General features: G+C 43.7%; 3 protein-coding genes across 6 annotated transcripts in view; all 3 read left to right on the plus strand.

The window, feature by feature from the left end:
* The first annotated feature begins 9,116 nt into the window (after window positions 1-9,116).
* ST8SIA5 (ST8 alpha-N-acetyl-neuraminide alpha-2,8-sialyltransferase 5) lies at window positions 9,117-74,315 on the plus strand. Of its 2 annotated transcripts, XM_058173164.1 has the most exons (8): window positions 9,117-9,250; window positions 43,253-43,363; window positions 46,563-46,655; window positions 47,455-47,541; window positions 53,843-53,987; window positions 66,215-66,327; window positions 72,133-72,225; window positions 73,634-74,315. In XM_058173164.1, exons 1-8 carry the CDS (start codon window positions 9,120-9,122, stop codon window positions 74,100-74,102), a joined length of 1,242 nt encoding a protein of 413 aa, XP_058029147.1. In that variant the 5' UTR covers window positions 9,117-9,119; the 3' UTR covers window positions 74,103-74,315. The 2 variants fall into 2 exon arrangements, with proteins under 2 accessions (XP_058029147.1, XP_058029148.1); XM_058173165.1 differs by lacking the exon at window positions 43,253-43,363 and having other exon boundaries at window positions 9,118-9,250.
* Window positions 74,316-75,266: 951 nt separating this feature from the next.
* On the plus strand, window positions 75,267-91,823 carry LOC131192347 (alpha-2,8-sialyltransferase 8E-like). Of its 3 annotated transcripts, none has more exons than XM_058171407.1 (3): window positions 75,267-75,425; window positions 75,530-76,020; window positions 90,652-91,823. In XM_058171407.1, the coding sequence occupies exons 1-2, from the start codon at window positions 75,319-75,321 to the stop codon at window positions 75,996-75,998; spliced, it is 576 nt and encodes a 191-aa protein (XP_058027390.1). In that variant the 5' UTR covers window positions 75,267-75,318; the 3' UTR covers window positions 75,999-76,020; window positions 90,652-91,823. The 3 variants fall into 3 exon arrangements, with proteins under 3 accessions (XP_058027390.1, XP_058027391.1, XP_058027389.1); XM_058171408.1 differs by lacking the exon at window positions 90,652-91,823 and adding an exon at window positions 80,726-85,348; XM_058171406.1 differs by lacking the exon at window positions 90,652-91,823 and having other exon boundaries at window positions 75,530-76,724.
* Window positions 91,824-134,609: 42,786 nt separating this feature from the next.
* LOXHD1 (lipoxygenase homology PLAT domains 1) overlaps window positions 134,610-144,179 on the plus strand; it is a 285,489-nt gene continuing 275,919 nt past the window's right edge. Inside the window, exon 1 of the mRNA XM_058168108.1 lies at window positions 134,610-134,685. Coding sequence (XP_058024091.1) covers window positions 134,610-134,685 — 76 coding nt within the window. The remainder of the gene's footprint in view (window positions 134,686-144,179) is intronic.

Raw genomic sequence — 144,179 nt, forward strand, 5'->3', positions numbered from 1 at the left:
GCTGGACCTCGCCTGACTCAGATAAGTCTCTGTTTGGTTCTTTGCTTACGCTTTCTGTTTGTTCTTGGCGCCGGTCAGCTGTGGGGTTAATTAAATCATAGTCAGGGCTGTTCTCGCCTAATTCTGCCTTATCGCTCAATCTGTTTCTTAATTGATCTATGTGGCGCCTCCAGATTCTGCCATCGTCTAGTTCCACTAGATAAGATTTGGGGCCCGTTTTGTCTATGACTATCCCCCTCTTCCAGTTAGGGCCGTCGCTGTAATTATGTGCCCACACCGAGTCTCCTATGTTTAACTCTCGGATTCTATCTGGTCTTGTTTTGAACCCGTCCTGTACGTAGTTCGGGTGTAGCCGGTCTAGCGGGCACCGTAGCTTCCGCCCCATTAATAGCTCGGCTGGGCTGCGGCCGGTGGCCACACAGGGGGTCCTGTGTTGGACGGTTAGGAATGCGTCGATTTGTGCCTGCCAATCGCCGGGGCCGCTTCGTGATAGCGCTTCTTCGCACCGGACAAAGCGTCCACCAAGGCGGTCCGCCGCGGGGTGGAACGGCGCTGAGAGGGCATGTCGGATGCCCTCTTCAGCCAGGTACCCTCCAAATAATGCTGCGGTGAACTGTGGGCCGTTATCGGACACGAGGGTGTCCGGTAGCCCGTGCGTGGCGAAAAGGTGTTTTAGTGCTGAGATGACAGCTCCCGCGGTTGTGGATTTCATTAGGATGATCTCCAGCCATTTGGAGAATGCATCCACCACAATTAGAAATGTTTGGCCGTGGAAGGGGCCGGCAAAATCAATGTGTATGCGGGACCAAGGGCCTTGGGGTTTCTCCCACTCCAACACTGGGGCCGTAGGTGGTAGTGGTCTGGATTCCTGACATACTTGGCATCGGCCAACCCTGTCACTGATTTCCCTGTCCATTAGGGGCCACCAGACATAGCTCCTAGCCAAACCCTTCATCCTCACAATTCCTGGGTGACCCTCATGCAGGAGTTCCAGAACTTTTTTTCTCAGCTTCTCTGGAACTACCACCCTATCCCCCAGAGCAGGCACCCCTTGCACAGACAATTCCCTTTTTCTTTACAAATTCCTTGAAAGCGTTAGCCCGGCGCAGCGGCCATCCCTTTGAACCCAACTGATTACAGTCCTTAAAACAACGTCCCGGTAGGAGGCCCGAGCCACTTCCTGCGATGTGACTGGCCCCGAGTCCAAAGAGTCAATTAGTAGAACGGTGTGCCCGGGTGGGGTCCTCGATTTCCCTGGCAATGGGCATCTGCTCAATCGTCCGCATGCCCCAGCTCCTTTCCAGGCCGATGCTGCAGCTTGTAGGAGTATGCGGTCAAAAAATAGTCCATCTGGTCAGTCTAGGTGAGAGTGCTACTGGCGTTGGGCGGTCGCCAGCCAGTAACCCCAATAGCGGTCTGTGATCAGTAACAATTTCAAATCACGCCCAAAACGTATTCGTGAAATTTTTCACCCCTGACACTATTAGAGCCTCCCTATCTAGCTGGCTGTAATTCCTTTCAGCCGGGGACATCGTTCGTGAATAGAACGCTATAGGGGCTTCAGTGCCGTTTGGGAGTCTGTGGCTAAGTACGCTCCTACTCCATAGGGGACGCATCACAAACCAATACTAATGGCAGTCTGTTGTTGTATTGTATTAACAGGCTATCGCTTGATAGCAAACTTTTTACTGCCTCAAATGCCCTATTCTCTGACTTCCCCCACGACCAACCAGTGTTTTTTCCAAGCAATTTATGCAGCGGTTCAGCAACGGTTGCCTTGTCTTTTAAAAACACGGTGTAAAAGTTTACCAGACCCAGGAAAGCCTGGAGTTCTGTCTTGTTTTTGGGTGCTGGGGCTCTCTTTATCGCCTTGACTTTGCTCTCAGTGGGGTGAATCCCTTTTTTGTCTATTCTATAGCCCAAAAATTCAACAGATTCGACCCCTATCTGACACTTGCTTGCTTTGACTTTTAATCCTGCCGACCTAAAAATGGCCAAAACTTTCCTTAATCGCTTCCCCAGTTCTCTTAAATCTTCCCCTGATACCAACACATCATCGAAATAGGGTACGACTCCCGGTAACCCTTGTAGGAGCCGCTCCATCAAATTTTGGAATAGCCCGGGCCACACTCATCCCGAACTGTAACCGGGTGCACTTAAAGGCACCCCGGTGCGTTACAATGGTCTGGGCCTCAGCTGTGCTAGCATCTACGGGTAGCTGTTGGTACGCTTGTGCCAAGTCTAATTTGGCGAAAACTTGTCCGTGTCCTAGTGAGTGCAATAAGTGTTGCACTACTGGAACTGGGTAGGCGCTCTTTTGCAAGGCTTTGTTCAAGGTAGCCTTGTAATCAGCGCAAATTCTTATGGACCCGTCTGGTTTTATAGGGGTGACGATTGGCGTCTCCCATTTGGCATGGTCAACTGGCACTAGTATCCCCTGGCTGACTAATTTATCTAACTCTTTGTCGATTTTAGGTTTGAGTGCAAAAGGAACCCTCCTTGCCTTTAACCTAATGGGAGCTATTTGGGGGTCTAAATTGAAAGAGATAGGGGTCCCCTTGTACTTGCCTAGGCGGTCCTCGAATACGTCTGCGAATTCCTCCATTAGGGCGTTTTGCAGGTTGCATCCGCTCCGGTGGACGCCAGTCACCCCCATTCCCAACGCCCGGAACCAGTCTAGCCCCAGCAAGCTTGGCAAGGTTCCCTCGACTAACGTGATGGGCAGGGTCTTTTCGTATGTCCCGTACTTGACCTCGACGGTCGTTGTCCCTCGAACAGGGATGCGGTTGCCCTGGTAATCCTGCACCCGGAGCCGTTGTTTCTGTAGCTTGCGCTTTGCGATGTGCGGCAAGGCTTTCACAAAAGTGTCCCAGGACATGATTGTGATAGCTGATCCTGTGTCTACTTCCAGTCGGCACCGTACGCCTTCAATTGTCGGGTTTGTGAAGATCTTTTCTTCGATGCGGGTAGCTGCGTGGTCTATGGTAACAGTCATTCGGTTTGACTTCGCGCTCTTTCTTTCCTGGCCAATCGCGGGTCGCCTCGCCGATCTCGCGCTCTGATTGGCTGGTTTGAAATTCGGCGGAATGTGGGGTTTGCATCTCTGACTCAGAGCCGCTCTGATTGGCCGATTTGAATTTTCGGCGGAAGGTTGGGGTGCTCGGCAGACTTGAGCCAGGTGCCCTTCCTTTCACACCGCCGCAAATGGCGCCCCTGAACTTACATCTTTGGCGCTGATGTCGCCCCGCAACTTCCGCATTCCTCCGGGTCTTCCTTGTCGATTTTCCGGTGTAGTGGACTTCTTCCACCTCTTCGCTGGTTGACTCACGATAGGTTTCTTCGTGGTGGACTGCGCTCGGCTTTGCGCCCGCCATTGGCGTGAGTCGCTTTTGTAAGGTGTCTGCTGCATGGTTGGACATCTCATGGGCACTGGCTTCGTCCAGGCGTTTGCCAATGTCAGGTTGCTCTTGGCTAGCAACCGTCTCCTCAAACGGATGTCTCTGACCCCCGTATAAGTTGTTCCAGCAGCTCTTCGTCCAGATCGCGGTACTGCAATGCTTGGAGGCTTGTCTCAGGGCTGCCATGTAGTCGCTGATAGACTCGCCTTCTTGTTGCCTGCGCTCCCCAAACTCGTACCGTCGAACGTATTTGGACGGGGCTGGTGCGTAGTGATTCTTCAGGAGGGTCTGAAGGGTCTGCCACGATACGGAGTGTAGCGGTGTTGGCTCCGCTAGGGCTTCTGCGGCGATGACTGCTGACCCACAGTGGCTTATGAAGTAAGCCCGTTTGCGGTTGTCGGAGACTCCTGTAGCTCGTTGCCTCCAGGAAACTTTCGAAACGGGTCATATATATTCCCCATGTCTCCTGGGCAGGGTCAAACGGAGTGGGTGGCGTGTAGCCGGTCATCGCTGCAATGGCCGTCACCTTGCTGGGTTTGATTCTCGTAGTGAGTTCAGCTCTGTTCTGGTGCTCTGCCTCAAGATCCCATCCTCGTCGCCAATGTTAAGTTTGGGTATTGACGAGGCAGGAGACCAGGTTAGTGACAACAGCTCTTTAATATAGTGTGACCCAGCAAAACTCTGGAGAAAAACCTCTCCTTATATACACTTCAGCCTGAGGCTGCATCCAATCAGAAACGAGATATTTCCCGCCTAAAACTCCCGCCAAAACTTACAGTAATACATTACACTCATCACAATAAAAACAATCCTCTTTGTCACCATCCTGCCATAACTCATCAAAAGAGAACTGCTAGTAGGGGGAATTAATGGCTGAGGAGCCTTTTAAAAGCATTTTTTCTACAACCTCTTTGGCTGAAGAGCTTGTAAAAAAATGCTTTTAAAGGGTTCTGACGATCCCAGCTGAGACGCGCGATTATCAGAAGCTTTTTTTTTACTTTTAAAAGCATTTTTTCGGCCAAAGAAAAAATGCTTTTAAAAGTTAAAAAAAACCATCTCCGATGATCGTGCGGCTCAGCTGGACATGGGCGGGCGGGGGGGGGCAGGGTTTTTTGCTACCGGTTTTCCGAACCACCCATCGCCATCGCTACCAGATCGCGTGATCTGGTCTGAACCGGGAGCATTTCACCCCTGGAGTTAAGGCATCAGGCTAGAAGCCAGAAGCCCATGAGTTCTAGTCACGTTTTAGGCCCAAAGCCAATTGGTGACCTTGAGCCAGTCACTTTCTCTCAGCCCTAGGAAGAAGGCAAAGGTAAACTTCAAGTAGTTTTCGACATACAACAGTTCATTTAGTGACCATTGAAAGTTACAACGGCACTGAAAAAAGGGACTTATGACTGTTTTTCAGAGTTATGACCTTTGTAGCATCCCCATGGTCATGTGATCAAAATTCAGACGTTTGACAACTGATTCACCATTATGACGGTTGCAGTATCCTGGGGTCATATGACCCCCTTTTGGGATATTGTGGACAATCAAAGTCAATGGGAGAGATGGGTTCACTTAAAAACCATGTTACCAATGTAACCTCTGCAGTGATTCCCTTAACAACTGCACCCAGAAATGCAACACAGAGCCGAACTCAGTGGTGTAATTCAAAATTTTTTACTATTGGTTCTGTGGGCGTGGCTTGGTGGGCGTGGCAGGGGAAGGATACTGTAAAATCTCCATTCTCACCCTACTCCACGGGAAGAATACTGCAAAATACCCATTCCCTCCCCTCTCCTGCGGGAAGGATATTGCAAAATCTCCATTCCCACCCCACTCCTGGGGGAAGGATACTGCAAAATCCACATTCCCTCCCCACTCCTGGGGGAAGGATACTGCAAAATCTCCATTCCCACCCCACTCCTGTGGGAAGGATACTGCAAAATCCCCATTCCCACCCCACTCCTGGGGGAAGGATACTGCAAAATCCACATTCCCTCCCCACTCCTGGGGGAAGGATATTGCAAAATCTCCATTCCCACCCCACTCCTGGGGGAAGGATACTGCAAAATCTCCATTCCCACCCCACTCCTGGGGGAAGGATACTGCAAAATCCACATTCCCTCCCCTCTCCTGCAGGAAGGATATTGCAAAATCTCCATTCCCACCCCACGCCTGGGGGAAGGATACTGCAAAATCCACATTCCCTCCCCACTCCTGGGGGAAGGATACTGCAAAATCTCCATTCCCACCCCACTCCTGTGGGAAGGATACTGCAAAATCCCCATTCCCTCCCCACTCCTAGGGGAAGGATATTGCAAAATCTCCATTCCCACCCCACTCTGGGACCAGCCAGAGGTGGCATTTGCAGGTTCTCCGAACTACTCAAAATTTCCGCTACCGGTTCTCCAGAATCTGTCAGAACCTGCTGGATTTCACCCCTGGCCGAACTCACGTAACAACAGAAATTTTAGTCTCCATGGGGGTCGTACGTTAAGGCCTGCCTGTCCTTCTGAAAAAGGCTTGCCAAAGCAAACCTCAAGGATTTATACAAAAGACAGTCTCCGAGAATCAGATGGGATGGAACAGAAGGGGAAAAAAAACATACATCGAACTAACTCACTGAAGTGAGTAATTGCTCACGTAAGCTCTTACAGATCACGGGCATTATTCCAATTTTTTTCTCTCTCTCTGTCCTAGAAATTATGTTGGAACACCACGGCAGACCAGAAACACTAAACCTTGAATGTCTATGGAGATTCTCTGTCATCCAGGTCATGGTTATCTCAAAGGTGCTTTTTTCAAGAGGCAACTGGACTTTTTCTTTGAAGACGTTTCGCTTCTCATCCAAGAAGCTTCTTTGGCTCTGGATGAGTAGCTTCTTTTTTATTTTATTTTTTTAAATTTGCATTTATATCCCGCCCTTCTCCGAAGACTCAGGGCAGCTTACACTATGTTAGCAATAGCCTTCATCCTATTTGTATATTTATATACAAAGTCAACTTATTGCCCCCCCAACAATCTGGGTCCTCATTTTACCTACCTTATAAAGGATGGAAGGCTGAGTCAACCTTGGGCCTGGTGGGACTAGAACCTGCAGTAATTGCAAGCAGCTGCTGTTAATAACAGACTGCATTAGCAGTCTGAGCCACAGAGGCCCATAAGGGAGGAGGAGAAGCGAAACATCTTTAAAGAAAAAAAACCAGAAAGCCCAGTTGCCTCTTGAAAAAAGAACCCTTGCGGCTGAACCTGAATACTGAAGAGGAACACTATGGGTGAACGTGATGTGGTCATCATCTGGTCAGCCATGGGACAGAATACAAGCGAAGTACAAATGGTGCTCAACTTAGAACCATTGACTTAGCGACTGCTCATAGTTACAACAGCACTGAGAAAAGCAACTTACAACCACTCCTTGTAACTAACAACCATCGCAGCATTCCCCACTGTCATGTGACCAAAATTTTAACAAACTGGCATGTGTTTAGAAATATTAGAATTATAGAGTTGGAAGGGACCTTAGAGGTCTTCAAGTCCAACCCCCTGCTTAGGCAGGAAATCTATAGCATTTCAGACAAATAGTTATCCAACATCTTCTTAAAAACTTCCAGTGTTGGAACATTCACAACTTCTGCAGGCAAGTTGTTCCAGTGATTAATTTTTCTAACTGTCAGGAAATTTTTCCTTAGTTCTAAGTTGCTTCTTTCCTTGATGAGTTTCCACCCATTGCTTCTTGTCCTGCCCTCAGGTGCTTTGGAGGATAGCTTGACTCCCTCTTCTTTGTGGCAGGCCCTGAGATATTGGAACACTGCTATCTTGTCTCCCCTAGTCCTTCTTTTCATTAAACTAGACATACCCAGTTCCTGCAACCGTTCTTCATATGTTTTAGCCTCCAGTCCCCTAATCCTCTTTGTTGCTCTACTCTGCACTCTTTCTAGAGTCTCAACATCTTTTTTACATCGTGGCGACCAGAACTGGATGCAGTATTCCAAGTGTGGCCTTACAATTTACAATGGCTGCAACATCCTGGGGTCATATGATCGCCATTTGTGACCCATTGCCCAGTTGGCTTCCAACCAGCCAAGTCAAAGGGGGATTCACTTAACAACCAAATGACCATGTTGTAGCGAGCTGCAGTGATTCGCTTAACAATTGTGGCGAGAAAGGTGGTAAAATTGGGCGCAAGTCACTTAACTAGCACTGGTGGTGCAGTGGTTAGAATGCAGTATTGCAGGCTGACTCTGCTCACTGCTAGGAGTTCGATCCTGACTGGCTCAAGGTTGACTCAGCCTCCCATTCTTCTGAGGTCGGTAAAATGAGGATTCTTGTGGCCAATAGGCTGACTCTGTAAACTGCCTAGAGAGGGCTGTAAAAGCACGGTGAAGCGGTATATAAGTCTAAGTGCTATTGCTCTTCCTTCCTTCTTTCCTTCCTTCCATGGTGTCGCGGTGGTTGAAGTGCAGCCTTGCAGGCAAACTCTACCCGCAGCTGGGAGTTCGATCCTGACTGGCTCATAAGTGAAGTGACTCTAGCGTCCCTCTTGACTTTGCTGGTCTGAAGGTCACAAAAAAAAAAGGGGGAGAATCTCAAGAGGCAACCGGTCATAACTATGAGTCGGTTGCCACAAGCCTCCGAATTTTGTATCAGGCGACCTTGGGGAAGCGTGAAAAATACGGTCCTTGAGTCTTTTCTTTAGGGGGGGGGGAGTGGGGCGTGTGGTAACTTCCCCCAAACGGTCACTAAACGAACGGTTGTAAGTCGAGGACCGCCTGTAAAACATCTCAAACGGTGGACGGAGTGGGGTTTGTGTGTGTTTGTGTGTGTGTGTGAAATAGGGGCTTTGAATGGGTGTTTGTGTGTGTGTGACACAAAATCCTTGAAAGTCTCCCGGCCTGCGCGCGTGTCCAGCCGGCTTCCCTCAAGAGCTTCGCGGAGGCAGCGCGCCGCTCCCGCGTCCTTGAAGAAAAGGCGCCACGACCTTGCTTCGCTTTCTCCGAGGCTGGACGGGGAGGGAGGGAGGGGAGGGAGACGGGGAAGGCGGGGAGGGGAGAAGAGAGGAGAAGCCGGCGGAAGGCGGGAGAGAGGAGGCATCGCCGAGACGGAGGAGCCACCTTCCCTCCCGCCAAACGAGACCCTCCCCCGGCCTCCCTCCCTCCCTCCCTCCAGTCCGCCTTTAGACGCGGCTCGGAACGTCGCCGCGGCGAACTGCGGCTTTCTGCCCGCCCGGCCGGCCGCCCTTTCTTTGTCAGCCAGTCGGTCCGGCCACGGAGGGCGCCGAGCCGGCTGCCTCCCGCCAGGCGTCGGGCTGGGAACGGGTTCGGCAGCCGGCGGCCACTTTGGGGCTCGCTTGGCCGCTCTTCGCGCCTGCTTGGTTTCTTCTCCCAGTGGGGGAAAAAAGCAGCACCAGCAGCACCGCCGCCGTCGCCGCCTTCCTCGGGGGTCGCGTCAGTGTCGCCGGGGAAGAAAGGACGGTTCTGCTGGGTTCTCCCGAGGCGGCGATCGCCCTGCTTTGGAAACTTTGCCCGGCTGGCTGGGAGCGCCCATCCCGGCTCCACGCCGTCCGTTCTCGCCGCGATGCCCGGGCGCCGCGTCCTTGGTTCTTCCGCTCCTCTGGGGCGCCCGAGCGATTCCATCGGGCGCCTGGCCGTCCCGGTGCCCGAATGATGCCTTGGGCTCTCGAGTGACCGTAAGGGATTTCAGCCTCCTTTCGCCTCCCCACCTCCGCCCGCCAGAATGGGCTACACCGACCCGACTTTCAACCGGGATTTGCTGGGGAACCGAAGTTTGCTCTTCATTTTCATCTGCGCCTTCGCCGTGGTCACTTTGCTGCAGCAGATCCTGTATGGGAGAAACTATCTGAAGAGGTAAACGGGGAATTAGGAAAAAAAAAAGAAAAAGGAAGACCCTTGGCTGCATTCGCACGACCCGTTTAAACCTGGTTACTGGGTTGTTAACCCATCATTGCCTGCCTTTCCCCCAGGATTGGAATCCTTCCGAGAAGGAACCGAAGGGCAGCATGAGAAACAAACCTCCTTCCCTAGATTAGACAGGGATGCTGCGATGCGTTTCCCTTTGGGCTCGGTTAGTGGTCACCTTGGTTTGTTCTCTCTGTGTGGTGCAGCTTTTGGTGTGAATGGAGGAGCCATTTGGTCCATCATCTCTCAGCCTAAAGCCAGGTTGGGCACCCAGAGTGTCCTGGAGAAAATCCATTAACCCTCAACTGATAGTCCCCATTCAAACTGTATCAGCGTGCTGCGGGAGCCAGAAAATGGCTTAATTCATTCAGTAACCAAGTTAGACATACCTTGTGAAGCGAGTAGTACGATATACGTGTGTTGTGGAAGTGCCCTAGCTTTATTTAAATTGGTTTGACCCCCCCCCCAAGTCTTGTGGACAAAATGCACTGAGGCACAAACCACGGAAGGCTTTTGTGATGCCTTGCAAGACAACAGCGTGTCACATCGAGCGAAATAGTCTGTGGAAGCTTTGGTTTGCCAAGATTCTTGCTGGCTTGTTTAGGGGCTAAAACGGTTACTGGCCAGGAAAGCTGTAACGCCAAGCACTCAACCGTTCGGGTTGTGGTTCAGTTGTGTTGAAATGTGGTCGGGTTGTAGCTGCTGCTGTCTTTCCGCTTAGAATAAGAAGGAATCAAATGGCTATTTTTTTAAAAAACAAAACAAAACCACAGAGTAACTGTATGACATTGCTGTGTGTAAATAGATACTGTTGACAGATCAGGGGAATGATGGGGTTGGACCTGCATTTCTGCCAACTACACAGAAAAGGCCATCGGGGTTCCTGATTCGGCACAAAAAGAGGCTAACTCTTGATTTATGGATCTGGCAGAGAAGATAAAACATGTCCAGGATTCCATTGCTAAGACCTACTTTGCAAAATGCGGATCCCTTTGAGCTTCTTGGTTGGGGGAGACAAGGAAGTCATCCTTCCCGTTAGCAAAGGAGTAACTTAGAAGCATTTGGGGTGCTAAAAATAAAATATTACTTCACTTGACCTTAGCTCTTAGTAGCTGTAGAGAGTAGTGATCTAATGTATATTCACCCCTGTTTAGTTGCTTTTCTTTCTTTCTTTCTTCCTTCCTTCCTTCCTTCCTTCCTTCCTTCCTTCCTTTCTTCCTTCCTTCCTTCCTTCCTTCCTTCCTTCCTCAGGGCTGTAAAGCACTTTGAAGTGGTACATAAGTCTAAGTGCTATTGGTCGGCCTTCCTTCCTTCCTTCCTTCCTTCCTTCCTTCCTTCCTTCCTTCCTTCCTTCCTTCCTTCCTTTTTTGACCTACCCAAGTGCTATGCTGAAAAAACCATTCCTGCTTTTTTTCCTCTGATCCCATTGGATAATATAATTTGCTTTTGAAATGTTCTTCTGAAGAGAAGAATATTTCAAGAATATTTCTCAGGCACAGAGCGGATTGAAGATTCTTTAGAGCAGGGGTCTCCAACCTTGGTCCCTTTAAGACTTGTGGACTTCAACTCCCAGAGTGGAACTCTGGGAGTTGAAGTCCACAAGTCTTAAAGGGACCAAGGTTGGAGACCCCTGCTTTAGAGCAGGGTTTAGCAATTTTTGGTGTGGATTTCAACTCCCAGAATTCCCCAGGCATCTATGTTGGCTGGAGAATTCTGGGAGTAGAAGTCCACACATCTTAAATTTGCCAAGATTGGAAAACCTTGCTTTAGAGGGCTAATGAATATGTCGGACTGGGTACCTTCCTTTATTAAAGCTTCTCTCTTGCAGTCTGTAGTATCCAGGGCTTCCCATTAAAATGCTAAGAAAAGAGAGCCGTTTTTTTAGGACTTTCCCGAAGGAGGAACGTCATAGTGGGGTAATAGAAACAAAGTTCAGAGAAACACCATCTAGAAAAGTAGGAAAAAATTATCAGGCAAAGAAAGAGAAAGATGGAGGAGACCCAAAGTTCAGGCTGGTGTGGGCTGACTCCCATGGTTTAGTTTGAACCCATATCATAGAAATGAAGAAGTTATGGAGAATAAGACAGAAGCAGTTCATAACCTGGGCCCCTCCATCCTGGAAACCTATTTGTGATGAGTAAAATGCATTGATCAGATGTGATTAATACTGGTTGGCGGCATGGGCTGTAGAAGACGGGTTTTCAAGAAACCAAATGAGGTGAAGTAGTTCTCTTCAGAGGCCCAATCAATCCAGAATGAACTTTTCAAGGACACTCTATTCCAGTGATGGCTAACCTTTTTGTCGTTGTGTGCCAAAAGCGGGGGGACCGCACAGGAGTCGCGCCTGCACGTGCCCACACCCATAATTCAATGCACCCTGCCCGCCACGCATGTGCCTGTGACACCCCCCCATCGATCCCCCTATTTTTGCCACACGATGGCACGGTGGACTCGGTAGGCCCGTTTTTCGCTCTCCCGAGGCTTTCTAGGAGCCTGAGGAGGGCGAAAACGGCTTTCCCCAGCCCTCAGGAGGCCCTCCAGAGGCTGGAAACAGCCCATTTCCCAACTTCCGGTGGGACCGGAAAGCCCAAAAATCAGCTGGCCAACATGCGCATGCTTGCTGGAGCTAAGCTAGGGCAATGCTCGCGTGCCCGTAGATATGCTCCGTGTGCCACCTGTGGCACATGTGCCATAGCTTCGCCATCACAGCTCTAGTCCACCCTAATTTTCCACCCTGTTAAGGGACCCAGCAATGCTTGTCCCATTGAGTCATCTCCTTCAAAAGAGAGAGGGCAGAGGACTCCTGGTTCCTTGGGTTGGGATTTACCTCACGAAGTTGGTTTTGTTCTTTCATAAAGTCTCCTGAGCCCTCTTGATAAAAATTGGAAAAAAAAATCCGATTTAAATTTTAAAAATCCATTTATTTATTTATTTATTTATTTATTTATTTTTTAAAAAATCATCGATTTTTATCCACCTTGTTCTTAATTCTCATAGAATGTGATATGCCCGATTGAAGCTTGATTGAACCTTGGTGCCATATGAACCAGGGAAAGACCTGGGTAAAAAGGTCAAACGAGCCATTGTGGCTTAAAATAAACCATGGCTTTTCCAATTCTTCCACCCAGGCAGAATATTGGATTAAAGGGAACTTTGTCTGATTTAGTAAAGACACACAATGACTTTCCAAATATCTTTGTAATCAGTTAAAATACTTCCAGGAAAGCAACCAGTCACCTTCGGTTTAATGTCACCCCAAAGCTGTTTTTGGTGGGATTAATGCAGTTATCAATCACATCACACTTACAAGTTTGGGTTGCAGGAGCCTGGGCAAACATCCTTTAGATCTCCCTTGATATATGTCTGCAATTCAGGCTTTCCCTTCCCTTGCAAGATTGTTGTGACTGAGGCCCAAGTAGTGATTACCAAACACAATTCAGTCGTCAACAAACTTATTTTATTATTATTATTTATTCGATTTTTATACCGCCCTTCTCCCGAAGGACTCAGGGCGGTGTACAGCCAAGGTAAAACAAACAGTGCAATATACAATTAAAATACGAATTAAAAAACTTATTACATAATTGGCCTAAAACTTTGGAACATATAAAACTAAAACCCATTAAAATTCATAATAAAAATCTAAAAACCAATAAAATTTGATTAAAACAGCTGAGAATTAAATCATTCTCAACTTAGTCCAAAACAAATTCTTCATAAACAGTCCTTCGGCCTTATCACCAACCTTTGTTGTCTTTGGCAACCTGCCAAAGGCTTCTCTTGGAAACCTCCTCGCCCCCCCAAAGTTCAAGAGATGCTGACAAGAAGCAATGGAATCAATGTTGCTTTTCCACAAAGAACCCAAAGGCTCATTGCTGCTCTTTTAGAATAGAATAGAATAGAATAGAATAGAATAGAATAGAATAGAATAGAATTTACTGGCCAAGTGTGATTGGACACACAAGGAATTTGTTTTGGTGCATATGCTCTCAGTGTACATAAAAGAAAAAAAAACCTTCATCAAGATACAACATTTACAACACAAATGATGGTCACTTTAAGCCTTATGGGAGGGGCCAATCAAGTTCTGGCCTTACTCCCGAGTCATCCTTTTTGCTTCAGCTGCTCTTGCCTTCTAGCAGCTCTTCTCATGCATGCATTAAGAACAGGCTCCTCCTGTTACTCTGCCTCTCTGTTGTCCGCCTCTGGAAGCTCCGGAGTCCGTGCATCGCTCCCAGATGGCCCTGGCCCCATCACTGCCTCCGACGTAAAGTCCTCGTCCAGTCCTTTGCCTGACTCCAGGACTGACCTATCGCGCCCCCACCAGCCTCCTCACTGTCCGACTCCGCTGCCAGGTCTTCAGGCTGCTGGTGGACCACAACAATGATCTAATACATGGAGGAACACGGCTGAGGCTTTACAGGATGCTAGAAGTGGACCGCAACTGGTCTGTCTGTGGTTGAAGGAAATATTGGTATGAGCTCTGTCGGCCGAGTTACCGTATGTGAAGATGGTGTCAAACAGAATTTTCAAAAGAGGGAAGGGGACTGTTTGGTGTAGTGATTAGGGTGCTGGCCTAAAAACCAGGAGACTCTGAGTTCGAGTCCAGTCTTCGACATGAGAGCCAACTGATGGCGTTTGGGCCAATCACTAGGAGACTGTGAGTTCTAGTCCCGCCTTAGGCATCAAAGCCGGCTGGATGACTCTGGGCCAATCACCAGAAGATGGTGAATTCAAGTCTTAGGCGCCAAAGCCAGCTGTGTGATTTTGAGCCCACAGCGAAGCTGGCTGAGGAACTCTGGGAGTTGAAGTCCACAAGTCTTAAAGGGACCAAGGCTGGAGACCCCTGGCTTACTGGATATACTGGTCCTCCACTGTCATCCTTATTCAGTTCCAATTCTGTATTCCTGGTTTTATTTATTTTTATTTATTATTTAGATTTTTATACCGCCCTTCTCCCGAAGGACTCAGGGCGGTGTACAGCCAGATTAAAACAATACAATATACAATTTTAAAACAACAAATTAAAATAACATATTCTATAATGGCCGAGAAATTTAAAACCGTCAAATTTGACCCAATAAAACAGAATACCCCGATTTAAAATTATTAAAATTCAAAAAATTCAAAATTTAAAAATTAGGAATTAAACCAGTCCCGCTTGAATAAACAAGTACGTTTTCAATTCACGGCGAAAGGTCCGAAGGTCAGGTAGTTGACGCAAACCAGGGGGAAGTTCGTTCCAGAGGGTAGGTGCTCCAACAGAGAAGGCCCTTCCCCTGGGGGCCGCCAGCCGACACTGCTTGGCGGATGGCACCCTGAGAAGACCCTCTCTGTGTGAGCGTACGGGTCGGTGGGAGGCATAGGGTAACAGCAGGCGGTCCCGTAAGTACCCGGGCCCTAAGCCATGGAGCGCTTTAAAGGTGGTAACCAACATCTTGAAGCGCACCCGAAAGACCTGGTTTACAGGGATTATGCAGAAATGTTGTTTAGAAAAAAAATCCATGAAGAATTTTTCCAAAATGGGTTTTTTTTTACTTTGGGGAAGTTGGACAGTTCTGAAGGGGTTAAGATATTCCTTTTTTCCCCCCCCTGGTGACTGTTCTAAAAATTGAGAGGCTGAAAAATAAAATGGAATTGCTTATTATTTTGTGGTCTATTGCCTAACAGTGTTTCTAGCATTCCAGTAGAAACAACAGCACTTATTTTCTTTGAACAAAAAGGCTCATATCACACTAAATATGCTAATTTTTAAAAATATCAAATGATACTTCTGGAGACTGTAGATATTGATCTCAGAAAGATAATTTAAATCATGTTCCTTTAGAGAGAGAAAATAATTTCCAGGAAAGTTTTTGATGCACAATCTTCCAGAAATGCCACATCTGTAGTAATGCATGAATTAAAGTTATGATTAGAGCAGTGGATATGATGTTCAAAAGATGCTTTGAAATGTGCATGTATATATGTATACACTTAACAGACACATATAGGTATGAGACTGTGAGTTCTAGTCCCACCTTAGGCAGGAAAGCCAGCTGGGTGACTTTAGGCCAATCATCAAAAGAGTATGAGTTCTAGTCAGTGGTGAAATCCAAATTCTTTTACCACCGGTTCTGTGGGCATGGCTTGGTGGGCGTGGTGTGGCTTGGTGGGCATGGCTTGGTGGAAGGATACTGCAAAAGTGGAAGGATACTGCAAAATCTCCATTCCCACCCCACTCTGGGGCCAGCCGGAGATGGTATTTGCAGGTTCTCCGAACTACGCAAAATTTCTGCTACTGGTTCTCCAGAACCTGTCAGAACCTGCTGGATTTCACCCTCGGTTCTAGTCCTGTCTTAGGCATGAAAGATGATTGGGTGACTTTAGGCCAATCACCAGGAGACTGTGAGTTCTAGTTCTGTTTTAGTCATGAAAGCCAGCTGGTTGGGTGACTTTAGGTCACGTGACATATCACGACTTTTCCCTTTCGATAAATGGGGTGTGGCCAGTGTGTGATGCATCTGGGCCATGGGCCGCAAGTTTGACAGCCTTGCTTTAGGACAATCTCTCACTCCGCCCAACCCACCTCACAAGATTGTTGTTGTTGCGGGGGGAGAAGGAAAGATTGTTATGTATGTTCTCTGCCTTGAGTTACTTATAAAGTAATAAAGGCAGTAACATTTTTACTCCGTTTAATTCTTGCAATTTTAACTTGTTTCTACATTTACAATATTTTTAAAAATATATTTTTATTCCTTTGCAAGCTGGCCGGAATCACTCTGGATAGTGAGATGGGTAGCTAATAAATTTAGTGAATAAATGAATAAAGAACTAACATAAATAAGCATGCATCTTTGTGCAGCCTTTTAAAGCGGCTGGGTCTTTTATTGGAGTTGCCTGGCTGCTTCAAAGAGTGGCAGTGAGGTGCTGGTTCACGTCCAACTAAAGTAGATCCAAGTGTGTCAAACTGAGATTTAGTACAGCGGGGAGAACCTAGCCTTGCATTACAGTGTTTAGGATAGAATTCTGTCATGTCCCCCTCCCCCTCCGATGACCGGGTCTAGGAAGTCCGTATCAAGCGTGGCCACGAAGCCTCTGCAGCTTTGCCAAATTCCTTTCAGATTTCTCAGGGCAGGCAGGAATCCAAGTTGTGACTTCAGCAAACTAAATGAGACTTTGCTTGACTCAAAGTTGCTTGACTCAAGCTGGTCCTTTATATAGGCTGTGGGGTGTGGCTCCATGACTCAGCACTTATCCAGGCCTGCCCCTCCCTTCCTTCTGCTGATGTCGCCTCTCAGATCTCCGGAAGCGGGGATCCTCCCACTGTGAATTCTCTTCCGCTGGATCTGCTGCCGGTAATTCCAGCACGTGCCTGGCTCCCTGCTCACACGCTGTAGGAGTAAGGTTTGTTTGTTCATTCTTGATCCTGTCCGGCCATGGGGTCAGGGCTGGGGGCTGGAGGCATGACAGGCCGTTCATCTTCATTATCAGACTCCGAATCTGATAGCAGGCCCGGGAGGAGATGGGGGGGGGCCGGCTGAGGAGAGGAGGGAGGACGAGGCACAACAAATTCCAGTAGATGAAATTCTCAAATAGGTCCAAGAAACCACCCTTAAAAAAGCAAATACTACTGAGAGAGCGAATATTAGTACCGCTTTAACTGGAATACTGCATCCAGTTTTGGTCACCACATGATTAAAAAAGATGGTGAGACTTTGGAAAAAGTGCAAAAAAAGAGCAACTAAGATGATTAAAGACCCGGAGACAAAAACATAGGAAGAACGGTTGCAGGAATTGTGCATGGCCAGTCTAGAGAAAAGAAGGACTAAGGGGGACATGATAGCATTATTCCAGTGCGTGAGGGGCTACCACAAAGAAGAGAAGGTCAGCTTATTTTCCAAAGCACTAGAAGGCAACACGAGAAACAGTAGATGGAAACTAATCAAGGAGAGAAGAAACCTAGAACTAAGGAGAAACTTCCTAACAGTGAGGACAATTAACCAGTGGAATGGCTTGCCTTCAGAAGTTGTAGGGGTTTCATCACTGGAAGAATAGAATAGAATAGAATAGAATAGAATAGAATAGAATAGAATAGAATAGAATAGAATAGAATATTTTATTGGCCAAGTGTGATTGGACACACAAGGAATTTGTCTTGGTGCATATGCTCTCAGTATACATAAAAGAAAAGATGCCTTCAGCAAGGTACAACATTTAACATTTAGAACACAAATGATGGTCATAGGGTATAATTTAACACTTAATGATAAGCAACAAGTTACAGTCGTACAGTCATAAGTGGAAAGAGATGGGTGATGGGAACGATGAGAAGATTAATAGTAGTGCAGATTTAGTAAATAGTTTGCCAGTGTTGAGGGAATTATTTGTTTAGCAGAGTGATGGCCTTCGGGAAAAAACTGTTCTTGTGTCTAGTTGTTCTGGTGTGCAGTGCTCTATAGCGTCGTTTTAAGTTTTAAAGAAAAGACTAGACAGCCACCTATCTGAAATGGTATAGGGCCGTGATGGCAAACCAATGGCACGCATGCCCAAAGTGACACGCGGAGCCATGTCGCCTGGCACGTGCGGCGTCGCCCTTCCACTTCCGGGTTTCTGGTGTGCATGCGCACTCGAGGATCAGCTGGCCTTTTTGCATGCGGCAGTGGTGGAAACTAGAAGACCTGGTCTTCCGTTTTCCTGCGTGAGCATGCGTTCCGGCCAGCTGATCGTTGTGTGCACATGCACGCCAGAAAACCGGAAGAGTAGCCGGCTCAAACTGGAAGTTCAGTAGCTGAAACCGGAAGTTCATCTTCGGGCGCACTTATGCGCCCTGGGCAGCTCCTCTTCTGGTTTTTTTTATTATTATTATTTGAATTTATATCCCGCCCTTCTCTGAAGACTCAGGGCGGCTTACATTGTGTAAGGCAATAGTCTCATCCTATTTGTATATTTATATACAAAGTCAACTTATTGCCCCCCCCAACAATCTGGGTCCTCATTTTACCTACCTTATAAAGGATGGAAGGCTGAGTCAACCTTGGGCCTGGTGGGACTTGAACCTGCAGTAATTGTAATTGCAGGCAGCTGTGTGTTAATAACAGGCTGCATTAGCTTGGTGAGCCACTTCCCAGCCCAAGGTTGTGGCCCAGACGCTCGTACGCTCCCTTTTTGGCACTCGATGCCGAAAAGGTTCACCATCCCTGGTATAGGGTCTACTACTTGAGCAGTGGGTTGGTCTAGAAGACCACCGAGGACCTTTCCAGCTCTATTCTGGTTGATACAAATAGCAGCACTGAGTGTTCTTTCTGTTTTGCTCTAGTGGTGAAATCCAATTTTTATTACTACCGGTTCTGTGGGTGTGGCTTGGTGGGTGTAGTGTGGCTTGGTGGGCGTGGCTTGGTGGGCATGGCAGGGGAAAGATACTACAAAATCCCCATTCCCACCCCACTCCAGGGGAAGGATACTGCAAAATCCCCATTCCCACCCCACTCTGAGGCCAGCCAGAGGTGGTATTTGCCGATTCTCCGAAGTACTCAAAATTCCACTACCAGTTCTCCGATCTACTTTAAATTTCCGCTACCGGTTCTCCAGAACCTGTCAGAACCTGCTGGATTTCATCCCTGGGTGAAATCCAATTTTTTTTTTTACTACCGGTTCTGTGGGTGTGGCTTGGTGGACTTGATGTGGCTTGGTGGGCGTGGCTTGGTGGGCATGGCAGGGGAAGGATACTGCAAAATCTCCACTCCCACCCTACTCTGAGGCCAGCCAGAGGTGGTATTTGCCGGTTCTCCAAACTAGTCAAAATTTCCACTACTGGTTCTTCGAACTACTTTAAATTTCCGCTACCGGTTCTCCAGAACCTGTCAGAACCTGCTGGATTTCACCTGATTTACTCCCATTAAAGCACTGCTGGTTCTTTCAGTAACGCTAATGCAGGTTGCAGAGGCTCCGTTCTGACCAGATTGCTGTCACAGGCGCTGACAATCCAGCTGAAAGGCGCTGCTGGCATTTAATGATGTCTCTTTAATTGTAATTCCAGCAATTATAAAACAAACTGCCTCCAGATGCTGCCAAGGGAGTAAATTGAAATTCAGTACAAAAGAGGCAGGACTATGACAGTAATAATAATGTCCATGGATACCAACCTTTTTAAAATGCATCTGAGTCACCAAGTACAGTTCTGGTCACCCCGATATACAAAAAAAAAAAAAAGATGCAGAGACGCTAGAAAGTGTGCAGAGAAGAATTCTAGAATACAGCTCGCCTGTTTGGAACCCTCACCACATCTCTGACATCAATACAATTGAACGTGTCCAGAAATATTTTACAAGAAGAGTTCTGCACTCCTCTGAAAACAACAAAATACCTTATCCCACCAGACTTGAAATCCTAGGCTTAGAAAACTTGGAACTCCGTCGCCTTCGTCAAGACCTAAGTTTAACTCACAGAATCATCTATTGTAATGTCCTTCCTGTTAAAGACTACTTCAGCTTTAACTGCAATAATACAAGAGCAACCAACAGATTTAAACTTAATGTCAACCGCTTTAATCTAGATTGCAGAAAATATGACTTCTGTAACAGAATCATCAGTGCTTGGAACACTTTACCTGACTCTGTGGTCTCTTCCCATAATCCTAAAAGCTTTAACCAAAAACTTTCTACTATTGACCTCACCCCATTCCTAAGAGGACCATAAGGGGCGTGCATAAGCGCACAAAGGTGCCTACCGTTCCTGTCCTATTGTTTTTCTTTTCTTCTTCCTATATATATATATAGATGCTTATACCTCCCAATATTTACTCATATTTATGTTTCTATACTATAAAATCTTTTCATATGATGTTGTGACAAAATAAATAAATTAAAAATTAAAAAAAATTAAAAAAATAAATAAAAAATAAATAAATAAGAGCAAGAAAGATGATACGGAGTCTGGAGGCTAAATAAATGCCTGAGCGAGCTAGATATGGCTGTATGGGAAAGTCCTCAACGTACGACCCAAAATTGAGATCAAAATTTCTGGTGCTAAGCGAAACCGTTGTTAAGTGAGTTTTGCCCCATTTTACGACCTTTCTTGCCACAGCTGTTAAGTGAATCACTGCCGTTAAGATAGTTTTTGTTGTTGTTAGTTGCGAAGTCGTGTCCGACCCATCGCGACCCCATGGACAACGTTCCTCCAGGCCTTCCTGTCCTCTGGAGTCCATTTAAACTCATGCCTACTGCTTCAGTGACTCCATCCAGCCACCTCGTTCTCTGTCGTCCCGTTCTTCTTTTGCCTCCATCGTTCCCAGCATTAGGCTCTCCTCCAGTTAAGATAGTAATACGGTGGTTAATTGAATCTCGCTTCCCCTTTGACTTTACTTGTCAGAAGGTCACAAAAGGGGATCACGTGACCCCAGGACACTGCAACCATCATAAATACGAGTCAGTTGTCAAGCATCTGGATTTTTAACACGTGTTCACGGGGATGCCACAATTGTCATAAGTATGAAAAACGGCTGTAAGTCACCTTTTCAGCGCTGTTATAACTTCCAACGGTCATTAAATGACCTGTTTTAAGTCGAGGCCTACCTCCAAATATTATATACCAATTACAGGTAGTCCTCAACTTACCATACTTCGTTTGGTAACCGTTCGAAGTTACAGCGGCACTGAAAAAAGTGACTTACGACCATTTTTCACACTTATGACCATTGCAGCATCCCCATTGTTATGTGATTTACATTAAATGTTTGACAAACTGACTCCTGTTCAACATCTATATGAAGCCGCTGGGTGAGGTTATCCGTGGTTTCAGGGTGGATTATCATCTGTACGCTGATGATATGCAGCTGTACATTTCCACCCCGAATCACCCCAACGAAGCCGTTGAGGTGATGGGCTGGTGTCTTGAGGCCGTGCGGGTCTGGATGGGGAGGAACAGGCTCCGACTCAACCCTTCCAAGACAGAGTGGCTGTGGATGCCGGCGTCCCGGTACAGTCAGCTTACACCATCGCTGACTGGGAGGCGGGGGGAAGTACTGACCCCCAGGGGAGGAGTGTGCAACTTAGGCGTTCTCCTGGACGATCGGCTGTCCTTAGAGGAACATTTGACAGCCGTCGCCAGGGGAGCATTTTATCAGGTTCACCCGATTCACCAGTTGCGCCCCTTCCTTGACCGGGACGCCTTACGCACAGTCACTCACGCCCTCGTCACTTCCCGCCTGGACTATTGCAATGCTCTCTACATGGGGCTCCCCTTGAAGAACACCAGGAGGCTCCAGTTAGTCCAGAATGCGGCCGCGCGGGTGATAGAGGGAGCACCGCGTTGCTCCCATATAACACCCATCCTGCGCGGCCTACACTGGCTGCCGGTAGCCTTCCGGGTGCAATTCAAGGTTTTGGTCACCATCTTTAAAGCGCTCCATGGCTTAGGACCGGGATATCTACGAGACCGCCTTCTGCCGCCGATTGCCTCCCAACGACCAGTGCGCTCTCACAGAGCGGGCCTCCTCAGGGTGCCGTCGACCAAGCAATGTAGGTTGGCGATCCCCAGGGGGAGGGCCTTCTCTGTGGCAGCACCGGCCCTGTGGAACGAGCTTCCTCCAGGGTTACAGCAACTCCCTGACCTCCGGACCTTCAGGCGTGAACTGAAGACTTTATTATTTCAGCGAGCTGGACTAGCCTAAGAATAAAATATTTTAGTTAAATTTTAATGGGTTTTTAATCGGTCTTTACCGTTTTAGTGATTTGGCTATTATAATATTTTGTTTTTAATTGGGTTTTAAATTGGTTATTTATTATATTGTTGTATTTTAATATGCCTGTGAACCGCCCTGAGTCCTACGGGAGATGGTGCGGTATAAAAGTATGATTAATAAATAAATAAATAAATAAATAGTTATGATGGTTATGTGATCAGCTTTTGCAACCTTTTTGACAAGCAAAATCAGTGGGGAAGCCAGATTCACTTAATAACAGTGTTACTAATTTAACAACTGCAGTGATTCACTTAACAAATGTGGCAAGAAAACTCATAAAATGGGATCAATTTGTTAAGTGAGCTTTAGAAATTTGTTAAGTGAGCTTTAGCCACATAAATTTTGGGCTCAATTATTGTAGCAGGTCAAGGACTAAATGCGATGTCTCAGCTGTTAAAGACACTGAGCTTGTCAGCTGGAAAGCTCACTGTTGTGACCTAGGCCCAAGTAGTTATTACCAGACACAATCAGTCCTAAACAAACATATTTTATTAGAACAGCTTAGTCCAAATTAATTCCAAAACAAATGTTTCAGAAAAAGTCCTTTGGCCTTATCACAAACCTTTGTCTTCTTTGGCACCCTGCCAAAGGCTTTTCTTGGTAAGAACCCCACCAAGTTCAGAAATAGGAGACAAAGACAAGCAACAATTTAGCAACATTGATTTCCGACAAAGCACCCAAGATTCGTTGCTGCTCTTTTAAGCCTTATGGGAGGGGCGAATCATCTCCTGGCCTTACACCTGAGTCGTCCTTTTTGCTTTAGCTGCTCTTGCCTTCTGGCAGCTCTTCACATGCGTGCACTAGGAACAGGCTCCTCCTATTCCTCTGTCTCTCTGCTGTCCATCTCTGGGGGCTCCGGAGTCCGCACATTGCTCCCAGATGGCCCTGGCCCCATCTCTGCCTCTGATGCAGAACCCTCGTCCAGGCCTTCCCCTGACTCCAGGACTGGCCCATTGTCCTCCCCAGCCGCCTCACTGTCCAACTCCGTTGCCAGCTCCTAAGGCTGCGGGTGGATCACAACACTCACAGCCCAGGTTCGAGACCTGAGTGGCAAACAACAGGGTGAGCTCCCTTTCTTGCTCCAGCTCCTGCCTATGTAGCAGTTTGAAGGCATACAAATGCGAGTAGATAAATAGGCACCACTTCAGTGGGAATGTAACAGCGTTCTGTATTCTTTGGCATATAGTCATGCTGGCTAAAAGACCATGGAAACAAGGAAAGGGGAAAAAAGAAATATTCAGAAAGAATAGAATAGGAATAGGAATAGGAATAGGAATAGGAATAGGAATAGGAATAGAATAGAATATTGGAATGAAGAATCAAATAGAATAGGAATAGGAATAGGGATAGGGATAGGGAAAGGGATAGGGATAGGGATAGGGATAAGAATAGGAATAGGAATAGGAATAGGAATGGAATGGAATGGAATAGAATAGAATAGAATAGAATAGAATAGAATAGAATAGAATAGAATAGAATAGAATAGGAATAGGAATAGGAATAGGAATAGGAATAGGAATAGGAATAGGAATAGGAATAGGAATAGGAATAAAATAGAATAGAATTTTTTATCGGCCAAGTGTGATTGGACACACAAGGAATTTTGAAAAGATACGTTCATCAAGAATCATAAGGTACTACACTTAATGATAGTTATAGGGTACAAATAAGCAATCAGGAAACAATCAATATCAGTATAAATCATCAGGATTGCCAGCAACAAAGTTACAGTCATACAGTCATAAGTGGAAAGAGATTGGTGATGGAAACAATGAGAAGATTAATAGTAGTGCAGATTTAGTAAATAGTTTGGCAGTGTTGAGGGAATTAGATCTTTAATTCCTTGATTGGTATCTATATATCTTAATTGATGTCTAAACTATCAATTAATCAATTGAATAGCTTTCCTCTTGGAGCTGTGGGTGCTTCATCACTGGAGGTTTTCAAAAATAGAGTGGAGTAGCACTTGATTGGGATTGCAGGAGTGTCAAGCTCGATTTCATTGAGGGCCGCATCAGAGTTGTGTTTGATCTTGGGGGGGGGGCAGGTGGGTGTGGCCAGCTAGATGTCACTCATGCCAGGGGCACCTGTGGTGGCCCAAGCTCTCTGCCTGCGAAAACGGGCTCCTGAGCTCTATTTTCAGTTCCGATGGCCTTCTGCAACACTCTGCCAGCAAAAATGGAGCTGCACACAGCCCATGGGCCACCACAGGCGCCATGGGTCTGTTCTTCGCTGTTTCCTGGGCAGCCCTGCGGGCTAGATCTAAGTCCTCTGCGGACCGGATCTGGTCCCCGGGCCTTGAGTTTGAAACCCCTGGTATAAGGTCTCCTGCCTTGAGTAGGGGGTTGGACTAGAAGACCTCCAAGGCAGGTATGAAATCCAGCAGGTTCTGACAGGTTCTGGAGAACCAGTAGTGGAACTTTTGAGTAGTTTGGAGAACCAGAAAATACCACCTCTGGCTGTCCCCAGAGTGGGGTGGGAATGGAGATTTTGCAATATCCTTCCCCCAGGAGTGGGGAGGGAATTGAGATTTTGCAATATCCTTCCCGCAGGAGTGGGGAGGGAATGGGAATTTTGCAGTATCCTTCCCTTGCCACGCCCACCAAGCCACGCCCACAGAACCAGTAGTAAAAAAAAAATTGAATTTCACCACTGCTCCAAGGTTCTTTCCAGACCTATGATTCTACGTTCCATCCGTCTTACAAGAGCTTCTTACTCCATACGAGTTGCAGATTTACAAAAGAGTCTCCATTGCTTCAGTTGGATGGCCTCTGCTCTTTCCTGTTTCTGTTCCCACGTGCATGAGTTCGTGTTCCTTCATTCCTCTGCAGATTCTAATGAAATGAAAAGGGTGGTAAGACCAGTTCACACCCCCTTGATCAGTGATGTCAGACTAAAGGCATGTGTGCAGATGTTCCCAAGTTCACCCTCCCTGCACAGTAGCATTGGGGGGGGTATCAACTTATTTTCCAAAGCAGCAGAAGGCAGGACATGAAGCAATGGATGGAAACTAATCAAGGAGAGAAGCAACCTGGAATTAAGGAGAAATTTCCTGACAGTTAAAACAATTAATCAGTGGAACGACTTGCTTCCAGAAGGTGTGAACGCTCCAACACTGGAGGTTTTAAAGAAGACACCGAACAAACATTTGTCTGGAATGATAGAGAGTTCTCTTGTCGTGTCCCAGTCCTCCGCTGACGGCCGGGTCGGGGAAGTCCGTATCAGGCGTGCCTCTGCAGCTCTGCCAAAGTCCTATCAGAGTTCTCAAGGCAGGCAGGAGACCAGGAAGTGACTTCAGCAATCCAAGTTAGACTTTGCCTGACTCAGAGAATGCCAGAAAGCAGATCCTTTATATAGCCCACGGGGTGTGGCTCCATGACTCAGCACTTATCCAGGCCTGCCCCTCCCTTCCTTTTGCTGACGTCGCCTCTCCATTCTCCGGAAGCGTGGGTCTATCCATTGCATCGTTTCGTCTCCAGCTGTTGGTAATCTCAGCTCGTGGCTGGCTTCAGGCGCACATGCTATCGGAGGGAGGTTTGTTTGTTCGGCCTGTCCGGGCATGGTGCCAGGGCTGGGGGCTGGAGGCATGCCAGGTCATTCTTCCGAACTATCAGCGTCTGGCAGGAGATAAGAGGGGCCCGGCTGCGGCAGGGGGAGCAAGCGAGACACAACATCTCTGCTTGAGCAGCGGGTTGGACTAGAAGACCTCTAAGGTCCCTTCCAATGCTGTTATACTCTTGTTTGACACAGAGAGTATCCCTACTCTAGAATTCCCAAAGATCAGCACCACAGCTAACTTGGAAGCTCGTTAATGAACGGAACATTTTCTTCTTAATTCACTGGGGCTTTGTGTAGCTTCGTTCTTCCCACCTTTGATTTCACAAAATAAAAGCAAAGTAAGCATTAAAGCTGCCAAAGGCGTCAGCACAAAACTCCCTTTCCCCCAAAGCCGTGTGCCTAATTTTAATTGTTTTGTTCTAACCTTGAGGTCACTCTTCTGATAGAAGAATCCTTGGTGTGGTTTACATAAATTGATCCACGACAGTAAAAATCTGCCTTGCACTTTCTCAGGTTTATTCTCCTGCTAAAGGAGTTTCTGTTTTTTTTTTTTTTTTACATACGTGATAATTTTTTTAAAAAAAAAATCTCAGTTGGCTTTATGATTGGGGAAGGTGGAGAGCTCGGATAGTTTTGGAGAAGAGAAAGAACATTAATACGATGCTTACAGAATTGGGTGCTTGGGCATCGTCGCCAATAGTTTTCTGTCCCAAAGATGGTTTTTCAAAAGGCAACTGTACTTTGTTTTTCCTTAAAGATGTTTTGCTTCTGATCCAAGAAGCTTATTCAGTTCTTCAGTTCAGTTCAGAACTGGAGAAGCTTCTTAAATGAGAAGTGAAATGTCTTCAGGAAAAAAACCAAAGTCTAATTGCCTTTTGAAAAAGCATATCTACCTACCTACCTACCTACCTATTGTGTACCTATGTGTTTTAATATGGCTGTACACCGCCCTGAGTCCTTCGGGAGAAGGGCGGTCTAGAAATCTAATTAATAATAATAATAATAATAATAATAATAATAATAATAATAATAATAATAATAATAATAATAATAATAATAATAATAATACTTACCTACCTACCTATGTATTTATCCATCTATAAACTATCTACTCATTCATCATTCACCATCCATCTATCCAGCCATCTATCAATTATCTATCTATCCATCCATCGTCTCTCTCTCTCTCTCTCTCTCTCTCTCCATCTATCCATCCATCCATCCATCCATCCATCCATCCATCCATCCATCATCCATCCATCAACTATCTACTCATTCATCATCCATCTATCCAGCCATCCATTATCTCTTGCTCTCTCTCCGTCCATCCTTATCTACCAATATCTGTCTGTCTTCTGTCCATCCGTTCGTCCATCCATCCATCCATCCATCCATCCCATCCATCTATCCATCATCCATCCAGCCATCTTCCATTCATTCATTATTCATCCATCCATCCATCCATCCATCCATCCATCATCTATACCCATCCATCCATCCACTCATTCATCACCCATCTATCCAACCATCCATCAATTATCTATCCATGCACCCATCTTTCCATCCATCCTCTCTCTCTCTCTCTCTCTCTCTCTCTCCCTACCTACCTATTACCTACCTACCTACCTCTTATATTCAATGTATCTCTTTTATTTGGTTTAGACCCAGGTTCATACAGCATGCTAAAACAAAACCAAGCAAATTCTATTACAACTTAGCCATAGCGCTCAGCTCATTAGACCATTCTTCAAATAAACAGTTACTCAGTGATATATCAATTGATCGATCAATCAGACTAGAGCTGGCAGGGACCTTCAAGGTATTCTAGACCAACCCCCTGCTCAAGCAGAAGACCCTGTACCATTTCAAACACGTGACTGTCCAGCTCTTCCTAAATAATGGACACATTACGCATCTTTGTTAAAGCCAGAATGAAGAAGACAAAAATCAAAATTTTGAAACAGAGAAGGAGTTACAATATTTGGAGAATAACGCAGGGGTGAAATGCTCCCGGTTTGGACCGGATCGCCCCATCCGGTAGCGATGGCAGCAGGTGGTTTGGAGAACAGGTAGCAAAAATCCCTGCCTCCCCCCCCCACATGCCCAGCTGAGCCGCGTGAACATCAGAGTTTTTTTTTAACTTTTAAAAGCATTTTTTCCACCGAAGAAAAAAATGCTTTTAAAAGTAAAAAAAAAAAGCATCTCATGATCGCGCAGCTCAGCTGGGTGCTAGCCAAAAAAACGAGGGTGGGGTGGGCAGAAGGGTCAGTTTTTCCTCCCAGCAGGCTCTGCTAGCCAAACCAAAAAACGGGAGGGGGGGAGTCCATTTTTCCTCCCAGCAGGCTTCAGGGAAACTTCAGGAAAGCCTGCTGGGAGGAAAAACGGACTCCCCCACCGCTCCCGTTTTTTGGTTTGCCTAGCAGAGCCTGCTGGGAGGAAAAACGGGGTGTGTTTGTGGGGGTTCATTTTTGAGAGAGAGAGAGACAGAAGAGGGAAGGAAGGAAGAAAGGAGTACAAACCTGGCACTAGACGCAGCTTCAGAGGATAATCCAGGGCTGGAAGGGACCTGGAGGTCATCTAGTCCAGGGGTCTCCAACCTTGGTCCCTTTAAGACTTGTGGACTTCAACTCCCAGAGTTCCTCAGCCAGCTTTGCTGGGTGAGGGACTCTGGGAGTTGAAGTCCACAAGTCTTAAAGGGACCAAGGTTGGAGACCCCTGATCTAGTCCAACCCTGCTCCAGTAGGACATTGCAAGTGAATTTCTGTCTTTTGATCCTCCAGTCACATAGCCACGCCCACCCAGTCACATGACCCCCATCAAGCCCCCCCAAGCCACGCCCACAGAACCGGTTGCAAAAAAATTTAGATTTCACCCCTGGAATAACACATTTAAACAGAGAGCTTAAATAATAGAATCAGTACAGCTAAATATCTGTGAGATCTGTTTTAATGACCACTGCTGTAAACGCCGCTGGCTTAATGACCTCCACACACAAAATTTCCTCAAATCACATAATGACCCACTTAACAACCAGCACAGCTTACAGTCATAATTTCGTGCTCAATTACAGTCATAAATTGAGGACTATTGTCGGAAGAAATATCCATGTGGTTCAGTTCCAAGCTGGGAGAAAGGCACTGGAGACAAAATGGAGACTGGAGTCTGATTGGAAAGATGCTTCAATGATGGAGCAGAACCACCAAGCACGAGGTTCTGGTGCAGTTGTCCACATGGGGTTGAGAGTGGAAGGTTTTTATACCTTCTCTTGGGCTTTGCACTTGAGCTTCCTGTTCCTGTGCAAGAACATGTATTCTATTGGCTGTTGTAGGGGTTATGTAGGGGTCATAGCTGGCTCTGTAGATTTGTCTGAGCTCCCAGGTTTGGTTGAAGTTTGCTGGGGGTGATGCAATGACTGAAATACCCTTAGGAGATTGTGCAGTGTAGTAAGCTCTGTGCCTTCTGCTAAATAGTAGTGAGTTAATCCTATTATGTCCTGAAGGATAATCCCATCATCCTGGAGCTGAAGGTCTTTTGTTTTTAGATAGGTTGGCCCAGTCTTTCTTAATGGGCACAAAATATCTGCTAGGGGCAGGGAGCTGGGGCTCTGAGTTTCTGTCTCCCTTAATATTTTATCCACAATTTTGGATCTAGTGGTTTTTTCTAGGTAGGTGGTGGGGTCTGTGTTTAGGGGCTTGTATGCAGGGTCTTGGAGTAGTGTGGTTAATTTGGTTTGGTAGTCAGATGTGTTCATAACCACCGTGGCGTTGCCCTTGTCTGCTGGTAGGATTATTATGCTGGTGTCTTTTTTTGTGGTCTTTAGAAAAAACCACTAGATCCAAAATAAAAGCCTCCCCCATCAGCAAAGATATCCAACGAAGAATCATCCCCAGAGAGAAATCATCCAGATGCCCTAAGCTCTATGGCCTCCCCAAGAAACACAAAGAAGGAACCCCACTTAGACCCATAGTCAGCTCCATAGGCTCACCTCTACAAAACCTAGCCAAATTTCTCGCCAAACAACTACAGCCCTATGCAGAATCCATCACCTCACACGTAAAAAACTCATTCCAGTTCATAGAGATCATAAAGAAACAAAACTTACAGCCCAGCGACCTATTCGTGAGCTTTGATGTCATATCCCTCTTCACCCAAGTGCCAATCAAAGAAGCCTTGACAGCTATCCCAAACAAATATAACCCCTCCAAGCACATCCTAGATCTGACCAACCACTGCCTATCCAACACATACTTCATCTATAACAGACAAAAATACAAACAAATAGAAGGAGCACCCATGGGATCACCCCTCTCACCTGTCATTGCCAACCTCTACATGGAACACTTTGAAACCCAAGCTCTAGAAAAATCTGATCACAAACCCAAACTCTGGCTCAGATACGTAGACGACACCTTCATAATTTGGCCACAGGGGAAAGAAAAACTTGACAACTTCCTCACACACCTCAATAGCCTACACCCCAAAATACAGTTCACCATGGAAACAGAAGCTAACAGCCAACCTCCCTTCCTGAATAGAATAGAATAGAATAGAATAGAATAGAATAGAATAGAATAGAATTTTATTGGCCAAGTGTGATTGGACACACAAGGAATTTGTCTTGGTGCATATGCTCTCAGTGTACATAAAAGAAAAGATACGTTCATCAAGGTACAACATTTACAACACAATTGATGGTCAATATATCAATATAAATCATAAGGATTGCCAGCAACAAGTTATAGTCATACAGTCATAAGTGGAAAGAGATTGGTGATGGGAACTATGAGAAGATTAATAGTAGTGCAGATTCAGTAAATAGTCTGACAGTGTTGATGGAATTATTTGTTTAGCAGAGTGATGGCCTTCGGGGAAAAACTGTTCTTGTGTCTAGTTGTTCTGGTGTGCAGTGCTCTATAGCGTCGTTTTGAGGGTAGGAGTTGAAACAGTTTATGTCCAGGATGCGAGGGGTCTGCAAATATTTTCACGGCCCTCTTCTTGATTCGTGCAGTATACAGGTCCTCAATGGAAGGCAGGTTGGTAGCAATTATTTTTTCTGCAGTTCTAATTATCCTCTGAAGTCTGTGTCTTTCTTGTTGGGTTGCAGAACCGAACCAGACAGTTATAGAGGTGCAAATGACAGACTCAATAATTCCTCTGTAGAACTGGATCAGCAGCTCCTTGGGCAGTTTGAGCTTACTGAGTTGGCGCAGAAAGAACATTCTTTGTTGTCCTTTTTTAATGATGTTTTTGATGTTAACTGTCCATTTTAGATCTTGCAATATGATAGAACCTAGAAATTTGAAGGTTTCTACTGTTGATACTGTGTTGTCAAGTATTGTGAGAGGTGGAAGTATGGAAGAGTTTCTCCTAAAGTCTACCACCATTTCTACGGTTTTGAGTGTATTCAGTTCCAGATTGTTTTGCTTGCACCACAAGGCTAGTCATTCGACCTCTCGTCTATATGCGGATTCGTCATTGTCTCGAATGAGACCAATCACTGTTGTGTCATCTGCGAACTTCAGTAGCTTAATAGATGGATCATTGGAGATGCAGTCATTGGTATACAGAGAGAAGAGAAGTGGGGAGAGCACACAGCCTTGGGGGGCCCCTATGCTAATTGTACAGGTATTTGATGTGATCTTGCTTAGCTTCACCTGCTGCTTCCTGTTTGTTAGGAAGCTTGTAATCCACTTACAAGTCTGTTCTGGTACCTGTAGCTGGTTTAGCTTAGTTAGATGGTATTGAATGCTGAACTAAAGTCTACAAAGAGGATCCTTGCATAGGTCTTTGGAGACTCAAGATGTTGTAGGATGTAGTGCAGAGCCATATTAACAGCATCATCTGTTGATCTATTTGCTCGGTATGCAAATTGCAAGGGGTCTAACAGTGGATCCATGATGGTTTTCAGGTAGGAAAGCACTAGCCTTTCAAAGGTTTTCATGACTACAGATGTTAAAGCAACTGGTCTGTAGTCATTCAGTTCCTTGATGGTGGGCTTCTTCGGCACTGGGATGATGGTAGAGCGTTTGAAGCAAGAAGGAACATAACACATCTCTAGTGATTTATTGAAAATATGGGTGAAGATGGGGGCCAATTGGTCAGCACAGACTTTTAAGCAAGAAGGAGTTATCTTGTCTGGGCCTGGAGCTTTTCCTGGCTTTTGTCTGTGAAATAGGTCCTGCACTTCCTTTTCTGTGATCACTAGGGGTTGTGAACCCAATGAAATGGGGTCAGTTGTAGGAGGCTTGGCTGTTGTTGGTGTGTCTGAGATGGGGGTTGTGGAGATAGGTGGCTGTAGTTTCCTTTCAAACCTGCAGTAAAACTCATTCAGGTCATCTGCCAGTTGTTGATTACCTTCAGCCTGGGAAGGAGGTTTGCCATAGCCGGTGATATTTTTAAGAGTTTTCCACATGTTTGCTGGTTCATTTGCTAAAAACTGATTCTTTAGCTTTTCAGAGTAGCTTCTTTTTCCTGCTCTGATCTCCCTTGTTAGTGCATTTCTGGTCTGATTGTACAGCATTTTATCACCTTTTCTGTAGGCTTCCTCTTTGGAATGTCATAGCTGCTTAAGTTTAGGTGTAAACCAAGGTTTATTGTTACTGTATATTCGCAAGTTCCTTGTAGGTACACATAGGTCTTCACAGAAGCTGACATATGATGTTACAGTATCTGTGAGTTCATCCAGATGTAGCACGACCACGACCACGAAGCCAAACAACAGAAATGCAGGTCACCAGCTCAAATCCCCCTGCAACTCAGACTAATCTGAGTACAACCAAGCCCCCACCCAAACAGGACACACCCCCATCCAATCAGAGCACAAAAAAACCCCCATCCAATCAGAGCACAGCCAAGCTCCCACCCAATCAGTTCAAACCCCCACTAGCAGTTAAAAGGAAGAAACAGCTGTGATCACACATTGCTCCTAGAAGCACGAAGCTGAAGCCTGATATATATATATATATATATATATATATATATATATATATTTATATATATATATATATATATACATATACATATATATATATATATATGTAGGTCTTTGGTTATTCGGGTTTTCTCCCGCGTAAAATTGGAAGTGTCTTGGTGACGTTTCGACAAAGTCTCATTCGTCATCTTCAGGCTCACACCAGACCCACACTCACGAGGTCCACACAGGATGTCACCACCACACATCCACCCAGAAAGCAGACCCAAACCCACACTGATCAGGAAGCACGACCAAGGACCAGAAGCCAGACCGCAGCTGCAACATTAGCCATTTCAAACCCCTCCAATCCATACATACAGCAGACAGACACCCACTATGAAGATGTAGCACGACCACAAACACGAAGCTAAACAACAGCAATGCAACTCACCAGCTCAAATCCCCCTGCAACTCAGATTAATCTGAGCACAACCAAGCCCCCACCCAAACAGGACACCCCCCCAGCCAATCAGAGCACAAAAAAACCCCCATCCAATCAGATCACAGCCAAGCTCCCACCCAATCAGTTCAAACCCCCACTAGCAGTTAAAAAGGAAGAAACATCTGCAATCACACATTGCTCCCAGAAGCACGAAGCTGAAGCCTGAAGATGATGAATGAGACTTCGTCGAAATGTCGCCAAGACACTTCCAATTTTACGCGGGAGAAAACCCGAATAACCAAAGACCTACGTATATGTATATGTATATATACGCCAATGCTATTATAAAATTAGTCTGCCTTAAAGTGATAGGTGCAAACTCAGCTATTTCTCACAACTTTTGCTCACGACTCTAGCTCACAAGTAAAATGTGCGATTTGCAGGCAGGCAGTGGCAATTTCTCTCCCTGCCATTTTTGTGTAAAAGGAGCCGGGATAAAAAAAAAAAAAGAAAAATCCAGAAAGGCAGCTATGAGTTCTTGAAGCAACCTGGGCGATCACACGATCACATTCTTTGACCTTCTGACAAGCCAAAGTCAATGGGGGAAGCCAGATTCACTTAACAGCCATGTCCCTAACTTCACAACTTCAGTGAATCACTGAACAACTGCAGCCGGGAAGGTGGCAAAATGGGGGAAAAGCTCATTTAACACCTCTTTCGCTTAGCAACGGAAATGTTGGGCGGCTCAATTGTGGTCATAAGCCGAGGACTTCCCGTACTTTGAAAATGCTGAGTCATGCATGAGGCAATCTAGGCTGTGATTGGTTGCTGTCGGTGTGAAGGGGGCATTTCCCTTTTCCCCCGACTTTTTCTTTGTGTGTTCTGTATGAATTTACCTCATGATGATGTTCCTGTGTTTCTGACGATGTTTCTTATGTTGTTTCTCTCTGGATGATAACAAAGATGGTGTAGGGTTTCCTGCCTGGGCAGGGGGTTGGACTAGAAGACCTCCAAGGTCCCTTCCAACTCTGATATTATTATTATTATTATTATTATTATAAGATGCCTGTACATTTAAATCTGTGGCTGTGGGTGCCGGCATCCCGGTACAGTCAGCTAAATCCGCGGCTGACCATCGGTGGCGAGTCATTGGCCCCGATGGAGAGGGTTCGCAACTTAGGCGTCCTCCTGGATGAACGGCTGTCTCTAGAAGATCATTTGACGGCCGTCTCCAGGAGAGCGTTCTACCAGGTTCGCCTGGTACGCCAGTTGCGCCTTTCTGGACGGGATGCCTATGCACGGTCACTCACGCTTTTCGTGACGTCTCGCCTGGATTACTGCAATGCTCTCTACATGGGGCTCCCCTTGAAGGGCATCCGGAGGCTACAGTTAGTCAGAATGCGGCTGCGGGTGATAGATGGAGCCCTCGTGGCTCCGCGCAACACCATCCTCGCAGACTGCACTGGCTACCTGTGGCCTTCGGGTGCGCTTCAAGGTTTTGGTGACCACCTTTAAAGCGCTCCATGGCATTGGGCGGGTTATTCTGGGACCGCCTACTGCTGCGAATACCTCTCACCGACCCGTGCGCTCTCATAGAGAGGGTCTCCTCAGGGTGCCGTCAGCGAGGCAATGTCGTCTGGCGGCGCCCAGGAAGGGCCTTCTCTGTGGGGGCTCCCACCCTCTGGAACGAACTACCCCCCGGACTTCGTCAGCTTCCGGACCTTCGGACCTTCCGCCGCGGGCTTAAAACATACTTATTTAATTGTGCAGGACTGAGCTAGATTTTAAATTTATGGGTTTTAATTGGGTTTTATTTTTATATTTTAATTAACGGGATTATAGAATAAGTTTTTTTAATTGTTTTTATATTGTATTTATGTGTTTATGTGTTTTTTAAGTGCCTGTAAACCGCCCTGAGTCCTTCGGGAGATAGGGCGGTATATAAATACGATTAAATAAATAAATAAATAATAAATAAATCTAAAATAAATTCATATATTTCAAAACACTACAAGCTTGTGTTAGGGTGCAGTTAATTCTGTGACATGTTTCATCGCTGTTCAAAAGCTTAATGGCTCCTCTCCGAAGATTGTGTCTTAAGGCATAAAACCTAGAATAGTGATGTACCTCATTTATCATATGAATTAAATCATTAGATTGTCCTGACATTAAGAGTGGTGCGGTGGCCTAGAGGTGGAGCTCTTGCCTCACAATCAGGAGGCTGTGAGTTCGATCCTGGGTAGAGGCAGATATTTCTCTTTCTGGGCACACTGAGAATATATCTGCCGAATAAAACTCCTCATTGGTGACAGGAAAGGCATCCGGCCATTAAACGCTCTGCTTGCTCCTTTCAGTTGCCCAGGCTCCAACCTGCAAGGGATTATAGGGTTGTTAAATGAAGATGATGATTGTCCTGCCATTCTGCAGAATTCTTTAAAAATGGCAAGAAAATTTTTTCACGTGTTTTTCTTGCAACTGTTGTCGTCTCGGGCACCTTGGTATGTCATTCCTCGAAGGTGTTTGAATTTTTACATGCAGTTCTTTCTTGCTGTAGTAAATTTTTGAGCAAAATAGAAATAATTAAGGATGGATACTGGGTGAATGATTGTTTGCCGTCACGTATTTTTGTTAGACGGCTGTATTTCTACTCCACCTCCGTTTGATGATTTGCAACTGCTTTTAGATGGGCTCACGGGAAACGCTCCAGGCTCAAAGCATGGTTCTGTAAGAAATAAAACTTCTTTTGACTGGCAGCATTTAAAATGCTCCAATCACTGAGAACAGTGGGCTTGAAATAGACTGATATACATGCAGTCCTCGACTAACAGCCATAACTGAGCCCAGAATTATGGTCATAGGTTGTGGCAGTTGCATAAATGTCATCATGTGATTTTATAACCTTTCTTGAGGTGGCCATTAAGTGTACGCCACAGTCATTAAGTGAATGCATCAGTTGTTAAACAAACCCTGCAGTCATTAAGTGAATTGGGTTTTTTTGATCAATGGATTTTTTTTGCTGAAAACTGGAAATATATGCAAGAAACTGGCAAAAAAACACCCAAAATTGTGGTCACACGACTGTGGGATACAATAAGCTGCCATGAGTCGGTTGCCAAGCCCCCAAAATGACTGCAGTTCATATGCGTGGTCATTGGAACTTTGAAATTGGGTCATAAGTAGCTCTGGGGAGGTGCGTTGTAACTTTGAACAGTTGCCAAGAATAGAATAGAATAGAATAGAATAGAATTTTATTGGCCAAGTGTGATTTGACACACAAGGAATTTGTCTTGGTGCATATGCTCTCAGTGTACATAAAAGAAAAGATACGTTCATCAAGGTACAACATTTACAACACAATTGATGATCAATATATCAATATAAATCATAAGGATTGCCAGCAACAAGTTATAGTCATACAGTCATAAGTGGAAAGAGATTGGTGATGGGAACTATGAAACGATTAATAGTAGTGCAGATTCAGTAAATAGTCTGACAGTGTTGAGGGAATTATTTGTTTAGCAGAGTGATGGCCTTCGGGAAAAAACTGTTCTTGTGTCTAGTTGTTCTGGTGTGCAGTGCTCTATAGCGTCGTTTTGAGGGTAGGAGTTGAAACAGTTTATGTCCAGGATGCGAGGGATCTGCAAATATTTTCACGGCCCTCTTCTTGATTCGTGCAGTATACAGGTCCTCAATGGAAGGCAAGTTGGTAGCAATTATTTTTTCTGCAGTTCTAATTATCCTCTGAAGTCTGTGTTTTTCTTGTTGGGTTGCAGAACCGAACCAGACAGTTATAGAGGTGCAAATGACAGACTCAATAATTCCTCTGTAAGCAACTAGTTGTTAAGCAAGGACTACCTCTACAACTTGTACCAGCCTTGAGACGCACTGCAATGAACTTCTATCCTCTTTAAGTTTTGTTTTTGGGGTAAAAGACGATATAGGTAATCCTCAAATTATGACCATAGCTGAGCTTGATATTTCTGTTGCTAAACGAGGCATTTGTTAAGTGAGTTTTGCACCATTGTGCAGCTGAAGTGAATTGCTGCCTTTGTTAAGTTAGTCACACTGTTGTGAAGTGAATCGGGCTTCCCCATTGACTTTGCTCGTCAGGAGGTCACAAAAGGGGAATCACGTGACCCTGGGACACTGCAACCGTCATAAATATGAGTCAGATGTCAAGAGTCTGAATTTTGATCACATGACCATGGGGATGCTGCAACGGTCATAATACACCGCTTTCCAGTGCTTTATGTACCCCTTTCCAGTGCTTTCCAGCCCTCTCTAAGCGGTTTACAGAGTCAGCCTATTGCCTCCAACAATTTGGGTCCCCATTTTACCCACCTCGGAAGGATGGGAGGCAGTGGTGGGATTCAGCCGGTTCTGTCCAAATCGTGCAAACCGGTAGCGGCTACATCGGAAGGCTCCGCCCACCCACCCGGACATAATGCACGACTACTGCGTAGGCACAGAAAGCTGTGCGCGCGCTCACATTTGCGAACTGATAAGGAAGGTAAGTGAATCCCACCTCGGAAGGATGGAAGGCTGAGTCAACCTTGAGCCTGGTGAGATTCGACTTGCCAAATTGCAGGCAGCCGGCAGTCAACAGAAGTAGCCTGCGGTACTGCACTCTTAACCACTGCGCCACCCCGGCTCACTAAATGTGAAAAACGGTCATGAGTCACGTTTTTCAGTGCCATATTAATTTTGAACGGTCACAAAACGACCTGTTGTAAGTCGAGGACTATCTGTATTTGAGATAGAACACACCACCTGAAATCTGTTTGTTCTGAGCCCCGAAACTGAACATGTTTCCTAGTTTTATGCACAACGTGCTTCTAATTGCTAGTGGAAAAGAGTTGGCAGCCATGGCAAGGGAAATGGCTGGCAGAACTAGAGGGCACAGATGCAGTTTTGCAGCGCTGTTGTGTTGCCAAGATCAAATACCGTTGGCTTCTTCCGCCCTGATGTCTTATTGGTGAGAGAGATCATTTGCCCCTAAGAAAAGATGATCATTTCCTTCCAGGTTGACATAAAATTAGCATCTGGTGGCTCAACAGGCTAATGCAGCCTGTTATTAACAGCAACTTCTTGCAATATTGCAGGTTCAAGTCCCACCAGGCCCAAGGTTGACTCAGCCTTCCATCCTTTATAAGGTAGGTAAAATGAGCACCCAGATTGTTGGGGGGCAATAAGTTGACTTTGTATATAGTATACAAAATGGATGAAGACTATTGCCTGACATAGTGTAAGCCGCCCTGAGTCTTTGGAGAAGGGCGGGATATAAATGCAAATAAAATAAATAATAAATAAAAATAAAATCTCTAGGATAGCGTTTTGCAACATTCAGAAAAAAACTATGCACTGATTGGTTTATATCTTACAAAGTTGACAATACATCTCCAACTTATGTGCATTATATTATTATTATTATTATTATTATTATTATTATTATTATTATTATTATTATTATTATTATTATTATTATATTTACACAAAATGACAGTATACATAGCAAACGAGATAACTATGCTGGATTTCATATCACAGATCACTAGTTGAACACATTATTATTGTTATTATTTTATTTATACAAAATGACAGTATACACAGCAAACGAGATAACTATGCTGGATTTCGTATCACAGATCGCTAGTCGAACACTTCCCAAGCGTTTAGGACTGCGTGATGTATCGGCGAATTATGCGAGCAGATCCCAGTAAGGTGGCCTTCTGCAGCTGACCAATGGTGATCTTGTCAGCGCCAATCGCTTTTAAGTGCTTGCCTAGGTCTTTAGGCATAGCTCCCAGTGTGCCGAGTACCACTGGAACCACCTGCACTGGTTTATGCCAGAGTCTCTGCAATTCGATTCTCAAATCTTGATATCTGGTGACTTTTTCAAGTTGTTTCTCATCAATTTTGCTGTCACCAGGTATAGCAATGTCGACTATCCACACTTTTTTCTTTTCCACAATCGTGATATCCAGGGTATTGTGTTCCAAAACTTTATCAGTCTGTATTCGGAAATCCCACAGTAGTTTTGCATGCTCATTTTCAATCACTTTTTCAGGCTTATGATCCCACCAGTTCTTTGCTACAGGCAGATGGTAGTTGTGACACAAGTTCCAGTGGACCATCTGAGCGACTGTGTTGTGACGTTGTTTGTTATTATTTGTTTTATTATTATTTGTTATTTGTTTTACTATTATTTATTATTTGTTTATTATTATTTGTTGGTTGTTGTTATTATTATTATTATTATTATTATTATTATTTGTTTCCATATATCTCTACTGCTGCTATCCATGTATTTTATGACCTACATCAGATAGATAGATAGATAGATAGATAGATAGATAGATAGATAGATAGATAAATAGATAGATAGATAGACAGCTGGATGGACAGACAAGAGATATGTAGGTAAGTAGATAGGTAGATAGATAGATAGCTGGATGGACAGATGAGAGATATGTAGGTAGGTAGGTAGGTAGATAGATAGATAGATAGATAGATAGATAGATAGATAGATAGATAGATAAATAGATAGCTGGATGGATGGACAGACAAGAGATATGTAGGTAAGTAGATAGATAGATAGATAGATAGATAGATAGATAGATAGATAGATAGATAGATAGATTAGATAGCTGGTTGGATAAGACAAGAGATAAGTAAGTAAGTAGATAGATAGATAGACAGACAGATGAGAGAGAGGGAGAGACTAGACTAGACTAGAATAGACTAGACTAGAATAGACTAACAGAGTTGGAAGGGACCTTGGAGGTCTTCTAGTCCAACTCCCTGCTTAGGCAGGAAATCCTACACCACTTCAGACAAATGATTATTCAACATCTTCTTAAAAACTTCCAGTGTTGGAGCATTCACAACTTCTGGAGGCAAGTTGTTCTCCTGATAGAGAGATAGAGAGATAGGTAGCTAGCTAGGTTAGGTAGGTAGGTAGGTAGATAGATAAGAGAGATGAAAGAGAGAGATAGAGAGATAGGTATGTATGTATGTATGTAGGTAGGTAGTAGGTAGGTAGGTAGATAGATAGATAAATAGATAGATTGATAGATAGATAGATGGATGAGAGAGATGAAAGAGATAAGTGGAGAGATAGATAGGTAGGTAAGTAGATGGATAGGAAGGCAGGCAGGCAGGCTGATATCTGATTGGCTAGTGGCAGCCCACCTGACTCAAGTGAGATTGCAGCTGGTTTACATTTCACTCTCTTGATTTTCAAACCCAGACCATAATATCCATGAGTGCCAGTGAGCTGTGGCTATGCCATCAGTGTCTCCTCTTAACAATTATTATTATTATTATTATTATTATTATTATTATTATTATTATTATTATTATTATTACTACTACTACTACTACTACTACTGTTGTTGTTGTTGTTGTTGTTGTTGTTGTTGCATTTATATCCCGCCCTTCTCCGAAGACTCAGGGCGGCTTACACTGTGTTAAGCAATAGTCTTCATCCACTTGTATATTATATACAAAGTCAACTTATTGCCCCCCCAACAATCTGGGTCCTCATTTTACCTACCTTATAAAGGATGGAAGGCTGAGTCAACCTTGGGCCTGGTGGGGCTTGAACCTGCAATAGTGCAAGCAGCTGCTGTTAATAACAGACTGTCTTAGCAGTTTGCGCCACTCAAGGACCCTTGTGTCAGCCAGTCCTTCTAAATGCACTAGAAACGGGGAAAAGACCTGACGGTTACATATTCGCCACATTAATGTTGATTGAATGAAGTCCACCAGCCGTACATGCAGGATTCAGGTTTCCTCCGTCTTGGGAAATATTTCGTGTTAACTACAGGTGGTCCTCAACTTATGACAACAATAGAACCCAATTTTTTTTGTTGCTTAATCGAGACAGTTAAGTGAATTTTGCCCCGTTTTTACGACCTTTCCTGCCATAGTTGTTAAGTGAATCGCTGCTATGATTAAGTTAGCCACATGGTTGTTAAGCGAATCGGGTTTCCCCATTGACTTTGCTTGTCAGGAGGTCACGAAAGGGGATCACGTGACCCCGGGAAACTGCAACCATCATAAATATGAGCCAGTTGCCAAGCACCTTAATTTTGATCAGATGACCGTGGGAACACTACAATGGTCTTAAGTGTGAAAAATGGTTATAAGTCCCTTTTTTTCAGTGCCGTTGTAACTTTGAACAGTCAGTAAATGAACTGTTGTAAGTCTAGGACTACCTGTATCTAGCCCAGGGGTCAGCAACCTGCGGCTCTGGAGCCGCATGTGGCTCTTGTCAAGGGTCCAGAAAAACCTCTTCTGCATAAAAAAAACTCAGAAGCCATTGTTTTCCAGAGTTCTTTACTAGCATGAGGAAACTGGCACACGATGAGTGAAATTCCAAAACTGAATTTCCGGATTCTTTTCCCAGTTATACAAACCCCAAGAGTCCCACCCCCCTGACCCCTTTGATGGTCACATGGTCCCACGTTCTCCCAGTTCATTCGAATATCTTCTCGCCACTCCTCCTGCAGATGTGAACACCATCCGACCTTGACCGCTTGAAGAATGTTACCATACCCCTCAGCCCCCCTTCTTCCCCTCAGGGGAAAAATGTGGCAGCGTCTGGAAACCTAAAGTCTAGTATGGTTTCCAGGCCTGACAGCTCTTTTATCCCTCTGCTGCAGCTCCCTGTCGCCAGTCGGCTCCACAGTTGATAGGACCTTTGGTTAGGACAGGTAGAGGAAAAAGGACGCCGCGCTAGGAGGAGATTCTATGGTGGGGGAACCGGACTTCCGGTCAGCTCCAGAATTATTCTTCTTTTTTTTATTTTTTATTTTTTTAAAAAAGTAATTTTTATTAAGCTTTTCACCCTTAAAAACAAAATGTAGAAAAAACACACACACAAAAAAACAAAACATAAAACAAAAACACATTAAAAACACATCACGAACATAGCATTACGTATTTTACAGCTCGTCGTGTCAGCAATGGTATATATTCTCTGTCCTTTTTTTACTCAATCCTATACATACTTATATTTACATTTTATTATTCTATTTACCAATCCAATAATTTATATTTATATATAAAAATTTAATAAAATAAATAAATAAATAAATATTTCCTAATTCCAATTTAGTCAGATTAACAATCCAATTTATAATTTATAATGTTGATTTCTTTTTGTCCAACCAATCATACAGTTTATTCCACACTTTGTAATAATCCGACTCTTCCCTTTCCTTGATTTCTAACATCATCCTGCACATCGTAGAATTTTTTGGATAATTATTTCCTCTCTTGGAACATTATTTTATTTCCATACATGTGCTACAGCGATCTTTGCTGCCGTTAATAAATGAAGTATTTGATATTGCAAAGATTTATCTATTTTTGAACTAATTATTCCCAATAGATAAAATTCCGGTTTGAATTCCATTTTTAATTGGGTAATTCCCTCTAGCCAATTTTTGATTTTTTTGCCAAAATTTTTTTTTATCTTGGGGCACATCCACCACATATGGTAGTATGTGCCTAGCTTATACCCACATCTCCAACAATTTGGTGGTAAATTTGGGAACATTTTGGCCAGTCTCGCTGGTGCCAGTTGCCATCTGTGGAACATTTTATACAAATTTTCTTTATATGCTACGGCCATTGTTAATTTATAATTTCTATCCCAGAATTCAATGGGCGGGGGCTTCCGGTTAGGTCAGTGGTTCTCAACCTTTATAGTGCTGCGACCCCTTTAATACAGTTCCCCATGATGTGGCGACCCCTTTAATACAATTCCCCATGATGTGGCGACCCCCAACCGTAAAATTATTTTCGTTTTGAATTTATCACGCCTGAAGCCGTATTGGCTAGCGATCTGAACTGCTTGCGATTGCCTTGAGGACGGAGGCATTAAAGCGGAGACTCCTCCCCTATTAAGTTTATGGTGCCTGAAGCCAGATTAGGCTAGCGATTGGGAGTGATTGTAGCTGATTTGAGAGGGAGACATCAGAGCAAAGATTTCTCTCTTTTTTAATTCATCACGCCTGAAGCCGAATTTGGCTAGCGATTTGAAGAGCCTGCAGCTGGCTTGTGAAGTCAACCATTGGAGCGCGATTCTTCAACTCGCAAGTATAGTTCCCATATTTCCGATGCTCTTAGGCGACCCCTGGCAAATCATCATTCGACCCCCAAGGGGGTCCCGACCCACAGGTTGAGAACCGCTGGGTTAGGTCCTTTGTGGCTCTTTGAGTGTTTAAGGTTGCCGACCCCTGATCTAGCCAATGCTAAGTAGGACGGAGATAATGATGTGAGATACCAACTGCCTTGTTTCTTTGCTAGTGAGCCGCACTTTAGCTGGCAGAGTGATGAGGAACGGGCGAACTGGACCAACAGCTCCAATTTCACGGATGGCGGAGCTCTGAGAAGTGGAGGAGGTGGCGCAGGCAGCAGGTACTGATATTGGGGGCACAGCCCTGGAAAGGTGCCAGCCCTGCAACAAATCCTTGAGATGACCCAGGAAGGCATCATAACTTGTTCATGTGGCACATGCTTTCCATGTAGAGCAGTGGTGTTCAACCTAGGTCACTTTAAGATTGTGTGGACTTCAACTCCCAGAATTCCCCAGCCAGCCATGCTGGCTGGGGAATTCTGGGAGTTGAAGTCCACACAATCTTAAAGTGACCAAGGTTGGATGCTCCTGATGTAGAGACAAGAGGGATACAACCAGTGGTGGGATTCAGCCAGTTCACACCACTTCGGGAGAACCGGTTGTTAACTTTCTGAGCAGTTTGGCAAACTGGTTGTTGGAAGAAATCATTAGGACAGAGAACCGGTTGTTAAATTACTTGAATCCCACCACTGGATACAACCTTAATCCTTAAAAGTCCTTTACAGCGGAGGAAAGTGGAATATAGGCACAGTAGTCCTCTACTTACGACCACAATTGAGCCCAGAATTTCTGTTGCTAACTAAGTGAGCCCTTTGTTCGGTGAGTCTTGCCCCGTTTTACAACCTTTCTCACCGAAGCTGTTAAGCGAATCACCGCAGTTGCTTATGTTAGCGACGCGGTTGTAAAGTGGCTTCCCCATTGACTTTGCTCGTCATGTGAAAAACGGCCCTAAATCACATTTTTAGAGCGCCATTGCAACATTGGTCACTAAATGAACGGCTGTAAATCGAAAACCACTTAGATTCCAGATTTTTGCAAGTCAGGTTTGCATATTAGTGAAAAATAAGTGCAATTTGTATAGGGGTGCATTCCGAATTATTTTTTTCTGAGAAGTGTGAATATTTAAAAAAATTATGGAACAGGGGTTCCTGGATCAGATCCTGTTTGCATTTGTCCATGCATCCATGTGCTAAATAGCAGTAAAAGTTTCAAGATGGTCTTACTGTTCTGAGACAGCTGACTTCAGGCTATCTGGTTGACTTTTCTTTGCTTTATTAATCACATACATTTCAGGCATTCTTTCCTTTTAACTGTATATCCAAGTTGTACGATAGTGTAACTGTTCTATGGTTACACGCCGTTATACAGCTTGTCAATCTTTGTCCAACACACAGATGAATTAGATATTTATATTTTGGTTTTGTGGGCACCATCCAGTCATTAGCGCTACTGTAGTTTTGTCTATTTAATAACCTTCACGCAGAAAAAAAAAGAAATTGAATTGAAGACAGTGAGCCACAGGAAGCAAAATTCTCGTTACTTATCCATCCCTGTCTCTGTGGGCTCTCAGTTATTATTTCTCTTCTGCCAGTCGCTTTTCTTAAAATGCATGGTCCAATAGTCATTTTGTAAAATGCCTTACAAAATTCATTTTTTAAAAATGGGTTGTACAGATTTCTGTCAGTTTTTAAAGAACAGCAGACTAATCTGGAATATTAGATATTTGACTTAATTTAAAATTAATTTAATTGACAGTGAGAGTTGTACATGATGGCACTGATAGGAAAAATATGCAAAATATAAAAAACCAGATTCTTTTTTTTTTTTTTTTTTGCATTTATATCCCGCCCTTCTCCGAAGACTCAGGGTGGCTTACACTATGTCAAGCAATAGTCTTCATCCATTTGTATATTATATACAAAGTCAACTTATTGCCCCCAACAATCTGGGTCCTCATTTTACCTACCTTATAAAGGATGGAAGGCTGAGTCAACCTTGGGCCTGGTGGGACTAGAACCTGCAGTAATTGCAAGCAGCTGTGTTAATAACAGCCTGCATTAGCCTGTTGAGCCACCAGAGGCTCAAGGCAAGATTTCCCCCAGTCTCTCTAGGAGCAAATACAGATAGTTCTCGACTTTACAACCGTTTGTTTAGTAGACCGTTTGAAGTTACAACAGCATTGGAAAAGTATAACTTAGAACCATTTTTCATACTTACGTCCATTGCAGCGTCTCCCTCGTCATATGATCAGAATTCAGATGGTTGCAGAGCCCTGGGGTCATGTGATCACCTTTTTGCAAACGTCTGACGAGCAACGTCACTAAGGACGACAGATTCACTTAACAACTGAGTTACTAACTTAAAATTGCACTAATTCACTTAACAGCTGTGGTGAGAATGGTCGTAAAATGGGGCAAACCCACTTAACAACTGCCTTGCTTAGCAGTTTTTTTGCCTTGAGCCCAAAAAAAAAAGAAATAAATTGGCTCAGTTGTGGTCATATGTTGAGGACTATCTGTAGACTAATGATCTGTTTTAGGTCTTTGAGATGACTATAAAAGCACCAGCATTGTCCATATAATGCACGAAGACCTCAAAGTTGGCTTTTTACAGCTGGTTGAACCTGGACAGGGTTCTTGCTTGCTTCAGATCCAGCCCATATTTATTCACTTATTTATTAATTAAGTTTATTTGCCATCCATCTTAACATATAGAAACAATTCTGGGTGGATTACAGCATTAAAACATTGGATAGTTTATGGTTCTGGGTCATTCTGCAAATTTAGAAAATGGGTTAATTTGGTAACCAAAGAAAGAATTTGTGTGAACAAAGCTGTTGCATTTTTGGGTGGGTGGGTGGGTCTGTTTCTTGTCGGTTTCCTCATTAACAGAGGAAAGTAAAGGGATCTTTATACAGTAAAGGGACCTTGGAGGTCTTCTAGTCCAACCCCCTGCTCAGGCAGGAAACCTTACACCCTTTCAGACAAATGTTTGTCCAATCTCTTCTTAAAAACCTCCAGAGTTGCAATTCTGTTCCACTGATCAATTGTTCTTTCAGGAAATTTCTCCCTTAGTTCTAGGCTGGTTCTCTACTTGATTAGTTTCCACCCATTGCTTCTTGTTCTACCCTCAGGTGCTTTGGAGAATAGTTTGACTCCCTCTTCTTTGTGGCAACCCCTTAAATATTAGAAGACTGCTATCATGTCACCCACATTACTTCTTTCATTCAACTAGACACACCCTATATTTCTGCAACTGTTCTTCATATATTTACCCTCCAGCCCCTTAATCATCTATGCTGCTCTTCTCAACCTCTTTTTTTGAGACTACTGTATATGCTCTCCAAACCACAGTTAGATGACTGGGACTTATGAGATTGGTTGACAAACTTATTTGGAAAGTGTACCCAGTTGTGTGAAGATGATGCTATCAGCAGTGGGACCTGACATTTATTGTTGTATCTCATTTGTTCTTCCTCAGGTACTTTGAATATTATGATGGTCCTTTTGACTACAACTCTACAAAATGCCTGGATCTAAGGCGGGAAATCATGGAGTTGAAGGTCCTGACGTTGTAAGTAGGACATATACATTTCTGTTGTCCTAGGCCAGGGGTCTGCAAATTTGGCTCTTTTAAGACTTGTGGATTTCAACTCCCAGAATTCTGGGAACTCTGGGAGTTGAAGTCCATAAGTCTTAAAAGAGCCAAGTTTGCAGACCCCTGGCCTAGGCAATGCTGAACTGAAGGCGTGGCAAAATCCAGCCTTTTTTGGTCCAGAATAGGTTGTTGTCAAATTTACAGGGATGCTCAGAACGTGTAAGGCAGGGGTGTCAAACTAGATTTCTTTGAGGGCCAGATCCAGGAGTGAACTCCAGCAGGTTCTGACAGGTTCTGGAGAACCAGTAGCGGGAATTTTGAGCAGTTCGGAGAACCGGCAAATGCCACCTCTGGCTGGCCCCAGAGTGGGTTTGGAATGGAGATTTTGCAATATCCTTCCCCCAGGAGTGAGGTGGGAATGGAGATTTTTCAATATCCTTTCCTCCAGGAGTGGGGAGGGAATGGGGATTTTGCAGTATTCTTCCCCTGGAGTGGGGAGGGAATGGAGATTTTACTGTATCCTTCCCCTGCCACGCCCACCAAGCCACACCCACAGAACCAGTAGTAAAATTTTTTGAAACCCACCACTGGTCTGCATATCTCTCTCTCTCTCTCTCTCTCTCTCTCTCTCTCTCTCTCTCTCTCTCTCTGTAGACATACACAGAGTCTTCCTTGACCAGGACAAAGTTGCATTGTTGTTGTCCAAATTGGGATGTAGATGCTGCTACTTTTGGAATTCAGCTCTAAGGTGACCATTTCTTTCTGCCTATTTTAGAGCGAGGCAGACGGAGTTGTTTGAAAGGTGGAAGAATCTTCAAATCTGCAAATGGGAGCTGAATATCACGGAGGCCAACTCCTTCAAGTAAGATGGGGGTGAACCCGGGGCTAAGAGATTTTAGAAAACCTGATCCAATCCCTAGCCCCAAACTATATCTTGACAGAGAAAATGGATAATTGTTGTGGGAGCTTCATCACTGGAGACTTTCAAGAAGAGATTGGACTGCCAGTTGTCAGAAATGATGTAGGGTCTCCTGCTCTGGCAGGGGGTTGGACTAGATGACCTACAAGGTCCCTTCCAACTCTGTTAATCTGAAACCCGAATCTGATTGCAGGTTTATTGTTTTTCGGTTCCAGGCAGAAGTATAAATTAATTCATTTCTACTGCTGTGAGCATATCTGCCTGGCTGTATTTTATTTAAAACCGGTCAGACTACATAGAAACCATCAGCGTTCCCAAAAGAAAACCCCAACTCCAAGTAAAAACTCTGAAGCAAGCATCTTTCAAAGTTCTATTTACTAGGATAGGTAAACTGGCACATCTGGGAAAACCCGAATCTAAAAGGTCCGGGTTTTCCCTCAGTAAATCAAAAAACCCCAAACCCATCCCCTCACTCCTCAGTCGATCACATGCTCCAATCGCCAACCGTCCCATCTCGAGACAGCACTCCGACCGCTCCTTCTCCAGATGCAGGATCGGCCTGACCTTGACCGACAGAATAGAACAGAATAGAATAGAATTTTTTATTGGCCAAGTGTGATTGGACACACAAGGAATTTGTCTTGGTGCAGATGCTCTCAGTGTACATAAAAGAAAAGATACCTTCATCAAGGTACAACATTTACAACACAATTGATGGTCAGTATATCAATATAAATCATAAGGATTGCCAGCAACAAAGTTACAGTCATACAGTCATAAGTGGAAGGAGATGGGTGATGGGAACGATGAGAAGATTAATAGTAGTGCAGATTCAGTAAATAGTTTGACAGTGTTGAGGGAATTATTTGTTTAGCAGAGTGATGGCCTTCGGGAAAAAACTGTTCTTGTGTCTAGTTGTTCTGGTGTGCAGTGCTCTATAGGAAGAACGCTATTACATCTAAAGACAAGCCCTCTACTAAATCCCCCCTCTTACTTTCCCACGTATGAGAGAGTGGCAGCACGGAAGCTTCCCGCCTAGTATGGCTTCCAAAGCTGACAGGAACCAGCCAATGTGATGTGTTCAACAAACCATACTTTATTACAGGACCAAGTCACTGAATCAGGTGATGGTTCCTCTGAGCTGTGTCTCCTCCAACATAGCAGGGTTGAATGTGTTGGGATTGAGATAGGCTGGGTTTGGAATTCTGGGAATCCTGAGAGACACCAGATAGGAGGAAACTGGGTTACCTAATGTCAGACACCTCCTCTTGATGTTCTCAGACAATCTTCACATTTCTACTTAGAGCAGAATAGAATAACAGAGTTGGAAGGGACCTTGGAGGTCTTCTAGTCCAACTCTCTGCTTAGGCACGAAACCCTATAGCATTTCAGACAAATGGTTATCCTTTCTCTTATTAAAAACTTCCAGTGTTGGAGCATTTCTGGAGGCAAGTTGTTCCACTGATTAATTGTTCTCACTGTCAGGAAATTTCTCCTTAGTTCTATAGATTGCTTCTCTCCTTGATTGGTTTCGATCCATTGCTTCTTGTCTTCCCCTCAGATGCTTTGGAGAACAACTTTACTCCCTCTTCTTTGTGGCAGCCCCAGAGATATCAGAACACTGCTATCATGTCACCCCTAGTCCTTCTTTTCATCAGACCCAATTCCAGCAACTGTTCTTTATGTTTTAGCCTCCAGTCCCTGGAGACTTGGAAATCTGGGGATTGAACCTTGGGCCTTCTGCTAATTCCACTGAGATGAAGTGGGGTATTTCCTTCATCCCTACAGATATTCAGTATAGTCGACAGATTATCTGGCCAAAACAGAGGAATACAGAATAAAAGATTTGGAAGGGACCTTGGAAGTCTTTCTAGTCCAACTTTTTGCTCAGGCAGGGTGGCTTTATTTCTGAACAAATAGGTGTCCAATCACTTCTTAAAAACCTCCAGTTATGGAGCACCCGCAACTCTAAGCTGTTCCACTGGTTGATTGTTCTCATTGTCAGGAAATGTGTCCATATTTTGAGGAAGGATCTCTCTTTAATGAGTTTCCATCCATTGCTTCTTGTCCGTCCTCAGGTGCTTTGGAGAATAGATTGACCCCTTCTTCTCTGTGACAGCCCCTCAAATAAGGAATCCTGTGCTTCTCTGTCTCTCACTAACCCTGCTACACTTAGCTGGCTGCCCTTAAGTGTGTTTTATTGTGTTTGACAGCAGTAGGTAACACTTAGCAATAGCACTTAGCTATAGCACTTACTTGTATACCACTTTACAGTCCTCTCTAAGAGGTTTACAGAGTCAGCGTATTGCTCCTAACAATTTGGGTCCACATTTTACCCACCTGGGAAGGATGGAAGGCTGAGTCAACACTGAGCCAGTCAGAATCAAACTGCTGGGGGACTTCCGGGTGGCTCCGCTTCATTAATGGCGGGCTATCTCAGACCGTCAGTTCCGTGTGATTCTGTAGAGCCGCTTAGACAGCGTTAATCTGCTGTCAAGCGACTTGGAAATCTTTTCCCTCGGGCAAAGAGGGAGAGGTGAGCATTCGGGCTGAAGTAGAGCCCCCAGGAAAGCACCAGGAAGATTCCTGGTGGCTTGATGGGAACGCTCCTTCTATAGCCCGAAAAAAAGCTCCAGAATCCGGAACGCTTCTGCCAAATGGCAGAACAAAACGCAGCGTCCATCTCCGCGACTGAAATGGATTACTGAAGGACTCTAACGCGGACAGAGCTGAAAACTGGAGCGTTAGCATTTGATTGTAACAAGATTTTAACTCCCTGATAGAGAATGTATTCGTAGTCAAGATTGGAGATGATGAAAGGAAATGGCGTTTTGTGTATTGCAAGTAAATGGCGTTTTGTATATTGGAAGTGAAAGTTAAGGAAATGCTTATTACAATTGCTGGTGTGGAACCTTTAAGAAGAATATAACAAGATATTTTTTTAAATGGAATTTTTATTTTTTATCCTTTTTTATCTTTTTATTGCAATGTTTAAGAAGAAAAGTTTATTAAATTTTTCTTTTTTCTTTTTCTTTTTCTTTTTTTTTCTTTCCTTCTTCTTGGTATTACTTAGTTTAAAAATGGCTTTCAAGCAAAGAGATTTAACTATTTCTAAAATACTGGAAATTTCCTCACTTCAGATATAGAAATTGAAAGAAGATATTAAAGACGGCTTAAGGAATTTTTTACAGGAGCTTATGGAGGTTCATCTTTCAGAAATAGATCAAAAATTTGATGAAATGGAGAAAGAAATATTGGATTTTAAAGATATGGTGGAAGAACAGAGGAGGGAGATGAAAAAATTAAAGGAATCAATTAACCCATTATTGCTATCTAGTATTCAAACAGAGGAAAGACTGGAAGAAATTAACCAAATTAATTTAGATTTGCAAAGGAAAATAGATGAAGTTCAAATTAATTTGAATTTAGAAAATAAAATGGATGATATTCAGGTTAAGGTAGATAGGGCAGATGAAGAAAGGGTTATATTACAATATAAATTAATGGAATATGCTATAAGGGTGAGAGGATTAAAAGAATGTAAAGAAGAAAATTTGAAAGAGATTTTTACTCAGGCCTTTGCTCAGATAGATGGAGTGGAACCAGAAGATTTTGAAGTTAATATTGAAAAAATTTATCGTGTTAATTCTTGGTTGGCAAGGCAGAAGTGTTTACCGAGAGATGTGGTTATTTATTTTACAAATAAGAAGATTAGGTATGGAATTTTGCAAGCATTTTATAAAAATAAATTTCAAATACTAGGACAAGATATAATAATGATGAAGGAAATTCCTCCTAAATTGTTAAGAAAGAGAAAAGAATTTGCCTTTTTAGTGGATGAGCTTAAGAAACATCAGATATATTTTAGATGGGAGATTCCAGCTGGCTTAACAGTGAATTGTAAAGGAAGAAAGTATTTTCTTAATACAGTTTTTAAAGCACGAGATTTCTACACTAATCTATTAAAGATTGGGAACCCTTTATCAATAGATGTTAAGTTGAATGGTGAATAGATGGTGGAAAATGTGTAAGATAGAAGATAAGGGGAGTGAGAATGTTTAATTTTATTATATATGATTATGGTTAATTTTTGTAAATGATTTATTTTATTATTATTATTATTATTATTATTATTATTTAAATTTTTATACCGCCCTTCTCCCGAAGGACTCAGGGCGGTTCACAGCCAGATAAAAAATACACAATAATACAATATAAATACGATTAAAATACAATTAAAAAACTTATTAAATTGGCCAAGATTAAAAATTTAAGATAAAAACCCATTAAAAACCCATAAATTTAAAAACTAACCCAGTCCAGCGCAGATGAATAAGTGAGTTTTAAGCTCGCGACGAAAGGTTCGGAGGTCCGGAAGTTGACGGAGTCCTGGGGGGAGTTCGTTCAGGCGGGAGCCCCACAGAGAAGGCCCTTCCCCTGGGCGTCGCCAGACGACACTGTCGCGCCGATGGCACCCTGAGGAGTCCCTCTCTGTGAGAGCGCACGGGTCGGTGAGAGGTGTTCGGTAGCAGCAGGCAGTCCCGTAAATATTTATATTTTGGATATAAATGTGTAATTTTAGGGGTACTATTTGATATATTTGAGGTATAAAGGAATAGGAAGATGGAATATTGTTTAATTTTGGAGGATAGATAGTAAAATTTAATTTGGATTAAATATTATATTTGAGAGATGGATGTAATGTTGTTATATGGTTAACTAGAATTTAATTGTTATAACTGATATATTTTGGATAAGTTATAGGTGTAATTTTAATAATGTTATTTGATATAAGTAAGGTAAAGTGAAGATTTTAATTATTACAATTGACATATTGTGGAGATAATATAGGATTAACAATAATATTTGTAATCTGATTTGATGTATGTAAATGATACCAAAGATATGAAAAGATGGATTATTGTTTATCTTTGGAGGTTGGACAGTAAAATTTAAGAAATTAAGTTGGAAATATGAACTATTCTTGAGAGACCGCTTAAGGAAGAAAGATATTTAAGAAGAATCTTTGGTGAATATTGGAAGATGGAACGTTGTTTTGGTACTGATTGATGAAGGTTGGATATTAAAAACTATGTACTTTAATGAAGAACAAATACGAACTCAATTGGAAATTTCTGAGATCGGGGAGTCGAGGTTTTAAGGAGTGACTATGGATTATGATTTGTGTTATATTTTAATTTTTGACTGTTAGTTTTATACCCTGTATTCAGTTCTGGGAAGTCCCGGGGGGTGGGGGGAGGGAGGGGAAGGGAGGGGGATGAGGTAGAAAATGGATTGATGGTTAATGTACAGAGATGATTGAAGATGTATAATCAATGTAAGATCAGAGCTGCCTGGCTACCATTTCAGAATGATGGAAAGGAAGGAAATAGAAGAGAGAAGGAGGTAGGAAAGAGAAGAGGAGGAAGAGGAAAGGAAGGAAGAGGGATAGAAGAGGAGAAGAAAGAGTAGGGAGGAAGGAGGAGGATGTAGATAAGAGAAGGGGAGGATGGTCGTGGAAAATAGAAGAAGGTAGAGAAGGGAAGAGAGTTAAAGGAAGGGGGTGGTGACCGGGCAGGTCCGATTAATTGTATATGATGGTACATTAAATATGTTATTGGATATGAATGTTAAAATAAAACTTTTTAAGCAAAAAAAAAAAAAAGAATCAAACTGCTGGCAGTGAGTAGTGGATTAGCCTACAATACTGCATTCTAACCACTGGGAAGAGAAGGAAGGAAGGAAGGAAGGAAGGAAGGAAGGAAGGAAGGAAGGAAGGAAGGAAGGAAGGAAGGAGGGAAGGGCATTAGCAATAGTCCTTAGACTTTTACAGCTTTACAGCCCTCTCTAAGTGGTTTACAGAGTCAGCCTATTGCCCCACATTTTACCCACCTTGGAAGGATGGAAGGCTGAGTCAACCTTGAGCCTGGAGACATTCGAACTACCAAATTGCAGGCAGCTGGCAGTCAGCAAAAGTAGCTGCAGTGCTGCATTCTGACCACTGCGCCACCATGGCTCTTATATAGACTTATATACAGCCTTTTCTAAGCGGTTTACAAAGTCAGCCTATTGCCCCCAATAGTCTGCATCCTCATTTTACCGACCGCGGAAGGATGGCGGGCTGAGTCAACCTTGATCCAGTCAGAATCAAACTCCTGACAGTGAGCAAAGTTAGCCTGCAATACTGCATTCTAACCACTGCGCCACCACGATTCATGTGTATCCTTTCTGCTTCTTCACATAGGTCTACTTTGTCCAGATGCTGCAATGCACCAGCTTTCCTCTTCACAACACAAAAGAATACACCCCTGGGAACAGACCTGAAATATGAAGTGGACACCAGCGGCATTTTCCATATCAACGTCGAAGTATTTCGAATGTTTCCTAAGGTGTGGTATACCTTTGTTGACTTAAAAATAATTCTCCATACGTGCAGGTAGTCCTTGACTTACAATAGTTCACTTAGTGGCCGTTCAAAGTTAAAATGGCACTGAAAAAAAAGGTGACATGACCATTTTTCAGACTTATGACCATTTTTCAGACTTATGACCGTTGCAGGATGCCCATGATCATGTGACTTACATTCAGATGCTGACTCACATTTAGGATGGTTGCAATGTCCTGGAGTCATGTGACCAGTGGTGGGTTTCAAAAAATTTTACTACCGGTTCTGCAGGTGTGGCTTGGTGGGCGTGGCATGGCTTGGTGGGCGTGGCAGGGGAAGGATAGTGCAAAATCTCCATTCCCACCCCACTCCAGGGGAAGGTTATTGCAAAATCCCCATTTCCTCCTGATCAGCTGGGACTTGGGAGGCAGAGAATAGATGGGGGCGGGGCCAGTCAGAATTTTTACTACCGGTTCTCCGAACTACTCAAAATTTCCGCTACCGGTTCTCCAGAACTGTATGTGACCAACTTTCGCGACCTTCTGACCAGCAAAGTCAATGGGGAAACCAGATTCATTTAACAACTGGGTTACTAATTTAACAACTGCAGGGATTTCCTGAACAAATGTGGCGTGAAAAGTTGTAAAATGGGGCAATTTTACCAATTTAGAATAGAATAGAATAGAAAATAGAATAGAATAGAATAGAATAGAATAACAGAGTTGGAAGGGACCTTGGAGGTCTTCTAGTCCAACCCCCTGCTCAGACAGGTAACCCTACACCACTTCAGACAAATGTTTCTCCAATCTCTTCTTAAAAACTTCCAGTGTTGGAGCAGTCACAACTTCTGCAGGCAAGTCGTTCCACTTATTAATTGTTCTGTCAGGAAATTTCTCCTTAGTTCTAAGTTGCTTCTCTCCTTGATTAGTTTCCACCCATTGCTTCTTGTTCTACCCTCAGGTGCTTTGGAGAATAGCTTGACTCCCTCTTCTTTGTGGCAGCCCCTGAGATATTGGAACACTGCTGTTGTGAGGTTTTAAAACATCCAAAATTTATACTCACTAATTCGACAGACAACTCTGATGTGCGAACAAAGAAGGTTTCTTGAATTGGCATTTGCAAAGGCAGACCTCCACGTCCCTTCCCAATTTGGATTGAGATTGTGAAGCGGACTTTTCAAGTTTCACACCAGGCATTTATACATTTCCACATAATATACTGTACGTCACCTCACACCTAACATTCTGTGTTTATGACAAACGTGAGTACCCCTCCCTTCTTACAACGGATCTATCTTATCTTGTCTTTTACCATTTGTCCGGAGCGTGGGCTTACTTCCTTGAACATTCAGGAAGTATCATTTGTGGTTTTTATTTGGCCTCGCTGCTGAGGCTTGCAGTAAGAGTTATTGACTTAAAGTATTTTATAATTCTTCTGATACATTTTATAAAAGAATAGCTTTCCATCCATTCTCACACTATCGTGTCTCCCCTAGTCCTTCTTTTCATTAAACTAGCCATGCCCAGTTCCTGCAACCGTTCTTCGTATGTTTTAGCCTCCAGTCCCCTAATCATCTTTGTTGCTCTTCTCTGCACTCTTTCTAGAGTCTCCACATCTTTTTTTACATTGTGGCAACCAAAATTTCTCACTTAGCACCATAAATGTTGGGCTCAATTGTGGGTCGTAAGTTTGAGGACTACCCGTAGCTCTGATCCCTGTGGTTGGATGCAAAGACATTAACCTGGATTTTGTAGCAAGTATGAAAAGCGAGAAAAGATCTGAAATAAATAAGTGAATTACGTTGACTTTCTATTGCTGCGATTCCCTTCATGGCTGCTCTGATTACTCTGCAGTCTGCCATCTCATTCCTGCATATCAAGAGATAGGCAGCAATAATTTATATTTAGCACAGCACATCACAGAGATATTTTTTTAAAATTTATTTTTATTTTGTCACAACAATATATGTAACTATCATACAGAAAGGTTATATAGTATATAAAGGTATGAGCATATATATATGTGTATGTATGTGTATATATATATATATATATATATATATATATATATATATATATATATATATATATATATATATATATATATATATATATATATATATATATATATATATATATATATATATATATAGGAAGAAGAAAAGAAAAACAATAGGACAGGAACGGTAGGCACGTTTGTGCGCTTATGCACGCCCCTTATGGTCCTCTTAGGAATGGGGTGAGGTCAATAGTAGAAAGTTTTTGGTTAAAGCTTTTAGGATTATGAGAAGAGACCACAGAGTCAGGTAAAGTATTCCAAGCACTGATGATTCTGTTACAGAAGTCATATTTTCTGCAATCTAGATTAAAGCGGTTGACATTAAGTTTAAATCTATTGGTTGCTCTTGTATTATTGCAATTAAAGCTGAAGTAGTCTTTGACAGGAAGGACATTACAATAGATGATTCTATGAGTTAAACTTAGGTCTTGTCGAAGGCGACGGAGTTCCAAGTTTTCCAAGCCCAGGATTTCAAGTCTAGTGGGATAAGGTATTTTGTTGTTTACAGAGGAATGGAGAACTCTTCTTGTAAAATATTTCTGGACACGTTCAATTGTATTGATGTCAGAGATATGGTGAGGGTTCCAAACAGGTGAGCTGTATTCTAGAATTGGTCCCTAGCTATGTGGAAAATGGCCAATCAACATAATTTAAATGAGGACATGGAATCAGTTGGTAGCTGCAGGGAGATTTGATCCACTAACTTATTGGTTGAGTTCGACTCTACATCACATGATAATGGAATTTATTCTGTTTTGGTGTCGTGTGACCCTCAGCCTACTGTGGTTTATTTAGCAAACAGAGGATTGTTCAAAGGAGGACATTTATATTGATATATTGACCATCATTTGTGTTGTAAATGTTGTACCATGATGAAGGTATCTTTTCTTTTATGTACACTGAGAGCATATGCACCAAGACAAATTCCTTGTGTGTCCAATCACACTTGGCCAATAAAAAAATAAAATAAAAATAAAAATTCTATTAATCCAGCTGTTTGCTGGATTGACCTTTGCTTCCCACCTCTTTGGTTATTATTCATTTTGAAGTTATTTCGAATTTTACTTTTTCCCAAAGTCTCTGGGAGTTACATCAGGAATCTCCAAACTTGGCAATTTTAAGACTTGTGGACTTCAGCTCCCAGAATTCCCCAGCCAGCCATTCAGCCAGACTTCAACTTCCAGAATTCCTCAGCCAACTCAGAAGTCCTCAGTCATGGCTGGCTGAGGAATTCTGGGAGCCGAAGTCCCACGAGATGTAAAATTGCTAAGTCTGGAGACCCCTGAGTTAGATAACTCCAATCATTTTCCGGTATCTAACATTCAGTTCTCAAGACTTTCTCTGCCATTTGGCTTTTAGATTCTAGATTTCTTCTACCTTGGGAAAGCATTTATTCAGTGGTGAAATCTAATTTTTTTTTTCTACCGGTTCTGTAGGCGTGGCTTGGTGGGCATGGTGTGGCTTGGTCGGCGTGGCTTGGTCGTGGCAGGGTAAGGATACTGCAAAATCTCCATTCCCTCCCCATTCCTGGGGGAAGGATATTCCAAAATCCCCATTCCCTCCCCATTCCTGGGGGAAGGATATTCCAAAATCCCCATTCCCTCCCCACTCCTGGGGGAAGGATATTGCAAAATCCTCATTTCCTCCCAACTCCCGGGGGAAGGATATTCCAAAATCCCCATTCCCTCCCCACTCCTGGGGGAAGGATATTGCAAAATCCCCATTCCCTCCCCACTCCTGGGGGAAGGATATTGCAAAATCCTCATTTCCTCCCAACTCCTGGGGGAAGGATATTCCAAAATCCCCATTCCCTCCCCATTCCTGGGGGAAGGATATTCCAAAATCCCCATTCCCTCCCCACTCCTGGGGGAAGGATATTGCAAAATCCTCATTTCCTCCCAACTCCTGGGGGAAAGATATTGCAAAATCTCCATTCCCACCCCACTCTGGGGCCAGCCAGAGGTGGTATTTGCCAGTTCTCCGAACTACTCAAAATTTCCGCTACCGGTTCTCCAGAACCTGTCAGAACCTGCTGGATTTCATCCCTGCATTTACTGCAGTTGACCTTGTAGTAGAAAACTGACTAATAACTTTGCCTCCATGGTTAATTGGGTGGTTAGAGAGGCCAGTATATTTTTCCAGCTCTTGGAGAGCAGGGGATTACCCAGAAATGTTGCACGTATTAAATTTGCCACCTGTTAGTTGCCTGTAAACAATCTACTATGCTATCCTCACAGCCCTAATGGATTGTTTACAGTATTTTCTTTTATGTGCCATGCATGCTTTCATTATTTTTTAAAATCACATTTGTTTCTAGGTTGCAAACTCATAAACGACATATGACCAAAATGTTTGTTGCTAAGTTGTTGAGTGAGTCTTGCTCCATTTTACAACCTGTCTGGCCACAGTTGTTAAGTGAACCACTGCAGGTGTTAGTAACACAACTGTGAAATAAATCTGGCTTCCCCATTGACTTTTACTTGTCAGAAGGTCGCAAAAGGAGATCACACAACCCCGGGAGACAGCAACTGTCATAAATATGAGCCAGTTGTCTAGATTTTGAACGTGTGACCATGGGGATGCTGCAAGGGTCGTAATGTGAAAAACAGTCATAAGTCACTTTTTTCAGTGCTGTTGTAATTGTGAATAGTCACTAAATGAAGTCTTGTGAGGACTATATGCATAAAGGTAAAGGTTCCCCTCGCACATATGTGCTAGTCGTTTCCGAATCTAGGGGGCAGTGCTCGTCTCCGTTTCAAAGCCGAAGAGCCAACGCTGTCTGAAGACATATCTGTGGTCATGTGGCTGGCGTGACTCAATGCCAAAGGCGCACAGAATGCTGTTACCTTCCCACCAAACTGGTCCCTATTTTTCTACTTGCATTTTTTACGTGCTTTCGAACTGCTAGGTTGGCAGAAGCTGGGACAAGCAACGGGAGCTCACCCCGTTACATGGCGCTAGGGATTCGAACTGCTGAACTGCCAATCTTTCGATCAACAAGCTCAGCATCGTAGCCACTGCGTTAGTATTATATTATAATACTATTATTAACATTATTATTATTACCCTGTTTCCCCCAAAATAAGACATCCCCTGATAATAAGCCCAATCGGGATTTTGAGCACATGGCGATAAGGCCAAGCGCTTATTTCAGAGTTCAAAGAAAAATATAAGACAGGGTCTTATTTTTGGGGAAACACAGTAGTATTATATAATACTAATATATGCATAGATTAGTAGCATTGTAAGGTGTTTCTGTATATGCAAGAATCCACCCGCTTTCTAACACCCTGAGTCAACATCTTGGCCCTTCTTAATCTGCTATCATCAGCTGCCAAGGTCACCGGCAATTTTTTTCCCAGCACTGTGACATCAAATACAGCAGAGACGAAATCTTAAGCCTGTAAGTTTGTTGTCTCTTTTTTGGCTCCATTTTGTTATAGTTAGCAAATGATTTATAAAATTCCTTTTAATGTCAGCAATCTCTCAGCTAGGGTATGTGTACAAAATTGGGAAAAAGACCATAAAGATTACTCAGTTCAATTCAGTTCAGTTTTGTTGACCTGACAGTTCACAGTGCCTGAACAGCTAATTAAAAAAAATTCTAGATAGATTTACCTGAATGCATGCAATCCGAGCTAGTTTCATATTGGCTGTTACATTATGGGTTGTTTTTTTTTTTTTAAATTCCAACTTTCTTGAGCAGTGGCTACATAGAACAGAATAGAATAGAATAGAATAGAATAGAATAGAATAGAATAGAATAGAATAGAATAGAATTTTTTATTGGCCAAGTGTGATTGGACACACAAGGAATTTGTCTTGGTGCATACGCTCTCAGTGTACATAAAAGAAAAGATACGTTCATCAAGGTACAACATTTACAACACAATTGATGGTCAATATATTAATATAAATCATAAGGATTGCCAGCAACAAAGTTACAGTCATACAGTCATAAGTGGAAAGAGATTGGTGATGGGAACTATGAGACGATTAATAGTAGTGCAGATTTAGTAAATAGTTTGACAGTGTTGAGGGAATTATTTGTTTAGAAAAGTGATGGCCTTCGGGAAAAAACTGTTCTTGTGTCTAGTTGTTCTGGTGTGCAGTGCTCTAGAGCGTCGTTTTGAGGGTAGGAGTTGAAACAGTTTATGTCCTGGATGTGAGGGACCTGTAAATATTTTCATGGCCCTCTTCTTGATTCATTCAAACAATGCTCTGAAATACATTAAGAAGTTTTTAAAAATTATTGTTTTTAAGCCTTTAAACGTTAACTTGTTATCCAGCTTGTTCTTTAATTTATTTGTATATTCCTTTTAATTGTTAAGATATGAGCTGGTGTAATAGCTTTTTCCAAATAATCGTTGTAGTCTATCATTTTTAAATCTATTTTCAGATTAATGTTTATCTTGTCTGGTAAAGCTTATTCCTCTTTCATACACAGTCAGAATAGAATAGCAGATACTGTTAAAATTAACTTCTGTATCTATGGTTCACAAATATCTCTCAATACACCCGATGTTGAAGTATTTTGCCTCAGTAAATCAACTTTAAGTGTTGCGATCTTTTAACTGTGGTCTATAATTCCTTCTGGCTCCCTCTAGTGTCCAAGTTTCAAAGTCCCATTCTATCCATTTTTAAAAAAATTCAAAACAACAGCATTTTCCCATGAGAAGGATTCTTATGATTAATTTCAACATCTTATTTCAAATCCAGGTGGGCTCTTTCATCCATTTTAGAGCTTTCCAGAATCAATGTTTTTTTTAAAAAAACATTAAACCTGTATTTAAATTTTCTTTACAAAAAAAATAAAATTAAAAATCAGTAGTTACTCCCAATTGGTTTCCTACCGTAACTACTTAAAAAAATAATAAGCCATCAGAATGACTCTAAGATAGACCGGATGAGTCCAAGAAGGCATTCCACGGAAGGAGTGCCATGATTCAAAAGATGGTTTCCCCCACTTGGCTGGAGCTGGCATTAGATGATTAGATGATTGATAGGTATCACAGTTCAATCCATGTGGTAGGTATCAGTTATTGAAGGCTGCATTAGGAATTTAAAGGATAAAACTAAAAGGTCTTTGGGGGTATTTTGGTTTCAATCTCAAATAGGATTTGGTGTGTGCAGGATCACTAATGGAACTTCTGCATCATCTTAAAGCAGAATAACACAACAATATAGTTGGATAGGTAAAGGTGAAGGTAAAGGTTCCCCTCGCACATACATGCTAGTCGTTGCCAACTCTAGGGGGTGGTGATCATCTCCATTTCAAAGCCGAAGAGCCATCACTGTCCGAAGACGTCTCCGTGATCATGTGGCTGGCATGACTCAATGCCAAAGGCGCACGGAACGCTATTCCCTTCCCACCAAAGGTGGTCCCTATTTTTTCTACTTGCATTTTTACGTGCTTTCGAAAATGCTAGGTTGGCAGAAGCTGGGACAAGTAACGGGAGCTCACCCTGTTACACGGCAGCACTAGGGATTCGAACCGCTGAACTGCCGACCTTTCGATCGACAAGCTCAACGTCCTAGCCACCTAGTATAGTTGGAAGCAGGGGTGAAATCCAGCAGGTTCTGACAGGTTCTGGAGAACCAGTAGTGGAAATTTTGAGCAGTTCGGAGAACTGGCAGTTTGAATACCACCTCTGGCTGGCCCCAGAGTGGGATGGGAATGGAGATTTTGCAATATCCTTCCCCTGCCATGCCCAAGCCACACCTACCAAGCCACACCACACCCAGACGTTTCATTACCAAACAAGATAGCATCCTTAGTGCTACCTACCTTAATGCCCTGATGAAGTTACCTAGTTTGGTAATAAAATATCTGCGAGAAAACTACTAAGCTCAGAGAGTACCAAGGACCCCTCACCGCCTACAAGATTCCCCAGAAAAGATCTGCCTGTTTTTTAATTTATTTTATATGCATTTCTGTCTGACATTCTCCCGGAAGAGACACCTTGTAGTGGTTTCCAACAAAAGTTAAATAAAGAACGATGCCAAAGAAAATACATCAAATACTGTATGTCGAACCCACGGGTGAAATGTAAAATTTGTTACTAATGGTTTTGTAGGCATGGCTTGGAGGGTAATGTGACCGGGTCGCCGTGGCCACCTTTTTTTTAAAAAACTTTTAAAAGCCTTTTTTCTACAACCTCTTCGGCTGAAGAGGTTGTAGAAAAAACGCTTTTAAAAGCCTCTGACGATCCCTACTGAGCTGCGCAATCATCAGAGGCTTTTTTTTTTTACTTTTAAAAGCATTTTTTCTTCAGCTGAAGAAAAAATGCTTTTAAAAGTTTTTAAAAAAAACTTCTGATGATTACGTGGCTCAGATGGGCATGGGGGGAGGGGGCGGGCAGGGATTTTTGCTACCGGTTCTCCAAAGCACCCGCCGCCATCGCTACCGGATTGGACGATCTGGTCCGAACCGGGAGCATTTCACCCCTGGTCCAACCTCTTAGAGCAGTCAATAGAAGCCAGTTTACCTTGCTGATGTTACCTGCAGCTCATCAAATCTGAACTTTCCACTTGAGAGCATACATATATGCTCTCATCCAATTTAAAGCTTCAAAGAGCTGGCTCACATCCCTGGCAGATACTCTGTATTAACGAAGGACTGGAATTTTCCACTTAACCGGTCCTTGCATTAGAGAAACACACGGATCACCTTAGACAAGGTTGCAGAGCCTGTCAGCTCAGCCTAGGAGAGAAGAAGAAGAAGAAGAATAGAAGAATAGAATTTTATTGGCCAAGTGTGATTGGACACACAAGGAATTTGTCTTGGTGCATATGCTCTCAGTGTACATAAAAGAAAAGATACGTTCATCAAGGTACAACATTTACAACACAATTGATGATCAATATAGCAATATAAATCATAAGGATTGCCAGCAACAAGTTATAGTCATACAGTCATAAGTGGGAGGAGATTGGTGATGGGAACGATGAGAAGATTAATAGTAGTGCAGATTCAGTAAATAGTTTGACAGTGTTGAGGGAATTATTTGTTTAGCAGAGTGATGGCCTTCGGGAAAAAACTGTTCTTGTGTCTAGTTGTTCTGGTGTGCAGTGCTCTATAGCGTCGTTATACTCCTAGGGTAGGAGTTGAAACAGTTTAAATGAGAAAGGCATTTACAGTGTCCATCTTGATGTTCTTCGATGTAAGAAGAAGGAAGGGAAAATACTATCAGGCTTTCAAAATTTTGTTACTACAGGGTAATCCTTGGTTTATTCATTTAGTGACTGCGTGAACTAACAATGAAAAAAAAAAAAACTTACGACTGATCCTCGCACTTACAACTGTTGCGGCATCCCCATCGTCACGGGATCAAAATTCAGGCACTTTAACAACCGACTCACATTTATGACGGTTGCAGTGTCCCGGGGTCACGTGATCACCTTCTGCAGCCTTCTGGCAAGCAAAGTCAAAGGGGAAGCCAGATTCACTTAACGACCGTGGTACTAATTTAACAACTGCAGGGGTTCACTTAACAACTGCTGCAAAAAATGTCATAAAATGGGACAAAAATCACGTGACGTTTGTCTTGCTTAGCAATAGAGATGTTGGGCTTAATTGTGGCCGTAAATCAAGGACTACCTGGATCTCCCAAAGTATGGCTGCTTTTTCAGGGGGCAACTGGACATACTTGTCTTTTCTTTTGAAGACGTTTCGATTCTCATCCAAGAAGCTTCTTCAGCTCTGACAGGATAGTGGAGAATGGAAAGATTTATGTAGACAGCTGGTCATTTGCATCCTTTCTGAGGGTCATTGAAGCTGGTCAATGATTTCCAGAGGAAAAATTGCAGACTATAGGAACTAGGAACACTGCTCAGGTGACCCTGAGGACACAGATAAACCTCCAAATGCTTCAACTACCCTCTAAAAGGATGCAAATGACTAGCTGCCTGCAAGGAATATAAGTCCTTCCATTTCCCACCATCCAGTCAGAGCTGAAGAAGCTTCTTGGATGAGAAGCGAAACGTCTTCGAAAGAAAAAAACAAGAAAGTCCAGTTGCCTCATGAGCTGGAGAAGCTTCTTGGATGAGAAGCGAAACATCTTCAAAAGGAAAAAACCAGGAAATCCTGTTGTCTCCTGAAAAAGCAACTGGGACAACCAAGACCTGGAGGACGGAGAATCTCTACAGACTACCTGTATGCTGTCTTCAAGGCCTCGGTTGGCTATTTTAGATTGTGGTGTTGTGGTTCTTTTATATTTCTTGTTCATCTTGCTTTTTTTCCGCCCAATCCTATGTTAGCTACCCAGAGTTGCATTTTGCAGGGTGGAGGCCCATCCAAATAGAACACATAAATATATACTTGGAACTCCGTCACCTTCGACAAGACCTAAGCTTAACTCATAGAATCATCTATTGTAATGTCCTTCCTATTAAAGACTACTTCAGCTTTAATTGCAATAATACAAGAGCAACCAACAGATTTAAACTTAATGTTAACCGTTTTAATCTAGATTACAGAAAATACGACTTCTGTAACAGAATCATCAGTGCTTGGAATACTTTACCTGACTCTGTGGTCTCTTCCCATAATCCTAAAAGCTTTAACCAAAGACTTTCTACTATTGACCTCACCCCATTCCTAAGAGGACCATAAGGGGTGTGCATAAGCGCACAAACGTGCCTACCGTTCCTGTCCTATTGTTTTTCTTTTCTTCTTCCTATATATATATAGATATGCTTATACCTCCTAATATTTACTCATATATATTTTTATATACTATATAATCTTTTATATGATGTGACAAAATAAAATCAATAAATAAAAAATCAATAAGTTAAATAGTAATAATACTCAATGATAATGTGAAATTTTTACACACCTATTTTGTATGCCTCTCTCTCCTCCTGATTCGTTATCAATTACAGTTTGCAGTCCAGAGATAGCATCTCAGGCCACAGAGAACACATGTTCATTCAAAAAAAGAGGCAGCTGCTTTAAAACAGGGGTCTCCAACCTTGGCAACTTTAAGACTTGTGGACTTCAACTCCCAGAGTTCCTCAGCCAGCTTGGCTTTGCTGGCTGAAAAACTCTGGGAGTTGAAGTCCACAAGTCTTAAAGTTGCCAAGGTTGGAGACCCCTGTTTTAAAGGATTTGTAGCTGGGTGTCACCTAGCTGCTCCAAAGCACCTTTTTACCTTTGCAGTGCACTGCCCATCTGCTGTACCTGTACAGGGTCAACATCTGCCCTCCTTTCCCTCAAGGTAAATGTGTACGAATGTCTATGGAGATTCTCAGCCGTCCAGGTCATGGTTGTCCCAAAGGTACTTTTTTCAAGAGGCAGCCGGACTTTCTGTTAAGTCCAGGGGTGAAATCCAGCAGGTTCTGACAGGTTCTGGAGAACTGGTAGTGGAAATTTTGAGTAGTTCGGAGAAGCGGCAAATACCACCTCTGGCTGGCCCCAGAGTGGGGTGGGAATGGAGATTTTGCAATATCCTCCTGGAGTGTGGAGGGAATGGAGATTTTGCAGTATCCTTTCCCTGGAGTGTGAAGGGAATGGAGATTTTGCAATATCTTTCCCCTGGAGTGGAGTGGGAATGGGGATTTTGCAATATTCTTCCCCTAGAGCAGTGGTTCCCAACCAGTGTGCCGCGGCACTAAGGGGTGCCGTGAGATCTTTTGAGGGTGCCGGGAACTTTTGAGCTACGGAGATTTTAAATATCTATTTTCTTATAAGGGTGCCGGGAACTTTTGAAAGGCTTTCCAAGGGTGCCTCAAACAAGAAAAGGTTGTGCCTCAAACAAGAAAAGGTTGGGAACCACTGCCCTAGAGTGTGGAGGGAATGGAGATTTTGCTATAGCCTTCCCCTGGAGTGGGGTGGGAATGGAGATTTTGCAGTATCCTTCCCCCAGGAGTGTGGAGAGAATGGAGATTCTGCGACATCCTTCCCTTGGAGTGTGGAGGGAATGGGGATTTTGGAATATCCTTCCCTTGGAGTAAAGTGGGAATGGAGAGTTTGCAGTATCCTTTCCCTGCCACGCCCACCAAGTCACACCACGCCCACCAAGCCACGCCCACAGAACCGGTAGTAAAAAAAAATTGAATTTCACCACTGGTTAAGTCCAGTTGCCTCTTGAAAAAGCACCTTTGGGAGAAATGGCTACGGCTTTTCCAAGAATTGTTCCTAGTTTTTTGGCTTCTTCTGCTTTGCTGTAGGAGATGCCCTATTCTCGTTCCCAGTTTAAGAAATGTGCGGTGGTTGGAAATGGAGGAATTTTGAAGAACAGCGGATGCGGGCAGGAGATCGATGGTGCCGATTTTGTGTTACGGTAATTGTTCTGCATGATTTCCTTGGAATTTTTATATACAGTGATTGTGTTGCTATTGCTGCTAATGAAGGTATAAGCAACTTTTCAGGTTTTTTTCACACCTCATTTACCAAGCTCTTATACCAGGGGTGTCAAACTCGCGGCCCATGGGCCAGATGTGTCACATGTTGGCCACGCCCACACCCAGTTTAGTGAAGGGGGGGGGAAGTCATGATCCGTCATGTGACGACACCATGACGACTCGAGGTTGACACCCCTGTCTTACACAGTCAGAAGCAACTAAAAATGAATGCATAAGGACTAGGGCAATCAAAAAATTTTCAAAAGTGAGATGTCAGGGTTCCAAGGAACACCCCCAACGAAATAAAGCTCTGAGGCTTGAGGTTCCTCAAAGTTCCAATTTATTAGAGATGTCACGTTGGCACAGCTGGGAAAACCCGAAACTGAAAGCTTCCAGGTTTTCCACACCCAGTTGACAGTTCACAGCCCTGCCCCACGCCCAGTGGTGGGATTCAGCCAGTTCGCACCACTTCGGGAGAACCGGTTGTTAACTTTCTGAGCAGTTTGGCAAACTGGTTGTTGGAAGAAATCATTAGGGCAGAGAACTGGTTGTTATATTACATGAATCCCACCACTGCCCACACCCACAAGTTCATCACATTGTCCAATCAACTCTTCACACTCAATTGGATACAATCTTCAGGCAGTCTCTGTCAGACGCAGGATGTCCTTGAATACGGAATGTTGTTATGACTAACTTTCTACCGCTCCAACAACAACCTCCTCCCAACTTCCCCAGCTAAAATATGTGGCAGTTAAGAAGCAAAAAGAAAAAGAAAAAAATTCCTTCCAAAACTGACATGAGATATGATAAGACAATGGTGTGAATTTACATGCTTATGTCTTTAACTATTTAAATAGTGGAAAATAGTGGAAAACTTTATACCTGCAAACTGATTAATTCTTAAAAGGCAAAAGAGCAGAAAAATAACAGTAAATAGCAACCACGAAGATCACAACCACAACCATTTTTTAAAAAACCCACAAATTTTAATGTTCATTGCTTTCCTGCATTTAATCTCTTGATAAAGAATTTGTAATTGAAACACAAAACAAAAATAAATAAATAAAGTGTATACAACGACTTTCAATTATTTTTAGAAAAAAATATCATTAGCTTTACGTCTCAAAAAATGCTCCAAATTCTTCCAGGATTGTTAGTGTAGAGATTTAAGACACAATTCAAGAGAAAAGGACAGGAAATCATTTCTGAATCTGCTGACTTAAGATAAAGTTGATCCTTGGATCCATTTCAGCTTATTTTGGCTGCTGATGTTTGAAGCCATGGCCTGAAGGCAAAAGAATTTTTTTTCTCATTTTCTCCAAAACACAGCCAAGTTACACAAGAGGGACATTAGTTGTTTAGTTGGATTGACCTGATGGTGGACTATTGGCTCAGCATTATGGAGCCATGAATCACAGCAGGGTTGAGAAGCTGGGACAGAACGTTAATTTAATCCCCCCTTCTCTCCGTTTCCCTCTCCTATCAAATCCATTTATTTTGTATTCATTTGAGTTTGTTCTACTGAGATCAATGGCCTATAAACGAGTGGACAAGCAAACAAAAGTTCAGGGAATTCCCCACATGGTAAAATAATTTGGGAGATTATATTTGAATTGATGAATTTACTGACTTGGTCAATACAGACCCTTTGATCATTTCATGCATTGAACCATACTTTGTAGTTGTAGTATAGTATGTGTTCCATATATAACAGAATAATAGAATTGCAAGAAACTTTGGAGTCTTCTACTCTAGTCCCCTGCTCAAGCAGGAGATCCTATACAATTTCAGAAAAAAAATGGCAAGATGGCAAACATATACAACACACCTCCCTCCTCCTATTTTCCATGATTACAACAACCCTTTAAGGTAGGTTGGGTTGAGAGAAACTGATTGGCCGAAGATCACTCAGGTGGCTTTCAAGACTAAAGTGGGACTAGAACTCACCGTCTCCTGGTGATTGGCCCAAAGTCACCCAGCCTGCTTTCATGGCTAAGGCAGGACTTGAACTCAGAGCCCCTTGCTTTCTAGCCTGGTTACTTAACTTCTAGACCAAACTGGCAAAAATGCATTCTTCATCATAAAATAAAGAAGGAAATTATGTTCTGCATGGAGATAAATGGCAAAGAAGGATCCCTAATTATATCTTGTACTTTGGTTTCCGCAAATCTTCCCTTGCCTTGATTACAAATTCAGTTTCCAGCTGCTTTTCTGAGGCTGGAAAAAAAAAGCAGACTTGCAGAATGGGTTAGAAAGACACAATTCAATCCATGCGGTTGAAAGGGATAAGATAAGGAAATTATAATTATAAAAGATGGGGAAAAAAAACAATCTCGAAGCCTAGTATGATCGTTTTATCCAAAATACCTAAGCTACAATTTCCCATGGCAATATCAGTAATTGGAGATATTAAATCTAAGGAAAATAGATGCTGTAGATTTGAGGTTTAATTTAAATTTATTTAGATATTTTGAGGGGGACCCGCGTAGAAGCAGCTTAGATTCCATGTGGATCTTGCTTACAGGCTAAAAGTGCTCCCAATTAGGCATTCCTTATATAACTGTGTAACTCAGTGATGGTGAACCTTTGACGTCCCCGTGTGCCAGCCTGCGTGCTGGAAGTGGCACGCAAAACCATCCTGCGAGGTATGCGCGGCCTGGCTGGCCTTTGCGCGCGTGAGAGCGCTGATACCCAAAAGAGCAATGGTCATCATGCATGCGCGAACCGGCACCCGGATACCACATGGAAGCGCGTCCAATGAACAGCTGGCCATCGCGCATGCACGCAACGTCAACCCAGAAGGTTGGGTGCCAGCCTGCGCGTGTGTGCCTGAACATCGCTCTTCTGGGTTCCGCCGCTCCTGCGCACACGACGGCCAACTGACCGGTGCGCATGTGATCACAGGAATGCGGAATAGGAGCCAGCGAGGCCGCGCATTGTTCGTGGGATGGTGTCGGTGCCATAGGTTCGCCGACACTGGTGTATCTCATTCAGGGTTTGGAAAAAGTCCAGAGACTCTTTGGAAAACGTTCGCTTTTTTCTATTGCTCTTTCTTCTTTTTTCTTTATTAGGAAAAAAGAAGAAGAAAAAGTTAAAGAAAGAAAGAAAAATGGCACTGTCCCGCAGGAGCAAATGAATGTATTAGTGTAGGACAGGGATGTCAAACTCAAGATGTGGTCGGATCTGTCTCGTGCGGCCGTCCTGGAAATTGTAAGGGGAAGGCCCCCGTCACTTTGGCCTGGCCCACGCTATCCCAACCTTCACACGTGTGAACAGAATACAGCTCAGATGGCGGGAGTGGGGCCTACATGCACATGCACCTGCCGACTCCTCCCCGCCCGCCACCGGCTCACGACAGATGATCCGGCCCATGGAAAAATCGAGTTTGACACCCCTGGTGTAGGAGGAGTAGCAGAACCTGCGGGAGGAGTCAAAAGAGGGACCAGCCTAAAATCCCTACATAGCCACAAGTGGATTAAGTCCAATGCCCTTTGAATTCCATAGACACTTATGGAAGGTTAAAATCTTGAACATCTGGCTTTTCCAGGCCTGAGGATGGGGTTGTTTTTTTTGGGGGGGTGAACTCCCATAGGTTGTTTTTTTGATGTGTTTCTTATGTCTTTTGTCTTTTCCCAGTTTGATTTGATTGCTTATTGTACTGCATGACTGTCACTGGGTGTTGTGCCCTGTGATTCTTGATGAGTGTATCTTGTCTTTTTATGTACACTGGGAGCATATGCACCAAAGACAAATTCCTTGTGTGTCCAATCACACTTGGCCAATAAAGAATTCTATTCTATTCTATTCTATTCTATTCTATTCTATTCTATTCTATTCTATTCTATTCTATTCTATTCTATTCCATTCCATTCCATTCCATTCCATTCCATTCCATTCCATTCCATTCCATTATTTTATTCTATTCTATTCTACTCTACTCTACTCTATTTATTTATTTATTTTTATTTATTTATTTATTTATTTATTTATTTATTTATTTATTTATTTATTTATTTATTTATTTAATCATATTTGTATACCGCCCTATCTCCCGAAGGACTCAGGGCGGTTCACAGACATATAAAAGAACATATAAATACAAATTAAGAACACAAGTAAAAACTTATTCTAACAGAATTATTAAAACTAATATAAATACTAAGACCAATTAAAATCGATATAAATTTAAAATTTAAAAATTTAAAAATTTAAAAATCTAGTCCAGTCCTGCGCACATAAATAAGTGTGTTTTAAGCTCCCGACTCTACTCTACTCTGTTCTATTCTATTTTTTCTGGATATTTCTTTTTTCTTTTCTTGTTACTTGATTGTTCCATACAGTTTAAAATAAGGGACGCGGTGGCTTAGTGGCTAAGACTCTGAGCTTTTCGATCGAAAGGTCGGCAGCTCAGCGGTTTGAATCCCTAGTGCTGCCGTGTAACAGGGTGAGCTCCCGTTACTTGTCCCAGCTTCTGCCAACCTAGCAGTTCGAAAGCATGTAAAAAAAATGCAAGTAAAAAAATAGGGACCACCTTTGGTGGGAAGGTAACAGTGTTCTGTGCGCCTTTGGCATTGAGTCATGCATGACCACGGAGACGTCTTCGGACAGCACTGGCTCTTCGGCTTTGAACTGGAGATGAGCACCACCCCCTAGAGTCGGGAACGACTAGCACAGTAATGGCTAACCTTTTTGCTGTTGCATGCCAAAAGTGGGCGGGCGCGGGAGGTCGTGCACATGTGTGAGGGGAACCTTATGTCAAGGTTCCAGAAAAACCTCTTCTGCATAAAAAAAACTCAGAAGCCATTGTTTTTCAGAGTTCTTTACTAGCATGAGGAAATTGGCACACGATGAGTGAAATTCCAAAACTGAACTTCCGGATTCTTTTCCCAGTTATACAAACCCCAAGAGCCCCACCCCCCTGACCCCTTTGATGGTCACATGGTCCCACGTTCTCCCAGTTCATTCGAATATCTTCTCGCCACTCTTCCTGCAGATGTGAACACCATCCGACCTTGACCGCTTGAAGAATGTTACCATATCCCTCAACCCCCCTTCTTCCCCTCAGGGGAAAAATGTGGCAGCGTCTGGAACCCTAAAGTCTAGTGTGGTTTCCAGGCCTGACACCTTTAGCTTTTTACAGTTTAAAATATAAGCTGCCCAGAACTGTCTGTAGCTGGGCAAATTCTGAATTGAAATCGATCAATAAATCCCTTCATCTAAATCCAGTGGCCTCGGAGTCCCCATTTGTCTTGTGGAAGAGCTCAATAGGGACGCGGTGGCTCAGGGGCCAGGACATTGAGCTTGTCGATCGAAAGGTTGGCAGCTCAGCGGTTCGAATCTCCAGTGCTGCCGTGTAACGGGGTGAGCTCCTGTTACTTGTCCCAGCTTCTGCCAACCTAGCAGTTTCGAAAGCACGTAAAAATGCAAGTAGAAAAAATAGGGACCACCTTTGGTGGGAAGGGAACAGCGTTCCGTGCGCCTTTGGCATTGAGTCATGCTGGCCACATGACCACGGAGATGTCTTCGGACAGCGCTGGCTCTTTGGCTTAGAAACGGAGATGAGCACCGCCCCCTGGAGTCAGGAACGACTGGCACATATGTGCGAGGGGAACCTTAGAGCTCAACCGGCTGTTTTAGGCACTGTGGAAAATGGTGTTTGTCTTGGACAGGGAGGAGGGGGTTACAGTTAAAAAACAAAATAACCTCCAAGATCTTTTCCCATGCTCCTATTTCTCCCATAGATGCAATTTGCCACCCATATCCAGGAAATACGTTGCAGATGTTGGGGTGAAGACGAACGTGGTGACGGTCAACCCCAGCATCATTACGGAAAGGTCAGTCATTTCCCAGCCCCCCTTTCCCTCCCCTGAGCCCCTGGGAAAGTCTCGCAGGCGTGAGAAGGAAGGCAGCCGTGTCTTCTTATTTGCCCGAGCTGCAGTTCGTGGCTCTTGACTGTGTAATTTCATAGCAACTGGAAAGGAGAGTCATTTGAGCCTCCTTGTCATCAGGGAAAATGCATGCAATTGAAAGGAGGCATATGGACTTCAGCCCACGCATGTTCTCTTCTCTTCTGTAGCCTCGCTTTCCCTTGCTTTTCTTTCCTTCCTCCCTCATTCCCTCCCTCTCTCCCTACTTTTGCTTCTTTTCTTTAGCTTCTTTTCCTTGGCTGTCCCTCCCTCCCTCCTGCCTTCCTCCCTCCCTCCCTTTTTCTATCTTCCTTCCTATTGTCCGTCCTTCCTGCCTGCCAGCCTGCCTCCCTCCCTCCTTCTTTTCTTCTTTCTTTCTTTCCTTCCTTCCATCCTTCCTTCCTTCCTCCCTCCCTCCCTCCCGCCTTCTTTCCTTCCTTCCTTCCTTTTTTCTTCCTTCCTCTCTCCCTCCCTCCCTTCCTTCCTTCCTTCCTTCCTTCCTCCCTCCCTCCCTCCTTCCTTCCTTACTTCTTTCCTTCCTTCCTCCCTCCCTCCCTCCTTCCTTCAATCCTTCCTTCCTTCCTTCCTTCCTTCCTCTCTCCTCCCTCCCGCCTTCCTTCCTTCCTTCCTTCCTTCCTTCCTCCCTCCCTCCTCCCTCCCTCCTCCTCCTCCCTCCCTCCCTCCTGCCTTCTTTCCTTCCTACCTTCCTTTTTCCTTCCTTCCTTCCTCCTTCCTCCCTCCTCCTTCTTCCTTCCTTCCTTCCTTCCTTCCTTCCTTCCTTCCTTCCTTCCTTCCTTCCGCCCTCCCTCCCTCCCGCCTTCTTTCCTTCCTTCCTTCCTTCCTTCCTTCCTTCCTTTTTGCCTTCCTTCCTTCCTTCCTTCCCTCCCTCCCTCCCTCCCTCCTTAAGATGGCTTCATTTGTTCTGTTTTGCATCCTCCTCTATATTTTGAACTCCTTACTGTAAGGAAATTCATTTAGCATTTATTCCCGATTTTATAGTGTCTGGAACCGAAGCTTGACTGAGAAGCTAAACCTTCAATCTCCAAGGGGCTCAAAGGGTTCCAGAGTTGGATCTTAAAAGGGGGTAAAAAAAAGGACCCTGCCATTTGACAAAAACCACAATTTATGATGGTTCCTTCCTTTGCCATGCCTTTGACGCAGCTGACATTTAAAACGAGGAGTTTCTCTCTCGCAGACAGATCCCAAGGAGCCCATCAGAAAACTCTTCCATTGTAAGACGCTTTTATCGGAGGAGAATGGAAAGGGCGTATTAGACCGCTCGGTTTTACTCTTTGTTTTATTCTTTGTCTTCTGCTCCCTCTGCAAACTCCACCAGGTTCCAGAGGCTGGAGAAATGGAGGAGGCCTTTCTACCAAGTCCTGAAAGCCTACGAAAACGCCTCCGTGTTGCTCCCCGCCTTCTACAACACCCACAACACCGACGTCTCCTTCAGGGTCAGGTACGTCCTGGATGACTTTGAATCCAAGAAGGCCGTCTACTTTTTCCACCCGAGATATCTCACAAACGTTTCCCGCTACTGGCTGACTCAAGGGGTGCGGGCCAAGCGCATCACCACGGGGTTGATTCTAGTGACGGCCGCCTTGGAGCTGTGCGAAGAGGTGCACCTCTTTGGATTTTGGGGTTTCCCCATGAACCCCTCAGGGATATTCGTAACTCACCATTACTACGACAACGTCAAACCTCGGCCCGGGTTCCATGCCATGCCTTCAGAGATGTTCAACTTCCTCCGCCTGCACAGCAGAGGGATTTTAAGAGTCCACACGGACGCCTGCAACGACTCCTGATCCAGTTCAACGGACAATTGGGGTTTATTTTATTTTATTTTTTTGCTATATTTAAACAAAATATAGGTGTTTTGGGGTCCTTTGCCACATTCTGAAGGAGAAAAATAGTCGGCGGGCAGGATAAACGCGCCAGCTGGGGCCAGGCGTTCCGTGCAAACGGATTTTAAACGCTTCGAGAAAAATTATGCAATAATATTTGAGGTTCTTATTTCTCATCAGGTTTTGCTTTCCTTCAGAGTGGGTGACCCCCCCCCACCCTCCCCCCACCCTCTTTCCCTTCCTCAGCCATGTTGGGCTGTTGTCTTTTGGGTGAAGCACATCTTAAGGGTGGCAGGAATGAGCACCCTGCCTTGGGGGCCTCTCCACAAGTAAAGCACATTAGCTATATAGATTTTACTACGGTAGAAATAGAGCACATCATTTTAGGGATCCGGTATTTCATTTTCTAGGAGGGCACCAAACTTGACAAATAGGAAATTCAGATGGGTTGTTTTGCAAAGCAGCTGTGAATTTGGGACAGGATTCGTGAGAGGTTTCAGTGTAAGAAGCATGGTGTATCCCTTTAGCTCTGTCATCTTTTTTGGGGTTATGGAGTACATTTTTCTGTACTCCCTTCTTTCCTTCCTTCCTTCCTTCCTTCCTTCCTTCCTTCCTTCCTTCCTTCCTTCCTTCCTTCCTTCCTTCCTTCCACACTTCCTCTCTCCTTCCTTCCTCCTTCCTTCCTTCCTTCCTTCCTTCCTCCCTCCCTCCTCCCTCCCTCCTCCTCCCTCCTCCCTCCCTCCTTCTTTCCTTCCTACCTTCCTTTTTCCTTCCTTCCTTCCTCCTTCCTCCCTCCTCCCTTCTTCCTTCCTTCCTCCTTCCTTCCTTCCTTCCTTCCTTCCTTCCTTCCTTCCTTCTTCCTTCCTTCCTCCCTCCTTCTTCCTTCCTTCCTTCCTTCCTTCCTTCCTTCCTTTTTGCCTTCCTTCCTTCCTTCCCTCCCTCCCTCCCTCCCTCCTTAAGATGGCTCCATTTGTTCTGTTTTGCATCCTCATCTATATTTTGAACTCCTTACTGTAAGGAAATTCATTTAGCATTTATTCCCGATTTTATAGTGTCTGGAACCGAAGCTTGACTGAGAAGCTAAACCTTCAATCTCCAAGGGGCTCAAAGGGTTCCAGAGTTGGATCTTAAAGGGGGTAAAAAAAAGGACCCCGCCATTTGACAAAAACCACAATTTATGATGGTTCCTTCCTTTGCCACGCCTTTGACGCAGCTGACATTTAAAACGAGGAGTTTCTCTCTCGCAGACAGATCCCAAGGAGCCCATCAGAAAACTCTTCCATTGTAAGACGCTTTTATCGGAGGAGAATGGAAAGGGCGTATTAGACCGCTCGGTTTTACTCTTTGTTTTATTCTTTGTCTTCTGCTCCCTCTGCAAACTCCACCAGGTTCCAGAGGCTGGAGAAATGGAGGAGGCCTTTCTACCAAGTCCTGAAAGCCTACGAAAACGCCTCCGTGTTGCTCCCCGCCTTCTACAACACCCACAACACCGACGTCTCCTTCAGGGTCAGGTACGTCCTGGATGACTTTGAATCCAAGAAGGCCGTTTACTTTTTCCACCCGAGATATCTCACAAACGTTTCCCGCTACTGGCTGACTCAAGGGGTACGGGCCAAGCGCATCACCACGGGGTTGATTCTAGTGACGGCCGCCTTGGAGCTGTGCGAAGAGGTGCACCTCTTTGGATTTTGGGGTTTCCCCATGAACCCCTCAGGGATATTCGTAACTCACCATTACTACGACAACGTCAAACCTCGGCCCGGGTTCCATGCCATGCCTTCAGAGATGTTCAACTTCCTCCGCCTGCACAGCAGAGGGATTTTAAGAGTCCACACGGACGCCTGCAACGACTCCTGATCCAGTTCAACGGACAATTGGGGTTTATTTTTTATTTTTTTTGCTATATTTAAACAAAATATAGGTGTTTTGGGGTCCTTTGCCACATTCTGAAGGAGAAAAATAGCCGGCGGGCAGGATAAACGCGCCAGCTGGGGCCAGGCGTTCTGTGCAAACGGATTTTAAACGCTTTGAGAAAAATTATGCAATAATATTTGAGGTTCTTATTTCTCATCAGGTTTTGCTTTCCTTCAGAGTGGGTGACCCCCCCACCCTCCCCCCACCCTCTTTCCCTTCCTCAGCCATGTTGGGCTGTTGTCTTTTGGGTGAAGCACATCTTAAGGGTGGCAGGAATGAACACCCTGCCTTGGGGGCCTCTCCACAAGTAAAGCACATTAGCTATATAGATTTTACTACGGTAGAAATAGAGCACATCATTTTAGGGATCCGGTATTTCATTTTCTAGGAGGGCACCAAATTTGACAAATAGGAAATTCAGATGGGTTGTTTTGCAAAGCAGCTGTGAATTTGGGACAGGATTCGTGAGAGGTTTCAGTGTAAGAAGCATGGTGTATCCCTTTAGCTCTGTCATCTTTTTTGGGGTTATGGAGTACATTTTTCTGTACTCCCTTCTTTCCTTCCTTCCTTCCTTCCTTCCTTCCTTCCTTCCTTCCTTCCCTTTCCTTTCCTTTCTTCCCTCCTTCCTTCCACACTTCCTCTCTCCTTCCCTTCCTCCCTCCTCCTCCCTTCTTTCCTTTCCCCTCCCTCCTTCCACACTTTGTCTCTCCTTCCTCCCTCCTCCCTCCTCTCCTTCCTTCCTCCCTCCCACCCTTTCTTTCTTCTTTCTTTCTTTCTTTCTTTCTTTCTTTCTTTCTTTCTCTCTTTCCTTCTTTCTTTCCTTCTTTCTTTCCTTCCTTCCTCTTCCTCCTCTCCTTCCTTCCTTCCTCCTCCTCCTCCTCCTCCTCCTCCTCCTCCTTCCTTCCTTCCTCCTCCTCCTCCTCCTCCTTCCTCCTCCTTCCTTCCTTCCTTCCTTCCTTCCTTCCTCCTCCCTTCTTCCTTCCTTCCTTCCTCCCTCCCTCCTCCTTCCACACTTTGTCTCTCCTTCCTCCTCCTTCCTTCCTTCCTCCTCCTTCCTTCCTTCTTTCTTTCTCTCTTTCCTTCTTTCTTTCTTTCTTTCTTTCTTTCTTTCTTTCTTTCTTTCTCTCTTTCCTTCCTTCCTCCTCCTTCCTCCTTCCTTCCTCCTTCCTCCTCCTCCTCCTCCTCCTCCTCCTCCTCCTCCTTCCTCCTCCTCCTCCTCCTCCTCCTCCTCCTCCTCCTCCTTCCTCCTCCTCCTCCTCCTCCTCCTCCTCCCTCCTCCCTTCTATTCTAGTGACCCCACAGATAACACTATTGTGAAGAAGATGACCAGCGGTATTTGAAAGGATACACACCTGTTTCCTTCCTCCTCCTCCTTCCTCCCACTGACTGCCTTCTCAAACTGCCACATGGCTCTTAACCATTTTCAGCTTCCTTCCTGAATAAATCTTTGGGGTGAATATCCCCAAATTCCTCCTCATCGCAGTATGAAATGTTCTGCTAACACAGAACCAGGGAGCCCATGAAAACCATAGTTCTGTCAATGAAGTTCTCTGGAGCCAAAAAGGAACTTCTAAAATATGTGAAGAAACTGTGGGATGGAAACACACCCTTTAGAGGGTCTCAACCTTGGTCCCTTTAAGACTTGTGGACTTCAACTCCCAGAGTTCCTCAGCCAGGAAAGCTGGCTGAGGAATTCTGGGACTTGAAGTCCACAAGTCTTAAAGTTGCCAAGGTTGGAGACCCCTGCTTTAGAGAAAAAGATGGATCAAAGCTGGCCTGATCAATAGCAAGGTATAAATACAGCTGAGAGAATACTTCAACTCCCATGCTGGCTGTGGAATTCTGGGAGTTGAAGTCCACAAGTCTTAAAGAGACCAAGGTTGGAGACCCCTGCTTTAGGGCATTGCACTGATTCAATGATTAAGAGGTGAAATGGAGGGGAGAGGATGTCCCACTGGACAATCATCCTGCCTGATCAGAGCAAATGTTTACCTGATCCATAGTTTTTATCTCTGAGAATCCTGCACAGTGTCCACAGTAGACGTAAAAAAGCTGGGGAAACCATCATTCGGAGTGTTTTAAGCAAGAGGGAAAGGGTGGTAGGTGTAGGAGAAAAGACAGGCGGAGATGGAGTCAAGAGAGGAATCAGCTTGGAGTCCTCATATGCTCACCAGCAGGCTAAGTCCAGCCCATCTTGAATTCCTTTAGCTCTGTCATCTTTTTTGGGGTTATGGAGTACATTTTTCTGTACTCCCTTCTTTCCTTCCTTCCTTCCTTCCTTCCTTCCTTCCTTCCTTCCTTCCTTCCTTCCTTCCTTCCTTCCTTCCTTCCCTTTCCTTTCCTTTCTTCCCTCCTTCCTTCCACACTTCCTCTCTCCTTCCCTTCCTCCCTCCCTCCCTTCTTTCCTTTCCTTTCCCCCCTCCCTCCTTCCACACTTTGTCTCTCCTTCCCTCCCTCCCTCCCTCCCTCTCCTTCCTTCCTTCCTCCCTCCCACCCTTTTCTTTCTTTCTTTCTTTCTTTCTTTCTTTCTTTCTTTCTTTCTTTCTTTCTTTTCCTTTCTTTCTTCCTTCCTTCTTTCTTTTCTTCCTTCCTCTTCCTCCTCTCCTTCCTTCCTTCCTTCCTCACTTCCTCCTCCTCCTCCTCCTCCTCCTCCTTCCTTCCTTCCTCCTCCTCCTCCTCCTCTTCCTTCCTTCCTTCCTTCCTTCCTTCCTTCCTCCCTCCTCCCTTCTTTCCTTTCCTTCCTTCCTCCTCCTCCTTCCACACTTTGTCTCTCCTTCCTCCTCCTCTCCTTCCTTCCTTCCTTCCTCCTCCCTCCCTCCCACCCTTTTCTTTCTTTCTTTCTTTCTTTCTTTCTTCCTTCCTTCTTTCTTTCTTTCTTTCTTTCTTTCTTTCTTTCTCTCTTTTCCTTTCTTCCTTCCTTCCTCCTCTCCTTCCTCCCTTCCTCCTCCTCCTCCTTCCTTCCTTCCTTCCTCCTCCTCCTCCTCCTCCTCCTCTTCCTTCCTTCCTCCCTCCCTCCCTCCCTCCCTTCTATTCTAGTGACCCCACAGATAACACTATTGTGAAGAAGATGACCAGCGGTATTTGAAAGGATACACACCTGTTTCCCTTCCTCCCACTGACTGCCTTCTCAAACTGCCACATGGCTCTTAGCCATTTTCAGCTTCCTTCCTGAATAAATCTTTGGGGTGAATATCCCCAAATTCCTCCTCATCGCAGTATGAAATGTTCTGCTAACACAGAACCAGGGAGCCCATGAAAACCATAGTTCTGTCAATGAAATTCTCTGGAGCCAAAAAGGAACTTCTAAAATATGTGAAGAAACTGTGGGATGGAAACACACCCTTTAGAGCAGGGGTCTCCAACCTTGGTCCCTTTAAGACTTGTGGACTTCAACTCCCAGAGTTCCTCAGCCAGGAAAGCTGGCTGAGGAATTCTGGGACTTGAAGTCCACAAGTCTTAAAGTTGCCAAGGTTGGAGACCCCTGCTTTAGAGGAAAAGATGGATCAAAGCTGGCCTGATCAGTAGCAAGGTATAAATACAGCTGAGAGAATACTTCAACTCCCATGCTGGCTGAGGAATTCTGGGAGTTGAAGTCCACAAGTCTTAAAGGGACCAAGGTTGGAGACCCCTGCTTTAGGGCATTGCACTGATGCAATGATTAAGAGGTAAAATGGAGGGGAGGGGATGTCCCACTGGACAATCATCCTGCCTGATCAGAGCAAAAGTTTACCTGATCCATAGTTTTTATCTCTGAGAATCCTGCACAGTGTTCACAGTAGACGTAAAAAAGCTGGGGAAACCATCATTCGGAGTGTTTTAAGCAAGAGGGAAAGGGTGGTAGGTGTAGGAGAAAAGACAGGCGGAGATGGAGTCAAGAGAGGAATCAGCTTGGAGTCCTCATATGCTCACCAGCAGGCTAAGTCCAGCCCATCTTGAATTCCTTTAGCTCTTACCTAGCACCATTTTAATGCCGGCCGTTAGTTGACGAGATTCTTGTGTCTAGGCGCGAGCAAGAAATCAACCCAACTGGAATGTGTGGTCCCGATTCTTCACGCCTGACATTAGGTACGTAGCGAGCTAATAAAGGGGCAGGCAGGTGATTTGAATTCACTTGGGTTTGGGGTTGAGAGAAGTATAGACCTGGAACAGGTCATAAATCTGGAAAGTCCCACCTGCCCAGTTAACAGTCAGCACTAAATTGGTGCTAGGCTAGGTCAGAGTTAATGGAATTCAAGACAGGTTGGATTTGGACTGCTTGTGGGAACAGAAGGATTCCAGGCTGATTCCTCTCTTGACTCTACCTTCAGGTTCTGCCTGCTCTTCTCCTACCACTCTTTCCCTCTTGCGTGAAACATTCAGAATGATGGTTTCACCCGGCTTCATTACGTCGTCTCTGAATGTCATACAAGGCCCTCAGGAATCAAAACTCTGGACCACGTAAACGTTTGCTCTAATCCAGCAGGATAGTTATCCAGAGGGATACCACTCCCCTCCCCCTCCATTTTGACTTTCCAGAAGACAGTGGGAGGTTAAAAAACATTAAAGCACATCATGTGTTATATGTGTTTAGCCCAGTTTAATCAGAGCACAAGCATGCAAATGCGAGTAGATTAATAGGTACCACTTTGGTGGGAAGGTACCTGCGTTCTCTCTATCCCTTCGGCGTATAGGCATGTTGGCCACATGACCACAGAAGTGTCTTCGGACAACGTTGGCTCCCTCGGCGAAGATACGGAGATGGGGAACACCCTCTAGAGTTGGGTATGACCGGACAGGGAAACCTTTACCTTTTAATCAGTGTGCCGGGCAGTCACAAGATACAAAGGCAGAAGATGACAATTCTTTTGGTGCAGGTGTATTTTTTTAGACCCACAAAATCTGCAGTGATGGGACAACAGGATTATAATCAGAGGGGGCATTCAGCCGGTTCATGCAAACAGGTAGCGGCGACTTCATGCGACCCATACGTAATGCCGTCCTATTTAGCCATGTTTTCGCGCGCGCAGCGAACTGGTGGCAAGAATATGTGAAACCCACCATTGATTATAATGTCATGGAAAGTCGGAGAGGCAAATATTAGGAGCAGGAGGTGGCTGATCCAGCATACGGCATCTTTAATTTCTTTTTTGAAATGGGATGGGAATTACATGCTGAATTTTCCATGCGTTGCAGTTGGACTTTAGCAATCTACATCTCAGGGAACCTGAAGGTTCACACGCTCACCTTGCTTCAAGTGGGAATAGCCATTACATGAAAAAGAAAGTGTTTTATTTCATTATTGTTAAAAACCATTTCACCTAATTAAATGTGTGGTTCAGTAGTGGGACAGTATTTCTCTCCGTCTCAGACAGAGGAAGCCACATTTCTCTACAATTCTCTGAAGTTAAAAATAGACAGAAATCCCCCATATTGGAATGTCTATGAACTATTTCAAACTTTGGAAAACTATGCAGAAATGTGGCTTCCTTTGTAATGGCGTGGACAGAATACTTGTCTGCTTTCGGAAGGAAAATGGTCAATAGTAGAATAATAAAAATAAAAGATATATATATGTATATTTTGTAGTTTTTATGCAGTAAAGTTGAGCCATGTTGCGGAGGTAGCAGTAGATGTACCGTAGTACTTAGGTTTACACAGATATGTGCCAAAGTTCATAAGCATATGTGTGACAAGACTCTGTATGTGTTCTGTTAAATATTTTCATGGAACCAACATACAGGTAGTCCTCGACTTACGACCAGCAGAATTTCCATTGCTAGGCAAGGCAGTTCTGGAGTGGTGCGGTGGCCTAGAGGTGGAGCTCTCGCCTCACAAGCAGGAGGCTGTGAGTTCGATCCTAGGTCGAGGCAGATTTTTCTCTCTCTGGCCACACTGAGAATGTATCTGCTGAACGAAACTCCGCATTGGCGACAGGAAGGGCATCCGGCCATTAAAACACTCCGCTAGCTCCATTCAGTTGCCCAGACTCCACCCCGCAAGGGATTATGGGGTCGTTAAAAAGAAGCTGATGATGAGGCAAGGCAGTTCTTCAATAAGTTGACTTTGTAAATATACAAATAGAATGAGACTATTGCCTTACACACTGTAAGCCGCCCTGAGTCTTCGGAGAAGGGCGGGATATAAATGTAAAAAAAAAAAATTTTACGAACTTTTTTTGCCATTGGTTGTTAAGCGAATCACTTCAGTTGTTAAGTGAATCGTATGATTGTTAAGCAAATCCAGCTTCCCCGATCAACTTTGCTTGTCAGAAACAGGCTGGGAAGGTCACAAATGGCGATCACATGACTCCTGGACGATGCAGCAATCATAAATACTTACCAGTTGCCCTAAATTTTGCTCACCTGATCATGGGCTATTGCAATAAGTGCAAGAACTAGTTGTAAGTCGCTTTTTAAGTGCTGCTGTAATTTTGAACAGCCGCTAAATGAATGGGGAGGGGCTACCTGCCTGTACAACAGAATGCAATCCATTTCTTGAAAACAATCAGGAACCTTTCTAAAGCTGTCTGTAGCTGCTATGCAGAGGTTACCTATCAGAAGTATTGAAGCCAGCTTACGGTAGAATAGAAACGGGGAAAAAGAAATCTTAAAATAGAATGCGCTAATGCATCTGCAGCAACCATCTTTTGAAAAGACCCACTGAAACAACATTCATCCATTGGCCCGTTCAAAAGCAGATAAGGAATCAGAATCAAGCTGGAAGGGAGCTTAGAGGTCTTCTAGTCCAGCCCCCTACTCAACCCTATACCATTCCAGACAAGTGGTTGGCCAGTCTCTTCTTAAAAACCTCCAGTGATGGAGCACCCATGACTTCTGGAGGCAACTTCTGTTCCACTGGTTAATTGTCCTCACTGTTAGGAAGTTTCTCCTTAATTCTATTCTATTCTCCTTAATTCCAGGTTGCTTGGTTAATTTCCATCCATTTTCCCAAAGGTGCTTTTTCAAGAGGACTTTCCGGCTTTTCTTTGAAGATGTTTCACTTCTCCTCCAAGAAGCTTCTTCAGCTCTGGCTGGATGGTGGGGAATGGATGGTTTTATACTCTTTGCAGACAGCTGGTCATTTGCATTCTTTTAGAGAGAGATTGAAGCTACTTGGAAGGTTTATCTGTGTCCTCAGGGTCACCTGAGTGATGCAAATAGGTGCGGAGCCTTCTTGGAACTGTTGAAAGGACTGTGTTATAGACTGTTAGATAGAAGATATAATTTTTTTATTGGCCAAGTGTGATTGGACACACAAGGTATTTGTCTTGGTGCATACCCTCTCAGCGTACATAAAAGAAAAGATACGTTCATCAAGAATCATAAGGTACAACACTTCATGATAGTCATAGGGTACAAATAAGCAGGAAACAATATCAATATAAATCGTAAGGATACAAGCAACAAGGTTACAGTCATTCAGTCATAAGTGGAAAGAGATGGGTGGTGGGAACGATGAGAAGGTTAATAGTAGTGCAGACTTAGCGAATAGTTTGACAGTGTTGAAGGAATTATTTGTTTAGCAGAGTGATGGCGTTTGGGAAAAAACTGTTCTTGTGTCTAGTTGTTCTGGTGTGCAGTGCTCTATAGCGTTGTTTTGAGGGTAGGAGTTGAAACAATTTATGTCCAGGATGTGAGGGGTGCAGTATACAGGTCCTCCATGGAAGGCAGATTGGTAGCCATTGTTTTTTCTGCAGTTCTAATGATTCTCCGAAGTCTGTGTCTGTCTTGGAGATACATGATGTCGTATCCCTCCCCCTCTGTTGAGGGAGGGCTGTTCAATTCTAACCTAGATGGCCTCTTTGACCCCACTTTCAAACCAGCGATCCTCTCTATCCAAAATGTGGATTTTGCTGCCTTCAAAAAAGTGGCCTTTGTCATTTAAATGCAGATGGACTGCTGAATCTAGTCCTGATGGGTTTGTTCTCCATCCATTATTTCTTGTCCTGCCCTCTTGTGCTTTGGAAAATAAATTGAACCCCCATCCTCTTTGTGGCAGCCCCTCAAATACTGGAACACTGCTGTCATGTTCCTCCCCCTCCCCCCAGTCCTTCTTTTATCTAGACCCATGATGGCGAACCTATGGCATGCGTGTCATGGGTGGCACGCGGAGCTATAGCAGTGGGCACGCAAGCTCAGCTCCGCTAGCTGATTTTTGGGCCTTCTGGGCCCACCGGAAGTAGGGAAACAGGCTGTTTCCTGCCTCCGGAGGGCTTCCGGGGGTGGGAAAGGAAGACCGTTTTTGCCCTCCCCAGGCTCCTAGAGAGGCTCTGGAGCCTGGGGAGAGCAAAAAACGGATCTACCAGGCCCACCGTGCCATAACATGCCAAAAATGGTGGGAGCGGGGGGGAGGGGGTGGCGCGTGCATGCGCAGGGGGCATAGAATTATGAATGTGGGCACACGCGCGCACAAACCCCCCCCAGTCCCCCCACTTTTGGCACGCGATGGCAAAAAGGTTAGCCACCATTGATCTAGACTAACCTCTTCCACTAGGAGTGGAACCAATCTGAGTTGTTAAGGAAGCTCCTTCTGTATCTGTGGTGCCAGCGTAGCTAAGATATTAGCTTGGGGTACTCACTTCAACCTTTGGCTGATCGACCATTGTGAACGTGTGCAGGTTCTCCCACCTGCGTCTGTTTCATGAGCACATCTAACTTTCTCTGAAGCACAAGCAGGTAACAAGTATTGAAGAATAAGTGAATAAGAATAAGAATTCCAAGTTCAACACTTTAAAGTCACAGGACATGATATTGACTTTAAAAAGACCAGAACTATCGCCAAAACTGAACACTTTAACAACAGAATAATCAGAGAAGCCATTGAGATAGAAAAACGCCCACACAGCATGAACAAACGAGATGACACCTCCCGCCTACCAGCCATTTGGAAACCCGCCCTTATTGACAAACGAGTCCCTAACACGAGGAATGACACCAGACCCACACTCACAAGGTCCACACAGGATGTCACCACCGCACATCCACCCAGAAAGCAGACCCAAACCCACACTGATCATGAAGCACGACCAAGGACCAGAAGCCAGACCGCAGCTGCAACATTAGCCATTTCAAACCCCTCCAATCCATTCATGCAGCAGACTGACACTCACTATGAAGATGTAGCACGACCACAAAGCCAAACAACAGCTATGCAGCTCACCAGCTCAAATCCCCCTGCAGCACAGACTAGACTGAGCACAACCAAGCCCCCACCAACACAGGACACACACCCATCCAATCAGAGCACAGAAAAACCCCCATCCAATCAGAGCACAGCCAAGCTCCCACCCAATCAGTTCAAACCCCCACTAGCAGTTAAAAGGAAGAAACAGCTGCGATCACACATTGCTCCCAGAAGCACGGTTGAAGCCTGAAGATGAATGAGACTTCGTCGAAACGTCGCCAAGACACTTCCAATTTTACACGGAGAAAACCCGAATAACCAAAGATCTACATACATATATATATATATATGTTTTCTGAGGTTTTCGCTGGTGTTTGTATGTAGATCTTTGGTTATTGGAAGTGTCTTGGCAACGTTTCGACGAAGTCTCATTCGTCGAAAGTCTCATTCGTCGAAGTCTCATTCGTCATCTTCAGGCTTCAGCTTCGTGCTTCTAGGAGCAAAAGCACGAAGCTGAAGCCTGAAGATGACGAATGAGACTTCGTCGAAACGTCGCCAAGACACTTCCAATTTTACGTGGGAGAAAACCCGAATAACCAAAGATCTACATACATACATATATATATATATATATATATATATATATATTATTTTGCATCCTTTTCTATCTTTTCTATCCCTAATTAACTTTTCACCCTTTAAAAAAAATGAGCATTTGCTTTTCTTTGCTATTTTCCCAGGAGTTATTTGAAATTATTTTTTTTAAATCCTCGTTTTCATCTCAGAGTTGCTAATTAAAATTCAACACTTTTTAAAAATAACCATCTTGGTTAGTCCGACAAAGCTCAAAACGTTAATCGATCAACCAATAGGAGCTTCATTAAAAAACGTTTCTCTCACACACTGGCTGCATTCATACAGCTTGCTTAAACATGCTGAAATAGTCCATTTTCTGAGTTCAGATAATAAATCATAAACTAAATGAACAATCCATGCCTGTGCCACAAGTTACATTATAGAAAAAATCCAGATAAGGTTTTAAACCAATCAAATTTAGCCTGTCGTCTGAATTTAACCGCTACATTTCTAATTAGAATCACAGAATATAAAAATTGGAATTATTTCATAGATCATTCTAGTCCAATCCTCTATCTATCCAATACAGGTAGTCCTCATTTAGCAACCCATAATTGGGACCAGAAACTTGGACATTAAGTGAAACAGTCATTAAATGAAATCACAACCGTTCTTATAATCTGACTTCTGCTTTCCTTGGCTTTACAGGCCTGCAAAGGTCATAAAGGTGAGGATTGGTTGCAAAAGTTTTATCTAGTGCAGGGGTGAAATGCTCCCGGTTCGGACCGGATCAGCCGATCCAGTAGCGATGGCAGCGGGTGGTTCGGAGAACCGGTAGCAAAAATCTCTGCTCCCCCCCCCCCGCCAATGCCCAACTGAGCCACGCGATCGTCAGGGCCTTTTTTTTAACTTTTAAAAGCATTTTTTTACAACCTCTTCGGCCGAATAGGTTGTAAAAAAAATGCTTTTAAAAGTTCAGCATCACTGAAGATCATGCGCCACAGCTGATCACCCCTGCGCGCTGTTCTACTTACCGCATGCCTCCTTTTGCCACTGTGTGTGTGCACCTCGCATGTGGTGTGTGGTGCGCACTCCATATGCACACGCAGCGCACATACGCAACCAGCGAACCGGTAGTAAACCGGTTCAGATTTCACCCCTGATCTAGTCGTTAAGGCACCAGGCTAGAAAGCAAGAAACCGTGAATTCAAGTCCCTCCTAAGCCAGGAAAGCCAGCTGGGTGACTTTGGGCCAATCACCAGGAGGCTGTGAGTTCTAGTCCTGCCTTAATCAGGGAAGCCAGCCTGGTGACTTTGGGGCAGTCAGTCTCTCTCAGCCCCAACACAACTCACAGGGCTGTCGTAGGAGGAAGGCGCATTGGATATGTTTCCCGCCTTGAGTTATTTGCAAAAAATAATAAAGACAGGATACAAATAAGTAAAATAAAAATCTTACTTTTTCATCACTGCCATAATGGTGAATGGTGACTAAGTGAGGCAGTCACTAAATGAGGACAGGAATCCAGCACAATCACAATATCACATCCCAGGGAGAGATCACCCTGTTAACCATTCTTAAACCTGTGGACAGAACTGGTTCAGTATATTGTATGAATCAAAGATAATCTCAAACTTGCTTGATATGAATGGATCCAATAAAACCACACCTTAGATTAATTATATTGGTCACACAGCTGGAGTGATACAGGGGAGAAAGATTGAACTGGATTCATTTTGAGGAAATCTTTAGGGACAACCCAGTGCCAAAAAAGGAAAATATTTTAACTCAGTTAGAAGAGTGCCGATTAAAACTACCAAATCTGCTTCCTATTTTTTATTTTTTTTTATTTTTTATTATTATTATTTTTTAATTTTCATTTATATCTCACCCTTCTCCGAAGACTCAGGGCGGCCTACACTATGTTAGCAATAGTCTTCATCCTATTTGTATATTTATATACAAAGTCAACTTTTATTGCCCCCAACAATCTGGGTCCTCATTTTACCTACCTTATAAAGGATGGAAGGCTGAGTCAACCTTGGGCCTGGTGGGACTAGAACCTGCAGTAATTGCAAGCAGCTGTGTTAATAACAGACTGTCTTACCAGTCTGAGCCACAGAGGCCCCTCTGTCCTACATCTACTTTCTTCCTCCATGTTCCCTAATAAGGAGCTAGGAAGCTGCATTCTGCAAGCAAATAACTACCTTCTAGAAGTAAATCCTAAAGGTGCTTTTCCAAAAAGCGTCTGGACTTTCTTGTTGTTTTTTTTTCTTGGAAAATATTTCGCTTCTCATCCAAGAAGCTTCTTCAGAAGCGAATAATTCTGAAGCATTTTTTTGCATCTCATCCAAGAAGTTTCTTCTTAAGAAGAAGCAGCGAAAACTTTTAAGAAGTAAGTTCAAAAAGAAGGAAGGCCAGTTTTTGGAAAAGCACTTTTGGGACAACCATGACTTGGATGTCTGTAGACTATAGACCAATGATGGTTCACCTTTTTGCCGTCGCGTGCCAAAAGCAGGGGGAGCATAGGGAGGTTGCGCGCGTGCGTGCCCACACCCATAATTCAATGCGCTCCGCCCCTCACGCATGTGCGCACAACCCCCCTGCACTCTTCCTGCTTTTGGCACACGATCGCATGGTGGGCCTAGTAAGCCTGTTTTTCGAGGGCAAAAATAGCCGTCCCCACCCACCCGGAGGCCCTCCGGAAGCCATAGGCCAGAAACGGCCCGTTTCTCAACTTCCGGTGGGCCCGGAAGGCCCGTTCTTTGCTCTCCTCAGTCTACAGAGGCTTTTTAGGAGCCTGGGGAGGGCAAAAACGGCCTTCCCCACTCCCCGCCGGAGGCCTTCTGGAGGCTGGAAATGGCCCGTTTCCCGACTTCCGGTGGGCCCGGAAGGCCCGAAAATCAGTTGGCTGGTGCGCATATGCGCATTGGAGCTTAGCTAGGGCAACGCTCACACGCCCACAGATATGGCTCAACATGCCACCTGTGGCATGTGTGCTATAGGTTCGCCATCACAGCTATAGACTCTATAGACTTCTGGACAGGGATGAAATCCGACAGGTTCTGGAGAACCGGTGGTGGAATTCTGGAGAACCGGTGGCGGAGAACTGGCAAATATCACCTCTGGTTGGCCCCAGAGTGGGGTGGGAATGGGGATTTTGCAGTATCCTTCCCCCAGGAGTGGGGAGGGAATGGGGATTTTGCAGTATCCTTCCCCTGGAGTGGGGTGGGAATGGGGATTTTGCAGTATCCTTCCCCTGGAGTGGGGTGGGAATGGGGATTTTGCAGTATCCTTCCCCTGGAGTGGGGTGAGAATGGGGATTTTGCAGTATCCTTCCCCTGCCACGCCCACCAAGCCACGCCCACAGAACCGGTAGGGAATTTTTTTTTGAATTTTATCCCTGCTCCTGGAAGTAAGAAAGTAAGAAAACCAGGCATGGTTTTGTGTTTACAAAGATCTCCTGGAGTGGATGAAGATAGTTTCTGCAAGGCTTCCTGGTCAATGGATGTCGTTGTGAATGACCACTGCAGGCAGCCATCTTGGGCTGTGCTTACCTCCTTTCTCTCCAAATTGTCCAGATATCCCATGCCCCCCATAGAATGATCTGCCCTTGAATTAGCAGAACTATTTTTGGTGACTAGCGTCATTCACGCCATATGCTAGGGCAAGAGATCTGCAAACTTGTTTCTTTTAAGACTTGTGGACTTCACCTTTGCTGGCTGAGGGACTCTGGGAGTTGAAGTCCACAAGTCTTAAAAGAGCCAAGTTTGCAGACCCGTGCGCTAGGGGAGAATTCATTTTTCCTCCTTCCAACAGAGCTACTAAATCTTTCCTTCATGCTGTCCAAAACAAATGCTCCCTTCTCCAAATAAAACATTTTGGTTTGGAGAATCCCTGAGAAACTTCAAGATTCCTCAAATTGAAGTTGGAAACTCCCCAAATAGCACTTTGACCTTATATAGAGCCCAGGAACGATGTAAGTAGATATCAGTAATATTAAACTTTATCAGGGTGCCTTTTCCTGTAGTATAAGGCCGTTGCTTCAACGTTGTCTAGAAAGCCATGAAGATTCTTAATGTTTATGGATTAGTGTTAATTTATTTCTTGTTAATTGCGGTTCACTGTGAAGTATAGCCACCCTATCGAAGAGATTGCATATGGTTGCAGAGGCAAGTTGATAAATATGGAATAAATGTATTTCCTTTTTACTTTGAAAGAGCTGCCCCATTACAGGTCGCCTTTCGACATTGAGTCCAAAATTTATTGCTAAGTGAGCAAAGCTGTTAAGCGACCTTTGCCCCCATTTTACGACCTTTCTTGCCACTGTTGTTAAGTTGAATCACTGTACTTGTTAAATTAGTAATTCACTTAACGGTTGTTAAGTGAATCTAGCTTCCCCATCGACTTTACTTGTCAGAAGGTCGTAAAAGGGGATCTCGTAACCCAGGGACCGGGGTAAAATGCTACTGGTTCGGACCGGTTTGGGTGAACCGGTAGAAAAAAAATGCTACAGGTTCAGGCGAACTGGTATTTCTGACGATCAGCTGTGATGCGTGATTTATATTAGCTAGAATCGTCAGATTTCCTGCTTTCTAGCTAATCTAAATCATGCGGCACAGCAGATTCCCTCCCCTCGCTGTTCTACTTACCTTTGCAGATCCCGAAGGCTTCAAAATGCCCCTTTTTTAGCACTGCGCGTGCGCGACTCAGGCACGCCACAGGCATGCGTGCACGCCAAGCACACGCTCGGTAACAGACTCACAGATCCGGTAGCAGACTTCAGAGGATTTCACTCCTGCCCTGGGACACTGCAACCGTCATAAATAGAAGCCAAGCATCAGAATTTTGATCGTGTGACTGGGGGATGCTGTAAACGGTCCTAAGTATGAAAGATGGTCATAAGTCACTTTTTTTTCAGTGCCGCTGTAACTCTGAATGGTCGCTAAATGAATAATTGTAAGTCGAGGACTACCTGTGTGGCCAACACGTCAAAGAGATTGAATATGGCTGCAGAAGACAAAACTGATAAATATGGAATAAGCACACAGTGACTTTTATTTTGAAACAGATGTGACCAGCAAAAGACTCCCAAAGATTCTCATCTATTGGGATTATGTACCATTTCGCCTGCAGTGAATTGAGCTCCATACTGTAGCTTTAATCTTGGAGCAAAAGGCTACCAAGAAGAAAAAGCACATCCTCACCAACATTGGCAGGGCACGCTATTATTTATAAACAGGGAGTAAACCCCATATTCACTGGAACTGATGATGTTACCTAATCAGGTAGCAAATTGTCTGCAAATAACGGAGCAAGCTCAGAGAGCACTAAGGACTAAGCACTATATTCTCTTCTCTCGGTGTTGTGTGTTTGTCAGAAATTTCCATGAAAATGGAGATGGGAAACAGAAAACAGTCATGGGAGATACAGCAACTTCTCTTGGAGAGGCAGTTTATTCTCATGCTATTAACAGCTTAAGATGCAAATTAAAAAATGCAACATACAGGTACAATTGATTGTATTTGTCTGGCTTGGATTCAGTTAAGGTATTTGGAAGCGGGGGAAAAATGATATTTTGCCGTTTATAGATCCATTAATGGTCCTGTTTTTTTTACCCACTATTCATTTGCTCAAGCCCTCAAACATAAACTTTTATAATTTGGATTTTTTCCCCCCTTTAATGTATTGTACGATGTGAAAGAAAGCCTATAAATTGATGTAAGCCATATCTTTTGAAAAAATAGCAGTCAGGGTTATTTTCATCAGCTACTGTGTTAACTATGCTTGGGAGATGAACATTTAATAAATAAAACTAGTTCTGTCAATTCCATTTCAAAAAGAAGTGCAATTGAAAAATTGTGTGTCCGTGTGTGTTTCCCCCCCCAAGCAAATTTCTGTATTCACTTATGGGAAATATACCATAACTTTGTATGATAGTTCTCTTTTTGAAAAGCATTTGTTTCATCCTATGCATTTCTTAGCTAACTTTTATGATTGGATGGATCCAAACAATTCAGTGTCAATTCAAGAAGATCCTATCAATTATTTTAGCCACTTTTGAGATGAGCTAATTGAAAACATTCAGCAAAATGAGTAATGGTATTTTGTTCATAAGATGTACATAGATCAAGTTTGATTCAGTCTTCCGTCCTTCCGGGATTGTTAAAATGAGGACCCAGATTATCGGGGCAATATGCTGACAATGTAAACTGCTCAGAGAGTGCCATAGAGCACTATGGAATCACAGATACCTCTAACTGCTATTGCTACTTATCCTTTCCTTCCTTCCTTCCTTCCTTCCTTCCTTCCTTCCTTCCTTCCTTCCTTCCTTCCTTCCTTCCTTCCTTCCTTCCTTCCTTCCCTCCCTCCCTCTTTCCTTCCTTCCTTCCTTTCCTCCCTCCCTCTTTCCTTCTCCTCCCTCTTTCCTTCCTCCCTCTTTCTTTTATCTTCCTCCTCTTTTCTTCCTCCTCCCTCCTCTTTTCTTCCTCCTCTTTTCTTCCTCCCTCCTCCTTCCTCCCTCTTTCTCTAATCTTCCTATTTTCCTCCCTCCCTCCCTCCCTCCTTCATCTTTCTCCCTATTTTCCTTCCTTCCTCCCTCCCTCTCTCCCACTTTCCTTCCTTTCTCCCTCCCTCCCTCTTTCCTTCCTCCCTTTCTTTTATCTTCCTTCCTATTTTCCTTCCTCCCTCCCTCCCTCTTTCTTTCCTTTCTCCCTCTCTCCCTCCCTCTTTCCTCTCTCCTTCCCATTTCACTTCTTATCCAAGGAGCTTCTTCTGTTCTAACTGAGTGGTGGAGAATGGAAGGGTTTATATTCTTTGCAGAATGAAATCTTTCCATTCCCTACCAGTCAGCTAGAACCGAAGAAGCTTCTTGGATGAAAAGCAAAACATTTTCAAGGGGGGGAAAAAACAAACCAAGAACAGTTGCCTTTTGGAAAAAAAAACCATCTTTGGGAATAGCTTGTTTGCTGCTGGAATGAACCAATAAGCAAAATCTCCCTGAACAAATGAGCGAAATAGGTACCCAAACACATACTCTCTGAACACGGTACGTTCACCTACCCTATTTGGAACTCAAAAGAAGTACAAATACAATGGTGGTACAGAGGCAGAACTGTGATTAAATGGGGAGGAAATAGATTTGGATGACAGCTGTTCAGCCATGCAGCCATTTCTAGGAACAGAAGTACATTTTCTCTTCATAGCCGCTGGCGATAATCTCCTACTATTCATTCCTACACAACAAAGGGAGTGGGGGGGGGAAGCTTTGGAAAGAATGGAAGAATGACTAAAAGGGCTCACATTGTGCGTTATGAGTCAGTAGAAGAAATCCAGCCTTCCCCCCCCCCCCCAACTAATAACCCAGTCCTATCATTTATTCTGCCAGCAGTCTAGATTTATGCCTTTCTCAGCTGCTCTAGTGAGGTTGCTTTAGGGGCAGGGGTCCCCAAGCTTTTGGATTTTAGGGACCACTAAATTCATAATTTTAAATCCCGTGGACCACTAATATGATCTGCCTAATGGGTGGGTGTGGCTAGGTGGTCATGTGACTGGATGGGCATGACCAAGTTGATGTCACTCATGTTGAGGGGCACTGTTGTGCCTCGCCCACCCTCCTCTCCTCAACCGGGCCCCTCCCATCTCCTGCTATCTGAGCCAGAGACTGATAGTGAAGAAGAATGGCCAGCCCCCAGCCCTGGCACCATGCCCGGACAGACTGAGCAAACAAACCTCCCTACAGCGTGTGAGCACGAAGCCGGCCATGAGCTAGAATTGCCGGCAGCTGAGCAGGAGGACGAAAAGACACAGTGGACAGATCCCCGCTTCTGGAGAATGGAGAGGCGACGTCAGCAAAAGGAAGGGAGGGGCAGGCCTGGATAAGTGCTGAGTCATGGAGCCACACCCCCATGGCCTATATAAAGGATCTGCTTTTTGGCATTCCTTGAGTCAGGCAAAGTCTCATCTGGTTGCTGAAGTCACACCTTGGATTCCTGCCTGCCCTGAGAACTCTGACAGGAATTTGGCAAAGCTGCAGAGGCTTCGTGGCCACGCTTGATACAGACTTCCCAGACCCGGCCGTCAGAGGAGGAGTGGGACACGACAGGCACTTTGCTGGCCTCTACTCGCCCCTCCCCTCCCAGCCACGCCTCCTCTGCCTGCCCGGGCTCCTTAGGGCCCCAATAGGAATCAGTTGTTGGAGCTAAGCAGCCACCACGAGAAAGAGTTGGCAAAACAGCTGGCTCAGTTCAAATTGGATCTGACCGAGAAGGAGGCTCAGCAGAAGCAACTCACTGAGGACTAGAAGCGTAGGCTTTCCAAGCAGAGGAAAGACCTGCAGGAGTGCAAGGCCAGGTACCGGTGCCTGGAGGCTCAGCGGGCTGAGATGGTCAGCCAGTTCCAGGCCGTGATGCCGTCCCACTAGAATAAGGTCCTCTGGCTCTTCGCCACCAGCAGCACTTCCCTCCAGCCTTTGCCCAAAGCCCCACACCAGGAAGCTGAAGCAGACCCCAACCTACACAAAAAGACCCTGAAGGGGGAGACTCTCTGCAGCAACACAAGCGTTCATTGCACGTATCTGTCCCAGGGGCTGTAGTTTGAGGACCCCTGATTTAGTGCAATATAAAAAAATGCAAATAATTTTTCTTTGGGACCACCAAAATTTTCTCGCGGACCACCAGTGGTCCATGGACCACCGGTTAGTGACCGCTGCTTTAGGGAGCTAATCATGCAGAATGAAACACTTCCAACAAATAAATGAACAAAATAAATATATAGAGAGAGATTCTTAGCCATTCAGATTTTGGTTGTCCCAGAGGTATTCCCCCCCCACCCTTTCTTCTTCAAAAGGCAATTGGACTTCCTTTGTTTTTCCTCGAAGACATTTCGCTTCTCATCCAAGAAGCTTCTTCGGTTCTGACTGAATGGTGGAGCATTGAAGGAATTCATCCGTTCTCCACCATTCAGTTGGAACCGAAGACGCTTAGAATAGAGCAGAGCCGGAAGGGACCTTGGAGGTCTTCTGGCCCAGCCCCCTACTCAAGCAGGAGAACCTATACCATCTCAGGCAAGTGACTGTCTAGTCTGCCTTCTTAAAAACTTCCAGTGATGGTGCACCCACGATTTCTGGTGGCAAGCTGTTCCACTGGTTAAATTATCCTCCCTGTTAGGAAGTTTCTCCTTAATTCCAGGTTGCATTTCTCTTTGATTACGGTAGTTTCCATCCATTGTTTCTTGTCCTGCCTTCTGGTGCTTTGGAGAATAATTTGACTTCCTCTTCTTTGTGGCAGCCCCTCAAATTCTGGAATGCTGCTATCATGTCACACCTAATTCTTCTTTTCTTTAGACTAGCCCGGGTGTCTGCTCCAGAGCCGCATGTGGCTCTTTCATCCCCCTGCTGTGGCTCCCTATCGGTTGAATCCACCACTGGCTGGTCCTACCTCTCGCCCTCCCCTTCCAGTCACTCCTCATCTGGCCTGAGAGATATGAGAGACCTACACAGAGAGATGCCTGTTTCCCACAGAAAACACTGGGAGCCACAAAACCTGGGTAGGCACGGCTGTGGTGTGTCATGTGACTGGGTGGGAGTGAGTGGCGTCGAGTTGGCCACACCCACCCAGGTTTTGTGGCGCCCGGTGTTTTCTTTTCTGTGGGAAACAGGTCCAAATGGCTCTTTTGAGTGGTTAAGGTTGCCGACCCCGGGACTAGCCAAACCCAAAACCTGCAGCCGTTCTTCATAAATGGTTTAGTCTCCCTGGCCTTGGATCATCTTAGTAGCTCTTCTTTGCCCTTTTTCCAAAAGTCTCGAAACATCTTTTTTGTAGTATGGTGACCAAATTTGGTTGCAGTATTCCGGGTGGGGTCTTACTAGGGTTTTATCAAGCGGCACTAGTACTTCATGTGATCTCGATTCTTGGATGAGAAGCAAAATGTGTTTGAGGAAAAATCAAGAAAGTCCAGTTTCCCCCTTTTTGGGGGAAAAAAAGGCACAAACAAACAAACAAATATGGATATTATCCATGTCTTTGCCAGATGTGAAAGACAAAAGCCTATGCACCAGTATCTTCTTCTTCTTTTTTTTTATTTGCATTTATATCCCGCCCTTCTCCGAAGACTCAGGGCGGCTTACACTATGTTAGCAATCTTAACTAATGGTCAGAACTTCATAACTGCCACTTTGGTGATTAAGACACCAGATTAGAAATCAGGAAGTCATGAGTTCAAGTCCCACTTTAAATATGAAAGCCAGCTGGGTGACTGTGGGCCAATCACGAGGAGACTGTGAGTTCTAATCCCGCCTTAAACATGAAAGCCAGCTGGGTTACTGTGGGACAATCAAGAGGAGAGTGTGAGTTCTAATCCCGCCTTAAACATGAAAGCATGAAAAACATGCCTTGTGCACAGTCACTCACACCCTTGTGACGTCTCGTCTGGATTACTGCAATGCTCTCTACATGGGGCTCCCCTTGAGGGGCATCCGGAGGCTTCAGTTAGTCCAGAATGCAGCTGCGCGGGTGATAGAGGGCTACCTGTGGCCTTCCGGGTGCGCTTCAAGGTGTTGGTGAACGTCTTCAAAGCGCTCCATGGCATAGGGCCGGGCTATTTACGGGACCGCCTGCTGCTACCGAATACCTCTCACTGACCCGTGCGCTCTCACAGAGAGGGACTCCTCAGGGTGCCGTCGGCGCGACAGTGTCGTCTGGCGACGCCCAGGGGGAGGGCCTTCTCTGTGGGGCTCCGCCCTCTGGGCAATTCCCCGGGACTCCGTCAACTTCCGGACCTCCGAACCTTTCGTCACGAGCTTAAAACTCACTTATTCATCTGCGCTGGACTGGGTTAGTTTTAAATTTATGGGTTTTTAATGGGTTTTTATCCTAAATTTTTAATCTGGGCCAATTTAATAAGTTTTTTAATTGTATTTTAATCGTATTTATATTGTATTATTGTGTATTTTTTATCTGGCTGTGAACCGCCCTGAGTCCTTCGGGAGAAGGGCGGTATAAAAATTTAAATAATAAATAAATAAATAAATAAATAAAGCCAGCTGGGTGACTTTGGGCCAATCACGAGGAGACTGTGAGTTCTAATCCCGCCTTAAACATGAAAGCCAGCTGGGTGACTGTGGGCCAATCACGAGGAGACTGTGAGTTCTAATCCCGCCTTAAACATGAAAGCCAGCTGGGTGACTGTGGGCCAATCACCAGGAATTTGAGAATTCTAGTCCTCTCTTACCCATGAAACTTGCTGGCAGACTGGGCCAATCACTCTCTCTCTCTCTCTCTCTCTCTCTCTGCCCAACTCACCTCACAGGGTTGTTGTTGTAAGAAAAGGAGAAGGAAGGTGTGTTGGATATATTTGCCACCTTGAGTTCTTTGTAACAATGATAAAGGCAGGATATGAATAAATACAGGAATTATTGTACAAGGGGGTGGGGTTGGACTTAGTTTGTGGCTACCTAGTGATTCTAGGCCAGGAGTGGGAAATTAATTTTCTCAAGCAACCATGAAATTGAGACACTGAGTCTGTTACAGAAGGCCAAACCAATAGGACAGGGGTCTCCAACCTTGGTCCCTTTAAGATTTGTGGACTTCAACTCCCAGAGTCCCTCAGCCAGCAAAGCTGACTGAGGAACTCTGGGAGTTGAAGTCCACAAGTCTTAAAGGGACCAAGGTTGGAGACCCCTGCAATAGGACCAACACATTACTGTGAAGGTGCATACGTACAGATACACATGCATACACTGGGGGGAAAAAAGCACCCATCTTCAAAATAAAAGGATAATAACAGAGTTGGAAAGGACCTTGGAAGTCTTCTAGTCCAGGGGTCTCCAATCTTGGCAACTTTAAGACTTGTGGACTTCAACTCCCAGAGTTCCTCAGCCAGCTTTGCTAGCTGAGGAACTGTGGGAGTTGAAGTCCACAAGTCTTAAAGTTGCCAAGGTTGGAGACCCCTGTTCCAGTCCAACCTCCTGCTCAAGCAGGAGACCCTACACCATTTCAGACAAATGGTTATCCAACATTTTCTTAAAAAATTCCAGTGTTGGAGCATTGACAACTTCTGGAAGCAAGTTGTTCCACTTGTTGATTGTTCTAACTGTCAGGAAATTTCTCCTTAGTTCTAAGTTGCTTCTCTCCTTGATGAGTTTCCACCCATTGCTTCTTGTCCTGCCCTCAGGTGCTTTGAAGAATAGCTTGACTCCCTCTTCTTTGTGGCAGCCCCTGAGATATTAGAACACTGCTATCATGTCCCCCTAAATGCAGTGCAGTTATATTCTGTGAATGGTGTACACTTATTTACATTTAATTTCTAATTTCCAATTGACCTCAGGTGTGCCGAACAGGTACGGACATAGGCCTGGATGTGGCCTGGAGGTGAAATGCAATTTTTTTTTTGCTATTTGTTCTGTGGGCGTGGCTTGGTGGGTGTGACTTGGTGGGTGGGTGTCATGTGACTGGGTGGGTGTTGCCAACTTTTTTTTTAACTTTGTAAAGCACTTTTTACTACCTATTTGCCCGAACCAGTAGTAAGAAAATGCTTTTAAAAAGTTTTTTAAAAAGTTCTGACAATCACAGCTGTGCCGCGCGATCATTTGAACTTTTTTATAAAGTTTTTTAAAAGCATTTTTTACTACCTATTCGCCCGAACCGGTAGTAAAAAAATGCTTTAAAAAAGTAAAAAAAAGGTTCTGACGATCACAGCTGTGCTGCGTGATCGTTGGAACCTTTTAAAAAACTTTTTAAAAGCATTTTTTTACTACTGGTTTGGGCGAATAGGTAGTAAAATAATGCTTAAAAAAAGTTAAAAAAATGGTTCCGACAATTGTGCAACATAGCTGTGATCGTTGAAACCTTTTTTTTTTTTTAAATTAAAGTATTTTTTTACTACCTATTCGCCCAAACCGGTAGTTTTTATCACTACAGGTTTGCCCAAACCGGAGTGAACCGATAGCATTTCACCCCTGCCTGGAGGACATAAAATGCTCACGTCTCTTCTAGGCTGATCCTCCTTTTCACCCCTCCCTCCGGCTCTCCCATTCCTTCTCTCTCCCTCTTAAGGGAATCTCTTCTTGCTGCCATAATCTGGATTTTTTAAGAGCTTTTTTGCAAGCTCTACCGCACGTTTACACCCACGAAGGACATTTAACACCTGGAAAATAAAGCTGAAATCGAGCAATTCTGTGTCCCTGGTTATCCCCAGGAGCAACAAGGACATAACAATAAGGAATTGATGGGGAAAATGAGGGCAGCATTTTTTTTGTTTTTTGTTTTAAAAGAAGCCTCCTCTGTTTTTAATTCACCTTGACACTGGTTCCAGAAGAGAAGAAGTGTGAAACTGGGACCATGCAGAGGTGCACAAAGACTCACTGACTCTGTCTGCTGCTTCTTCTACTAATCGAATCCAACGGGGTGCTGCAACACATAAATGTAAATGCATTTTGCCTTGCTCGGTTGCCGCAGTCACCTTGTATTGAGCAAGGTCGCTGAAAACTCAGCAATTTCTTTCCTCCTGGTTACTGATGGAAAAGAAACACAAATGCACACGTGTGCAGCTTTTCTTTTCTTTTTAGCGATTGTTTTTGCCAATGATCCAGGTCTGATGCTTCCCTCCCCAACATCTCTTTGCTCTTATACATCTTCACGTTCACACAGAACAGAATAGCTGAGTTGGAAGGGACCTTGTAGGTCATCCATTCCAACCCCCTGCCCAAACAGGAGACCCTACACCAGTGGTTCTCAACCTTTATAGTGCTGCGACCCCTTTAATACAATTCCCCACGATGTGGCGATCCCTTTAATACAATTCCCCACGATGTGGCGACCCCAACCATAAAATTATTTTCGTTTTGAATTTATCGCGCCTGAAGCCGTATTGGCTAGCGATCTGAACTGCTTGCGATTGCCTTGAGGACGGAGGCATTAAAGCGGAGACCCCTCCCCTATTAAGTTTATGGCGCCTGAAGCCAGATTAGGCTAGCGATTGGGAGTGATTGCAGCTGGCTTGAGAGGGAGACCTCAAAAGATTTCTCTCTTTTTTAATTCATCGCGCCTGAAGCTGAATTCGGCTAGCGATTTGAAGAGCCTGCAGCTGGCTTGTGGAGTCAACCATTGGAGCGCGATTCTTTGACTCGCAAGTATACTTCCCATATTTCCGATGGTCTTAGGTGACCCCTGGCAAATTGTCTTGGTGCATATGCTCCCAGTGTACATGAGAAGTGGAACCCTGCTATCATGTCTCCCCTGGTCCTTCTCTTCACTAGACTAGCCATGCCCAGTTCCTGCAACCGTTCATGGTATGTTTTAGCCTCCAGTCCCCTAATCATCCTGGTTGCTCTTTTCTGCACTTTTTCTAGAGTCTCAACATCTTTTTTTATAGTGTGGTGACCAAAAATGGATGCGGTATTCTAGGTGTGGTCTTACTAAGGCTTTCTAGAGTGGTATTAGCACCTCACTTGATCTTGATCCAATTCCTCTGATAATGCAATTTAGGATTGCATTGGCTTTTTTGGCTGCCACCGCACACTGCTGGCTCATATTTAATTGATTGTCCACTAAGACTTAAAGAGATTGGACAGCCACGGGAGCCTGGATGTCTCTAAAAATTACTTGCGTTTAACAATTTGGATCTTCTTTCATGCTTACATGACTACCTCAGGTAAGATGATGTTTGCAAGGGTTGGGCCTTACAAAGAAAAGAGCTGCAAGAGAAACCATAAGAAAACAACAGAATTGGAAGGGACCTTAGAGGTCTTCTAGTCCCAACTCCCGGCTCAGGAGGAAACCCTATACCACATCAGACAAATGGTTGTCCAATCTCTTTTTAAAAACTTCCAGTGCTGCAGCATTCACAACTTCAGAAGGCAAGCTGTTCCATTGGTTGATTGTTCTCAAATTCTCCTTATTTCTAGGCTGAATTTCTCTTTGTTCAGTTTCCATCCATTATTCCTTGTCTGGCCTTCGGGTGCCTTGGAAAATACCTTGACCCCCTCCTCTCTGTGGCAGCCCCTCAGATATTGGAAGACTGCTCTCATGTCTCCCCTGGTCCTTCTCTTCACTAGACTATCCATGCCCAGTTCCTGCAACCGTTCTTCATATATTTAATAATAATAATAATAACAGAGTTGGAAGGGACCTTGGAGGTCTTCTAGTCCAACCCCCTGCCCAGGCAGGAAAGCCTACACCATTTCAGACAAATGGCTATCCAACATTTTCTTAAATTTCCAGTGTTGGAGCATTTACAACTTCTGCAAGTAAGTTGTTCCACTGATTAATTAATTGTTCTAACTGTCAGGAAATTTCTCCTTAGTTCTAAATTGCATCTCTCCTTTTTTAGCCTCCAGTCCCCTAATTACCTTAGTTACTTGTCATTCTTTATTCTCATCATCGATTTACATTAGAAACACTAATATATCTTTTCTTCCTTTCTTGTCTGCAAAGTATCTGGAATGCTGACTTTGCAATATAGTGTCACTTGCAGATTAGGTAATTAATAAAAAAAAATTTTTTCATTGGAAGGAGCTTGATTCTGACTAATCCTGGACACATTCATGCATCTTTCCTGGCAATGGTATATAGATTGTTCCATATACATTTATATGGGGTGGGAAGGAAGGAAGGCAAGCACCAGGCTAGTGATTGGCAGATTCAAACCAGTTCTTGATCAAAGGGCTCAGATCAATTCGTAGAATTGCTTTGCATCAACGGGAAATAAACCGAGATCTAAAGTCAAGCTCAAAATTCTGCAGCCTTTTAAAGCACTACAGATAATCTCTGACGTTCAGTCAATGGTTTTTTTAAAAATTGAATTGTTGTTGTTAGTTGCGAAGTCATGTCCGACCCATCGCGACCCCATGGACAATGTTCCTCCAGGCCTTCCTGTCCTCTACCATCCTCTGGAGTCCATTTAAGCTCACGCCGACTGCTTCAGTGACTCCATCCAGCCACCTCGTTCTCTGTCGTCCCCTTCTTCTTTCTCCCTCAATCTTTCCCAGCATTAGGCTCTTCTCCAGGGGGTCCTTCCTTCTCATTAAGTGGCCAAAGGATTTGAGTTTCATCTTCAGGATCTGGCCTTCTAAGGAGCAGTCAGGGTTGATCTCTAGGACTGACCGGTTTGATCGCCTTGCAGTCCAAGGGACACACAGGAGTCTTCTCCAGTACCAGAGTTCAAAGGCCTTGATTCTTGTGCTCAGCCTTTCTTATGGTCCAACTTTCACAGCCATACATTGCAACTGGGAAAACCATAGCCTTGACTATACGCACTTTTGTTGGCAGGCTGCTGATCCAATTCTACAGAGGAATTATTGAGTCTGTCATTTGCACCTCTATAACTGTCTGGTTCGGTTCTGCAACCCAACAAGAAAAACACAGACTTCAGAGGATAATTAGAACTACAGAAAAAATAATTGCTACCAACCTGCCTTCCATTGAGGATCTGTATACTGCACGAATTAAGAAGAGGGCCGTGAAAATATTTGCAGATCCCTCACATCCTGGACATAAACTGTTTCAACTCCTACCCTCAAAACGACGCTTTAGAGCACTGCACACCAGAACAACTAGACACAAGAACAGTTTTTTCCCGAAGGCCATCACTCTGCTAAACAAATAATTCCCTCAACACTGTCAGACTATTTACTGAATCTGCACTACTATTAATCGTTTCATAGTTCCCAGCACCAATCTCTTTCCACTTATGACTGTATGACTATAACTTGTTGCTGGCAATCCTTATGATTTATATTGATATATTGACCATCAATTGTGTTGTAAATGTTGTACCTTGATGAACGTATCTTTTCTTTTATGTACACTGAGAGCATATGCACCAAGACAAATTCCTTGTGTGTCCAATCACACTTGGCCAATAAAATTCTATTCTATTCTATTCTATTCTATTCTATTCTATTCTATTCTATTCTATTCTATTCTATTCTATTCTATTCTATTCTATTCTATTCTTCTTCTGCTGAGATCTATAAAAGTTTTTCAGCCCCAGTCTGGGTTTATATCTATTCACATTCTCAATAAGGCACATCTAATAAAATAGTTTTTAAAATCCACTTTAATTTTATTGTACCATAAACATGCCATCCAAACATCCAAACATTGATCCATTCTCATCTAATTTTAACAGTCTTTTGTTTCGCAGCATCCCCATCTTTCATCCAAAGAAAAAGCTGCAAAATACAATTTCCTTGTGTGTCCAATCACACTTGGCCAATAATAAAAAATTCTATTCAATGTCTCTGCTTTTTAGTATGCTGTCTAGATTTGCCATAACTTGAATTATAAAGTATTATAAAATACAAAATACAAAGCAAATAGAAAAGCAGTGGCGGGGAGGGGAGGGAGGGAAGGAAAGGATAAGTGAGGAAGAAAAAGAAGCATTGACTTCCAACCCTGTTGCAGTGAAATAAGGCATGAACCTCACATCACAATGTTTTGCTTTTTCATAATAATACGAACAAGCCATTTCTATAAAGATCTATCAATCCAAATCGGTGAAACCCAAAGTCAGAGCTTCACTCTTTTCCACATCAAGCAGGAAGTTCAGAAGCGGTCTCCAGTGTGGAAACAAAAGTACTTGTGTCCTTTTCTTGAATCAAAGTGGCCAGTTTTGCCATTTCAGCCAACTCCACCAAGGTGATCCTTGACTCACGATCGCAATCGCACACACAATTTCTGCTGCTAAGCAAGGTAGAGAGCTTTGCCCAATTTTACGATCTTTCCTGCCACAGTTGTTAAGTGAATCATGGCCGACGTTAAGTTAGCAACACAGTTGTTAAGTGAATCTGGCTTCCCCATTCGCTTGTCGGAAGGTCACAAAAGGGGATCGCGTAGAATGAATGTAGGTGTGCTCATTATAAAATTAATGTGAAAGGACCTTTTATCCTTTGAAGGTAAATTGTAACCTTTGAAATATTCAGCGAAACTTTTTTTTTCTCCTTTTGGAATAGTTATTTAAAATCTGTGATTTTTCTCAAGAACGTTAGTAATCTGTATATTTATTGCTTCCACGCTGCCAGAGGGGGTAAGAGTTTCACACTGTTAAAGCTGCATATTAATGTCCAAGAACAATTCTGTACATTTCTAAGCTAACTTGAAATCCTGGGTTTAGAAAACTTAGAACTCCGCCGCCTTCGACATGACCTGAGTTTAACTCATAGAATCATCTATTACAATGTCCTTCCTGTCGAAAACTACTTCAGCTTCAATTGCAACAATACACGAGTACACAATAGATTTAAGCTTAATGTGAACCGCTCCAATCTTCATTGCAGAAAATATGACTTCAGTAATAGAGTTGTTAATGCTTGGAATACACTACCTGACTCTGTGGTCTCTTCCCAAAATCCCCAAAGCTTCAACCAAAAACTGTCTACCATTGATGTAATGTATTACTGTAAGTTTTGGCGGGAGTTTTAGGCGGGAAATATCTCATTTCTGATTGGATGCAGCCTCAGGCTGAAGTGTATATAAGGAGAGGTTTTTCTCCAGAGTTTTGCTGGGTCACACTATATTAAAGAGCTGTTGTCACTAACTTGGTCTCCTGCCTCGTCAATACCCAAACTTGACATTGGCGACGAAGGTGGGATATTGAGGCAGAGCACCAGAACAGAGCTGAACTCACTACGAGAATCAAACCCAGCAAGGTGACGGCGAATGCAGCGATGACCGGCTACACGCCACCCACTCCGTTTGACCCTGCCCAGGAGACATGGGGAATATATATGACCCGTTTGAAAGTTTCCTGGAGGCAACGAGTTACAGGAGTCTCCGACAACCGCAAACGGGCTTACTTCATAAGCCACTGTGGGTCAGCAGTCATCGCCGTCAGAAGCCCTAGCGGAGCCAACACCGCTACACTCCGTATCGTGGCAGACCCTTCAGACCCTCCTGAAGAATCACTACGCACCAGCCCGTCCAAATACGCTCGACGGCACGAGTTTGGGGCGCAGGCAACAAGAAGGCGAGTCTATCAGCGACTACATGGCAGCCCTGAGACAAGCCTCCAAGCATTGCAGTACCGCGATCTGGACGAAGAGCTGCTGGAACAACTTATACGGGGGTCAGAGACATCCGTTTGAGGAGACGGTTGCTAGCCAAGAGCAACCTGACATTGGCAAACGCCTGGACGGCCAGAGCCCATGAGATGTCCAACCATGCAGCAGACACCTTACAAAGCGACTCACGCCGATGGCGGGCGCAAAGCGAGCACAGTCCACCACGAAGAAACCTATCGTGAGTCAACCAGCGAAGAGGAGGAAGAAGTCCACTACACCGGAAAATCGACAAGGAAGACCCGGAGGAATGCGGAAGTTGCGGGCGACATCAGCGCCAAAGATGTAAGTTCAGGGCGCCATTTGCGGCGGTGTGAAAGGAAGGGCACCTGGCTCAAGTCTGCCGAGCACCCCAACCTTCCGCCGAAAATTCAAATCGCCAATCAGAGCGGCTCTGAGTCAGAGATGCAAACCCCACATTCCCGCCGAAATTTCAAACCAGCCAATCAGAGCGCGAGATCGGCGAGGCGACCGCGATTAGCCAGGAAAGAAAGAGCGAAGTCAAACCGAATGACTGTTACCATAGACCACGCAGCTACCGCATCGAAGAAAAGATCTTCACAAACCCGACAATTGAAGGCGTACCGTGCCGACTGGAAGTAGACACAGGATCAGCTATCACAATCATGTCCTGGGACACTTTTGTGAAAGCCTTGCCGCCATAAGCGCAAGCTACAGAAACAACGGCTCCGGGTGCAGGATTACCAGGGCAACCGCATCCCTGTTCGAGGACAACGACCGTCGAGGTCAAGTACGGGACATACGAAAAGACCCTGCCCATCACGTTAGTCGAGGAACCTTGCCAAGCTTGCTGGGGCTAGACTGGTTCCGGGCGTTGGGAATGGGGTGACTGGCGCCCACCGGAGCGGATGCAACCTGCAAAACGCCCTAATGGAGGAATTCGCAGACGATTCGAGGACCGTTTAGGCAAGTACAAGGGGACCCCTATCTCCTTCAATTTAGACCCCAAATAGCTCCCATTAGGTTAAAGGCAAGGAGGGTTCCTTTGCACTCAAACCTAAAATCGACAAAGAGTTAGATAAATTAGTCAGCCAGGGATACTAGTGCCAGTTGACCATGCCAAATGGGAGACGCCAATCGTCACCCTATAAAACCAGACGGGTCCATAAGAATTTGCGCTGATTACAAGGCTACCTTGAACAAAGCATTGCAAAAGCGCCTACCCAGTTCCAGTAGTGCAACACTTATTGCACTCACTAGGGCACGGACAAGTTTTCGCCAAATTAGACTTGGCACAAGCGTACCAACAGCTACCCGTAGATGCTAGCACAGCTGAAGCCCAGACCATTGTAACGCACCGGGTGCCTTTAAGTGCACCCGGTTACAGTTCGGGTGAGTGTGGCCCGGGCTATTCCAAAATTTGATGGAGCGGCTCCTACAAGGGTTACCGGAGTCGTACCCTATTCGATGATGTGTTGGTATCAGGGAAGATTTAAGAGAACTGGGGAAGCGATTAAGGAAAGTTTTGGCCATTTTAGGTCGGCAGGATTAAAAGTCAAAGCAAGCAAGTGTCAGATAGGGTCGAATCTGTTGAATTTTGGGCTATAGAATAGACAAAAAGGGATTCACCCACTGAGAGCAAAGTCAAGGCGATAAAGAGAGCCCCAGCACCCAAAAACAAGACAGAACTCCAGGCTTTCCTGGGTCTGGTAAACTTTTACGCCGTGTTTTTAAAAGACAAGGCAACCGTTGCTGAACCGCTGCATAAATTGCTTGGAAAAAACACTGCTTGGTCGTGGGGGAAGTCAGAGAATAGGGCATTTGAGGCAGTAAAAAGTTTGCTATCAAGCGATAGCCTGTTAATACAATACAACAACAGACTGCCGTTAGTATTGGTTTGTGATGCGTCCCCCTATGGAGTAGGAGCTGTACTTAGCCACAGACTCCCAAACGGCACTGAAGCCCCTATAGCGTTCTATTCACGAACGATGTCCCGGCTGAAAGGAATTACAGCCAGCTAGATAGGGAGGCTCTCGCAATAGTGTCAGGGTGAAAAATTTCACGAATACGTTTTGGGCGAGATTTGAAATTGTCACTGATCACAGACCGCTATTGGGGTTACTGGCTGGCGACCGCCCAACGCCAGTAGCACTCTCACCTAGACTGACCAGATGGACTATTTTTTGACCGCATACTCCTACAAGCTGCAGCATCGGCCTGGAAAGGAGCTGGGGCATGCGGACGCATTGAGCAGATGCCCATTGCCAGGGAAATCGAGGACCCCACCCGGCACACCTGCTCTACTAATTGACTCTTTGGACTCGGGGCCAGTCACATCGCAGGAAGTGGCTCGGCCTCCTACCGGGACGTTGTTTTAAGGACTGTAATCAGTTGGGTTCAAGGGATGGCTCACGGCGAACGCTTTCAAGGAATTTGTAAAGAAAAAGGGAATTGTCTGTGCAAGGGGTGCCTGCTCTGGGGGATAGGGTGGTAGTTCCAGAGAAGCTGAGAAAAAGTTCTGGAACTCCTGCATGAGGGTCACCCAGGAATTGTGAGGATGAAGGGTTTGGCTAGGAGCTATGTCTGGTGGCCCCTAATGGACAGGGAAATCAGTGACAGGGTTGGCCGATGCCAAGTATGTCAGGAATCCAGACCACTACCACCCACGGCCCCAGTTTTGGAGTGGGAGAAACCCCAAGGCCCTTGGTCCCGCATACACATTGATTTTGCCGCCCTTCCACGGCCAAACATTTCTAATTGTGGTGGATGCATTCTCCAAATGGCTGGAGATCATCCTAATGAAATCCACAACCGCTGGAGCTGTCATCTCAGCACTAAAACACCTTTTCGCCACGCACGGGCTACCGGACACCCTCGTGTCCGATAACGGCCCACAGTTCACCGCAGCATTATTTGAAGGGTACCTGGCTGAAGAGGGCATCCGACATGCCCTCTCAGCGCCGTTCCACCCTGCGTCGAACGGCCTTGCTGAACGTTTTGTCCGGAGTGCGAAAGAAGCGCTATCACGGCGGCCCGGCGATTGGCAGGCACAAATCGACGATTCCTAACCGTCAACACAGGACCCCCTGTGTGGCCACCGGCCGCAGCCCAGCCGAGCTATTAATGGGGCGGAAGCTACGGTGCCCGCTAGACCGGCTACACCCGAACTACGTACAGGACGGGTTCAAAACAAAACCAGATAGAATCCGAGAGTTAAACATAGGAGACTCGGTGTGGGCACATAATTACAGCGACGGCCCTAACTGGAAGAGGGGGATAGTCATAGACAAAACGGGCCCCAAATCTTATCTAGTGGAACTAGACGATGGCAGAATCTGGAGGCGCCACATAGATCAATTAAGAAACAGATTGAGCGATAAGGCAGAATTAGGCGAGAACAGCCCTGACTATGATTTAATTAACCCCACAGCTGACGGGCGCCGAGAACAAACAGAAAGCGTAAGCAAAGAACCAAACAGAGACTTATCTGAGTCAGGCGAGGTCCAGCGACACCCTCCGGTCCCTCTAGAGGACAGCAGGTCCGAGCCGGCGAATAATCCAGGGCCGGATGGCCGGGAGGAGGAGCTCAGAGGAACGAAAAGTCCCTCCGGCAAGCTCGACTCAACTCCAGAAAGTGAACTGCGCAGGTCCGGGAGAGTCAGGAGACGCCCCACGTACCTGCAGGACTACGTAGAGAAGTAATATGCAAATATTGGCAAAGTGCCTTCTGGGAGGGAAGGAGTGTAATGTATTACTGTAAGTTTTGGCGGGAGTTTTAGGCGGGAAATATCTCGTTTCTGATTGGATGCAGCCTCAGGCTGAAGTGTATATAAGGAGAGGTTTTTCTCCAGAGTTTTGCTGGGTCACACTATATTAAAGAGCTGTTGTCACTAACTTGGTCTCCTGCCTCGTCAATACCCAAACTTGACAATTGACCTCACCCCATTCCTAAGAGGTTTGTAAGGGGCGTGCATAAGAGCACAAAAGTGCCTACTGTTCCTATCCCAATGTTCCCTTTCATTATATCCAATCAATATAGTTATTACATACTTAAGCTTATATATTCGCTTATATATTGTATAGTTATTTCATGCTTATGCTTATATATACTGTTGTGACAAAATAAATAAAATAAATAAAAAATAAATAATGTTGCATTTCATGACCTGATAACCAACAATCCTGCATAGCAAATCTGACCTTGGAACGGAAAAAGATCCTGGGATCCCTTTGATTTGTTTGTTGTTATCGGTTCTAAAACAGTTTCATTTTCTCCTGCAGGTATCTATCCATGTCCCTCTGTGATTTATTGCAGTTATATATAACAATTCTCTGACCTCTTTCCAAGCACACTTCACTCGAGCGTGAAGTCCAAGGTCTTACTATATTAGGCTTATTTCAGGGGTGAAATCCAGCAGGTTCTGACAGGTTCCGGAGAACCGGTAGCGGAAATTTTGAGTAGTTCAGAGAACCGGCAAATACCACCTCGGGCTGGCACCAGAGTGGGGTGGGAATGGAGATTTTGCAATATCCTTCCCCTGGAGTGGGGTGGGAATGGGGATTTTGCAATATCCTTCCCCTGGAGTGGGGAGGGAATGGGGATTTTGCAGTATCCTTCCCCCAGGAGTGGGGTGGGAATAGGGATTTTGCAATATCCTTCCCCCAGTAGTGGGGAGGGAATGGGGATTTTGCAGTATCCTTCTCCTGGATTGGGGAGGGAATGGAGATTTTGCAGTATCCTTTTCCTGGATTGGGGAGAGAATGGAGATTTTGCATTATCCTTTCCCCTGGAGTGGGGAGGGAATGGGGATTTGGAAGTAGCCTTCCCCTGGAGTGGAGTGAGAATGGAGATTTTACAATATCCTTTCCCCAGGAGTGGGGAGGGAATGGGGATTTTGCAGTATCCTTCCCCGTCATACCCACCAAGCCACGCCCACCAAGCCACTCCATACCCACCGTGCCACGCCCACAGATCCGGTAGTAAAAAAAATTGGATTTCGCCACTGGCTTATTTAGACCAATAAAATGACTGTAGAATCATCTCCAAAGGCTGGAATTCCTTGGGTTAGATTTGTACCACAAACTGAGCAGTTGGGTCCAGAATCAGTTGACGGTGTCCGCAGGAAGGATGTGAAATGTTAGAATTAGCAAGATGTTGGACATAGTAATATGACCTCCATTAGTCAAAATACCGTCTCCAAATCAGTGGGGTAATAAAACATTTGTTCAGTCAGTATTCAAAGTTACTGTCACCTTTGGAAGCCATGCTAGGCTGAAGGCTTCGACGCCGCCACTTTCTCCTGTGTGGGAAAGTAGGAGAAGGGGGGATTTGGTACAAGGGGTCATTAGACATAATAACATAACATAACAACAGAGTTGGAAGGGACCTTGGAGGCCTTCTAGTCCAACCCCCTGCCCAGGCAGGAAACCCTACACCATCTCAGTCAGATGGTTATCCAACATTTTCTTAAAAATTTCCAGTGTTGGAGCATTCACAACTTCTGCAGGCAAGTCGTTCCACTTATTAATTGTTCTAACTGTCAGGAAATTTCTCCTCAGTTCTAAGTTGCTTCTTTCCTTGATCAGTTTCCACCCATTGCTTCTTGTTCTACCCTCAGGTGCTTTGGAGAACAGCCCGACTCCCTCTTCTTTGTGGCAGCCCCTGAGATATTGGAACACAGCTATCATATCTCCCCTAGTCCTTCTTTTTATTAAACTAGACATACCCAGTTCCTGCAACCGTTCTTCATATGTTTTAGCCTCCAGTCCCCTAATCATCTTTGTTGCTCTTCTCTGCACTTTTTCTAGAGTCTCAACATCTTTTTACATCGTACACCAAAACTGGATGCAGTATTCCAAGTGTGGCCTTACCAAAGCATTATAAAGTGGCACTAACACTTCACGTGATCTTGATTCTCTCCCTCTGTTTATGCAGCCCAGAACTGTGTTGGCTTTTTTAGCAGCAGCTGCACACTGCTGGCTCATATCTAAATGGTTGTCCACTAGGACTCCAAGATCCCTTAGATAATATCCCTCCAAGATAATAACATTCTTCCTGCTGGTCAAGGTCAAGCCAAGCCTGCATCTGGAAAAGGAATGGCCGGAGTGATGTCTGGAGATGGGACGGTTGGCGATTGGAGCATGTGATCGGCAGAGGGGTCAAGGGGGTGGTGGTTTTGGAGTTTGTCTTACTGAGGAAAAACCCGGATCCCCAGATTCGGAGTTTATCCAGCTGTGCCAGTTTACCTATGCTAGTAAAAAAACTTTGAAAGATGTTTGCTTCAGAGTTTTTACTTGGAGTTGCGGGGTTTTTTCTGGAACGCTGACAGGTGGCTCTTCCATCCCGAGGACTAGCCCATAGATTTCCACTGCTCTCCTCTCCTCTGCCTTCTGCGCATCCCCCTCAGAGCTCTCAGGTGTCAGCTTTGGAAGCCATGCTAGGCTGGAGGCTTCCGCGCTGCCACTTTCCAATGTGTGGGAAGGTAGGAAGGGGGGATTTGGTAGAAGGGGCCATTAGACATAATAGCATTCTTCCTGCCGGTCAAGGTCAGGCCGATCTTACATTTGGAGAAGGAGTGGCCGGAGTGATGTCTCGAGATGGGACGGTTGGCGATTGGAGCATGTGATCAGCGGAGGGGTGAAAGGGGGTGGGTTTTTGGAGTTTGTCTTACTGAGAAAAAAACCCGGATCCCAAGATTCGGAGTTTATGCTAGTAAAAGAACTTTGAAAGATGTTTGCTTCGGAGTCTTTTCTGCAGGAGGGGGTTTTCTGGAACGCTGACAGTTACAATGGCACTGTGTTATGACCTTTTTCACGTTGCAGCATCCCCATGGTCATGCGATTAAAATTCAGTCCCTTGGCAACGGGTTCCTATTTATGACGGTTGCAGGGTCATGTGATTCCCCTCTTGCGACCTTCCGACAAGCATAGTCAACAGGGAAAGCCAGATTCGCTTAACAACCATGTCACTAATTTATCAACTCGGGGAGACTAACTTAACAACTGTGGCAAGAAAGGTTAACAATGGTCTCACTTAGCAGCAGAAATCTTGTGCTACAATTGTGATCATAAATCGAGGACTAGCTTTACAGTCTTATAAAAAACGATGAGAGCAACAAGCCCCAAGTTTAAGACATATAGTCAATGTTTTTTTGGAATTAGGGAATCAATAGACAGATGCCTTACAAAGGGAAAAAGTGAAAACTTTCCTTGAATTTATTTATTTTATTTATTTTGTCACAACAATATATGTAAGTATCATACAGAAAGGTTATATAGAATATAAAGGTATAAGCATATATATATATATATATATATATATATATATATAGGTATATATATATATATAAATATAGATATATAGATATATAGGAAGAAGAAAAGAAAAACAATAGGACAGGAAGGGTAGGCACGTTTGTGCGCTTATGCACGCCCCTTATGGTCCTCTTAGGAATGGGGTGAGGTCAATAGTAGAAAGTTTTTGGTTAAAGCTTTTAGGATTATGGGAAGAGACCACAGAGTCAGGTAAAGTATTCCAAGCACTGATGATTCTGTTACAGAAGTCATATTAAGTCTGGTTCTGTAATGAGCATCAGGAATAACCTTGAAGAAGAAATATAACCATGTCAAATAAATGAAACCTGAGTCAGAGGCAGAACTGTAATTTGAGGAGGCAACTTAAACATGACCTCCTTCGTACGTATTAACACGCAGACAGGGAAGGCAAAACGCATTCCAACTAGCAGGGTTCTGTTACTGTAAGCCAGACGTCTCCAAACTTGACAATGTTAATAATAATAATAATAATAATAATAATAATAATAATAATAACAACAACAACAACAACAACAACAACAACAACAACAACAATAACAATAACAATAACAATAACAATAACAATAATAATAATAATAATATTTTAATTTGTATACCGCCCTTCTCCCAAAGGACTCAGGGCGGTGCACAGCCAGAATAAAATACAAAAAGAACAGTACATATAATATTAAGAACAACCCCTTAAAAACTTATTCAATTGGCCAATAATTTAAAATACAATAACACCCTATAAAATTTACAAAAGTTTAAAAACCCATAAAAACAAATTAAAAATTTTAAAATTAAGCCAGTCCAGCTAGACGGAATAAATAGGTTTTAAGTTCGCGGCGAAAGGTCCGAAGGTCAGATAGTTGACGAAGTCCAGGGGGAAGTTCGTTCCACAGGGTAGGAGCCCCCACAGAGAAGGCCCTCCCCCTGGGGGCCGCCAGTCGACATTGCTTGGCTGACGGCACCATAAGGAGTCCCTCTCTGTGAGAACGCACTGGTCGCTGGGAGATAGAAGATGGCAGTAGATCCCGTAAATATCCTGGTCCTAAGCCATGGAGCGCTTTGAAGGTAGTCACCAATACCTTGAAGTGCACCCAGAAGACAACAGGCAGCCAGTGCAGTCTGCACAGGATGGGTGTTACATGGGAGCTCCGAACCGCTCCCTCTATCACCCGCGCAGCTGCATTCTGGACTAACTGGAGTCTCCGGGTGCTCTTCAAGGGGAGCCCCATGTAGAGAGCATTGCAATAGTCCAAGCGAGAAGTCACGAGAGCATGAATGACGTGCATAGGGCATCCCGGTCCAGGAAGGGGTGCAACTGGCGAATCAGGTGAACCTGATAAAAAGCTCTCCCGGAGACGGTCGTCAAATGGTCTTCGAAAGACAACCGCCCATCCAGGAAAACGCCCAAGTTGCGCACCCTTTCCATCGGGGCCAATGACTCACCCCCAACAGTCAGCTGCGGCTGCAGCTGACTGTACCGGGGTAAGACTTCAGGACTTCAACTCCCAGAATCCCTCAGCCAGCATGCTGAGAAACCTGTGAACTTCAACTCTCAGAATCCCTCAGGCAGCATGCTGAGGAAGTTCTGGATTTCAGCTCCCAGAATCCCTCAGCCAGAATACTGAGGAACGTATTGACTTCAACTTCCAGAATTCCTCAGCCAGCATGCTGAAGAAGTTTTGGACTTCAGCTCCCTGAATCCCTCAGCATGGCTAAGCAAGACAATTGTTCAATGAGTTTTGCCCATTTTATGACCTTTCTTGCCTCAGTTGTTAAGTCAATTGCTGCAATTGTTAAGTTAATAACAGAATTTGTTACACTGCAACTGTCATAAATATGAGTCAGTTGGTAAGCATCTGAATTTTGATCGTGTGCCCATGGGGCACAATGTGTGCAATGTGATAAGTATAAAACGGTCATCACGTTGTGACCCAGACTCAAGTAGGTAGTAGGAAACTCAGTCAGTGTAAAAACAAACAAACTTTATTAGAACAGCTGAGAATTAGCTCATTCTCAGCATAGTCCAACTAAATTAAAGCAAATTCCTCCCAATACAGTTCCTCAGTCCTATCACCAACCTTGGTCCAATTAGGCAAACTGCCAAAGGCCTTTCTTGGCAAAAGTTCAGAAGACGGCCGATATGAAACAAATGCAACAAGACAAAGCTATCAACGTTGTTTTCCAGGAAAGAGCCCAAACGCCGTTGCTGGTTTTTTAAGCTTTATGGGAGGGGCCAATCATCTCTTGGCCCTACTCCCGAGTCATCCTCTTTGCTTGAGCTGCTCTTGCCTTCTGGCAGCTCTTCTCATGTGTGCATTAGGAACGGGGTCCTCCTGTTCCTCTGCCTCACTACTGTCAGCCTCTGGAGCCTCCGGAGTCCTCACCTTACTCCCCAATAGCCTTGGCCCCACGTTTGCCTCCGACGCAGAGCGCTCATCCGGGCCTTCCTCAGCCTCCAGGACTGACCCATGCTCTTCCTCAGCCTCATCACTGTCTGATTCCGTTGCCAGCTCCGCAGGCTGCTGGCGGACCACAACACATCATAAGTCACTTTTTTCAGTGCTGTTGTAACTTGGGACGATCACTAAATGAAACTGCTGGAAGTCAAGGGCTACCTGTATAACCTTGAGAGCTTCTGCTGGCTTCCTGGTGAACCAGGCTTGATCCTGCATAGCTTTTACACCAGGGGTCTCCAACCTTAGTCCCTTTAAGACTTGTGGACTTCAACTCCCAGAGTCCCTCAGCCAGCAAAGCTGGCTGAGGAACTCTGGGAGTTGAAGTCCACAAGTCTTAAAGGACCAAGGTTGAGACCCCTGTTTTAGACATCAGACTAGTTTATTTATTTATTTTATTTATTTATTTTGTCACAATAATATATGTAGGTATCATACAAAAGATTATATAGTAAATAAACACATATATGGGTAAATATAAGGAGATAAGCATATATATAGGAAGAAGAAAAGAAAAACAATAGGACAGGAACGATAGGCACGTTTGTGCGCTTATGCACGCCCCTTATGGTCCTCTTAGGAATGGGGTGAGGTCAATAGTAGAAAGTTTTTGGATAAAACTTTTAGGATTATGGGAAGAGACCACAGAGTCAGGTAAAGTATTCCAAGCACTGATGATTCTGTTACAGAAGTCATATTTTCTAGATTAAAGCGGTTGACATTAAGTTTAAATCTATTAGTTTATTTATTTATTTTTTATTTATTTTTTCATATTTTTATACCGCCCTATCTCCCTAGGGACTCAGGGCGGTATAAAGTTGCTCTAGTATTATTGCAATTAAAGCTGAAGTAGTCTTTAAGGACATTATAATAGATGATTCTGTGAGTTAAGCTTAGGTCTTGTCGAAGGCGACGGAGTTTCAAGTTTTCTAAGCCTAGGATTTCAAGTTCAACCAGATATTGTCACCTAGCTGAGTCCCAAGGGTGGCTCACTGGCTACTATTACGGCAGACACGAAACTTTTTACAAGATGTAATCTATACTATTTGGAGTTTTCTCTCTCTTTCCCTCTCTCTCCCCAGAGATATTCCTCTATCAGGTTTGAATTTCTCCTTCTCCTTTTCGCTTCAGTTGCTATCCTCCTTGCGATATTAGAAGCCCTATTATAACCTGGACTTGAAGACCTTTTATTTCTGAGTTAAGCCCACATGGGTAACAGTATCAGTCTGCTCTTATTTCTGACCTCTGGCTGCAAAGTGAGGTAATAATGTCCCTTCCTTTTATTGTCCTGCCTACTTAGGATGATACCACTGATTAGTTTTAAATAACATCTGAAGACGTTTGCTATCTTGGCGCACACGTTGATGAAAAATAAATGACCCTTTCCTTTTGCGAAACTGATACCTCTGAGCTCATAATTTAGGGCTTGGATGACCCCGGGGGGGGGGGATTGGGGAGACCCTGGTCTAGTAAGTATCTTGGCAAATAGAGAAAGACAAACTGCTTCTGGCTACTAGACTAATCAGGATCAGGAAACAGATGACCATTATACTTGACTTGCGATCACAGTTGAGCCCGAAATTTCTATTGCTAAATTAAAACAGTCTTTAAATGAATTCCACCCCATTTTATGACCTTTCTTGCCACAGTTGCTAAGCGAATCACTGAAGCTGATAAGTTAGTAACACTAAGGAGAAATTGATGAACGTATCTTTTCTTTTATGTACACCGAGAGCGTATGCACCAAGACAAATTCCTTGTGTGTCCAATCACACTTGGCCAATAAAATTCTATTCTATTCTATTCTATTCTATTCTATTCTATTCTATTCTTAATATAATATAATATAACAACAGAGTTGGAAGGGACCTTGGAGGCCTTCTAGTCCAACCCCCTGCCCAGGCAGGAAACCCTACACCATCTCAGTCAGATGGTTATCCAACATTTTCTTAAAAATTTCCAGTGTTGGAGCATTCACAACTTCTGCAGGCAAGTCGTTCCACTTATTAATTGTTCTAACTGTCAGGAAATTTCTCCTTAGTTCTAAGTTGCTTCTTTCCTTGATCAGTTTCCACCCATTGCTTCTTGTTCTACCTTCAGGTGCTTTGGAGAACAGCCCGACTCCCTCTTCTTTGTGGCAGCCCCTGAGGTATTGGAACACTGCTATCATGTCTCCCCTAGTCCTTCTTTTTATTAAACTAGACATACCCAGTTCCTGCAACCGTTCTTCATATGTTTTAGCCTCCAGTCCCCTAATATATTCTATTCTATTCTATTCATTTATTTTTATTTGTCAATCATATATAAGATAACAGGTAAAAGTATAAACATAATTTGGATACATGAAAAGAGTAAGTAAAAAGGAATATTAGGTGATGGATGGTAGGAACGCAGGTGCACTTATGCACACCCCTTACAGACCTCTTAGGAATGGGGTGAGGTCGACAGTAGACAGTTTAAGCTTAAAGTTTGGGGGGTTTGGGGAAGAAACTATAGGTAGTGCATTCCAGGCATTGACCACTCTGTTGCTGAAGTCATATTTTCTGCAATCGAGTTTGGAGTGGTTTACCTTGAGTTTATATCTATCGTTTGCTCGGGTATTGTTGTGGTTGAAGCTGAAGTAGTCATTGACAGGTAGGACATTGTAGCAGATAATTTTATGTACTATGCTTAGGTCAGACTGAAGTCGGCGTAGTTCTAAGTTGTCTAAGCCCAAAATTTGGAGTCTGGTGGCATAAGGTATTCATAAGATATTCTTGACAGTTGGAACAATTAATCGGTGTAACAACTTGCCTCCAGAAGTTGTGGTTGTCCCAACACGGGAAGTATTTAGAAAGAGATTGGACAACCATTTATTTGTCTGAAAGGGTGTAAGGTTTCCTGCCTGAGCAGGGGGTTGGACTAGAAGACCTCCAAGCTCCCCTCCAACTCCCGTTATTATGTTATTCTGAGTGTATACCATAGTTTTCTCAATTGTTTTAATTAATACCTAGAATTTCCTCCACAGGCTAAGAGAAAAGTAAAGGAAATAAACGAAGGACTTTCCCCCCCCCCCCATGATTATATGAAATAGGTACACATTTCAGGCAAAAAGTGCATTAAAATTTACTTCCATTTTGGTGGCTTAAGTCCAATATTCCTCACATGTCTGTACAACTCATCAACTGTGTATAATTCAGTCTTTTATGCCTATATCCATCCTACCCATAAAATCTCTTGTGATAACATTTCCTTCTGAAATTGTCTGAGCTCTGTAAAATTCAGAGCCTTAGGGGATTATTATTAACAGGTTGGGACCATTGAGCGGTGGCTCAGTGGCTAAGACGCTGAGCTTGTCGATCGAAAGGTCGGCAGTTTGGCGGTTCGAATCCCTAGCTCCATGTAATGGGGTGAGCTCCCGTTACTTGTCCCAGCTTCTGCCAACCTAGCAGTTCGAAAGCACATAAAAAATGCAAGTAGAAAAATAGGGACCACCTTCGGTGAGAAGGGAACAGCATTCCATGCGCCTTTGGCATTTAGTTATGCCGGCCACATGACCTTGGAGACGTCTTTGGACAGCGCTGGCTCTTCGGCTTTGAAACGGAGATGAGCACCGCCCCCTAGAGTCAGGAATGACTAGCACATATGTGCAAGGGGAACCTTTACCTTTACCTTTTACCATCTTCTGGTCCTTGGGCACTGAGTTCATTTTTAAAAGTTCAGAAGGCAAGAAATGTCAGTGTTAATTTTCTGGCCTACCTTTGCCAGAAAGCAGAATGGGAGTTTTTCAGATGGTAGTGTTGTAGAAAACTTACGTCTTAAAGTGAGGAGACAAGACCACGAAGGATTTGAGAAACAAGAATTAATTTATTATTTGCGCAAATAGGACACAGACCCCCACTCGGGTGGAAAACAAAGGTCTGAGCATCGAGCATGGCTTAAACATAATCTTTTATACTTTTTGATTACAGACATTGCCATAAGAAAAAAGAAGAAGTTATCCTAATTGGTTGAAATAAACAAAAGCCCATATATGGTCTACTCTTATCATACACCTTCTGGATACACGTGTTACTCTCGATGCCCCCTCCTCTTTGCCACATAGTTACAAAAACAGTTTGTAGAAATATTTCTGCACTTTCCCGAAAGCTTGCAACACCATATACCTGCCCAATGGTATACTTCTGCTTTCTAAGTGACACGTTGACTTTTATACAAGTTGCTAATATCTGATCTTGGGGTTATCTGTATTGGGGTTTCTCTTTTAGTAGGAGAGGTGGTTTGGACCGGTTTGCCCGAACTGGTAGCAGAAATCACGAGTGGCTCCACCTACCTGTCCCGGCTATATGCCATCCTATTTAGGCACGTTTTTGAGGCTGGGTGCATGCGTGGAAGGCACGCGCACCAGCAAAGTGCATGCATGGATGGGGACATGTTTTCACATTTGTGAACCGGTAGAGAAAGTAAGTGAATACCATCCTTGGATGGTAGATGTTGGAAAACAGCGATTCACTGCTGGAGGAAAGCGCACAGGCGCACACATGTTTTGAAAATCCCTAGGAGGGTTAGTGTTTTGCTTTCAATGGTCACAGCAGAAAATGTTCCCTAAACAGACTGAAGGAATACTTAACTATTGCTCCATGTGGCTTTCATAGAATCCTGTTCTTTGCCTTAGGCAACATTGCTTCTTAGGCTACCTCGGTTGGTGAAATGCTGATTTCCTGTTCTACCGAGTTGAAAAATGTCTTTGTGGTGGCATTTCTTTTTCTTTCTTTCCAAAAATGGCCTGGAGGTCTCAGATAATACAAGGGTGAGAGAGGAGGAGGGCTAGCATTTCAGGCATTTTGATTTAGTTTCGGAGAGAGTGAGGGATTAACAAAATAACGGAGTTGGAAGGGACCTTGGAGGTCTTCTAGTCCAACCCCCTGCTCAAGCAGGAGATCATATACCACTTCAGACAAGTGGCTGTCCAGTCTCTTCTTAAAAACATTCAGTGATGGAGCACCTACAACTTCTGAAGGCAAGTTTTTCCACTGATTAATTGTTCTCATTGTTAAGAAATTTCTCTTTAGTTCTAGGTTGCTTCTCTCCTTGATTATTTTCCACCCATTGCTTCTTGTTCTGCCTTCAGGTGCTTTGGAGAATAGCTTGACTCCTCCTTCTTTCTGGCAGACCCTCAAATATTGGAACACTGCTATCATGTCATCCCTAATCCTTCTTTTCACTAATATACTTAAAGGTATATAAATATAGACAGAGGTGGCATTCAACAGGTTCCAGTGGTGGGTTTCAACATTTTTTACTACCAGTTCTGTGGGTGTGGATTGGTGGGCGTGGCAGGGGAAGGATACTGTAAAATCTCCATTCCCTCCCCATTCCAGGGGAAGGTTATTGCAAAACCCCCATTTCCTCCTGATCAGATGGGACGTGGGAGGCAGAGAATAGATGGGGGCAGGGCCAGTCAGAATTTTTACTACTGGTTCTCCGAACTACTCAAAATTTCTGCTACCGGTTCTCCAGAAGTGGTCAGAGGTGGGTTTCAGCAAGTTCTGACCTGTTTTGGAGAACCGGTAGCAGAAATTTTGAGTAGTTCGGAGAACTGGTAAATCCCACTGACCGCCCCCGCCCCCATCTATTCTCTGCCACCTGAATCCCAGCTGATCAGGAGGAAATGGGGATTTTGTAGTAACTTTCCCCTTCCACGCCCACCAAGCCATGCCCACCAAGCCACGCCCATAGAACCAGTAGTAAAAAATTTTGAACCACTGAATATAGATGAGATAGATGGATGGATGGATGGATAGATAGATAGATAGATAGACAGATCATAGATAGAGATAGATAGATGATAGATAGATAGTGATAGATAGAGATAGATAGATAGATAATAGAGATAGCTAGCTAGCTAGCTGATAGATAGATAGATAGATAGATAGATAGATAGATAGATAGATAGATAGATAGACAGACAGACAGACAGACATAAAGGTGTGGAAGGTTATAAAGCCTAGCACAGATGTAGCTTATATCTATTTTACTGTACAATTGACCACAATTGAGCCCCAAATTTCAATTGCTAAACGAGGCAGTTGTTAAGTGAGTTTTGCCCCATTTTATGACTTTCTTGCTATAAGTGAATCACTGCAGTTTTTAAGTTAGAAATAAGGTTGTTAAGAGAATCTGGCTCCCCCATTGACTTTGCTTGTCATAAGGTCACAAAAGGGGATCATGTGACCCTGGGACTCAGCAACCTACCTAAATATAAGCCAGTTGCCAAGTAGGAAGGGCCTTTTCTGTGGGGGCTCCCACCCTCTGGAACGAGCTTCCCCCAGGACTTCGGCAACTCCCTGACCTTCGGACCTTCCGCCGCGAGCTTAAGACACATCTATTTATCTGCGCAGGACTGGACTAGGGTTTTAAATTTTTAAATGTCTAAATTTTAGATTTGGTTTTAAATTGGGTTTTATTATTTATATGTCTATTTTAAATATTTGGCCTATATAATAAGTTTTTTAGATGAATGTTTTACTTTGTATATTTATGTGTTTTTTATGTGGCTGTACACCGCCCTGAGTCCCTAGGGAGATAGGGCGGTATAAAAGTATGAATAAATAAATAAATAAAATAAATAAATCCAAAGTTTGATCATGTGACCATGGCGAGACTGCAACGTGCGTGTGAAAAACGATCCTAAGTCACTTTTTTTCAGTGCCCTTGTAACATCGAACGGTCACTAAACGGATGTCCATAAATCAAGAACTACCTGAATGTTCACCCATGCACGTAAGGCATTGCACCACTGAAATCTGATGTTTTTGTCCACTAAATTTTAGCAATGAGATATCAGGGCATTCTGGGAACCATTAAAAAATAGACCCTGGAAAGGGGATATGTGGCCAGATGCTTATCCTGACTCTTGTTTTCTGACAACTAAAGAGGAAGGAAGTTGGACTGAAAGGAAATAATTGAATCATCGTTTCTCAGTTCAGCTGATGAAAGATCATTTGTCAGAATTTAATTGTTATAGAGATAAACTAGACTAGACTAGACTAGACTAGACTAGACTAGAACAGAACAGAACAGAACAGAACAGAACAGAATAGAATAGAATAACAGAGCTGGAAGGGACCTTGGAGGTCTTCTAGCCCAACCCCCTGCTTAGGCAGGAAACCCAATACCATTTCAGACAAATGGTTATCCAATCTCTTCTTTAAAACTTCCAGTGTTGGAGCGTTCACAACTTCTGGAGGCAAGTTGTTCCACTGATTAATTGTTCTTACCGTCAGGAAATTTCTCCTTAGTTCTAGGTTGCTTCTCTCCTTGATCAGTTTCCGACCATTGCTTCTTGTTCTGCCTTCAGGTGCTTTGGAGAATAGTTTTACTCCCTCTTCTCTGGGGCAGCCCCTGAGATATTGGAAGACTGTTATCATGTCTCCCCTAGTCCTTCTTTTCATTAAATGAGACATATCAAGTTCCTGCAACGGTTCTTCATATGTTTTACCCTCCAGTCCCCTAATCATTTTTGTTGCTCTTCTCTGCACTCTTTCTAGAGTCTCAACATCTTTTTTACATCGTGGCGACCAAAACTGAACGCAATATTCCAAGTGCGGCCTTACCAAGGCATTATAAAGTGGTATTAACATGTCACGTGATCTTGATTCTATCCCTCTATTTATGCAACCTAAAACTGTGTTGGCTTTTTTGGCAGCTGCTGCACACTGCTGGCTCATATTTAAGTGATTGTCCACTAGGACTCCAAGATCCCTCTCACAGTTACTACTATTGAGCAAGGTACCACATATACTATAATAATAATAACAACAACAGAGTTGTAAGGGACCTTGGAGTCTTCTAGTTCAACCCCCTGCTCAGGCAGGAAAAACACTACAATTTCAGACAAATTGTTATCCAATTTCTTCTTTAAAACTTCCAGTGTTGGAGCATTCACAACTTCTGGAGGCAAGTTGTTTTACTGATTAATTGTTCTGTCAGGAAATTTCTCTTTAATTTTAGGTTGCTTCTTTTCTTGATTTGTTTCCATCCATTTCTTCTTGTCCTGCCTTTAGGTACTTTGGAGACTAGCATGACTCCCTCTTCTCTGGGGCAGCCCCTGAGATATTGGAAGACTGTTATCATGTCTCCCCTAGTCCTTCTTTTCATTAAATGAGACATATCAAGTTCCTGCAACGGTTCTTCATATGTTTTACCCTCCAGTCCCCTAATCATTTTTGTTGCTCTTCTCTGCACTCTTTCTAGAGTCTCAACATCTTTTTTACATCGTGGCGACCAAAACTGAACGCAATATTCCAAGTGCGGCCTTACCAAGGCATTATAAAGTGGTATTAACATGTCACGTGATCTTGATTCTATCCCTCTATTTATGCAACCTAAAACTGTGTTGGCTTTTTTGGCAGCTGCTGCACACTGCTGGCTCATATTTAAGTGATTGTCCACTAGGACTCCAAGATCCCTCTCACAGTTACTACTATTGAGCAAGGTACCACATATACTATAATAATAATAACAACAACAGAGTTGGAAGGGACCTTGGAGGCCTTCTAGTCCAACCCCCTGCCCAGGCACTGTACCTGTGCATTTGTATTTTTTTGCCTAAATGTAGAACCTTACTTTTTTCACCATTGAATTTTATTCATAGCAACACCTATAATAACATTGCCCTCTTCTGGGAAGAAAAAAAAACAGATTTCAAAGTTTCTGAAAGCTTCTGGAAGCTTGGAAAAACATATAATGGACCTCTACAGGTAGGGCTTTCATCGCTGAACCGTATCTGGATGATCTCAAGAGACTCATAAAATTAATTCTTTGCTGCCTAGTGTTCCCTTGATTTTTACAACCCAGATAAGGTTGTTTAGGTGAATCCCTGCAATTGTTAAGTTAGTGACGTGGTTGTTAACCGCTGCTACTGGTTCGCCCAAATTGGATAGAACTGGCAGAATCCCACCTCTGGTTGTAAGTGTGAAAAACAGTCACGTCATTTCTTTTCAATGCTGTTGTAACTTTGAATGGTCACTAAACGAATGGTTTTGTTCTGTCTCCTTCCCCACTTCGGATTAACGAGCTGGCCTTCAGCCAGTGGATTCACGGCTCTTATCAGTCCTGGCAGAGAAATCGCAGCTGCCTGCCAAAGTTCAAACAAATGACTCACGTAGCAAGACTTTCAGCTCTTTTTGAAACGGTTCAGCTAAACTTTTGCTTCCCGTGGAGTGAGAGCAGTCCCAAAGCTCCTTATATATCCTGTGATATATATTCCCTTTGATGATGCCGCCTCGCTAATCTTCTGAAGCACGGGTCAATCCAAGCTTGATTATTATTATTATCAGCTGGGTCTGAAGGCGTAGCCTGAGGAAGGGAGGAATCAGGGGATGACGGCCTCATTATGTCCTCCGACTGGCCTGGTTCTGGCTCCTGGAGCCGGGCCAAAGGCATCGGAACTCCCAAGGTAAGCCTTACCGGCCCTTCCCCCTCACTCTCAGAGTCACTTTCGGGCATGGGGCCAGGTTCGGGGGCTGGAGTCACAACAGGTTTTAAGCCAAAACTCTCTGTTAAAAACAGTTTTGACTTCTTTTCTTTAATCTTGAAGCCGTCTGAGCAGTTTTGTACTGTATATTTGAACATCTCTGTCCTAATTTGGGGACCATTTAACATGCTTTTTAATTATCTTGGGGTTGTTTTTTTTAATGCTCTTTATCAGAATGAAAAGTTTGGGGAGAAGTCAAAATACTGGCAAACATTTAAAACATTTTTGATTGTTTTGAACACGTCGCTCCCAACTAGAATGACGGTATTGTGAATTAAAAAAAAAAAACTACTGGATTTTTTTTTCCAGAAGGGGGCAATCCATCCTTAGCCTTGAAAATAAGCAAGTTCTAACCAGATTCATTTCCTGATAAGATTAGAGATACCTGTATTTCTCCTTTTTAGTTCCACTTCCTTAACCTTCTCCACTGGTTTATAGTCAACGTGCTGTTGTGGGTGATAAATATATTGTGTGATAAATATTATCACTGAAGCTGGGCAACCAATTCCAATCTGGCTCTTAGGTTACGTTTTGAGAGATGGCTGCTGTGTGGCTCCGTATATCCATGCTATCGGCATGATATACAGTAAAGGTAGCCCTCGACTTACAACAGTTTGTTAGTGACCCTTCAAAGTTACAACGGCATTAAAAAATGACCATTTTTCACACTTATGACGGTTGCAGCTTCCCCGTGGTCAAAACTCAGATGCTTGGCAACTGGCATGTATTTATGAGGGTTGCAGTGTCCTGGGCAGTGGGGAAATCCAATTTTTTTTTACTACTGGTTCTGTGGGCATGGCCTGGTGGGCGTGGCAGGGGAAGGATATTGCAAAATCCCCATTCCCTCCCCACTCCTGCCTGGGGGAAGGATATTGCAAAATCTCCATTCCCTCCCCACTCTGGGGCCAGCAAGAGGTGGCATTTTCCGGTTTATTTATTTATTATTTTATTTATTTATTAATCAAACTTATATACCGCACCATCTCCCGTAGGACTCAGGGCGGTTCACAGGCATATTAAAACAATATAGTAAATAAACATTAAGACCCAATTAAAACTAAATATTATCATGGCCTGATCACTAAAACAGTAAAAACCAATAAAAACCCCATTAAAATATGCTAAAACATTTTATCTTAGGCTAGTCCCGCGCGCTGAAATAACAGAGTCTTCAGTTCACGTCTGAAGGTCCGGAGGTCGGGTAGTTGTCGTAATCCTGGAGGAAGCTCGTTCCACAGGTCTGGTGCCGCCACAGAGAAGGCCCTCCCCCTGGAGGCCGCCAACCTACATTGTTTGGTCGACGGCACCCTGAGGAGGCCCACTCTGTGGGAGCGCACAGGTCGTTGGGAGGCAATCGGCGGCAGAACTACTCAAAATTTCTGCTACCGGTTCTCCAGAACTTGTCAGAACCTGCTGGATTTCACTCCTGGTCCTGGGGTCATGTGATTCCCCCTTTGGCGAACTTTCGACAAGCAAAACATAAAACAGATACTACATCCAGCCTGATCATAAAACAGATACTACATCCAGCCTGATATTCCCAGAGTTTAGCTTGTGAAGTTAGTCTTCTGAACTTGTTTCAAAGTGATGTCAACACTTTGAATATGTTGTGGAGAACAGATCTAACTGAGGTACAGATGGTCCTTGACTTAAAACCATTTGCTATGTGGCCGTTTGAGGTTACAGTGGCACTGAAAACAGTGACTTACTCTATGACTGTTTTTCACACGACCATTGTTTTTCATACATGATCCCATGGTCACGGGATCGAAATTCGGATTATGGTGGGAATTGGTGGCAATATTTATGATGGTTGCAGTGTCCTGGGGCCCTCTGAACTCATTTTGCAAACTTCTGACCTGCAAAATCAATGGGGAATTCACTTAACAACCGTGTTGCTAACTTAGCAGCTGCAATGATTCATTTAACAACTGTGGTAAGAAAGGTTATCAAATGGGGCAAAACTCATTTAACAACTGTCTTCCTTAGCAACAGAAATTTTGGAATCGGTTGTGGTTGTAGTCGAGTGCTACCTGTAACCCAAAATACCAAGATATATTGAATAATCCAAAAATATTTTAGATCCTAGGTACTTCACGAAGAGCTTCCAATTAGCTTTTAATCTCCATTTTGAGGTAGAACCTGAGGTCAGACTTTGCCTTGAAAGTCTTTAAGAAAACAATTTCAGAACGAAACAGGATTGTGAATATTGTTCCTTCCTGCAGCTTTAACGAATATTTATTGCCAAATAATGTAGTGTCTTTCCCCCAATCATTCTTTATGCATCACCAGTTTCTCATTCTGTTGCTTTCCTCATTTGTTATTCAAAGAAAGAATGCTGGAGTGTTCCTTAGTGTATTGCCTTTAATTTAATTAATTTAAAATAATAAACAATAAAATTTAATTAAGGCAGGTCGGGGGACCATGACTTTGACAAAGAAATGTGATCTTTGATTTTGAGGATCTATTTCCTCACTGCAGACTGTAAAAGCTTGACTGGGCCTGTCAGTTTTTCATCGGTTTATTGGCTTGTCAAGTCCTGAGCGAATAACAGATTAGCAGATATGAATATTAAAAATCAAAAGCATATATTTTCCCATGGAGCATAGCAAGAATTGGCTGTCAGGGCTCCGAGTAACATACCCACAGCAAACAAAACTCCGAGGCAGGTAGATTCCTCAAAGAATAGCTTTATTGGATGTGCCATTTTGGCACAGGCAGGTGAAAACCGACTCTAAACATTCCCGCAGTTTTCACCTCATTAGTAGGTGAGGTAGAAGTAGAAGTTTTTCACTTTCTCAAAACAACCAGTCACATGGTCCAATCAGGTTACAGGTCCAGTTGCTAGGTGACCTCAGTCCCGTCCTCCCATCTGCTGGAATGTCCTTGGTTCCCAAGAGAAAGTATTTTGTTTTGGCTACAAACCTCCGGCTGTCTCTGTTCCCACCTCCCTGTCTCTCTTCTCCCGTTGTGGCAACCCTGAAGCCTCCAAATCAGTGGTGGGTTGTTCCCGGTTCACACCGGTTCAGGAGAACCGGTAGTAAAGGCGGTGGGAGGCTCCGCCCACCCACCTGGAAGTCATCAAATACACTCTGCGCATGCGTGAGCAAACTGGTAGTAAAGGTATGTAAAACCCACCACTGCTCCAAATAACCTCAGTCAGGTCAGCTTCAGGATTGACATTGGCATTGCCACCTCAGCGTATATTTTCTTGAAGTCACAGTGGAAGAAAGGGACAGAGAATGAGATATTTTGGTTATGAAGGAAGTGGATCCTTCAAGTTTTTCACCCTCACCCTCATCCTACACCCAAGCTACAGATACTCGCCGCTATTGCAATACTCTGATTTTTGTTTTGGATTATTCTCCAGAAAGGAAGATTGAGTTGAACAAATAATGTGTTGTGTCTCGCCCGCTTTCACCGCAGCCGGGGCCTTCTTATCTGCTTCCGAATGCTGAGGAATGTCCTAGTATGCCTCCCAGCCCCAGCCCTGGCTCCATGCCCAGACAGGCTGAGGAGGAAGAAGTACCTCCAGCCCCCAGCTCTGGCTCCATGCCCAGGCAAACGGAGCAACTAGACCCCTCCCCCTCCCCCATAGCATGTGAGCCTGAGGAAGGTCAATTACCAATAGCTGCAGACTGGAGTGACTCTCGCTTCAGAAGAATTGATAGGCGGTGGCGACAGAAGGAAGGGAGGGGCAGGCCTGGATAAGTGCTGAGTCATGGAGCCACACCCCATGGCCTATATAAAGGATCTGCTTTCTGGCATTCTCTGAGTCAGGCAAAGTCTAATATATCTTGCTGAAGTCACTTTCTGGTCTCCTGCCTGCCTTGAGAACTTTGCTAGGACTTTGGCAGAGCTGCAGAGGCACGCCTGATTCGGATTTCCCTGATCCGGTCGTCAGCGGAGGAGTGGGACACGACATAATGTTAACATAGGTAAAGGTCCCCCTCGCGCATATGTGCTAATCTTTCCTGACTCTAGGGAGCGGTGCTCATCTCGGTTTCAAAGCCGAAGAGCCAGCGCTGTCCGAAGACACCTCCGTGGTCATGTGGCAGGCCTGACTCAATGCCGAAGGCTCACGGAACGCTGTTACCTTCCCACCAAAGGTGGTCCCTGTTTTTCTACTTGCATTTTTTACCTGCTTTCAAACTGCTAGGTTGGCAGAAGCTTGGACAAGTAACGGGAGCTCACCCCGCTACACGGCGGCACTAGGGATTCGAACCGCTGAACTGCTGACCTTTTGATCGACAAGCTCAGTATCTTAGCCACTGAGCCACCGCATTTAATGTTAACCTATCCCCCCCCAAGAAACCCATAATCTTTTAGAATGTAAATTATCTCTCTCTAAGCTCGGTTTGAAGGCAGGTGGCCCCCAACTACAATTGAGCCCAATAGTTCTGTTGCTAAGCGAAACATTCGTTAAGTGAATTTTTCTCCATTTTATGACTTTTCTTGCCACAGTTGTTAAGTGAATCACTGCAGTTGTCCCACGGTTGTCAAGTGAACCTGGCTTCCCCATTGACTTGGCTTCTCAGAAGGTCGCAAAGTAGGATCACGACCCTGCAATTGTCATAAGTACGAGTTGGTTGCCAAGCATCCAAATTTTGATTGTGTGACCATTGGAATGTGTCGTGTCCCACTCCTCCGCTGACGGCCGGGTCAGGGAAATCCGAATCAGGCTTGCCTCCACAGCTCTGCCAAAGTCCTAGCAAAGTCCTCAAGGCAGGCAGGAGACCAGAAAGTGACTTCAGCAAGATAAGTTCGACTTTGCCTGACTCAGAGAATGCTAGAAAGCAGATCCTTTATATAGGCCATGGGGTGTGGCTCCATGACTCAGCACTTATCCAGGCCTGCCCTCCTTCCTTCTGGTTCCGCCTATCAATTCTTCTGAGCGAGGTCACTCCAGTCGGCAGCTGTTGGTAATTGACCTTCCTCAGGCTCACATGCTGTGGAGGGAGGTCTAGTTATTTGCCTGGGCATGGAGCCAGGGCTGGGGCAGGATGCTCCTCTCAGCCTGTCTGGGCATGGAGCCAGGGCTGGGCTATATTCCTCAGCCTGTCTGGGCATGGAGCCAGGGCTGGGGCAGGAGGCATACTAGGACATTCCTCAGCGTTCAGAAGCAGATAAGAAGACCCGGCTCTGAGACACAAGACACAACAGAATGCTGCAATGGTTGCACAGGTGAAAAATGGTCATGTCACTTTTTTTTCACTGCTGTTGTAACTTTGGACGGTCACTAAATGAACTGTTGTAAGTTTGAGGACTACCTGTGTATGGCATACGACTAATATAGGGCCCCGAATTTTTTTCCGCCTTGTGATATACTCTGCTGTAAATCTAACAGATAGGCAAGTAGTAGGGGTCTGTTACTTCTTTTTCTACTTGTCTTCGTATACCTGGTTATCTGACTTAAAAAACAGCAGGTCTGCTTCTTCTAAAGCTTCAGATGACATCCTGACCAAAAATAGCAAAATATTTTCCCCCTGCTATGCCAAGGATACAGACTATATGTTCTCATCTGACTTCTTCTTTTTTTAAAGTTTTTTATTTTATTTATTTATTTATTTATTTATTTATTTATTTATTTATTTATTTATTTATTTATTTATTTATTTATCTATCATATTTGTATACCGCCCTATCTCCCTAGGGACTCAGGGCGGTTCACAGGCAAATAAAAAAGGTACATATAAATACAAAATAAAATAACCGTTAAAAAGCTTATTCTACATGGCCCAATTTTTAAAAAAAACAATATAAATAATAAAACCCATTAAAACCAATATAAAATTTAAAATCTAATCCAGTCCTGCGGAGATGAATAGATGTGTTTTAAGCTCGCGACGGAAGGTTCGGAGGTCCGGAAGTTGACGAAGTCCTGGGGGGAGTTCGTTCCAGAGGGTGGGAGCCCCCACAGAGAAGGCCCTTCCCCTGGGTGTCGCCAGACGACACTGCCTAGCTGACGGCACCCTGAGGAGTCCCTCTCTGTGAGAGCGCACAGGTCGGTGAGAGGTATTCGGTCGCAGCAGGCGGTCCTGTAAATAGCCCGGCCTTATGTGCTCATAATTTTGAGTGCATTAAAACTCAAGACAAACATACAACATTTATATACATATCACTGTTTCTTATCAGCTATGCAGAGCGGTCCTTTCTTACTATTTACACATATTTTAATTCTATCTTATTCTACTTTTATATATATATATATATATTATTTACATTTATATCCCGCCCTTCTCCAAAGACTCAGGGCGGCTTACAGTGTATAAGGCAATAGTCTCATTCTATTTGTATATTTACAAAGTCAACTTATTGCCCCCCCAACAATCTGGGTCCTCATTTTACCTACCTTATAAAGGATGGAAGGCTGAGTATCTTAGCCACTGAGCCACCGCATTTAATGTTAACCTATCCCCCCCCAAGAAACCCATAATCTTTTAGAATGTAAATTATCTCTCTCTAAGCTCGGTTTGAAGGCAGGTGGCCCCCAACTACAATTGAGCCCAATAGTTCTGTTGCTAAGCGAAACATTCCTTAAGTGAATTTTTCTCCATTTTATGACTTTTCTTGCCACAGTTGTTAAGTGAATCACTGCAGTTGTCCCACGGTTGTCAAGTGAACCTGGCTTCCCCATTTATTTGGCTTCTCAGAAGGTCGCAAAGTAGGATCACGACCCCGCAATTGTCATAAGTACGAGTTGGTTGCCAAGCATCCAAATTTTGATTGTGTGACCATTGGAATGTGTCCTTGGAGGTCGTCTAGTCCAACCCGCTGCTCAGGCAGAAAACCCTATATCAGGGTGTCAACCTCACGTTGTCACATCATTGTCACGTGAGTATTGCGAATTCCCCCCGTTTGCTAAACTGGGGGTGGATATGGCCAGCGCATGATGTATCCAGCCTGTGAGCCGTGAATTTGACACCCCTACCCAGTGGTGGGATTCAGCCAGTTCGCACCACTTTGGGAGAACCGGTTGTTAACTTTCTGAGCAGTTTGGCAAACTGGTTGTTGGAAGAAATCATTAGGACAGAGAACCGGCTGTTGAATTACTTGAATCCCACCACTGCCCTTACCCTATACCATTTCAGACAAATGGTTGTCCAATCTCTTAAAAACTTTCAATGTTAGAGCATTCACAACTTCTGGAGGCAAGTCATTCCACTGATTAATTGTTCTGTCAGGAAATTTCTCGTCAGTTCTAGGTTGTTTCTCTCCTTGATTCGTTTCCATCCATTGCTTCTTGTCCTGCCCTCAGCTGCTTTGGAGAATAGCCTGACTTCTTCTATAATCTATAATATTGTGCTTGCATGTACACTCATACAGAGGAAGGAAGCCCTCCACAGCGAAGTCCCATGAATAAGTAATGGGACTGAAAAACACAACATTTATATACATATCACTGTTTCTTATCAGCTATGCAGAGCGGTCCTTTCTTACTATTTACACATATTTTAATTCTATCTTATTCTACTTTTATATATATATATTTATTTATTTATCTATCATATTTGTATATTTACAAAGTCAACTTATTGCCCCCCCCAACAATCTGGGTCCTCATTTTACCTACCTTATAAAGGATGGAAGGCTGAGTCAACCTTGGGCCAGGCTTGAACCTGCAGTAATTGCAGGCTGCTGTGTTCTAATAACAGGCTTCTTACCAGCCTGAGCTACCATGGATAGATATTATCTATCTTCCTTTATTTCTTCTACATTTTACCCTGTTATTCAATTTTCTTATCTTTCCTATTTTCCAACCATTCATATCATTTACACCAGACCATATAATATCCTGTATCCTCTTTTTCTTTGATTTCTTTTGTGAGTTTATCCATCTCTGCACAATTCTAGGATTTTCTTAATTACCGTAAATCTTCTTCTGTTGGTGGATTCTCCTTCTTCTTTTTTTAAAGTTTTTTATTTTATTTATTTATTTATTTATTTATTTATTTATTTATTTATTTATTTATTTATTTATTTATCTATCATATTTGTATACCGCCCTATCTCCCTAGGGACTCAGGGCGGTTCACAGGCAAATAAAAAAGGTACATATAAATACAAAATAAAATAACCGTTAAAAAGCTTATTCTACATGGCCCAATTTTTAAAAAAAACAATATAAATAATAAAACCCATTAAAACCAATATAAAATTTAAAATCTAATCCAGTCCTGCACAGATGAATAGATGTGTTTTAAGCTCGCGACGGAAGGTTCGGAGGTCCGGAAGTTGACGAAGTCCTGGGGGGAGTTCGTTCCAGAGGGTGGGAGCCCCCACAGAGAAGGCGCTTCCCCTGGGTGTCGCCAGACGGCACTGCCTAGCTGACGGCACCCTGAGGAATCCCTCTCTGTGAGAGCGCACAGGTCGGTGAGAGGTATTCGGTCGCAGCAGGCAGTCCTGTAAATAGCCCGGCCTTATGTGCTCATAATTTTGAGTGCATTAAAACTCAAGACAAACATACAACATTTATATACATATCACTGTTTCTTATCAGCTATGCAGAGCGGTCCTTTCTTACTATTTACACATATTTTAATTCTATCTTATTCTACTTTTATATATATATATATATTTTATTTACATTTATATCCCGCCCTTCTCCAAAGACTCAGGGCGGCTTACAGTGTATAAGGCAATAGTCTCATTCTATTTGTATATTTACAAAGTCAACTTATTGCCCCCCCAACAATCTGGGTCCTCATTTTACCTACCTTATAAAGGATGGAAGGCTGAGTCAACCTTGGGCCGGGCTTGAACCTGCAGTAATTGCAGGCTGCTGTGTTCTAATAACAGGCTTCTTACCAGCCTGAGCTACCATGGATAGATATTATCTATCTTCCTTTATTTCTTCTACATTTTACCCTGTTATTCAATTTTCTTATCTTTCCTATTTTCCAACCATTCATATCATTTACACCAGACCGTATAATATTCTGTATCCTCTTTTTCTTTGATTTCTTTTGTGAGTTTATCCATCTCTGCACATTCTAGGATTTTCTTAATTAAATCTTCTTCTGTTGGTGGATTCTCCTTCTTCCAATTTTGCGCGTAAGCTATACGTGCTGCTGTTAATATGTGTAGTATTAAGTATCGTGTATCATTTGTATAGTTTTCTGTTGGGATCCCTAAGAAATAATAACCTAATGACTTTTATTCAAAGGCAGGTCTGATGAGACTGAATAGAAAAATTGCCTGATTCAATCTAAAGAATAGAACAGGACAGAACAGAACAGAATAGTTGGATGTGTCCTTGGAGGTCGTCTAGTCCAACCCGCTGCTCAGGCAGAAAACCCTATATCAGGGTGTCAACCTCACGTTGTCACATCATCGTCACGTGAGTATTGCGAATTCCCCCCCTTTGCTAAACTGGGGGAGGATATGGCCAGCACATGATGTATCCAGCCTGTGAGCCGTGAATTTGACACCCCTACCCAGTGGTGGGATTCAGCCAGTTCGCACCACTTTGGGAGAACCGGTTGTTAACTTTCTGAGCAGTTTGGCAAACTGGTTGTTGGAAGAAATCATTAGGACAGAGAACCGGCTGTTGAATTACTTGAATCCCACCACTGCCCTTACCCTATACCATTTCAGACAAATGGTTGTCCAATCTCTTAAAAACTTTCAATGTTAGAGCATTCACAACTTCTGGAGGCAAGTCATTCCACTGATTAATTGTTCTGTCAGGAAATTTCTCGTCAGTTCTAGGTTGTTTCTCTCCTTGATTCGTTTCCATCCATTGCTTCTTGTCCTGCCCTCAGCTGCTTTGGAGAATAGCCTGACTTCTTCTATAATCTATAATATTGTGCTTGCATGTACACTCATACAGAGGAAGGAAGCCCTCCACAGCGAAGTCCCATGAATAAGTAATGGGACTGAAAAACAACACAAGTCAAAGAGGAAACAGAAGATGTGAACGAAAAAGGCATTCTCCAGATCAAACCGCTGGAAGACGGAAGGTATAAAGTTAACGAAGAGGGCAGGCACTTTAAGAAGCCAACAATTAAGGGGATTGGGAGAAAGGAAATTGTCACATAAAGTAGAGGCAGAAGGAAGAATTAGATGCCATAAGAAAGTTCAAGAAACAGTAGAGGAGTGGAAGGTATAAATTTAGAAGGGGAGGATCAAACCAAGAAGCAAAATCCAACAAACTTAAAAGAAGAAGAAAACAAGTCTACCTCAGAGAAGCAAGTAATGGCATGGAAGAGAAGAGAAGAAGATTAAATGACTAGTGGATGACAAGAATGAGTTCGTCTTCAGAAGAGGAGGAAGAGGAGGAGGACTTGGAGGAAGATGAGGACAAGGGCTGGAAAAGAAAGAAGAAAGTGAGAAAAAGGGACTTGGCAGAGGTGAGAAGTGAAGACTCTTCAGAAGACAGCAGTGAGGAGAGGAAGAAGAAGAAGAAGAAGAAGAAAAGAAAGAAAGAATGCAGTGACAGCAGTGAAGATGATGACGATGATTATGGCCACAAGAGAAAGAAGAAGAAAAAGAAGAAGAAGAAGAAGAAAAAGAAGAAAGGTAAAGATAAGAAAAAGAAGAGAAAGGATGACGAGAACTTTGCAGAGATGTACAAACAAGAGCTTCTGGATTATCACTCGGAATCATCTCATGAAACCGAAGACGAGTATAACAAGAAAAAAGGTGAGATGGATAAATTTATTAAAATGTTTTTTTCCCCAGCTATTGCTTCTTATGGTTTAATGCAATGGTTTGCAGACCTCTGGAGTGCCATGGTATCATCATAGGAGCTCTGTTAAGGCTTGAAAAAATTATGATTTAAATCTTGAGTTAAAAAAAAATGTTACGATTTAAATCTTGGGGGGGGGTGTCCATGTCCATAAAAGTTATTTAAAGGGGGCCCATGGTGAGGAACCGATTGATGAACGGTTTAATGAATATGTCATCCAGACAGCAGAAGGCTGAATTGGTGTGTAACTGGCTCTTAAGGGAAGGCTTCTGTTTAATCCTCTTTGGTTCTAAAATTAACTCCTTGGCTTTAGATTAGGGCGTCTCCAAGCTTGGCAGTTTTAAGACTGGTGGACTTTCATGCTGGCTGAGGAATTCTGGAAGTCCACTACTCTTAAAGTTGCCAAGTTTGGAGACTCCTGCTTTAGACCATTCCTGGTTTATCTCCCTGTTCAATTTCATAAGGTTGCTTTGTTGGTGGAATAAAAATGGAAGTTAGATGTAGTGTGGAATAGATTCTATATGTGGCTAGGAAATAGAAATCAAAATAAGAAATAAGAATGTAAATTGAAATTTGATTAATTGGAAACTAAGAGAATTGAATACTGGTAAGGATAAAATGCTGGTTATATCAATAAATAGGATGTAAGTATATATAACAATTTTGCATACAAGAATGCTTAATATGGTTATACAAGAATAAGAGAATGGTTAGGAAAATTGAATTTAATACCAAAGATAATTGTTGATGTGGAAAATTGTAAAATATTATATAAAGTTGTTACTTATATTTCGTATTTTACCGTTTGGTGTATGTGTATGTTTTTTGTTTTGTTTTTTTCTATTTTGTTTTTGGTTTTAAAATGTAAACTATTCAATAAAAACTATTTTTTTTAAAAGAAAATGGAAGTTAGACATATGTCAGTATGCTTTTCTGAAATGTTTGGAAGAACGGTAGAATTGAAAGAACCAAAAAACCTAAGAGAGGTTTTTGAGAGTCACTTAAGGCAAATTCTGTCCTTTGGGAAATGTGGAGTCTCAGTGTTAGCAGAATGATAGATAGAACAGAACAGAATGTTGGAAGGGACTTTGGAGGTCTTCTAGTCCAACCCCTTTCTCAAGCAGGAGACCTTATACCTGTGATGGCGAACCTTTGAGGTGCCCGCCGAAGTGCCATGTGAAACCATACCGCGAGACAGTGGTGGGATTCAGCCAGCTTGCACCACTTCGGGAGAACCGGTTGTTAACTTTCTGAGCAGTTTGGCAAACTGGTTGTTGGAAGAAATCATTAGGGCAGAGAACCAGTTGTTAAATAGAATAGAATAGAATAGAATTTTTATTGGCCAAGTGTGATTGGACACACAAGGAATTTGTCTTGGTGCATATGCTCTCAGTGTACATAAAAGAAAAGATACGTTCATCAAGGTACAACATTTACAACACAATTGATGGTCAATATATCAATATAAATCATAAGGATTGCCAGCAACAAGTTATAGTCATACAGTCATAAATGGAAAGAGATTGGTGATGGGAACTATGAGAAGATTAATAGTAGTGCAGATTCAGTAAATAGTTTGACAGTGTTGATGGAATTATTTGTTTAGCAGAGTGATGGCCTTCGGGAAAAAACTGTTCTTGTGTCTAGTTGTTCTGGTGTGCAGTGCTCTATAGCATCGTTTTGAGGGTAGGAGTTGAAACAGTTTATGTCCAGGATGCAAGGGATCTGTAAATATTTTCACGGCCCTCTTCTTGATTCGTGCAGTATACAGGTCCTCAATGGAAGGCAGGTTGGTAGCAATTAAATTGCTTCAATTCCATCACTGCCGCGAAGTATGCGCGGCTCCGCTGGCCTTCGTGTGCAGGGAGCGCTGATACCTGGAAGAGCAGCGGTCCATCGCGCATGTGAGAGCCGGCACCCAAACACCTGGATAGCAGCATGGAAGCGCACCCGACGAACAGCTGGCCATCGCACATGCATGCAACATCAACCCAGAAGATTGGGTGCCGGCCTGCACATATGTGCTGGAACACCGCTCTTCCGGGTTCGGTTGCTTCTGCGTGCACGGCGGCCAGCTGACCGGTGTGCATGTGATCTCAGGAACACGTAATAAGAGCCAGCGAGGCCGCACATTCTTCACGGGATGGTTTCGCGTGCCGTGCCATAAGTTTGCCGACACTGCCTTATACCATTTCAGACAAAATGGCTGTCCAATCTCTTTTTTTAAAAAAACTCCAGTGTTGGAGCACCCGTTTTGTTCAGCAACAGATACTAAGGAAAATGGATGGAAATAGGAGAAAGAAGAGACACAGAGAATGAGGCAGCAGCTGGACAGTTAGGTAAACAATTTTGTGAGACCCATGAATGGTGGAATTAAGAAAAGCCACCTTTTAGAGGCTGCGAGAAACTCGAGGGCAGATTATTCTGCCACAGAAATATTCTATATCATTTTTTTGTTTGTTTTGTGGTTCTACGGTTGTTGATTTTATTCTTCATACAGGTTGGTACTGAACCAGTGGTGGGTTTCAAATTTTTTTACTACCAGTTCTGTGGGTGTGGCTTGGTGGGTGTGGCATGGTTTGGTGGGTGTGGCATAGCTTGGTGGGTGTGGCTTGGTGGGCATGGCAGGGGAAGGATACTGTAAAATCCCCATTTCCTCCCAATCAGCTGGGACTTGGGAGGCAGAGAATAGATGGGGGCTGGGCCAGTCAGAATTTTTACTACCGGTTCTCCGAACTATTCAAAATTTCCACCACCGATTCTCCAGAACTGGTCAGAACCTGCTGAAACCCACCTCTGAACGGATATTTTATTTCTGAACACCACAAAGAGTTACAATCAATCAAATAAATAAGCTCATTTAAGCCCCAATTTCCACTATTTTCTCTCTCTGCACCAGTACAGGTAGTCCTTGGCTTACGACCAAAATTGAGCCTGACATTTCCTCTGCTGAACAAGACAGTTGTTAAATGAATTATGCCCCATTTTATGGGGATGGATGCTGCAACAGTTGTATGTGTCAAAAATGGTCATGTCACTTATTTTAGTGACTTTGAACGGTCACTAAATAAAAGGTTGTAAGTCTAGGATTACCTGTATTTAAGGCTTGAAGTTTAAAAAAAATATTCTGCAGGAAGGCAGAGATAAATCACTTATGTATTTTTGCGAAGATAAATATATGGTAACAGTAGATCTGTTCCGCGGTGGCTCAGTGGCTAAGACGCTGAGCTTGTCGATCGAAAGGTCGGCAGTTCAGCAGTTTGAATCCCTAGTGCCGCATAACGGGGTGAGCTCCCGTTACTTGTCCCAACTTCTGCCAATCTAGCAGTTCGAAAGCACGTAAAAAATGCAACTAGAAAAATAGGGACCACCTTTGATGGGAAAGTAGCAGTGTTCCGTGCGCCTTTGGTGTTGAGTCATACCGGCCACATGACCACGGACAGCGCTGGCTCTTCGGCTTTGAAAGGGAGATGAGCACCGCCCCCTAGAGTCAGGAATGATTAGCACATATGCAGGAGGGGAATCTTTACCTTTACCTTTAGGTCTGTGAAGTTGCCACCAGTCAAGCTCAGTTAAATAACTTTTAAACTTTTACCTTACAGTGTAGTATAAAAACTAACCAGTAGTAATAATTGTAAACTGGGGTCTACTCCATTAAAGGTAATAACACATTGTTCTTAAGTGCTAAAAGAATTATTATCACCTTTAGGTGTTAGGCACTTTAATTCAGGGTAATGACTGTATTTGCATAAAACAGACACTGAATTATGAACTTTCTAATGGTTTAGCCCAGCGTGTTGCTGAACCACTTCATACGGTTAGTTTATGGCTTAATCTCCTCTGTAAAACCAGGAATTTAGGTTAATTGAATAATGTATGGTTCAATTAACCATGAATGAATAAATGAACATATAATATTACTTCCACGGAGGGAGACGGTTAAGCAGAGAGGTTGTAGAGATACACGAAGGGGTATCGATACGCATAAACAATCTGCAAGTTATTTTGCATTATTAAATAACCGACTGAATGTTTGGAATAAACACAGGAAAAGACTAATTCTAGACTTTCCCCCACTTATTTTATTAGTAAATATTTCTACTAAAATGAAAGTGCTAGGAATTTCGCTCAACGGGGATATAATAATTTATTTAGATGATAAGACCTCACTGATAACAGGACAAAGATAAAAAATTATTGAGTCTCTTACTATGCAGTATCCTTGGAATATTTCAGTGGTTTCCATGTCTTCAAATAAGCAGCGCAGATATTACACAAACAAGAGGTAATATGGAAACGTTTGACTAAATTTGAAAAACTTATATCGCATGCAGGTGGTCCTTGACTTATGACCACAACTGAGCTCACAATTTCTGTTCCTAAGCGAGATAGTTGTTGAGTTGAGTTTTGCCCCAATTTATGACCTTCCTTGCCACAATTGTTAAGTGCATCACTGCGGTTATTAAGTCAGTCACATGGTTGTTAAGTGAACCTGGCTTCCCCATTGACTTTATTGGTCACAAAAGGGGATCACGTGATCCAGGGACACTGCAACCGTCATAAATACGAGACAGTTGCTAAGCATCTGAATTTTGAAGGTCATTAAATGAACTGTTTGAAGTTGAGGGCTATCCTTACTGTTGACCATTTGTTAGGTGTGATTATTACTGAAGTATGACTCCGAGGATTATATCACGAAATGGATGCAGAACATGAATTTAATTACAGTACAGATAGTCCTTGACTTATAACATTTCGTTTAGGGATCATTCAAAATTACAACAGCCCTGAAAAAAGTGATTTATGACCGTTTGGGGCAAAACACAGTTAACAATTCCTTTTCCCCTTTCCCTTCATTCATTTATGCCCTTCCTGTCTGTTCCCTTCTTCATTCATTTATCCCCTTCCCTTCCCTTCCCTTCCCTTCCCTTCTTCATTCATTTATTATTTATTTATTTAATTTTGTCAAACACAACAATATATATAAGTATAAGCATGAAATAACCACACAAAATGAATACAACCAAAGGGAACATTAGGACAGGAACGGTAGGCACGCTGGTGCTCTTATGCAGACCCCTTATAGACCTCTTAGGAATGGGGTGACAGTAGACAGTCTACGGTTAAAATTTTGGGGATTTTGGGATGAGACTGCAGAGTCAGGTAGTGCATTCCAGGCATTAACAACTCTGTTACTGAAGTCATATTTTCAACAATCAAGATTGGAGCGGTTCACTTTAAGTTTAAATCTATTGTGCGCTCGTGTATTGTTGTGGTTGAAGCTGAAGTAGTCTTTGACAGGAAAGACATTGTAGCAGATGATTTTATGAGCTATGCTCAGGTCATGCTGAAGGCGGCATAGTTCTCGATTTTCTAAATCCAGAATTTCAAGTCTGGTGGCATAAGGTATTTTGTTGTGATCAGAGGAGTGGAGAACTCTTCTTGTAAAATATTTCTAGATACACTCAACTGTATTAATGTTCGAAATGAAGTGTGGGTTCCAGACAGATGAGCTGTAATTGAGAATTGGTCTAGCAAATGTTTTGTATGCTCTGGTTAGTAGTGTGATCTTTCCGGAGAAGAAGCTACGCAAGTTTAGGTTTACAACTCTTAATACCTTTTTGGTGATGTAGTTGCAGTGGTCTTTGGCACTTAGATCATTTGATATAAGAACTCCAAGGTGGGGCTTCCGGGTGGCGCCACCCTCCTCGTTGGGTGCTAATTTATGGCACTCCGCATTGAATATGGTAGAAGCCGGATTTAACAACTGATCCCGGCTTCATTTCTCTCTCTGGTTGAAAGAGAGAGACAGAGCAAGGGGGAGGATTTGGGTAGATTCTCCTAGGGGCTTTGTTTTTGTAATACAAAGCCCTGAACGGTCGAATCCCCTTATTTACCCCTCCCCCACCTCCAGTATTCTCTGCGCTCCTGAAAAAGCAGGAAAAGAGGAGGGTGTCCACTTCTGCTAACAATTGATTTCTTTTTGTGGATACGAAAAGCAGGCGGAAGAGTGTGAGGAACAATTATTGGTTTGCAAGTATTTTTGATTTTCTGACTTCCTCCCCCCCTTCAGTTTCGTTTTAGAGAAACTGAAAGCAGAGCGATACATCAAAGGGAGCTTTGCTGTTGAATCGAAACTGAATGGAGATTTTATCTTATTGTGTTTGACTGTGGACTGTTGGATTATATTACGCTGTTTAAGTACGTTACAAGGGGATTCTCAGCAGGAATTTTGTTATGGAGGTTCTTTCAGAAGAATGGGTTCGGGACGTTATACAGGACTACACAGAAAGAATGTATTTAATTATTCAAAATACAAATTGATAAAAGATGGGGACGTTGTGGATGAGAGGTTGGAGCAAATTAACCAGTGCAATTATTCGGAAGATGGAATGGAGGATATACAAATAAAAGTGGATAAGTATGAAGATTTGATCGTGAAGAAACAAGGTGATCTAAAGAAGTTTTCTTTAAATAGTTTGGATGAGTTGCCTGAATTTGTGCTACAAGAGATTGTCCCTCAAATGGAAAAGACTCACAAGCCTAATGTTTCCCAAGAGTTCTCTTTTTGGACTGATGGAATATCGGCAGTAATTTTGGATTTCTGGACATAAGGAATTACTAGGAAATATTGTGATTGACTTTTTAAAAGGAGCAACGAAGGAAAGACAGAGATTAATGCACCAAAAAAAATGGCAAGAGACAAAGTATTATTTTTGAAACAAGGTTTTTTTAAAATATTAATAGACAAAAATATTAGTGTCCCCGAAAGGCAATTTGTGATTATAAAAGACTAGATATTTGGATATACTGGACTTTGACGAGGAAGGACTAAAGTTGAATAGATATTGTAATTAATTAAATAATATTGTAATTTTCTCTATTGAAATTTTATAAATTTTATAATCTGTTGTATTGAATTTTAAATAGAATATTCTTGAAAGATCTTATGTAAGAAGGATTTGGGGGGGGAAATTATATGGTTATATGGTTATAGAAGCTATAAGGGAGATATTCTCTGAACTGGATTGGATTTTTATGCTTTAGCTGGTTTTAAATATTTTAGGATTAATTTGTTCTACTGATTTATATATTTTATTACTGTTTATTGTTAATTTTTTGAAGGATTTGGTTATGTAAGGAGGAAGTCAGAGTTAGAGAGGGAGAATTGGTATAATAGTTTTGGGGAAAAATTTTTTCTTAGCATATGTTTGTTTTATTTTTAACTATACCTTGTGTTTCTTCCGGGAAGCCAGGGGGGAGGGGGGAGGGGGTTTGTGAAGGGAGAGGGGTTGGTGGGAAAGGGGGAAAAAAATTTTTTTTGTAAAACTTTTTGAATAAAAAAAAAAAAAAAAAAAAAGAACTCCAAGGTCTCTGACAGAGTGTGACTAATCAGAGATGCCATGGAGAGAGGACAAAAAATAAATAATGCAATATTATTTGGACTAGAAAACACCAACGAACCTGATATCAATAAGATTCACAACATCATTGGAAATTATATCACATCAACCATCTCCCCAAATGAAATAATTTCTGTCTCCAGAGATGGACCAGAATATAAAAACAGTGATGGATCAACAGCACCAAGATTTTGTAGAGTCACATGTATAAATGAGGACAGCAAACGTAAATTCATTTATACTATAAACTCAATTGCTAAAACCAACCCTGCCTACAGTAAACTTAGATCACGTCCCGATCTATCTTTTCTACAACGGATACGTTCTCGTGAACTTCGCACAAGACAAGACAACGGTGAATCCAACCTATACATTGACTATCGGGCTGATTGCATAAAAAATAAGACCTACAATCAAAAAATCACCTCCAAACCCCCCATCACCCATAACAATCAACCAGCCATTCCAACATTCAATCAAGTACCCTTCACCCTACCATCCATCCAACCAACCACCCAACCAGCCATTCAAACAGCCATTCAGCCAGCCAGCCAATCAGCCATCCAAACAGCCATCCAAACAACCATCCATCCAGCCATCCAAACAACCATCCAAACAGCCACCCAACAATTCACCCAACCAGCCATCCAACCAGCCATCCAACCAACCAGCCAAACTACCATCCAACCAACCAACCAACCAACCAACCAACCAACCAACCAACCAACCAACCAACCACTCAACCAAACATCTCAATAAACAATCAAGTACCCAACATCCAAACACTCACCTCCCAAAACATCCATCTACCCATCCAACCATCTATACAACCACCTGTTGTACACAACCCCCAACCTACCAACATCCAAAACTAGGTATGTACGCCCCTTACCTCTTCAACACCAATTACTACAGATCTCAAATGCAAATTGATAAATGCGAGAAGCATTGTTAACAAATTACCTGAATTTATCCTCTTGTTAAACAGTGGTACATTCGATATCATTTTTGTTTGTGAAACATGGCTGAACTCATCCCTTCCTGACTCCATTATCTCAAACAAAAAATATCAAGTTCATCGATTAGATCGTGAAATCCGAAGAGGTGGTGGAGTGGCTATCTTTTACAAAAAGTCACTGAATCTAAAAAATATTCAAGTTTCACACAAACTTTCTCTCCCTGAAACTATTGTATGCGACCTATCCCTTAACACCACTCTTCGATTCTTACTATGCTACAGAGCCCCTGACTATGACATTACCCATGCAAATATGCTAACCTCACTGCTAACATGGGCTACCTCTTGCCCATACCCTCTCATCTTCCTGGGCGATCTAAATCTACCTCTCATTAACTGGATAACTAATGAATGTACAACTGATCCAATCCATACTACACTATACAACGTTGGAAAAGCTCTTCATAACATAAAACCATCGCTATCTATTGGACCCGATGGACTATGTGCCTATTTCTTAAAAAAACTTTCCACTAATATAGCTGAACCCCTAAGCATAATCTTTGATAAAGCTTTCACTACCAGTTCCCTTCCCAAACTTTGGTCACTAGCCACAGTCATCCCTATCTTCCAAAAAGAGACCCCAGCTTAGTCGAAAATTACAGACCAATCTCTCTATGCTGCATCACCTGCAAAGTCATGGAATCAATCATCAACCAATCCATTACCTCACACCTAGAAGCAAACAACCTACTCTCCAATAAACAATTTGGTTTCAGGAAAAAATTATCATGCAACTTACAACTTCTCCACTGTAAAAACATATGGACTACAAATCTTGATCAAGGCAAAACAATAGATGCAATCTACATAGACTTCTGCAAAGCTTTTGACTCAGTAGTACACGATAAACTTCTCCTAAAACTAAAATCCTATGGCATTTCAGGACCCCTTCACAAATGGATATCTGCTTTTCTGTCTAACAGACAACAAGTGGTCAAAATTGGCAATGCTCTATCAAATCCTGTTCCTGTCAAGAGTGGCGTTCCTCAAGGCAGCGTCTCTGGACCAACACTCTTCATACTAT

The sequence above is a fragment of the Ahaetulla prasina genome, chromosome 2 (assembly GCF_028640845.1).
Source record: "Ahaetulla prasina isolate Xishuangbanna chromosome 2, ASM2864084v1, whole genome shotgun sequence".
Taxonomy (NCBI): Eukaryota; Metazoa; Chordata; class Lepidosauria; order Squamata; family Colubridae; genus Ahaetulla; species Ahaetulla prasina.

What these genes read in the sequence shown, in the direction of transcription:
- ST8SIA5 (XM_058173164.1), top strand. Translation starts at nt 9,120, where the DNA reads ATGGGCTACACCGACCCGACTTTCAACCGGGATTTGCTGGGGAACCGA. An exon ending in GGAGGTGGCGCAGGCAGCAG is followed by an intron (nt 43,364 to 46,562) that starts GTACTGATATTG and finishes GTTCTTCCTCAG; the next exon opens with GTACTTTGAATATTATGATG. An exon ending in GGTGCCGATTTTGTGTTACG is followed by an intron (nt 66,328 to 72,132) that starts GTAATTGTTCTG and finishes TTTCTCCCATAG; the next exon opens with ATGCAATTTGCCACCCATAT.
- LOC131192347 (XM_058171407.1), top strand. Translation starts at nt 75,319, where the DNA reads ATGATGGTTCCTTCCTTTGCCACGCCTTTGACGCAGCTGACATTTAAA. An exon ending in CATCAGAAAACTCTTCCATT is followed by an intron (nt 75,426 to 75,529) that starts GTAAGACGCTTT and finishes AAACTCCACCAG; the next exon opens with GTTCCAGAGGCTGGAGAAAT.